At 42.2% G+C, this 125,508-nt stretch overlaps 1 protein-coding gene across 6 annotated transcripts; it reads right to left on the bottom strand.

Moving 5' to 3' along the window:
• Positions 1–23,588: 23,588 nt before the first annotated feature.
• LOC103180863 (AF4/FMR2 family member 4) lies at positions 23,589–122,441 on the bottom strand. 6 transcript variants are annotated; one of them, XM_042340204.1, is made up of 23 exons: positions 122,296–122,441; positions 91,980–92,081; positions 90,232–90,381; positions 79,989–80,109; positions 78,169–79,086; positions 57,175–57,219; positions 52,057–52,143; positions 51,828–51,864; positions 50,943–50,991; positions 46,319–46,373; positions 46,133–46,170; positions 42,939–43,101; positions 40,172–41,377; positions 36,724–36,818; positions 35,685–35,931; positions 33,856–33,953; positions 33,695–33,758; positions 30,199–30,335; positions 29,881–29,952; positions 28,839–28,932; positions 28,387–28,430; positions 26,700–26,920; positions 23,589–25,447 (listed from the first exon to the last, which is right to left on the bottom strand). In XM_042340204.1, exons 3-23 carry the CDS (start codon positions 90,252–90,254, stop codon positions 25,326–25,328), a joined length of 3,936 nt encoding a protein of 1,311 aa, XP_042196138.1. In that variant the 5' UTR covers positions 90,255–90,381; positions 91,980–92,081; positions 122,296–122,441; the 3' UTR covers positions 23,589–25,325. The 6 variants fall into 6 exon arrangements, with proteins under 6 accessions (XP_042196138.1, XP_042196155.1, XP_007895124.1 ...); XM_042340221.1 differs by lacking the exon at positions 90,232–90,381; XM_007896933.2 differs by lacking the exon at positions 91,980–92,081.
• Positions 122,442–125,508: the final 3,067 nt, after the last annotated feature.

The raw sequence follows: 125,508 nt of genomic DNA, 5'->3' as shown, positions 1-125,508 counted from the left end.
GGTTATTTTATACCTATGTCCCCTAGATACTCCCCTATCAATGGAAATATCTTCTCCCTATTTACACTGTCAAAACACCTCATAATATTTTTCCTCCTGCCATATTCTCAGAACTTTTCAAACAAACAGAATCTCTTCCAATTCATCCTGTGACCAATACCCCAGTGACTATTTTGTACATTAACTATCCAATGTGACATTTGATGCACTGACAAAGGTTCAGGAAGGTGCTGAGCTTGATCACGTATTAAAGGATATTCAAAGGAATGACCTTGTTTTCAGTGGAGAGGAAGAAAAATCCAGTTTTCTGAATACGAACCATGGATAATATAGAGATGTTTAACTTGGACTTTAATCGCAAGAGTACAAAATTAGCAAGACAGGAGATGAAAATTAGTTTACATTCCCCTGAGTAGTGATTGTAGAATAGCCCTCAGAATAAGAGGTCGTCTGAATAAGAGGTCATGAACAACAGCTCAGAAGAATTTGCAGATGATGCAAAAATGGACTGTAGTTAACATGTATAAGCAACTTCAAGAGGCCATAGAAAGACTGGTAAATTGGGCAAAGAAATAGCAGATAACATTTAATGCAGATAAATGTTAGGTTATACATTTCGGGGAAAAAAAATCAAGTACGTACTAAATGGAACAGAGACCTTGGGGTTAACGTGCGTAAATTCAGAAGGGAATTAGATGGTTATTTGGTGAAGATTTCAATTGAGACTAAAAGGTCCACAATGTTTCTTTTCAATCCTGTACATTTTCCTATGGCAATCTGCAGCCTTGCAATTGCTTATTATCCGTGTGAAAAGCATTCAGTGAGTACTCAGAACACATCCCTCTGGAGCTCCATTTATCACTGGCAACCAGAGATTCAACTGTTTAACATCGCGTACCAGCTGTTCCAGTTAATTCCATGAGCTTTAAGCTATAATATAAAGTTAATATGCAGATCCTTATATCTGATGCAGTTCCAAACAGGTTACACCTCAGTGATGCTGTTTAGTTACCTTCCTAAGGTAAGAGGGTTCATTGTCTAGGTTGACACATCCGTGCCATGACTCGCTCTGCCTTCCCCCACCACCGCAACATCGACCCGCTCAGACATTGCCTCTTCTCTCAGGCCGTCGAGACCCTCATCCATGTATTTGTTTCATCTAGGCTCGACTACGCCAACTCCCTGCTTGTCGGTCTTCCTGACTCTTCCTTCCATGAGCTGCAAATCATTCAGAACTCCACGACCCCCGAACCCTCACCAGGGTCCGTGACCCTATTACCCCTATCCTTGTCTGGCTCCACTGGCTCCCCATCCCCAGAGTATAGAATTCAAAATCCTTGTCCTCACCTTCAAGGCCCTCCATGGCCTTGCTCCTTCCTACCTCTATGACCTGCTAACCCCATATCAACCTGTCCACTCCCTCAGCTCAGCAGGGTCAGCCTGCTCCATGTCCCCTGCCCGGCCTGCCCCACCATCGGCGTTTGGGCCTTCAGCCTCGCTGCCCCCACCCTTTGGAACTTCATCCCACAGTCTCTTCACTTTGCTCCCTCTCCTGCCTTCCTCAAGGCTTTGTCTCAAGACCTTCCTCATCAACTGTGGTCACCCTCTACCCCTACCCTCCTTGCCATCCATCCCTCCTAATCACAGTCCACTGGTCGTGTCCAAATCTCTGACTTTGGGACATCCTGCTGACGTGAAAGGCGCTATACAAATATAATTTGTTGGTGTTGACACTCCAATACAGTGCTGGGGGTGTGCAGCATTGTCAGAAGTGCCACCCTTCAAACGTTAAGGTGAGATCCTGTCTGCTTGTTCAGTTGGACGTTAAAGATCCTGTGGCACTATTCAAAAAGAGAAGGGAGTTTCTCCCGGTGTCCTGGTAAACAATTCCCCAGATAAAATTGGTCATTCACTTCATGGATGTTTGTGGGACATTACTGTACACAAATTGGCTAGCACGTTTGCCTACAAAATAAACAGTTACTATGCTTTTCAGTAAATCTTGTGAAGGGCTTTGAGATGCGTTGATGATGTGATAAGATGCTATATCAAATGCAAGGACTACTACAATATTATATAACTTGTGCCCTTGTGTGTTTCATATAGGATAATATTTCCCAAAGTTCTTTACAGGGAATGATGTGGATCATAAAACAAAGTGGATTGGATTTAATAATGCTGAGATCTAATATAGCTTCACAGCACTTTTATTTCTACCAGTTACCTCCCTTAAGTCAATAACTGAAACCTTAAAGGGAGGCCACAGTTGCTTCTTTCTTTCTTTGGCCAAATATAGCGCCCTTAACACCATGGCACAAACCAGTGGATTTTGGCCGTCCTCGACCATGTACCTCAATTAGTTGGTGGGTATTCCCGTGAGCAAGTGAGCCAATAGGGACAGCTTGTAATATGAGTGCTTTGACAAGGAACACGTTGGCTGTGGATCATGTGGAATTTAATGACAGCAAGTCAGCATGTTGTGCTGAGCTCCCCTGCCTGACATCAGTGGAACATTATCTGCTTTCACCAAAGGTCATCGTTGAACATTACAGAAGAATCTTTAAGAGTAAGGTTGCCCGTGAAAGGTTGGGCTCTATTTTAAAACAAATGATATGGGGCATGCAATGGCGTAAGCACTTTGCACTATACTACTCTACGGTATCATTAACGTTTCAGCTAGTAGAGTTAATTATGTCTCAAGGATAGGCCAGCCAAAGGTGAGATCCACTTTATATGATGCTAATATGATTCCAAGGTACTGACACCAAAGGTTTTGTCCCATGATAACATTGAACGTTTTAGTCAATAATTTATTCTGTGTCTGTTCGAGGAGAGAATGTGGTGCAAAACCAACGCTGGTCATTTTTCACTTTATACTGCAGTAAGCAATGTGAGTGAGCATTTGATAATAACTGTGATTCTCTGCACACAATATATCTAGGTTTACTATCTTACAATTCAACTACACAGAGAGTAACTCTACAAACTGTCATCTAATTCCTGTTTGTGGGACACTGCTGTGCGCAATTGGCTGTTGCTTTTGACAAGGCGCTAAACCAAATGCAAGGATTATTATTATTGTTGTTAATATTACTATTATTAGTAGTATCTGTGTCTTTGGTGGGTAAGGTTGTCGTGATAGTCCACTGGTGGGTACCTTTATCCACCATGGTGGCATGAGTTTATAATGGGAAATTTATCCACCTGGTGACGTGGATTTGTGATGACACATTTGCCAGAGAGCAGAGAATCACCCGCAAAAAACTTATTGATGTTCTTTGATAGCTTAATAGCTAGATAGTCCAGTAATATATTGGTTAGAGTATATTGAATCCTGTAGAGTATTGCTTAGAGCACTTGCCTCGCAAGGGAGAGGAACCATATTCGATTTCTGGGCAGGGCGAATCCTTAGGCAAGCTTCCTTACTCATTAAGCGTCTGTTTATCTAACAGTAAGTAGGAACCTGGTTGTTAATCGATTGGCAGATCGCTTTCTGGGGGTAATAATCTCTTCAAAAATAAATAAATAAATTATAATAATAATGATTTAGTCACTTAACCCACGTTTGTTTGAAAGACACTGCTGTGCACAATTGGCTGTAGTGTTTCGGCCACAAAACATAGTCAATTCACTTTACAGTATATTCTGTGAAGCACTTTGAGACGTCTCAATGACATGATAAGGCGCTGTATCAAATTTAAGATTATTATTATTATCATTATTATAGTTTGGATGTGTGCATAAAAATTTGTGGTAACATATGTTTTGGGGCTAGACAGTGGTCTTTTCTGGTCGAGTACAATCCTGTGTTCCTTGATTTCTACACCATTCAACTTTTCACAAATCTTAATCGATGCTAAAGGTTGTTGCAATTTCTGTAACTAGAGCAGTGCTTAGTGACACTGGTTGGTTTATTTTTAAACATTGATAATAAATAATAAACAAAATATAATAATTCTCAGTATTTGATGTAATGCCTATGATGTCTCAAAGAGATTCACCGGTAATTGCAGTCAAGTGTTGGGGACATCACAACTGAACCAGGACCTATCCTCTGCCAACGTTCACATATACTTTATAACAAAGGGACACCGGGGGCAATCTCGAAGGGAAATTCTGGTTGAATTTTGCCTCTTCATAGCTCAGGAGTGTTGATGCCAATTGTTGCAGTGTAATTGTTGCTGTGTCTGAGATTAGCTGCTTTAGCACAGAACAGGGATTGAATTTGAGACCATCTTGCTCTTTTAATGGTTCAGTACCACACCAGGCAAACCATTTATACGTCGGGCTAGTTTGACTCGATTCTGACATTCCATTACCAAATAGATACTATGGAGCCTGTTCAGCCCCAAGAAACTCCACTTACCTCTTCCCCCAACCCCCCATCCCAATAAGGATAGCCACTATTCATCATTTGACATCTGCCAAGCGCAGGTTTGAGGCTTGACTAGATGGATAGCAGGTATTAGGAAATCCCTGCAAGTTTCCTGGTGAGCAGAACCGCTCAGCTCTGCCCACAGCTCGGACACACATCCCTACCCTGTCAGTCTGCCTCAGTTGGTAGCACTCACGCTTCTGAGTTAGAAGGTATGGGTTCAAGCCTGACTTTGAGTTCATTGTCTATAGTTGCTTAGACTCCTACTTCATATCCTCCGCCCTTCCCACCCCACCATCAATTGAGCTTTCAACCTAGCTGCCCCCACTCTCTGGAATGCCATCCAGGAGTTTCTTTGCCAGCCTCAGGTGTAATGTCTCCCTTACCTCCTTCAAGGTCCATTTCAAGACCATCCTCTTGATTGTGCCTTCAGTCATCTTTCTTCCCACACCGACACCGTCCCTCCCTTGGCCACCACGCCTCCCTAATCCAACCCACAGCTCGGGTACAAACCCTCGACTATCCAGCACCTTGGGACACCTTCCTGATGTGAAAGGTGCTATCTAAATGCAATTTGCTCTAGTCTAGGATGACACTGCAATGCCTTGCCAGGGGAAGTGCTGCAATATGGGAAGTGCTGTCCTTACAAATGACATGTTAAACCAAGGTCCTGTCTGCCTGTTCATGTGGCCATCCCATGATACTATTTGAAAAGAGGAGGAAGTTTCTCCTGGTGTCTTGGACAACAATCCCTCAGAGAAAATTGATCAATCACTTCCTAGCTGTTTGTGAGTTATTGTTATGAACAGTTTCATTGTCGTGGTTGCCTATAAATATACAATCACTACACACTACAGTAAATCCTGTGAAGTGCTTTGAGATGTTTCAACAATGTGATAACATTTTATATCTAATGCAAATATTAATAGTACCTATTGGGGGATGGTTCCACCAGTTGTCAGTGTGGTGCTTGAGGAGCAGCTGCTTACTTCTCTGCATACCAATCACAGTGAATAGCAGGCACTGGATTTATGAACGGGTATTCACAATCTCATTCGACTGCAATTAAAGCCTTCCAGTTGTTGTCTCAAACCTCAGAGTTTCCTGAACAACTATTCAAGGGACATCTGCCTTCATCCAGGTGGATAGACTATCAAGGTGTCTGACAGCTCTATAGCTTTTTAATATGTCTCATTCTTAGTGATTGCCAATCTGACTTAAACCACACTCCTGACACAGTGCTCCAAGACACTACCCTACGTGAAGGAACAGGCTCTAGGGCTGAATGGCCTACTTCTGTTCCTATGTTCCTATGAAGGGCACTATATAAATGCAAGTTATTGGTGATAACCAATATGAACATCGCCAGACTACGGCATTACCTCACCCCTCACGCTGCTGAAACCCTGGTTCACGCCTTTGTCACCTCAAGGCTGGACTACGGGAACTCTCTCCTCACCGGCCTTCCCGCCACCTCCCTCCACAAGCTGCAGGTCATTCAGAACTCTGCAGCTCGTGTACTGTCCCGCACCAGGCTTCGGGACCACATCACTCCCACCCTCGCTCGCCTCCACTGGCTCCCCATCCCCCAGAGGATTGATTTCAAGATCCTCATCCTCACCTACAAGGCCATTCACAGCCTTGCTCCCTCCTACCTCTCCAACCTACTATCCCCCTACCTACCTGCCCGTACCCTCCGTTCCTCTGGCTCCGGTCTGCTCCACGTCCCCCGCCCCAACCGCCCTACCATCGGTGGTTGGGCCTTCAGCCTCTTAGCCCCCAGGCTCTGGAACTCCATCCCCCAGTGCCTTCGCCGCCTCCTCCCTTTCCTCCTTCAAGGCCGGTCTCAAAGCCTTTCTCTTTGACCGTGCCTTCAGCTCCCCTCTCGACTCTCTTCCCCCTCCTCGCTTCCTCCCTTCACTCCCCTCACCCTGACCATTTCCCCCCTCCTCGCTCCCTCCCTTCCCTCCCCTCACCCTGACCATTTCCCCCTCCTCGCTCCCTCCCTTCCCTCCCTCACCCTGACCATTTCCCCCTGCTCGGGTCATGACCCAACTGTGCAGCGCCTTGGGACGTCCTCCTGACGTGAAAGGCGCTTTATAAATGGAATCTTGTTGTTGTTGTTGTTGATATGTCAGCACTGGATGGACATGGGAATTAGGTTACAGATATTAATAATATTAAAACAAAAATTTACAATGAATGTACAGCACATAAACAGGCCACTCGGTCCAACCAGTCCATGCTGGTGTTTATACTCCACACGAGTCTTCAATCATTTCCTACTCCCTCCCATATTCCTCTCTCCCTCCCGTGAAGGACTACTTCCTCTTGAATGCTACTGTACTAACTGACTCAACCATCGCTTCAGGCAGCGAGTTCCACAATCTCGCTACACTCTGCGTGATGTAGTTGAACCTAAATTCTCGTTTAGTTCCCCTAGTTGCTAATATTACATTTGTGTCCCCTGGTTATGGACTCCCCAGCCAATAGGAACAGCCTATTTATATTAACCTTATCAAAAAATATAATTTTAAACACTTCTATTAGATCCCACTTAAATGTCTCATCTCCAGCGAAAAAAAAGGGCCAGCCTATACCCTCTATCCTGATAGCAGTAACCTGTCAGCCTTAAGAAATTACTTTTAGTCGCACAAATTTAATCCATCCAATAACGCAAGGTCGATTGTTGCACCTGTTCAGTTACAACTCGGGATTCAACCATATGCCAACAGTTGCCTGCAGGGTGTGCTCTGCCTTTGCGAATCTAGAATACAGCACTGCTGGCAGAACAGAGGAGAAAAGAAAAGTCCAACCTAGTGGGGCGATGCTCACCTCAGGCATTGAGTGTAACAGTAGCAGCAGCGAGTTATTAAATCAACATACTAGTACTTAAGTACTGCATCACCATCAATTCACAGGGATAATAATAATCCATACATTTCACAGCAGGAGGACTTCTCAAAGCGCTTCATAATATTCACTGTAAGGCGTAATGACTGTTCCTGGGGGATGGTGGGCTGTCTCACTGAGATTGTCTGGAAGCCAAAGACAGTGCTAAATGTGCTGGTCAGGACTTGAACACAAAGCATATCATTTGTTTTATGGGGCCACCTTGACCTTTTAGGGCACATTGAGACGCTCATTCTATGTTAGACCTGTTACAGAAGGGAAAGTTGTCCCAATTTCAATCTCCCGCTGACAGTAGTTGAAGCGGAATTTGTAACTGGGCAGGGGAGCAACCACAGTCCTACAGACTCCCACGTGTGTGGGGATGTCCTGGGCAGCTTCACATTTGTACTCTGTGTGCTCTGGTCCATTCCTTCCCACAGACCCCACTCCAACCTCTGCTACTCCACACCACTTCCACCAAGTCCCAGGACACTGGGTATCATTGAAATTGGCTCCTGTTAACTCTGAAGCCAAATGCTTATCGAGTGTAATGATCCAAGCTGGACAAACAGTGGGAAGATAACTGTTTGGTTTTAACAGGATAATTTCCAGCAGTACTCAAATGCACACTCTGGGGGCCCCAAACCTTGGTTCTTGCCAACCTGCACCTCAAAGTTTCTATGATTAGGTAAGCCGAGTGCGTGCCCTGAGGAAAGAGTGTCCATTCCATTTCAGACACAGGAAATTTCATGAATAGGTGGCATGCAAATGTGAATTCTCAGTCTGGTTTGGATAGGTTACCCGGGTGACAAAAAAGGCCCACATCCAACATTTATATTGGGGAACCTAACCACTCCTGCTGACCCTCCTAATGTTCTCATCCTACAAATGTTGTAGTACAGTGTCAGACTGGCTCACATGGTAACACTCTTGACTCCTGAGTCAGAAGGTTGTGGGTTCAAGTCCCACATCTAGACTTTGAGCTCATACAACAACAACAACAAGATTCCATTTATAGAGCGCCTTTCACGTCGGGAGGACGTCCCAAGGCGCTGTACAGTTGGATCAGGACCCGAGGAGCGGGGAAATGGTCAGGGTGAGGGGAGGGAAGGGAGGGAGCGAGGAGGGGGTAGAGAGTCGAGAGGGGAGCTGAAGGTACGGTCAAAGAGAAAGGTCTTGAGACCGGCCTTGAAGGAGGAAAGGGAGGAGGCAAGGCGAAGGCACTGGGGGATGGAGTTCCAGAGCCTAGGGGCTGAGAGGCTGAAGGCCCGGCCACCGATGGTAGGACGGTTGGGGTGGGGGATGTGGAGCAGATCGGAGCCAGAGGAACGGAGGGTACGGGCAGGTAAGTAGGGGGATAGTAGGTCAGAGAGGTAGGAGGGAGCGAGGCCGTGAATGTTCTTGTAGGTGAGGATGAGGATCTTGAATTCGCTCCTCTGGTGGATGGGGAGCCAGTGGAGGCGAGCGAGGGTGGGAGTGATGTGGTCCCGAAGCCTGGTGCGGGACAGTACACGAGCTGCAGAGTTCTGAATGACCTGCAGCTTGTGGAGGGAGGTGGCGGGAAGGCCGGCGAGGAGAGAGTTCCCATAGTCCAGCCTTGAGGTGATAAAGGCGTGGACCAGAGTTTCAGCAGCGTGAGGGGTGAGGTAGTGCCGCAGTCTGGCGATATTCTGTAATAATAATAACAATCCTTGTTATTGATACGGAGCCTTATCATATCATGCGTTGAGACATCAAAGCGCTTCACAGAATATTCTGTAAGTGAATTGACTGAGTATTTTGTGGGCGAAATGCCACAGCCAATTATGCACAGCAGTGTCCCACAAACAGGCGTGGATTGAGTGACCAAATTATTATTTTTTTTTGGAGAGAATATTACCCCCGGAAAACGAGCCGCCAATCAACTATCAATGTAAGATAGGTAAGAGAGGAGTTTGGAGTAAGGAGACTTGTCTGGGGTTTTGCCTTGCCCAGGAATCGAACCCCGGAGCCAAGTGCTCTAATTAAAATATGCTACAGGACTCCACAAGTTCTGCTGCAGGGAAACAAAATCCATTTGACTTGTTACATAACTGGGTCATTTCTTTGTATCAATCATAGCATTGTTCTCAACTTGTCCTATATGTTACAGCTGATCAGAAAAAGAAACACAATCTGTGTTTCTGCCTGTGCTGAACAAGCTGATCTCAGCCCGGGCAGAAGGTGCCCGATGCATTGCCCTGAGCTTAGGATTTGTGAAAATCAGCCAAGCTTCAACTCCTTATTGATATCAAGCACAGCCCGGTTAAAATTGAATGAGGAAAGAATAGAGTTTGAAGGTCGAATGGGTTGATAACATTTAATAATAATAATAATCCTTGTATTTCATCAGGTCGTTGAGACATCTCAAAGTGCTTCACAGAATATATTGTAAAGTGGATTGACTTTATTTTGTGGGCGAAACGCAGCAGCTAATTGCGCACAGCAGTGTCCCGTAAACAGTTGTGGATTGAGTAACCAATTTGGGGGGCTTTGGAGAGATTATTACCCCGGAAAGCGATCCACCAATTGACTAACAACCTAGTCAATTCTACCTACTCCCTGGAGTTCCTACTTACTGCAAGGTAAACAGAGGCATGTGGAATAAGGAAATATGCCTAAGCTTTCGCTCTCCCTGGAATGGAATCCAGGTCCTCTCACTTGTTAGGCAAGTGCTCTAACCCATATGCCAAGGGATTTACTGCTTGGGTTCAGATATGAAATTTGAGAGTGGATATTACTGTGGAACTGCCCAGCAGCCAAGAGTCAGAGGAGGAAAAATTTGGAGGGGAGGAAAGAAATGTAATTTAGCAACTATTTGTGAACATAACCTCAAATCGCTACAAACTGTCCAACTCATCCAAATCCCTGCAGCCCATATTCTTTCCTGCACTAGGCTCTGCACACTGGTCACCTCCTTTCTTGTCAGGCTCCATTGGCTCTCAGTGCCCCAATGGATTGACTTTAAACTCCTTGTCCTAATTTTTAAATCTCTCTTCTTTAACCCAACTTCCCTTGTCCATTACTCTCTGGTCCTCCAATTCTGGTCTATTGCTTGTTCCTCACTTGTTCTAGTCCTAACAGTAGTAACTGAACTCAGCGCCTTGGGATGTCCTTCCGATGTTAGTGCAATACAAATGTAATTTGTTATTGTTGTTGAATCTTTACTCACCATGTCCCTTCCCTCGGGAATTATCTGAAAAATCTCTTTGCCTCACTTCCCTGGCTTCAAAACTCTCCTAAAATATATATATTTTTGAATATTCTTAACTCTTCTTTTTGCGTTCTACTCAGTCACAAGATTGGTTCAGATCAAGAGGCGTTTCAGCCCATTCTATCTCATCCTTCCAGAATAACCCCTACCGTCTTCCCAATGGTAGGGTAGGTATTCTGGAAATCCTGGTAACCTTATCCAGTCTTTAATTACCTCTGGGTAAAGAAATGTTTCTTGGTGTATGTCCTAAATTACCCTTTGCAACCCTAAACCTGTGTCTTCTTGTTTTGTTGTTTTGATGCATCCAGAAGTATTGTTCTGGGATTACTTTGCTGTTTGCAATCTTCATTCACACATTTGTTGTCACAAGATTCTTCTGAATTTTTTATTCTTTGAATTTTTTTTCTATTTACATAAACCTGGAAAATCCTTTACCTTTATTTTAGCTGGAAGCTGAGAAGAGGCTTGTTGGAGCAGTACTTACCCCCAAACGCATCAGTAATTGTCAGTTGAAGCTTTCTGCTCTAAGCTTGAAACAACCCTTCTGGGCGATGATTTAGAGCTGATTCAAAGCTAGAAAATCTAGTCTGATGAGCAATAGCGCTCAGCAGTCAGAACCCAGGGAATGTCTGTTCCCAGCAGGTTGTAAACTGAGCGAACATCAGACAACACTGAGCGCTTTTTGTTTTTAATGTGCTTTGGCTTTGCTTCACATGTTCATGCATGCTTAAAAGAGAGCTTGGCCCAATTGGACTGTAACTGCTCTGATTTTTCTCTACTCATCTACATACCAGACAGATAAAACTGCTGAATCAGCATGGAGCCCATTTAGAGTTGCCAACACTGTAAATCCCTGCCGTGTGCTCCATATCAATAAGAAAGCTCTTTGCTCCAGGCAGAGGCAGTCTTTGATCTTCTCACTGGTCTCCAGAGCTGCAGGGGATTATCATGTAGTGACTTGAGTAATCATTCGCTCTACGTGTGTAATGAGATATCAAAGCTACGAAGCTCTGAAGTGGGCAACTGCTGCTGCAACAAGCACCTGTATGTGAACATTGTAGAAGTGGTTCAGACACAATCAAAAATGTTGGTGGCAACAGAGAAACAACGGCCAATACATAAATAATAATAATCCTTGCATTTGGTATAAGCGCCTTTCACGTCTTTTAGACGTCTCAAAGCGCTTCACAGAATATATTGTAAAGTGAATTGACTGTATATTTGTGGGCAAAACACGGCAACCAATTGCACACAGCAGTGTCCCACAAACAGTCATGGATTGAGCGACCGAATTATTTTGATGGAAATATTACTCCTGAAAAGCGATACACCCATCAACGAACAACTTTAATATATAAATATGTTCCAAGGTGCCACGACTGGTAATAGAAAATAGGAATCAAGTCGATCTTCTGTGATGGTTTGGTAGCCTGGTTCCTGAGGCAGGCAGGTCCTCTGTACTCAGAAGCATTGTTAATTCATGCCAACCCGATTGTATCAGACCTTGGAGGAGCAGACCAGTCATTGTGGGCCAGGATTTTGTAAGACACTCCCTGATCCCTTTGCTTTGCTCCCTCTCTATGATCAAAAAACATCTTTCACTGCAGTTTAGGCCACCTTCTCCCTCCTAGCTCGGATTCCCACTCCATCGTTGTTAAGCACTTTGAGATGTTCTTTTATGTGAAAGGTTTTATATAAGTGCAAAAATGTTGTTGCTATAAAGCAGTGACCAGAGGCACCCTTGTGTATCTAGTGCAAGTTATGACAATTGAAGCAAGTTATATGGTTTGAGCTGGTTAAACCTGCCAACCTGCGACTAATATTCTCTGGAAGTAGGTAAGCAGGGTGTATCTGTATGCGTCAGACACCTGGCTGACCAAAAATTAACTAGCCCAATTGGCCATTATTCATGTCTGGGCATCAGCAGGTTATACAATTGCAGAAGGCATAACGGACAAGTCTGATCCTTCCATTACTCGACCTCCTCATGCTACATACATATATAAATTTCACAGCAGAGGCTTTTAATTATAATCAGGAGCAACTAATCTTCTCTTCCCTAAACCAGGATCTAATTAAATCGAACTGTAGCACTCCAAAAGCTGCATCGTTGAGACCGACTAATGCAGCACAGAGCAACGTTCCAGCATGTACCTTTTTTGGTCTGTATACTCTCGGGCTGCATCAATGCTTTTACAGACCAAGCCAGTGGAGAGCCTTTCTCTTTGTGTCTCTGAATTTGTAGACCACACCATTGCTTTTCAACGTCTGACCAAAACAACTTGGCTTTAATTTTTTTAACGTGTGTCAAAGGACTTTATTGTTTCCCACAATTTGAAGGTTAACTTTTATTCAGTTTTAATCAGTAGTTCATATCATGATTCCTGAAAAACTGTTATCTGGAGTTACTGGGATAGAATACTGTGCCCTTAGTCTCAAGCCTGCAATAAAAGATTTACCTTTTATTCTATAGATATATGTTGAGTAATGAAAGGATTAAGTGCTCTGGGATCCTACCATGCATGAAGGGCGCTATATAAATGCAAGTTGTTGTTGCCTACAAATAAACAGTCACTACATTCCACAGTAAAATCCTGTGAAGTGCTTTGAGTCACATCAACAATATAAGGCACAATGTCAAATTCAAGGATTGTTATTTTATTATTACGGACACTCATTAGTTGATCTTCTTCAGAACTAAAGATAACAAGCTGGTTCCATGGAAACATACTGTTTACCACAGAATTGGGCCACACACATCAGAAATGCCCCAGGTTCAATCTCTGCTCTGTGCAGTGAGTTGATCTTTGCTGGGAATGGAGTAAAACAACAGGCCTAGGCCAGTCATTCAGCCAGTGTTCTCCCTCCTTCCCCTTATCAAGTGAACCCTGCTGGAAAGTGGTCGATGTTTAGATTGGGTTCAACTGTAGTACTGGGCGCCTATGCTTGAACGACCTTTAATTACTTAGACAACAACAACAAAATTATATTTGTATAGCGTCTTTCACGTCGGGAGGACGTACCAAGGTGCTGGACAATCAGTGCTTGGACCCAAGCTGAGGGTCGAGATTGGAGGGCAAGGGGGAAGGGTGGTGACCGAAGGTATGGTTGAAGAGGAGGGTCTTAGATGGGTCTTGAAGGAGGCAAGAGAGGGGGTGAGGCAGAGGGATTGCAGGATGGAGTTCTAGAGGGTCGGGGCAGAGGGGTTGAAGGCCCACCAGCCAATGTTGGGGCAGACGAGGTGGGAGACGTGAAGCAGGCCTGATGAGCGGAGGGAGCGGGCAGGTTGGTAGAGGGTTAGGAGGTCGCAGAGGTAGGGGGCAGAAAGACCATGGAGGGCTTGAATGTGAGGAGCAGGATCTTGAACTATATCCTCTGTGTGATGGGAAGCCAATGGAGTTGGGTGAGGATGGGGGTGATGTGATCGCGGAACCTGGTGTGGGAGTGGCCACGGGCTGCAAAGTTCTGGATGATCTGCAACCTATAGAGGGAGGAGTTGGGGAGGCCGACAAGCAGGGAGTTTCCATAATTGAGCCTGGATGTTATGAATGCATGTATGAGGGTCTCAGGAGCCTGTGGTGGGAGACAGTGGCGGAGTCGGACAATGTTGTGGAGGTGGGGGAAGGCAGAGCAGGTCATGGTGCAGATGTAGGATAGAAAGGATAGTTGAGGGTCAAACAAGATGCCAAGATTCCAGACTGGCTCAGTGAGGTGAAGTGTGCATCCTTGGATGGTGATGCTCTCAGTGCCTGAGGTGTGGAGGCACTAACAGGAGCCAATCAGGAGAGCCTCGGTCTTGTTGACGTTCAGCTATAGAACGTTAGCTCACATCCAGGACTTGATGTCTGGCAGACATTCTGTCAGGACAGCAGTTGTCCTAGAATCGAGGGTGGAGGCAGAGAGATAGTTGGGTGTCATCCACATATGTGGAGAAGTTGACCCGATGTCTGCGGATATGAAGAAAGACATGAAGAATGTCCTTACATAATACCTCCAAAGCCAGATTAGAACAGCCAACCATGGCTGAGGTTAACCCACAGGGCTGGATGGTTCAGTAATTGTCTAGGGATCAAATTGTAAGATATTATGAGGAAATGAGGGCACATAACAGCTTTGGGCTACAAAATATAAATCAGGTCAGAAGTGTTGTGCATGGCCAGATAATGTTGAAATGGGTCCAGATTAGATCTTTCCAAGCGCATATTCCATTTCAACCTCCTCATGCTACTTTACAACACATCAGTACCTGGTTCTGTAAAGGGAGCTTCCTGCATGAATATCTTCCCTATTATACAATGCTGTAATGTGTTCAAGATGTAAATTACTTTTAGGGCAATTATTTCATTTCTTGGGATCACCACTAACAAACCTACACATCAAACAAGGGTTTATTGAGTCAGCACTTTTCTTTTAAAGCTGAATTTCCACTACCCTGTTAAAGAACATCACTACACAGATGTTTCATAGCTGCAAACAACAATGTCAGAATATTTGAATTGAAAGTTTACATATTAGACGTTGAAAGAAGAAACTTGCATTTTTTACTTTTATCAAGTCAAAAAATCGAGATATATGTACTTCACAGTAAATAATATCAAATGTAGTGACTTTTTTTGTATAGCAGTGTTCTACAAACAGTCATGAGGTGAGTGACTAATTTATAGAAATTTTCAACATAGAAAGAGGGCCATCATGTCTTTGACAATGCTACCTGAATTTATAAATCGTCTATTTTAATTGCCTTTTCCAACTCTCTCCTCACATTGTCTCTCATAGAAAATCTGGCCGATTGTGAGCCAGGACACTGAGAGCAAATTCCTTCACTTTTTGTACAGTGTCATAGCATCATTAGCACCACCAACAACGCAATGCTCTTCTAGGACTGCACTGGAGTGTCAGTGCAAAGCAGGAGCTCAAGTTCTGATTTGGGGCTCTAATTCACTACTTTCTGACTCAAAAGGCGAGATTATATCAACTGCGCCAAATGATTGTAACATGTAGAGTGAGCTTATTTTGTTTCTTGGTGGGTCATGAATTGCAGCTCTGGGTAAACTGTTATGCCATCTCCAGAAGGAACAAGATTTCTCAAACTTGGTTTAAAATATCATCCAAAGGACAGTACTTCACACAATGCAGCGCTTCCCCAGCGCTGCATTGGTGTATCTGCTTATACTGTGAGCTCAAAGATCCAATGTGAGGCTTGAACCCACAAATATCTGACCCTGAGGTGTGATCAACAGAGCCAGACTAATGCTATCATGGAGTTTCCAGTTCAATCCTTTCTTGAAGTCACTAACCTATTAATGGCAATATGGTTCCAGGATGACAATCACCCTCTGCTAGCTCACCCAAGTGAATACCTTTTCCCTTCGCACTAGTTTTCACTCTTTTCTCCCATCGTGGCTTTTCTCCTGAATTCAACCATTCTTTCCTGGTACCAGAAAGTTATCAAGAATTATTTTTACCTCTCTAGCCCAGGGTTGGATAAGCTCACTGTGGGCCTCTATTGTCCCCTCACTGCTTAGCTCACAGGCCAAAGCTCACAGTTAGCATCTTCCTGTTCTGAGTAAGATCACAAATTGATACCAGTGGGTGACTGGTTTCTGTGCAACACTGACCCAGCCCAAGTCAGAACCTTCAATAATAATAATAGTTCTTGCATTTGATACAGTGTCTTATCACGCCTTCGAGATGTCTCAAAGCGCTTCACAAAATATACTGTAAAATTAATTGACTGTATATTTTGTGGGCAAAACATGGCAGCCAATTGCACACAGTGTTCCACAATACGCAATATCTCCCCCTATTTCCCTCTCCCAATCCTGCTTCCTCATTGACCGTGTTTAAAACCCTTTTATGACCTGGTGTGTTAGTTCTGTCACTCGACAGAGGCGTCTTTATGCTGCTGAATTTGTTATCTTATTTTTCATTCATATTGAACCAAGTTGCTTGCAAATGCAAAAAGCCCAATTTCTTCATTAAAAATAGATAATTCACATCCAATGAGCAATGGTTGACAACCAAGTGCAGTGAGTCAATTGTACAGTGTGTAATTATTGGTGGAAGTAGGTGAAAAGGACTCAGCCAGACTGACTCCAGAACTGCACCTACACATCAATGACTTGATACTCATATGAGAGATTTATGTTCAAGAAGTGTTGAATATTGATGATTCAGTTCAAACTCTGCTGAAATGAAGAAGGGTGTCCACTGTAGAGATTAAGTTACAAAGACATCAAACAACCGAGTGCACAGCGTGCATTAAAACCTTAACATTTCCCAGAGATTAGTTACAAATTATAAAGAGATACAAAGACTTTTTTTGTGTTCCAATTAGTGTAGTTAATTAAAAGCCAATATTCCATTATTACCATGTTTCTATGAGCTAATTTCTCAAAAGTTAATGTCATCAGGTTTTTCTGTTAGTCTTGATCTTATTTACTGTTAATGTAAATTTAAGTGTTCTATCGTATTGACATCTCAAAATGCCTTACTGTTAAGTGTTATGGCTGGTCCTGTAGCAAACTGGCAGCAATTTTGAACACAGCAAAAAAAGTTAGCAATGGACTGCTAACTTTGCCTACAAATGTGCAATCAATTGTCAAGTGCTTTATGATGTTTGATATTACATCATACCAAATGCAAGGATTATTATATGGTGAATAAACTGGGCCAGTACTTCTAACACCAGTTTTATTGCACAGCCCATAACCACACTATTCTGTTTAATGTTCTGTTTATCCTGGTTTAATGGATCTATATAACATTCCAGTGTTGCACTGTTAAGAAAGGATTTTGTGTTTCTCATTAAGACTCACAGCATTGCATTACCAAAGCAACAATTTAAGCTCCAGAAGACATCAATTGAGCAAGGGCCAAGCATCAGACTTAGCTGTGATTTTCTAAGAGTGAAACTATCACAGAGGATATGAAACCAATGGTTTGTTTGCTGTCTGAAGTCCTGTATGGGAGGCGTGAGATATAGGCCGACACAAGCCCTCGACAAATCCTCTGTCCTCCACGAAAGGGGAATGAGTAGGAAGCAGGGTTCCCTTGGTGTTGATCTGGCTCCAAGTTGACATGCTGGTTTGGAATGTCAGAATCAAGTCAATCCTCTGTGGTGGTCTCAGTAATGATTCCTGAGCCCCATACCCATTCAAGACACTCTCTTTCATAAGCCTGCCTGTCTGCTTCCCTCTTGAAAGCCACAATGGACTGTTCATCCCTTGCCCCCTCCTTGCCACCATCAATGACTGTGCTTTCAGCCACCATGCTCCAAAGCTCTGGAGCTTTCTCCCCCAATCCCTCTGCCTTGCCCCCTCCCTCCCCACTTTCAAATCTCACTTAAAAACCTTCCTTTTTGATCGTGCTTATGGTCACCTCCCCCCTTTCTCTCCCCCTGGCTTGGGGTCAGACTCTGCCACTGTTAATTGCTCTGGGATACTACCTAGCGTGATGGGCGCTATATAAATGCAAGTTGTTGTTGTTGTTGTTGACTCCACCTCCACCAACTTACTCAACAGGGCATTCCACATTCCAATTCCTGAACAAATTCCTTCCAAGTTCTCCTTTTCTTGTTCCTGTGGCTATTTTATAATCATATCCCCTAGTCACTAATTTCACTATGAATGGAAATAACCTTCCTATTCACCCTGTTGAAACTCCTCATAATTTTGTACACCTATCAAACTTCTCTGTTCCAATGAAAACAGCTTCTCCAATTTCTCCTCATAACCGAGCCCTTCATCCCAGAATCATTCTCGTAAACCTCCTCTGTACCCCCTCTAAGGCTTTAATACTTTTCCTGAAGTGAGGTGGCGAAAACTAGATGCAGTACTCCAGTGTGGCCAACAACAACAAATTACATTTGTATAGAAACTTTCATGTCGCGAGAGAATTTGCATTTCAATTCAGACATGGGAATTTCCAAGAAAAAAAGGCAAAAACTATATTCCAAGAAATTGGGAAGTGAGTTAAAGCCAGTAGAGGAGCTAACATCAGTTTAGGCTCAATGGTTTCCCAACATAATTCTGGAATTCTAATCAAGGGTACCTAGAACTATAAAAGCACAGCAAAACATCCATGCCATCTCCATCCTGGTTGCATTGTTGGTCAGAACACTGGGAGAAACTCTAATGTCTTTTTGAACAGTGCCATTAACCTCTCTTTAATGTCCACCTGAACAGACAGATGGGTCCTCAGTTTTTGATATCTCATCCAAAGCAAACTGGAGTTAGTGACTTCAAAGTCCCAACATGGTTGCTTAACCCACAACTTTCTGACTCATAGGCAAGGGTGCTAACAAATAAAATTAAATTAAATTCCTTTTAAATTATTGTGCCCATCTCAGGCTTTTTCTGGATTCCTGCTCCTTTTAACCAAATAAAAGTACAACAGTTGGAACAAAATGAAGACAAATCTTTTTTTTGAAAACCTTTATTGTTTTACAGAAAAACATTTATTTCTGTCAAAGGGGAAGAATCTGTAATTAAACAATTTTGTCACCTATCACTATGATGTTGTAGATCATTATTAAAAGAGCTTCTTTTGGAAGTAATCAGGTTGAGGTTTTACACAAAGAAAACAAATTAAATTCACCACAGATCTGCAGCAAATTGTTCCACGGTATGAGACCACTAATTATTTACTGAAGCCCAAGAGTGTAAGTTTCTTACTGAAACTGGCTAAATACAGATTGTTTGCATGATTCAGTTCTTGAAACTTAAGCAACGTCACAGAGCAAGCTATTTTGCCATTTTAGAATACCTTCAGTTTGCATTTTTTTTAAAAAAAATTAATTGCCTGGGTCTGCTTGCAAATTAATCACAAGAAGCAGGTACTCCCAGTGTTCCAATAATACATTTACTTTTGAGTCAATGTAGCTCGGGAAAACTCAATCGTCTACAGTTTTTAAGCACAACCTGATCCAGAACCTTCTTCAACTATCATTAACAAGGAAACTCTGTGGATTCTAAAATGTATGCTCTCGTAGTGGATACCTTTGATAACATTTTAATGCACAATTTAAAATAACCCATTAGGTTCAGAATATTAGAATGGGCAAAATTGATCAGATGTGCCACTAATGGTGTTTTGCCAGAGTTAGTTTAGCCAAGAGACCAATTGAATTTCTCAGTTGTTTTTATATAATGCATTGAATCACTCTGAAGGCCAAGCTTCTGATTATTATGGTGGTTCTATGAAAGTACTTTGGTTTGCCAATAATTTATGAAGAAATGCATTTTGAGATCTACTGAGGAAAGGCAATCATTAACCCTTGATATTTAGTCACACATCAGAAAAAGTAATTCATAAATTCACTGAGCATCTTAAACATAAAAACATAGGTGGAAGAACAAACGTTTTCTACTTGATTCAACCAGAAATTGAAACAAAAAAATCATATGCATTAAGTCTTCAATACAACCAAGGCATCCAAGCCTTTTTATGCAAAAAAACTTTGCTGACACAAAGATCAATCATATTTCAAATGTAAAAGAAAAAATTGTTAAAATGGTTCAAAAATACATTGAGTTAGTCTAGTAACAAATACCTTGGTCGGGAAAAATGACATTGTTATACTGTACACATTTATCCTTTCAGTTAACGGGCAGAACAGCAGCCCACTCCTCTCTGAGCACTGCAAATACTGTATTCTTAAATAGAAAAAAGTGCAATAAACAAGAGTTAAGGTTTACTGAAGGTGCCCTGTAGTGTGAAGACATTAGTGTATTTGACAACAGTACCAACCAGCACTTGTGTGATTGTTTAGGTTTTTTTAATGGAAATTTGGCATTGACCTCTGGAGGTTAGGCTTTGAGAATATGGAATGGGGCAAGAGGAAAAGTCAATGAATATAAAGGTCCTAGATTGGCTGGCATTCCACGCATAATAAATAAAACTTAAATGTCTTGGTCAATAATGGAACAATAAATACACTCACAAATATCCCTCATTGTTTTGGATACAATTTACCTCAAACTAACCCGGCATTTTGCATTAATTCAAATCAACCCAGTTTGGACCCACCATTCCTTTTGGTAAATGAGACTTTTTGTTTTCTATAGGTTTCTCTGTGTACTTCATAATAGATTTCTTTCATAGAAATTTACTTTTCTTAAATAATGCAATGAATGCAAGGTAAATATGGAGATGTGGCAGGTGTGAGAGAGTAGAAGAAGGCAGACCTCCCATAAGAAACCTGGGCACACTTACTGTTTATTGGTTGTAAGCAATTATTATCGGGGGGAGTGAAGGGTGGAGCTCAAAATTGGTTTAAGGCAGAAAGCAGTAAAGTTCCAAATACAAAAACTAGCGACAGAAAAAGTTTTGTATACATGTAAAACCAACTTTTTGCTTGCACAGTGTTGTTCCCAGTCTGATAATTTGTACTGTAATATGGATCAAAAGGTTCAACGTTTAGTGCCTGGAGTGAAATATGCAAAGTATGTAACTACCTAACATGGTTAGGGTGAAATTCCACCTGAATCTCAAGCATTTCAGAACATTCAGAATCTGGCAGTTGTTGGGCCACAGGGCAAAGGCCAAACTGTGCAATGTACGAAGAGCAAACATTTCAGATTCATTTTTATTTGAAACTTCAAAATCTTACAGTTTCCTGCAAGAAGAGTTTCTGATCTCTGTGGGATTGAGGGTAGACAAGTGTGTGTGGTGGGTGTGGGGGGGGGGGGGGAGGAAATGGAAGAATCTGAGGGGCAGCCAATCTGGGCTGAATTTTCCAGTGACAGGAGCACCAAAGGACAACCTGCCCTGTCGGCAGCAGAACTGTGCACATCACAGAGTGGAGGAGGAGCACAAATGGCTCTGAAAAAAATGCAAGATAAAAGACAAACTTTATACCAGATTTATTGCGTTCAATTTATCTTGGAAATTATTGGAGTGCAAAGGCTATACGAATTTGCCAGCGTTATATCAACCAATGTATGATTCAGGACCTTGGAGTGGATAAAACAGCCTTAAATCAAATACGATCACTGTGGGTGCAAACAACACCATTGTTACAGTCCTACCAGCATTTGCACAATGACTCTTTCAAATAGAAAGATTTGTGAAAGAACTAAAGTCCACAACAAAAGCATCACATTGGAGTTCACTAGCCAGGGACATTCAACGGAACTAAATGTCACAAGTTTTTCTATTGAAGTACAATTAGATCAGACAGCTCCATAATTCTGTCATCAGCTAATGTTTTTACAAAACCCAGTGCACTCAACAAGAATCTAGCATCGAATATGTTTTTGGTGTGATCAGAATCCTGCCCAATAGTTCAGTGGATAAATGCACCATGTGGTGTGTGGCATTAAGCCACATAGTGCTGGAAGATCTCAGGTTTGATCTCTCTTTTGTGCAGATGGAGGGGAGGGAGGGGGGTGGTGCAGGAAATGGGCGGGTGGAAGAGTAAAGAGAAGAGAGAAAAGCTACAATTGTGCTTAGGACCAAAGGCTAGAGGGGAAATTAAATGAAAAACGTAATACACAAACTCTCACAGATCTAGTGACCCTTGTTGGAAATGCACACGTAGGCACTTGGGTGAAGAAAGAATCAATACTGGCTGTGATTTCCTTCCTCCTCCTTTGTACTCCAGTAGCTCACCAGCGCCTGGTGCCCAGGCTTGTGGCTGAACCATGACAGCTTTGGGTGAGCTACTGGAGGGTGCCAGTGCTAATGACATGTACTCCTGCATGAATCTAACTGTCGTAAGGGGAGAAAGGGGAGGAAGAAATGATGGAATAATAAACTGAAAGGATCTGAATGCTTGTCTGGGATTTGAATGGTGTCGGGAATTCTTTTGACATAAGTTTCAGAGCTAAAAGCACCACTGATGTGGCAACAACCCACTTCCTCTCTCTCCCCGCCCCCCCCCACCCACCCATCCCGATAGATATACTGTGTATAAAGAAACACATCGTTTCATTTACTTTGCTGACCATGATTCATGTGTCAAAGGTGCAAATAATCATCATTGGAAAATGAAACTGTACTCAACATGCCTGGGTTAGATAGGCAATTATCACATAGTTCTTGCCAACAAAAATAATATTCTTAAAAAGCTCAGACATGATTTTCATTTTTGTAGTTAGATGGCTATCTATCTTATGATATGGGGAATAAACCGTGTTTAAATAATGTAGCTCGGCTATTTTACTCAAAGACCTGCAAAGCAATGCATGCAGCACCAAGGCTAATCCCACAAGATTTTCTGTGTCCTTCGAGAAAATACTTCAAACTACACACTTGCTTCAGTTTACTTCAGACACTGAGTGGATCTACCAACTGATCAATAATCTAAATGTGTGCTTGATAAGGAAGCATTCTACAATATTCAGTGTTTGATTTGTCTTGGCTGTTGAGCTTCAGAGTTATTAAACTCCAAAAGATAATACAGTGACAGTACATAATACAACAAGTCATTGCAATAAGGATCGCCAAAAATGGTGGCTCTCACCCCTACCATTAGGTATGTGGTGAAGGTCTCAAGTCTCAGCTAAGCACTTTCGCCACACAAAGTTACTACCCTTTCGACAATTATAGTCTTGCAGAAGGCTCTCTGAACACACCAGGCTGGGCAGGAACACAAAAAAGGCACCGCATTTTATTGCAATCATTTCCTTCCTTCTTCCGAGCAGTTGGCAGTATTTTAACAGTTGCAAACTCCAATTAAAACTGAGATCCAACGTGGACGCCCACAACAAGCAATACACAATTTATATTGAGAAATGCAAATATATTATTCTGCTTTCATGCCTGGGGGATGGTAAACGTGCGTGTAGATTTGCATTGCACAAAATATTTGCACACATTATTTATAGCTTGGAAATCTACTTGGATAAAAGTTTTAAGTGCTAATAGCAATAATTTTGTTTTGTTGGGGGAGTGGGGAGGAGCAGGTGAGGAAAATAGGTGAGTTAAGTTTCTCTTTGTATTATTTGAGATACCTTCCCATCTCTCCCTGGAAACTATTAATTGAAACTGTACAACAGTATAGAAGAGGGTGGAGAGGAGGAGAAATGGACAAAGAGGAGAAAAATAATTTATTAGTCAAAGTGCATTGTGATTCCATCTGTTGCCCTTGTGATAGCACTGGCAACAATGAATTTCTGAGCCATCTGCAGAATATGGCCACAGGACAGCTTGCTGGGCAGTCATCTACAAGGAACCTTCTTCCCCATTCATCTCAATGATCAGCCAGTGCTGGGTTTGCGATTTCACTTGGTTTTACTGTGTATATAATACATAAACTCTCGAGCATTTCTGCAGCAATTCCAACCAGCAAAAATACATGTGCAAGTACAATTTCAAATAAAATTAATTCCAGTAACATTAATTAGAAGCAGGAGTTGCTGCAAGCCAGTGGGGCTTTATGAGCACACGGGAGCCAATCCAGTCAGCATTGTCGAGACTAGGGATGAGCAAAAAGAAAAACAGCCCAGCTTGATATTTTCCACGCTCGTGCATTGCCAACAGGTTTGCAGTGTTTTGCCGAAAATTCCCACATATCCGAGAAGGATTTTTTCCGGCAATGCTGATAACCTACAGCAATCAAGAAGATTTTCTCTCAAATTTGTAGCAATAGAGATTAAAAAAAAAGAAAACTAATGCTGGGGGCAGATATTTAGATGTCTTCTAAGGCTCCATGATTTTTTTAAATATAAACACCCTCCCCGCACCCCTGCACATAGAAAATGCCTCTGAAAAGAATAATTTCATACTCAAACCCTTTGCTTGCCTTTGCTCAGGACAAGTCTGTTCTACAGGGAACAAAACACTTCTGAAAAAGTGACCTGTGTAAAATCCTCATTACACACAAGGACAACCACGTGGGAAACAAACTGCACTCGTGTCCTGTAAACTGGACCGCAATTCAACACACTTTTCATAAAGTTTCCTCAGTCCAATTCCATAGAGCAGCATTTTATCTACAGCTAGAAACAACTGCTGATTTACATAGTAGAATATCTAAGGCACGCTGAACATTTAATAGATCATTCTGTGAAGGAGGAGCTGCACGTTATTTTAAATCTGAATTATGTAGAGAGCAAGCAATTGTTAAACAGAGCACATAACTTGTCAACCCCTCCTACCGCACACAGCCAAACCTGTGCTTCATTCTGTCAAACACATTGGTAGGAGTACCTAGGTCCAGAGAGAAAAATTGTTTTGAATAAATAGTAAAGAAATGGCAGTAAATATGGATGTAACAAATGAAAATTAAACACACACAAAAAATAGTCTTTCACAGCTCCTAGTGTAACAACAAATGGCGACGCATTTAAATTCACTTCGACTGTCAGCTGTCCAGGAAGTCACTGTAACATGTCCAGGTGACAGAATACAACATTCTTTAGCTGTTAAGTGTTCTTCTACATTAATGCAGTTAATGCACAATACTTACATCACTGCTAGTGAGATAAGAGAAGGCAACAGCTTACTGCTGCTTTCCTGGCCTTAATACAGACTCACAGAAGGCTTCTTCAGCCCTTTTGACATTCAAGGACACTTCAACAAAGAGATGTGCATTGCTAGCTCTGAGTTTTGGAGGGTGGGTGGGGAGAGGGTGACAAGAGAGGGAGAGAGGGAAAGAGGGGGACCAAATTGCACTTTTGCTCACGAAGTGTAAATTGAATCCTTGAAGCTTCAGTCTGGTTTTTTTGCCATAATTCAGTGCCGATCTACTCCACACAGGGAATCCTGCAAATTGACCTTCCCCACTCCCCACAAAAGAAACACGCACAGTGTAGTCTGCAATCTTGTGCTGCTCGCTGAAGGACAAAACAGGCTGGTGTAAGAACCCCATTCCAGCACTTGTTATAGCAACTTTGCATCCATCCGCAGCCAGTGTAAACCTTGTCTGGTGCAGTGCACAAGTTCAGCCATGCTGCTGGTCATGACTAAAGGGCCTACTGCTGCATCCAGCTGCAGAAAAAATTCTGAAAGAGATAAAATGGGTTTTGTCAGAGCACTTCCCATTGCACTGCATTAATCTGATCATTAACTAAGCAAATGAGTCACACTGGAAACATTGCCCCAGTAGATTACATGAAGGAGAAAGGGCTTTAAAAATACATTAAATAACTTGTGTCCAAAAAGCATTCCTCCTGGAGCCGGTGGCACTACTGGTGTTTGTCTTACTGTAGGAAAAAGTTCCTATGATGTAACTGTGTGTGGGGGGGGGGGGAGAGAGAAAGTCACCACACTGACTCCTGAGAGGACCAAAGCTTCTGCAGCCTGGGTGCCAGTAACGCCAACCCTGTCAAGAGTAGCACTTTTTCCTACCTCAATGAAATAAATTCAAACCTATTAGTCTTTTCTAGCCCTCTGACATGTGGGCACAGTTTACTTAAAAACATTTATTTTTTGAAAACGCGTTGAATTTGTTGAAACTCTATATACAAATGCAGCATCTGCCACTAATATAAAAAACAGAGCTTTTGATGTTCCAGAAAAAACATTTTCTGTGGGCTGCTGTGATCCGCCACAGGTTCTCTGGCTGCTGACAGTTTATATTCCTACTAGAGCTTCACACTTCACACACAGAAAATTAAACTAGTTACAACATACTGCAAAAACAATAAATGAACTAACTATTCATCAGACATAGGTAAGATCACTTTAATTGGTAGTTCCACCTCCCACCCCACTAAATTTCTCCCCTCTCCTGAAGACAATAAATCTTTTTCATATCGAGGACATAGTCCCATTGTCGCTGGTTACCCTCCAATTCAAGTACTATTATTTACATGAGAGCCTCAAAAGATACTATGATTTCATTGGTAAGGGACCAATCCCAAACCTAATTCTGTCCTGACACACGAACCTCGAGGGGGGGTGGGGGGGGTGCAAAAAGTATAACTTAGCCCAGTGCAATGAGACCGACCAAATGTGGCACCCTGTTACTGTCACCTAAGGCTAAGATCACCTCATGCAGCACAGATCTTTCTGCTCTGCGTGGTTTAGCTAAACACCAGATATACTTAAAAGAAGCCTTTTTCGCACTACATACTTTTCATACATTGTTACTTTAGTTTTTCAAAAACATCCCCCCCCCCCCGAACACACCACCATTTCATGAGGTCACTACTTTATCTTCTAATAACCTTTTATAAAGAGGTGACAGGTTGATTTTACAATTGATGAGGAAGTCACCCTCCCCTGTTGTTGTGCCTGTATTTTTTTCCTTACCCCTGTGTTTTTTTGCTAGTGCATCTGCTTGTTCCCACAGGTCATGGCCGCAAAGGAAGAGGGAGGTGATGTTGACGTAGGTGGAAGCCAGCTGATGGATCGTTTGTGGAATGGCAACAGATGATGTGCTTGCACCACTACTGACATTTGATCCTGGCTGGGAGCCTGCAGAACTGGCAGGGGATGGCGTCTGAGAGAGCGGAGAAGGCGTGCCAGTGCTTCTGACAGAAAGACAAGTAATTAGCCCTCAACACACACCCAATGCACAGAACACCCTAGAAATTAAACAGCTTGGCTTTTAAGAGTGCGCATTCCATTCCAACAATCTTTCTCTGGGATTTCCATATGGAGGTGAGATGCATGGAATTTTCAGCTTGGCTTGGATACTCTTAAGCATGGTGATGGATTCCCACATGTGTCAGACACCCAGCTGACCACAAAAACTTCCAAGGGATTTATGAATTTCTGGTCACATAGGAGGATCATTGCAATGACTACAATTTAGCCAATCTATTCAGAATTGAATGGGAATTGAACTATAATATTCACAATCCAGATTTGTTGTGCTGATTCCAAATTGTTGTTTTGTAATTCACAATTTTGAGACTCAAAAGTCCATCCTCCCGCCATTCCATTCTCATAAGTTGCCAAAGTCTGAAAAAAGCCAGAGTTTTCTTTATTGTTTTGCTTTGGGATCTTTTGAAGGCAAAATTGCTGGCTTCTTTTTTCCAGCCTTTTTAATCCAATTTTGAGATTCAATTTTTTTTAAAAAATCTCAAAATCGTAAACTAAAATTGGAAATCACAAATTTGTTTGGTGAATAACCCCCAGCGTCAGAAATTGCAAGCGCAAAGGTCAAGTAGTTTATAATAATCAGATGCATTCCTCACATTCCCATCCAATATATCAGTCATCAAATCACTCTCATGCTTCTTAGGTAATTACTCTTGTATTTGATAGAGCGCTTTGTGAGGCAAAACGTCTATGTGCTTCACAGTATTTTACAGTAAAGTGCAGTTACTGTGTATTTTATGGGCGAATGATGCAGTCAATTTGCGCACAGCAAAGGACTGTTTGTAGGACTTTGAAATGTAGTAAATGATCAATTTTATTTGGAGATGGATTGTGTCTAGACACTGGGAAGTACTCCCTTTTCTCTTTGAATTGTGCCACGGGATCTTTAACATCCATCTTAACTTGGTTGGATGTCTCGTCCAAATACATAGCTTATATACTTCACGGGCTTTCACATGCTTACTTTCTGATTCATTAGTTGATGAATAGTAAAGGCAGTGCAGTCCGTATAAAGGATGCACGAGGACACCCAGACTGAAGCATTAGTGATATTGATTTGATTGTTGTAAACCAATTAATTACCAGAATATATCAGTCAATATTAGGTAAGCAGGATGCATCCCTCCAGGGAGATAGATTTTTGGAATGGAATGCGCACTATCTCTGGGATTTCCACGTGTAGGTGGAATGCATGAAAATCTCAGCTTGGTTTGGATACTCTTAAGCATGGCGATGGGTTTCCACATGTGTCAGACACCTGGCTAACCAAAATAAATAAGTAAATGTAATAAAAATGGACTTTGTGCAATGATGTTGTACGAAATCCAAATCAAATGTTTTTAAAAAGGAATGAAATAATCGATTTAGCATTACATCTGCATGGTCTAATTACCTGGCAACACAAGGAGACGGAGCTTGAGCTGTTCTGGAAGAACCCTGGGACAAAATACACACATTTGATTTATTGTTTTGTAAACATTGAAGTCCGAAGAGAACACTGAAGCCCTATATTCCAGAACCTTGTCCAAAAGGCCGTTCTTTGAGTTGAAACCCTGATAATACCAAGCAGGCTATTCCCCATAGGGATTTATCATCACATTGGAGGCCAGTTATAATCCTCCAAACCAGTTCCTGAGCCAAGGTCTGTTAACTCAATACACAGCATTGAATCTGCTCCAAATATCGAACTCGCATAGTGCATTCACCCACTGGCAAAGATGCTCACTTTAAAATTTAAAAACACTTCTAACGCACCAAGAGGCAGTTGCTGAAAGGGATCCGAATGTTAAAGAAAGAGCTGCACGAATTAATCAATGGATCCATTGGTTTAGTCCTTGCACTTACTTTGAAATGTTCGGTTAAGGTCCGGGAGTATTTCACAGCCGTGTCTTTCTTAAATCGGAACATTGCCATGTAGAGCAGCGACTGGCAGCGGATACTGTTAAAAAAGTTACAAAAGGAAACCAGTTATGTTGCTATTCTCAATACACAATTGGTGTACAAAACATGTTTTGTGTTTTAAATAATAAAAAGGATAGATAACAATGAATAAACAGTAAACTCCTGATAACTCAACCCTGTTTTATCTTGTTATACCACTTAAGTCTGCATTAAGTCTTAAATAAGAATATCAAGGAATATGGGGCAAAGGCGGTTAACTGGAGTTGAGGTACAGATCAGCCATGAATTCATAGAATGGCGGAACAGGTTCAAGGGGCTGAATGGCCTACTGCTGTTCCTGTGTTAAGTCAACATGCAGTCAATATCCTGGCCTCACTTATTTATGTATTTATACATAGGCCTAACTCGCCACACTGGATAACTCATCACAGAGTCTTTTCCCTTTGAAGTGGCGAGTTAATGGAGTTTATTGTAATTCAACTTTTAAAATCAGTAATATTTAAAGGCAATAATAATAGTAATCCTTCCATGTTGTCTCACCCTGTTCATGTTGGGAGGATGGCTCAAAGCATTTCATAGGATTTGCTGTAAAGTGCAATAACTGTATTTGTAGGCCAATGCGGCAAGCTATTTGCACACACCAATGTCCTACAAACAGGCAATGAAGGCAATAACCATTTTTTATCTGGGGATTGTTGGCCAGAACACCGAGAGAAACTCCATTCTCTTTTTGAATAGTGATGTGGGATCTTTAATATCTGAACAGGCAGAAGGGACCTTGGTTAATGTCTCATCCTTAGGATAGCATCTCCAACAAGGCAGCACTCAACCAGCAGTGCATTGGAGTCGGCCTAGAATGGGGGACTTGAACTCACAACCTACTGATCCAGAGGTAAGAGTGCTAGCAGGGAGCAAGGCTGACATGTAGAGAAGCGCGTTGGCCAAGATAAGTCACTGCAATTACGGACTGCAACTTACTACTTACCACAATACTACAAATATTTTCTCTATAGTAGTTGCTGAAGAGTCTGTGAATTTTTTCAGTTTCATTGTGTATCTGTAAAGAAGGTGCAAATTAAAAAATCATTAAGTCTTCTAGACCTCTCAAAGCGCTTCACAAAATATATTGTAAAGTGAATTGACTGTATATGTTAAACAATTTAAACAAAACACCAATACTTCAACTTGCGATTAAAAATTTACAAGAAAATGATAAATCTTGTTAACACATTTCAAAATATGTTGTTAATTACAGAAGGCTATTTGGTCGCTGCACTGGAGTAGGACGGTTCAGAGAACTTACTTGATCAAGTCCACCGTTTCCGAAAACATGGTGTAAGCAGACTTCGGTGGTTGTGCCTCATGTTCCATAGCAATCCCACTCTCAATAAATGACAGTGCAGCATCTAAGTAGTTGAAAGCTTTCCCAATCTTGTCCGCCTAAATCGAGAAATAAAATACATTTATTTAATTTTTTTAAACAGTTTTGTTTTAAAGCTTGCAGTCAATTTGCATATAAAATATTGTTAATGTATCATTAACTCTAATTACCAGTATTTGATAACGTTAATATCAAATGTAAGGATTATTATTAATTATTATAATGTAAATGCACTACATATAGAGTCTTGTGGTTAGAGCACTCGCCTCTCAAGCGAGAGACCTGGGTTCGATTCCCGGTAGGGTGAAACATTGGGCAAGTTTCCTTACTCTGCAGGCCTCTGTTTACCTAGAGGTAAGTAGGAACCTGGTTGTTAAGTCGATTGGCGGATCGCTTTTCCGGGGGTAATTATTCCTTAAACAAAAATAATAATTTGGACACTCAATCAACGACTCTTTGTGGCACAATTGGCACAATTTCTCCCACAAAATATACAGTCAATTCACTTTACAGTATATTCTGTGAAGTGATTTGAGATGTCTCAAAATGGTGATAAGGCGCTATATCAAATGCAAGGATTATTATATTATTAGTATTTAATAACATTAGTATTAAATTGCACAATTCATATTTGGGCAACAAAATACCACATAAGCAGAACAAATGTACAAAGAGTTTTCATATTGTTTTTGCTCCTCCCCTCTCACCAACAACCAGTATAAAAGAATAATCTGATTTTCTAGAAAGCTTTATTTCCTCTCAGAAGTGTTTAAAGGAAGAGAGATTAAATTATACAGGTCATTCCTCTGCTCAAGTCCACAAATATCAGCAAAAAAAGCAAATAAGTTGCACACATTGGGAAGCCAGTCCAGTAAAGTATCAAATGGTGCACAATAATAGACTTTGCATTTGATCTAACGCCTTATCACAATCGAAAACATCTCAAAGAGCTTCAGAGTTTCTGTACAGTGTAGCGACAGCCATTTTCCCACAAACAGTCTTGAATTCATACAGAAATCTTGTTTTTAAAAAATATTGGGAGCTTGTTGGTTAGGACACCAGGAAAAAAGTCCTTTCTCTTTTTCAGTGGTGCCTCCGGCCTGCCTCACGTCCCCCGCCTCGCCCGCTCCACCATTGGCGACCGGGCCTTCAGCCACTCTACTCCCACTCTCTGGAACTCCATCCCGCAGTTCCTCCGCCTCACCCCCTCCCTTGGCTCCTTCAAGACCTGTCTCAAGACCCTCCTCTTCGACCATGCATTTGATCACCCTCCCTGCCTCCCCGCCCTCCACTCTCCCGAATCCTGACCCTCAGCTTGGATCCAAAACACTGACTGTCCAGCACCTTGCAACGTCCTCCCGACGTGAAAGGCACTATACAAATGTAATTTTGTGGTTGTTGTTGTTGTTGCCTTGGGATCTCGAGCTTCCAGATGGACCTCGAATGAATATCTCACAAAGTCGCCTCTAGCAAACCGCACTTTACCAGCATTGTCTTCGAGTATCAGCAAAGCTCACAGTCCTGAAGTGGGACCACAACATTTTGACTCAGAGGTGAGCGTGCAACAAACTAGGCCAGACTGACACCCAAATCGTATTTGTTACATGGCTCCACACAGGCAAATGTCTCAGCAATTTTCAATCCAATTTCCCAATATTTAGTGATCCACACCATCAAATAGAACAGGAAGGATAAGCCAAACTATGGAATTATCTTTAATTGCAATGCTCTGAGTGAAATTTTAAACATTGACCATTTTGCAAAAATTACAATTCAGATAAAGGATTTCTTCAATATTTACACATTCAGTTGATGGAGAATAGCTGGCTTACATTTCCTTCTTCCCACTTTAAAATGAAAATAAAATTCACCCAATTTTATATTCAACTGCAATTAGAGATGAAGCTGCATTTATCCTAATGGAAGTTCCAGGCAATGTCAGCAATGTGGAGTATTTAAGGACATAACTGATGACAGACTAGCCAGCCTGGCTCATCAATAGGACTGGGAGATACAGACCAGTCAGTGGGGATTCTTCACACTCAGCTCCTGCAAGCCAAAGCCCTTAATGATAGGTGGTCCTCGCTGGACAAGCAGTGGGAAAGCTTGCCAGAAAAACATTGAATAGATTTGTTTCAAGCAATTTTCAAGTTCTGAATCTGTACTACCAGCTTATTGGTAACATAATAATTATCCAATGGAACGTCCCAAGAGCATGCAAGGGATCACTAGGAGAGAAGCCAATATTGATTTGCATCATGGTGTAATGAAATGATTTATGTTGTTATCTTGGCTTTTATTCCTTCCTCATTCACTGCAAAAAATTCAGGCTAACTGCCCACTTATCTCATGGTTTATGAGATAGAGAAATTACCTGCCAACAACATTCACTTAATTTCGAAACATTTCTTTTATGTGAAAAGCACTATATGAATGTTGTTGTTATTGTGATGGTGCAAGTCAAATTGTTGCTGAAACCACCTTTTCAAGATGGGCTAGGGAACGAGCGAGCAATGCAATTCACTGCGACTCAACACAGTGGTGCTCTACTAGATATTGCCTGAACACTGCTCTGTGAAAATAGTGATGATTTGCCTTCAATAGTGCACTATAATTACAGCATAAGAAAGCCAATTTCATGAGCTCACCTCAACATTTCAGATTTTATTTAAATTACATTACTGGCTACTCAGGTTTTTAACCACAGGATTGGAACACAGAATACAGTACACATGACATATTCTCTCTATGAACCTGAAGACCAGCCTACTTTCCAAGTCTTCATTTTACTTCTCAAATAAGGGACTGATTTTAATGAGCTAAAGTAATGGGTGCATGAAACCAGGTCCCTAGCAAAAACGGTTAATCTATGAATTAATTAACTTTTATATATAAAGAACTGGGTAAGACAAAGACACAGAGTTACAGTGGGTAGAGATAATCATGTGGTTTGCTAAGTTACTGAGATAAGATGGACAACAACAACAACTTGCATAAACCCCTCACACATGGTAGAGCCCCAGAGTGCTTAACAGAGCACTGGCAGAGATAATCACGTTAATCAAGTTACTGAGATAAAATGGACAGAGAAAATAGTGGAGTTCACAGAACAAGAATGGTCCTATGTTGCTGAGACCAAGAAAACATATTTTGTGGAAGCAAACAACCAGAGTTGAACAGTGGAGGCAGAGAGAAACTGCAGAACTTTATTCCTCAGGAGATTGCAACAAAAAAGGCAGACGCACATGGCCTGTGGAAGAGGCAAGCTTATTGGCCTTTTCTCGGCCCAACTTCTCTTAAATCAAATATTGTTTAAAATCACTGGCAACTTCTTCGATTGGATTAAAAACACAATGAGCTGAAGCTCATACAGTGTTCAGCCACAGTTTTGATAATGGGGCCACCAGCAGTAACTTACCATGACATCAGCTTTGTGCTTTATTTTTTTGGCTTCCCGCAAGTGGTGCTCTACTGGATATTGCCTGAACAAAAGGGTTAGAGGTCAGTATGAAGTTGTAGCCAGAAGAGGTTACATACCGCATTTTAGTGCTATACAGCAAAACAGGTAAAAATAATTACTTGTCATCAAACTTGAGTATGGGTCTTGCTGGTTTAGAGTTTCCATTCGGCAGTGCTTGTTCTGGAAGGGCATTGCTTGCTTTACACTGGGAAGATACCTGTCAATAAGAACGTTTCACAAACATTCATTTTAATTCTGTAATAATACTTGCATTGGATACAGAATCGATCATGTCTCAACGTACCATCAAAGCGCTTCTCAAGTGTCTAGTGTAGCAACTGCATGATTGCAGCATCAAAATTGCAAGCAATATGTCCCACAAATAGCCATTAAAAAAATGAGCCCATTTATCGTGGGAGGTGGGGGTAGGGCACTGGAGATGATTCCAGAACAGGCAGACGGCATCTTAGTTTAATGTTTTGTCTGAAGCGTATGACAAAGCAGGACCTACCCTGTAATCCATTCTAGACTATGAAACTCAAGCCTGACATGGCACTTGAACCTTCCAATCCAGAGGCAAAGGTGCTACCAACTGAGCCAAAAAGACACCCGAGTATCACAGTAGAGAGTAATCTCATCTTCACAAGACATCCACTTTATAAAAATAATAATAATCCTTGCATTTGATATAGCGACTTATCACGTTGTTGAAATTTCTCAAAACGCTTCACAAAATATACTGCAAAGTGAATTGACTATATATTTTGTGGGTGAAACACAGCAATGTCCCACAAACAGCTGTGGATTGAGTGACTAAGTTATTATTTTTAAAATTATTTTTATTTGGACTGATTATTACCCCCGGAAAAGTGATCTGTCAATCAACTAACAACCGGGTTCCTACTTATTGCTAGGTAAACAGAGGTGTGTGGAGTTAGGAAATTTGCCTAAGATTTTGCTCTGCTTGGAAAACGAACCAGGGTCCTCTCACATGCAAGGTGAGTGCTCTGACCAATACAATACAGGACTTCACTTTCCATCAGATATCACTGGATAGCAAGTGGATATCACTTAGAAATAGAACATTTGACTGGATCTTCCTTCTCTAAGACACAGAGACGAATTGTAGGGCTTACCTCTGTCCTGACTAGGAATTAACTGATCACACATCAGGGATCGAACCCAGACTTTCCTGCTATGGATGGCTCAGTACCAGACCAGTCACGCGGACACAGATGTTTCCCACTCTGCTCCTGGTTATCCATGCAAGCCGAAGCCCTAACAGGCAGGTGGCCTAGATGGATGATTTAGGTTTTAGCAGGTTGAACTCCCAACGTTCACTTTGCGGTCCCAAGGCTTGGCTCTCATCAACCTGCGCATAATACGCTCTGGAATTAGGTAAGCACGCTATGTTCCTTCAGGGAGAGGGTGTCCGTTCCGTTGCAGGGAAAATTCCATGTAGGTGGCATGCAAGTGTGGAACTCATTCTAGCTTGGATACTCTTGGATGTTGATGGGTTTCCATATGTGTCAGACATCAGGCTGACAAAAAATCCTACTTAGTACAGTAGTAAGTTTTGTTCATCATCAACTTGCATTTATGTAGCACTAAAACAGCACTAAGCTTAGGTTCGGTGGGGGGGCGAGTGAAGAGAAACAAGGGAGGGAGAAATTCAGCCATTGTTTCTGTACCTGATTGCTATTCAGCTGCAATACAGCAGTATTTTAATTTGTACTTAATGTGCTGTCGTTTCCCTTTCAATTAAATGGTAACAACTACGGAAATTGGTAAATATATTTACATTTTAATGTTGAAAATAATACTGTTTTTTTAAAAAAGCATCATTTCAATAAGAGGATTCCAAAAAAATATTTTGAACTTCATACATCCAAGTATATCTTAAACCCCACGTGAGAATTTGCATTTATGTGAAGCAAAGTATTCTTACCTTGGTTTTCAAGTGTCCAGAGCGCTTATCCTCCATTCTTTTGTGCTTGGAAGAAGATGATCTGGACAAGGAGTTACTTTTGCTGTTGTTAATCTTGGTGTCACTGGCACTCGATGCAGAAACCTGGCTGGACGTGCTACTTCCACTGTTGTGCCGCTTGTGGGCAACCTTTGCTGGTTTTTGCACAGGAGATGGAGGTGGGGGTAGAAATGGTTTCTTTTCCTTCTCAGAGGAAGAGTTCGAAACTCTGCAAGAAAGGGTCAACAGTAAGGCTTGATTATCATCCATTTGTAAGGTGGATTTGGCTAACTGGCACAATCTACTGGCAGGTTTCATATTCTTTAACCCTCTTACTTTGTCAATTCAATTAGTTTTGTTCCATAAAATTAGCAGCCACCTTGCTGACAGCTTTGTAAAAGAGCATTTCCACTTGCACCAACCAATCCTTGCAGAAAAGGCCACCTAAAGCATCGAATTAGCCTAATTTGTAGCCTGGGTTGGCCAACAGAAAACCTTCCAGTGTAACAGGTTGGATCTAGTATGCATCAGAAATCTAGTATGAAAGAGGATAACATCCATGTCAGCACAGGTATTGATTTGGCCCATTGTGCCTGTGCCAATTCTACCCTGGAGTGACTTACTCTTATCGCTTCTCTATTCCCTGCAAACCTTCTACACCTTCCTTCTTCAAGTAGCTATGTAATTTCCTTTTAGATATGGTAACTGACTCAGATTAACATGTTCCATATCCTACCAACCAACTCTGCATTTAAATTTTTTTTAAACATCATGCTGGATTTAAAAAGCTTAATCTAAGTCCATTGACATCCACAGTGCTGACATTTCCTTCCACTGAACTGCTTGTTATGGACTTGCTAACCTGTTAAACAGTTCAAGCATGAACACATGAAGGGCAACTCTTAGCAACAAGCAATAAATCATAAAGAGCAACTTTAACAGGTGTCCGATCAGCGCCGCGCAACTGTGCTGCATTAAATCTCTCTGGCTAATTCGGGAGATCAGGACACCAGATACACACCGCTTGTTACTGGGTTCCTTGGAGCCTGAAGAGCACAACTTGTTTTCTTTGTCCAGTCGTTGCTTTTTGCCCTCGCTGCACTCTTCCCCGTCGATCTAAACAAAATGTTTTTGAAAAATACAAAATTAATAAAGCATTGACACAACAGCAAAGTCAACAATATGCAGAAGGCCGAGCAACGTTTCTGGTAGAATTTTCCCCCTGAAGAACAGTACAAATACTACGAGACCTGAAAAAAAAACACTTTAAACCTGAAGCGGCACGGTAGCTTAAATGGTCAAGCTCGCAAATCAATGCCAAACGGAATCCCAAGCCTGATGTCTCAGGGCTTGGCAAGTTTGGTTACTTCTCTCCAGGACTGCTGGATATTGAAACACATAGTAATAATGGAATGCCGCTGAGAAGAGAAAACTGACACCTTCATGCTTCAATTTCTTGTTCACTTCCTTTCTATTCCCCCTTCTGTCCCCACTAACTCTCTGCCTCACTCTGGTCAGTCAATCAAAGCAGCGACACTGCCGAAGTGTATGAATGGCAGCAAACAGCTGAGCAGTGAAGAAACCTTCAGGTCTTAAAGGGGAGGAGCAGAATTTTTTTTACACACATACATGCACCCACCCACAAGGCACAGATGAACCCTGATACTGTATGTAACATGTTTAACATGATCAAAACGATCGAGAACAAGAGGATACAAACTCTAGCTCAGCGGGAAGGTGAACAGAGTTCAAGATTTAAATAGTTTACAAGGTTGTGGTGAATATCTGGACTAGATTGACCAGGGAGGCGGTGGAATTAAATCATGTCAGGAAATTCAGGAGGGAATTGCATAGCTATTTGGTAAAGGAATAATTGAATAATTGAACGCAGAAACGTAGGATTAAAAAAAATTGTTTGACTGTAGGATTGGCCAGATGAACCGAATGATCTTTTTCAGTCATGAACATTCCTATGTTCTTAAAAATACGGAATGTCTTACCACAATGGTCATAACAGCATTTAAAAATGAATTTCATAAATACTTGTGGAAAAACAATGCTGAAGTGGACGAGGAAAGAGCAGAAAATGGGATTTGAGCGATGGGAAGCCAGGACCAGCACAGACACGATGAGCCAAACGGCTACCTTTCATTATAGCTATTATATATATATATATACACCAAATATATATTATATATATGATATATTAGATATAATATATAATTTACAATGCATATTAAAAGTAAGAAATTTTCCTGGACTTTCTCCATTTAAAACATTTGAAGCTGTAACTGCTGGCCAATCAACTGTATCATGTACAGTGAAGCATTGTTCAAGAGCATTTCAAAAGCAATTACTGTAAAGTGGTGTGACTGTGTGCATTTTGTGGGTGAATGTGGCAGTCAGTTTGCATACGTCAATGTCCCTAACAGCCATGGAGTAAGTGATCAATTTTAGTAGGGGGATGGTTGGCCAAGTACCGGGATAAACTTCTCTTTTTGAATAGTGCCATGGGATCTTTGATCTTGTTCTGATTTATGGCCACTGTGGTGTATATTTCGGGTTTTACTACTCCAGTGACCTAATAGATACAGCCATCATTTGGCACTTCATTAGGACATACAGACCAGAAGGGCGCCAGTTTGAATAATAATCCTTACATTGCATTTGAATATAGCGCCTTATCACGTCTTCGAGACGTCTCAAAGAATATTCTGTAAGGTGAATTGACTATATTTTGTGGGCGGAACACGGCAGCCAATTGCGCCCGGCAGGCAATTGCCCACAAACAATTGTGGATTGAGTGACCAAATTATTATAATTATTATTATTTTTTGAAGGAATTATTTCCCCCAAAAAAGGTATTTGCCAATCAACTAACAACTGAGTTCCTACTTACTGCCATAAGTAAACAGAGGCGTATGGAGTAAGGGACCTTAGTTTAATGTTTCACTTAACAATGCAGCACATCCCTAGCACTGCATTGGATTTCATGAATACTTGTGGAAAAATAATATTTAAGTTGAGGAAACAGTAGGGTAATGGGATTAGAGTGTTGGGGAAGCCACGAACAGGACAACATGATGGGCCAAATGGCTACTTTTCATTATATATATATATAAAAAAATTACATTATGTATTAACAGATTTTTCTGGACTTTCTCCATTTAAAACCACAGGTACTGGTGTCCTATAATAATAATAATTCTTGCATTTGATATAGTGCTTTTCATATCTTCTAGATGTCTCAAAGCACTTCACAGAATATACTGTAAAGTGAATTGACTGTATATTTGTGGGAGAAACACAGGAGCCAATTGCGCACAGCAGTGTCTCACAAACAATCTTGGTTTGAAGTGAACAATTTATTATTTTTTTGAGGGATTATTATCAGGCGTGTGGAGTAAGGAAACTTGCCCAAGGTTTTGCCCTGCCAGGAATCAAACCCAGGTCTCTTGCTTGTGAGGCGAGCGCTCTAACCACTGAGCTACAAGACTCCAAATAATCCCCCAAATAAAATTGGTCATTCGTTGCATAGCTGTTTGTGGGACATTTTTTGGATGACCCGTCCACCTACATTGCACAGTAAATCCTGTTAAGCGCTTTGGGACATCCTCCCGATATGAAAGGTGCTTTGCCAAATGTAAAGTTTTTTTAGTTGTTTATTAATGATATGCAAGTCCTGTTAATAATGTGTGTGTGGGGGGGGGGGGGGGGGGGGGGGAAGAGAGGAACAACAACCAAGCCAAGCCTGATCTTGACCTCACCTGAGGCCACACACATGCATATGTAAGAGGTCTTTGGAGGCTGACAACCTCCTTAACCCAGGGCCACTGCTGCCATTGTAGTGCCCTATATGCTGAGATTAATTAAATTAGTAAAATTCAAATTGACAACCTTCTAATCTGTATGTCCTAATGGAGTGCCAGAAGATGGCTGTACACATTTTGTCACTGGAGGAGCCCAACCGAATAAAACCTGAAATGTACACTATAATGACCATAAATCATAAAACAAGGATAATAAATCGCCAGCTAAAATTCAGTGGGTAAATAAAGAATTAGCCCTTTGCCAGGATTCTTAGCAAAATCCCCTCATGGAAGGGTAACAAATAAGTCTATTTAGAGTTTCCACAAGTATACTGTGTAAGTGATAAACTTGCATTTTATAACACCTTAACACATCAGAAAGCCTCACAGTGAAGCCTGTAAAATTTGTTGGTACTGGTTTGTGCAGGCAATGTAGCATTCATTTTGCACATATCGTGGTCCCAAAGCAGGCCATGAGGTAAATGTCCAATTTAAAAGGTGGACTGTTGACCAGGACACTGGGATAATCTCCTTTATAATCTAACACCGAACAATGGACACTTTTCAAATTAGTGATTTATATAGCAGCCTACATGCAGGATAGCCTCACAGAGCGCAGCAGAGGGAATGAAAGGTCTGCAGGTCTCATATCGAACTCACCTTGTGCTTTCTCTTGGCCTTGCTGGATGACTTCTCTGTGCTTCCCTTCACTCCTTCCCGACTCTTCTGTGCAGTACATTCCATAGTGCTGTTCTTGGACTGATGGCTCGCTTTACCAGGCAATGATGGGATCCTCGAAAGTAAACTCAAGTCAATTTTGACCACCAAAGGCCAGGGAACCTCATGGTCTCTTATTGGGGACAGCAATTTCCCATCTCCCACAGTAGGAAAAATCGGCCCACCCAGAAGGTTGTCCTTCACCTCACAAACAGATTTATTTGACCTAGATCGGTTTCCCTTCCCAACCTCACTGGCGGTAGCTTTACTGCTGCTCGTTCGGTTTCCTATCTTGACGTCAGTGGCAAGTTTATTAAGGTTAGTCGGAATTGCCTCCTTCGCTTCAATGGCTGGTTTACTAACGTTGATCCGTGTGACTTCTTTGACTTTGCTGGCTGGTTTGTGGAGATAAATTCCATTTAGTTCCTTGACCTCACTGGCAGGTGCAGTGACCTTCCCAGCCACACCAGCAGATTTATGGAGGTTAGTCCTGTTTACCTCCCTGGCAGGTTTACTGACGCTTGTCCCATTTTCACTGGGTTCCTGTCTCAGAGGGACGGGGGCAGCAGGAGCCAGATTGGAACATGGATGTGGCTCTTCTTTATCTGTACCTAGGCCTGTGCAAGAGGAATCCGTATCGACATATTCCCTGGATTTAGGAGCAGTCTGAATTGGACATTTGTGCTTTATCCTTTCAGACGAAATCCTGGCCAAAGACTTTGACTCCTTTTTTCCACTGGACTTCTGCCCCTCTTTTAGTTTTACTTTGTGCTGTTCTGTGGAAGACTGGTCTTTACCACCGTACGTGCAAGGTGCAGCCTCAGCTCTCAGGTCTCCTCCATTTTCGTCAAATGCAACTGTCTTACCAGGCTTCTTGGGCTGCTTTTTAGCCACAGTCTGTCGTTGAACCCCACTGTTACTGGGGGTTGATGTGTGCCAGTTACTTGTGTCACGAGAAGCCTCCTGTATAGTCCTTGGCTCTCTGCTGGAACCAATGTACTCACAATTCTCCTTAGTCTCAGATCTCTGGCTGTCCTGGGAACTGTGGCTATCCAACAATTCACTGTGGTTCTCTGAAGGTGCAGTTGGCTGGTTCACCTTGTTCAGCCAGTTATCAAGTTGCCACTTGTTTGCTGGTGGAGGATCAGGCTGCAAGAAATGAAGCAAAAGCAGCTATGACATTTGATGCATAATATCCATACAGACTGAAACCTTCAACGTCTTAAATTTTCTAGTATCATTTTAAAATTATAATATATAATAATAATCCTTGCATTTGATATAGCGTCTTACCATGTCTTCGAAACGTCTCAAAGCACTTCACAGAATATACTATAAAGTGAATTTACTGTATATCCTTTTGGTGAAACCCAGTAGCCAATTTTGCACAATAGTCATGGAATATTACCCCCAGAAAAATGATCTGCCAATCGACTAACACCGGTTCCTACTTACTGTTAGGTAAACAGAGGCATGTGGAGTAAGGAAACTTGCTCAAATTTTCACCCTGCCGGGGAGTCAAACCCAGGTCCTCTCGCTTGCGACGCGAATGCTCTAACCAATATGCTACAGGACTCCACGATATTTATATAATTCACTATTCCATCTCTATGGAGATGATCAATTTTCACAGCAACCCTCAATTCAAATGAAGCTCAAGGAAGTACTTCTCGCAGTGTCTATTTCACAATAAATATCATGCACTTGCAGTGTGTTCTGCCCAGTTTATCAGGAAGTTTTGTTGCATTATCTGCTGTGCGTTATCTACTGGTCATAGTGAAACAGAACCAAGAGGCATTTGCCTATCTTCAGTAGATTTTAGATTTCAATAGAAAGAGGGCGAGAGAGAGAGAGAGATTGAGAGAGAGAGGGAAACCACATCTCATTTTAAGTTTCATTTAAGCTCAAAATGGGCAAGATCTGCAAATTTGAAATCAACAGTCGGGAATCACCTCTGAAGAAAATGGAATAGAAGGAAAGGTGTTCAACAAAATTGCATACCCATACACAAAAAACGAGAAAAAGCAAGATAAACAAAGGGAAAGAAATTTGAGGATTAATGCCTTATCTATAGGAGCAGGCATCCATTTATTTATAGTTTGCCTCTATAAATAACTTGCGTTTTAAATGGTTGAGGGCATCAGATGCACTTTAGGATTCATTTCACCAACTGGAAACAAAGTAGTGCTGAAAGTGAAGCTGTGGTGGCAAAACTCCTAATGATTTCTTGATGAAATCAATTCTAAAATTGTTTTTTTTATTATTACACATGTGAAAATTAATCTACATTATGTTAAAAATATAGGGTACGTTTTGAAATCACTCAATTTAGATGTAATTCTTTAAAGTTCATCTTTCAGCTGGATTTTAAAGTATTGCGCAATTTCAAATTAGAAAGTTTTTTTGAACATGACCCTCACCTGCCTTTCCCCCAACCTCAGAAGGTAAGATTCTCAAAACTCAATGTCAAATGAAACCACACATTCTGTAGATGAAGGTGCTACCTTTTCTTGCCTGAATCTATCTGCCCATAGCGAACAAAAGGGAAGTAGGAACACTTGGATTCTTAATATCTGATATTATAACTGCAGAAGTGCACAAAGTTGTTAAAAAAAGTTTTTGCAGTGTTTAATGTCTCAGGGTGATTGTTTACAGATAGACACTATTGCACACTCAGAGGTCAAGCGCTCTTTTGCAGTGCACCCCTTACCTCAGGGGAAGTGGTCCGTGACGTTTCGTTCCCTTCACCTTCACTGGAGCTGCTTTCACTCTCGGAATCTGAGCCCGAAGAACTATCTGATTCACTCAAGTTGTTTAAGCCTACGCTGGAATGTTTCGACAGCACGCAGTTATTCTGGGAGAGAGAGGAAGCACTGCGACACACAAAAAAAAAATCAGCGGTTAGAAGATGTAGCCTCGGGCTCCCCCCTATGGCTCAATAGGTAAAAGGATGGTCTGGAGCCCTGCAGACCAGAACACTGCAGGGTCAAAACCTGGTCTACACAGAGATAGGTGTTAAAAGTAGTCTTGCAAATGGGGATGGGCAAAGGTGTGTGTGTGTGCGTGGGGACGTCTCAATGCGCTTTGCAGAATATACGGTAAAGTGAATTGACTGTATATTTTGTGGGCATATTCCAGTGACTCTTCCTAATGGAAAATAAGCGTGTGGAAGTTAGGGTTAACAGGAATGCCCAGTTGAAAATCCTGCCTGATAGGTTATCCAGTGTGTAGACTTGCATATGCTAAATGATGGTTGATGACTTGACAAAGCACTGGAAGATTGTCAGTGACTGTGGAAAAATAACCAGCAAGAATGAGTACAACCAGAAGAGCAATGCAGGAAAGGGAAAGAAAAAAATAGCAAACAAAATGCCATTTTTTCTTCAGCATCCATGTCATGACGTCCTCCCGACGTGAAAAGCGCTATATCAAATGCAAGGATTATTATTATTATTATTATTCTGCACCAGCTGGCTTTTGCTTCTCTTTGCTCCTGAAGGCAGTGAGCGAGGACAATAGGGTCCCACAGATGATAGCAGATCTATATACACACACCTCACCATGTCTGCAAGTCTAAAATGTAGGCACTGCAGTTGTGTGGGTGGTTGTATGTGTAGAAAGAAGTGAATTCACAACCCAGCCTGATCCGGCTCTAATCTAACACTGAACAATGGACACTTTTCAAATTAATGATCACTAGATAGATATGAGGCTGATTTCTCCTCCTCCTTAACCTGGAGACACTGAAGTCCATTGCAAAGCCATCCTACTGCCTGGGTGAGACCAGCCAACTCAGCAGAGACCAAGGGTCAAGGCTGGGACCTTCTTTGAATGTATGTTTCAGTAACACAACATTAAAAGATTTTTTTTAGAACAAGGGAACATGAGCTCAAGCTCAGAAGGGAACAACAACAAAAATTGCATTGCATTTATATAGTGTCTTTCAAATCGGGGGGACATCCCAAGGTGCTGAACAGTGTCTTTCCAGCCCCCACCTCAGGTGCAAAGCCCAGTGAAGGCTTTGCACCTGAGGTGGGGGCTGGAGTCAAGATACGTGAAGGGCAAGGGAGGATGACCAAAAACATGGTCAAAGAGGAAGGTCTTGAGATAGGCCTTGAAGGAGGCAAGCGAGAGGGTGTGGCAGAGGGGCTCTATGATGGGAGTTCCAGAGGGTATGGACACAAAGGTTGAAGACCCAACATCCAATGGTGGAGTGAGCAGGGCATGGTACATGGAGCAGGCTAATGCCCATGAAGCAGAGAGCGAGAAAAGGGTTGAATTTTACGCAGAGGTTAATGAATAAATGAAATTGATTATTTAGGGATTATCAGTGAAGGCAGATTCAAGGGGGAGAGCTATTTGGTGACAGCAAATTTAAGCGAGACAGCTATTTGGTGAAGAATTCAAGGAAGGAGTATAAGAGATAAAATGGTATAAGATTATTTAAATTATTTTATTTATATAGTCCTTTTTAAGATTTGGAACTACCAGATGCACCACCGAGATCTTACACTTTCCTATTAGAGAGGAGAGAACAAAGCCAGGCCATTCGCTTTCCATTTGCCAAGTTCAACACTACTTTAACACTATGTGAACTGTGACATCTCGCACATCTCATCCAGGTCAAAAAATGTTGCATCTGTGTGTGACAACTGCTTGGAAGAAGAGGTCACAAAATATGGGCATGGTTGGAATGTGGAATTTGCAGCAATAAACAAACAGAATACTGTTGAGGCCATGTCCATCAATTATTGTAAAGAGGGGTTAGATGGGTGCTTATAGAAGAGAAATATTAAAGGGCAGGAGAGTGGGATTAGAACAGCTGGCTCATGCGAGAAAACACTAGAACAGACTTGACCGGACAAATGCTCGTTTCTGTTGCAAGAACATTTACTGAGTTTAAGGCTTTCACAGCATCACAGTGTCAGCTTTACACTGCCGATCTATGGGATCACACAAAATACTAGTGACTTATTTTAGTGAAATGTTGCAGTTTTGCTTGGTACTTATGTTTCACCCACAAAATATACAGTCTATTCACTTTACAGTATATTCTGTGAAGCGCTTTGAAACGTCTCAAAGACATGATAAGGCACTATATCAAATGCAAGGTCTATTATTATTATTTAGGGGAAACAAATTCTGCCCAACACTTTTTTGTTGGTCTTCAACAAATAGAAGATAAAACTATTGATCAACTATAGACCATCTCATCCCATGGCTCAACAATTTTCTTGAACGTGAAGCCGAGCCATACAGATCGAGAAAAATCCCAGTTTCAATCGGTGAAGAGTATTGACTCCACTTTTAATCATGGGCAACCCCACGGAAAGCTACAAATTGCCTCACTGGCTCAGGTTATGGAGTTAGAAAATCCAGCTATTTGCTACCCAGGGATTGGAGGGGAGCATGCCTTCTTGTTTGTTGAAGACAAGGATCAGCTTGATGTCACAGGAATAATAGCTGTATGGGCGAGGCTTCCAGCAGTCTAGTAGAAAGGAGTAAAAAATGCCTACAGGAGAGAAGTTGAGGTAAACAATGTGGTGACCTCTCCTATTGATTTACTGCCTGCCCCAGATGGTTTAAACAATGTACCAATGTCTTAAACACTCTACAGGTTACAAGTCTAAAGGGCACTAATTCAGATACTTGTATTTAATGGATCTTTCTATTAGGAAATGCAATGCAGAATAATGATGCTACAATGGGACAAAACCCTCCAATTTAAACATTGGTTTCAGACATATTCTGATGGAGATGAATATCAACACCAATTAGCAGGCACCCCACAAAAGCTGTGTCTTCCCCTCACTGTCCTAGAGGCTGTTACATTAGAAAAATCATCCACACACAAATAATTCCAAATTATGAGGCACAGATATTTATGAGCAGGAAATTAATTACCTCTTAGAATCAGACATGGGTTCTGTTTTTTCCAGGACCTATTTAAGCAGAGAGTAGGGAGAAGAGAAAAAGGATCAGATCACTCAGTCATTATATTGTGCATACTTCTTAAAGCAGCTCACCCACCATATTTATTCTAGCTAAAAAGCTCCATAGATCTATATTCTGTAGAGATAAAAGGCCTACCTGGTCTCCATCACTGTCGTCACTACTGCTGAGCTGCAGGTCATCCTCAAGTGTCCTGAATATTAAAGATATATACAATAAGTATCAAGTCGGCCATTGAACAACTTTGGTCAAAAGATTGTCAAATTGTTTTCTTAAAATGATGTGTACAACTAAAAAAATGAAGGTACAGAAAAAGCTCATAGGCTGGGTCCAATATCTGTGAGGCACGCGCACAAAATAAGCCCTACTTCCATGTTGTTCCTCACTCCCTTCGTCTCGCTCCCTCCCTTCCCATTTTCAGGTCTCTGCTGAAGACCTTTCTTTTTGACTGTGCCTTTGGTCACCTTCCTCCCCCTGGCACGGCCCCGGGATCCATTACTGTAAAGCGCTCTGAGACGCTGTCCGGCGTGGAGGGCGCTATATAAATCCAAGTTGTTGTTGTTCAGGTCATCAGGTGGTTGCTCAAGCCACTTCCTGGGCAGGAACTGCTGTTCGCGATGCACACAACTTACAGGAAGTGAGGTCAGTGGTGACCTGACGACCTGAAAGTTGACCAATTTTTAGGGCAAGCCTGAAGCTGGGTGTACGACTCTTCCTATCAGTGTGGGTCCCAACAACTTAATGGAAAAATCAAAGCGAGCCAAAGAGTTCACTATTTCTCATGAACACAAAATACAGTAACCTGTAACTATTGTATATTGAAAGCACTTTACATATAGAAGACAAGCAAAGGAGCTCCTTTTCTAATTCTCTGCAGTATACATTAAATAATGTCACATTTCAGGATTACAATTTCAGAGCTTTGTAATAAAGATAGTAAGAGGATTTAAAAACTATACAAAACCAGCCAAACCAGCTGTGAGCTAACAACATACATGGACAAAAATAGACCTCCTTGTAGTGCAATTACCAATGTCACAGACACGACTCTAATCATTTCCCAGCTTCTCCTAAAAAACAGCTAACACCATTCCCTAATGAAAGATTTTGACAAAACAAGATTCATTAATTATGCAACGATCTTCTATGATAAATGGAGGGAAAAATTGGCAATTGTAAAGTTAGCGATTGTGAAACCAGCCTAATTGATTACCTGTATTGATAAAGTGCTGGGGAAAAGGGGGGAGAAATCATCGCTCATCCTTTTAATGCCCTTATTGCTGGCAAACCACAAAACACCTGCACTGACTGACTAACAAAGGAACATAGGTGAGGAGGATCAGGTGATCTTGAGGGAATACACCATCACAAGCCACTTTGTTTCGCCCAGCCAGATGGTTGACTCTACGTGGTCCATGATCGCTGCATTTAGCTTGTAGGATAATTCAGAGCCGAGGTTGCTGGTGCCAGGATCCGGACACGCTTATACCACAGGATGTAATCCAAAGCCCAGGAAACACAAACAACTGCGCAGGCGTGGGTTTGAACCTGCAGCTGCTCCGAGCCATGAACTTGTTTCTGGCTGTGGAGCTTCCCAGGTCTCTGAGGAGGCTTTGTGCAGGTTCACAGTGTGTGGTGAGGGGCAACGGCTCAGGTCTCAGGGGCCCCCAGCATTGCAAACAGGACAAAATACAGCAACAATGCATGATGCTGAACAGTTAACCCAATCCAATGCTGGGAGCAACTTTGCAGGCATCGTACCTGCCACAGGTGGGAAGGGAGATCCAGTGGAGGGGTAAAGACCCAGCTCAACACATGTCTCAATAGTTCTTAAAATAACAACACCACATCACCTACATTGAAATGCTGTTGCTGACAGCACAAGCCCTAAGGGGAGAAGGCAAACTGATCATTTTAATTCAGTACCAGTCTAGGTTTGATAAATCCGTTTAGTTTGAAATTTACTGCAGTGATTTACATGTACATATGTCACATTCATGTTTCAAACAGGAGCTGCTCCATGGTATTGGATAGTGCTGTGGATTCACCCTGTTTACACTGCTTTCCAGAACCCACAGCAAGAACTGGTAATAACACCACAACTGTGGGTGTGTAAACAACCATTGCCAAAGTCACAAACTGTGCATTCAGTTTTTGGCTACTGGCTTTGTGTGTTGTGGAACGAGAAGCATACCCCTCGACTTCCCCAGGCCAGATTATATTGGCTGAAGGTGGTGTTTACTTTGCTTCCTCTTGAAGCAAACAGGAAACACCCCTTTGAGCGTGATATGGAGTACCTCTGGGGGAGCGTTATCACCTTATTTACATTGCAGCTGCCCAGCAATAAATATCCCTGCAGTGTCACTTCCTGTACATGAACAATGTTTCTGACCTTTGCCACCACAACTTGCAACATAAACCAATCTCTACAGTGTGTTAACCATTAGGCTTATTCAAGTTGGTCAATTTTCTCGACACAAATTCCTGAATACAGTCAGGATTCTGGAATACGTGGAAATTTGCCTGTCTATGGAATGGAATGTGCACTCTCTCACTGGAGGACGTATCCTGCTTACTAATTTCCGGAGAGTATTAAGTGCAGGTTGGCAAGAACCAAGGCTTGGGGACCCCAGAGTGTGCGATGGGTTACTGCTGGAGTTTAATCAGCTAACACCACATAGTTTGCCATAGAAAGCACTGGCTGTCAAGCATTGCTTGTCCAGTCATGTCCACCTTACTAATTATGCTTTAGTTTTCAGGTTTAGCAGGACTTAACTGGGAAAACTCACTTCACCCAGTGACTGTGTGTTTGCTCTTCCAAGTCCTGTTGTTGAGCCAGACTGGCTGGACTGTCACCTTTACTGTCCTGGAATACTTTGGATTCCTGAAACCATTGCAGAGGATGGACGATTCTAACATCCTTTTTTTTNACTATTCCAGATACACAATTATCATTCACTTTTATGACTGTTTGGGACACTGCTGTGCGCAAATTGGCTGCTGCGTTCAACTACAAAATAGTTATTACACTTTACAGTAAATCATGCAAAGACATTTGAGATGTCGTCTTGACATGAAATGATGCAAAGAATCCCAATATCCCATATTCCCCTGGTGGCCTAGTCATAAATTTACTGTGTTATTATAGTAGTAGATTGTGTCAGCCTGGCTCAATTGGTAGCATCTTGCCTCTGGGTTAGAAGGTTGTGGGTTCAAGTTCCATGTCAGGACCTGGAACCCATATAGTCTAAGTTGGCACTCTAATGCAGTGTTGTGGGTCTGCTACAATGTCTGAAGTGCTGTCCTTCTGATGAAATGTTAAACTAAAGTCCTGTTGGCCTGTCTACGTGGATGTTAAAGATCCCATGGCAATCGTCAAAAAGAGAAGGGAATTTATCCCAGTGTCCTGGCCAACAATTCCCCCAAATAAAAAGTTGGTCATTCACTCCATGGCTGTTTATAGGACATTGCTATGCGCAACTTGGCTGCCCCGTTTCCTGTGAAAATATACAGTCATACCAGAAATTTACAGTATATCCTGTTAAGCGCTTTGACACTCATGATTATGTGATAAGGCACTATATAAAATGCAAGGATGATTATTATTATTACTACTATGTTAAAGAGGCACATGGTTGCAGGTTCAAATTCTGTGCTGAATTAGTTAATGATGAGACAGCATTTTAGGTATTTATAATTGGCATCGATGGCTCAAGATTAGTCGCCAAAGTATTAGATAAGCTTGTCACCTAACCAGGCAGTTTATAACAGTGCATAAGGATCTTTAAAGAAAGATGGGCAGATACTTAGGTTATAAGTATTTGGATTACAAATCTGCCAAAGTCTAATACATTGATAGAACAGCTTGAATGTGATGAATGATCAATACAAGATTGGTTTGGAGAAAAGAAGGCCCTTTGGCCCATCCAATCTTCCAGAACACCTACCCTACTGTCCTCCCCATCACAGAATTAAGATTAGGGGCAGATCGGGGAGGGAGGTGGGGCCCGAAAGAGCGACACCACTCCCCCTCCCCCCAAGCAGGGGTGTTCTATCTAAGGCTGTAAGAAAATCATTCCCTGGAAAACACAACTCTTTCCGACTGCAGTGAGTACATACTCCCATTGGACCATCCCATCCCACATTCTCATTCTAATGATAATCCCGTTAACTCCATTAAAACACAAATTGCTGCTGCTTTTAATGATGCCAGAAATGGGGCCACAGGCATCATTACAGAGAGTGAGGCATTCAAATGTATGTGAAATAATAACAATAATAATGACTGTATTTTATGGGCAAAATATGTATGAATATAGATGTTAATCACGTTGTAAATAAATTTATTAAACTTATAGAAAACACCACGTACGCTATATTTCTCCTTATTCTGAACCTGTTGTGAACATATTCAGTAAATACTTTGTGAATATGTTAATATACTTTTTAATATTTTTAGACTTGAAATAGTTCTTATTTTAACATCTCACTCTTGGGTTTTAACATATTTCCCATTTGTTTTAAGAACACTGTTTTAACATTTCGCTTTTGAATTAAATGGTGCAGGTCAGAGCTCCCCACTCCAACCCCAGGTGAAATTCTGGATCCCTCAATTAAGATGTTGTTTAAATGGTCTCTTCCTGCTTTCCTATATTCCTATTCCTCACTTGGCCTCATTGGAAGAAAAGTAATTGCAGCAGAACCTAATTTCAATGGTTAAAAATAATGTCTGCGGTGGAATTTTATTTAGAATAATACTCACGTGTTTGCAGCTTGAGAACTTGATGTTTTAGGAAGAGTCTCACATTTCTCTGCAAAGGAATAAATTAAAAATGAACAAATTAGTATAGTTAAAATTTCTTCACTGTTTATTATAAACAAGCACAATGTTTACAATGCTCAGTGTAAAAGAGAGGTGTTATTTCAAACTTATTAGACAATTAGACTATCTGTAGATTGATCAGAATCCCAAACAATTCTAATTTCAATACCAACTTGCATTTATATAGCTTGGGAGCAGCTGCTGGAAAGTGTTAACTGGGAGTCTGAGTTTCTCAGTTTGTGAATACGTGTTCATACATCCAGTGCCAGGAATCCACCCTGATTGGCTTGCAAAGAGGTAAGCAACTGCTGTTTAAGCCCTGCACCTCCAACTGGTGGAACCATCGCTCAATGGGAAGGGACGCGTGTCTGAGCTGCGGACAGGAAGCTGGTGGCAATCGTCTCACGCATTTCATGCTGAGCTATGTTGCTCACCAGGTACCTATCATCCACCTAGTGAGGGCTCAAAACCGCACTTGTCAGATGTCTATCCTCCTGGGGGGTGGAGGGGGGGGGTGGGGAGAACTGGCTCCAAGGTGACATGTTTGGCAACAGAATGTCAGACTCGAGCTCACCCTCTATGGGGGGCTTGGTTGTCGAGTTCCTGAGCTAGGTGGGTTTGCAGCACAGTGATGACAGCACCTCCAGGCTGTCAAAAAACCCTTTAGTAGGATAACGTTTTATAGTGCTTTACAGTGGGCGGTACACCCATCTTAGTCAAACAAAGGTTGATGGCTTCCCTTTGCTCTCAGGTCGCCCACCCTATCCAGTCAGACCAATGGTAGGCTACATAAATGAAGATTGTCAGATTTCAGCTGTTACTTACTGTGCCCGACAAAGCCAGAAGGGACCTGCTGGATATCCTGCAAGTTACAAAAGAAGATAAATTTTAACGTTTGAAGTCATTGAGCTTGAATTTCTTGAAAAAATAGTTTAAATTAATTGGTGAACCACCCACCCTCACTCCAAGTAAAACATAGAAACTGGTTTCAAAATAACTGCACAGTCCTGGTTAGTTAGTTGTGCATTATCTAGGGTATAGAACTCTTATTTACCTTGGTCGGGAAAGGGAATTTGGAGGGTTCGGCTGTACTCGGCGTGTGTATGGCAGTCAGAGGAGGAGGCCAAGAATGGGTCATTTCCTGTCAAAACATTCAAAATAAGTCAATTCCAGTCAGAGGAAGAGGCCAAGAATGGGTTGTTTCCTGTCAAAACATTCAAAATAAGTGAGAGATCAATGGTGAGATTTTCACCCCTCATCTCCCCCCTGCCACCCAACCCTGCCCTGATTGGCATCTTCAAAGCTGAAGGGAATCCCAAGAACAGCACAATGTTCCAACCTAAGAGGCTACAACACAAAGTGAGATTGGAAAAATGTTGCCTTTTAGGCCTTTGTTCTGGTGAACATTTTATGTTATCAGTGTTTGGATAGTTGCTGAAAATTGAAAAGGGTTAAACATACTACATAGTAATATATAATGTATTTTACACACAGATTTATAGATAATATATATAATATACACACATATATATAAACTTGCATTATCTGTGTATACTATACAAGTTATATATATATTAAACATATATACTATATGTATATAAATTGTATATTATACACAGATAATACAGATTTTAAACACTCCAAGACAATACCTTGCATGAAGGGTGTTATAAAAATGCAAGTTGCTGTTGAATGCATAATGTAATGTATATTACACACAGGTAATGCATATGACACATACACTAAAATGTTTAGGGTGCAAAGGCTATTTCATGAACTTTAACCCAAATGATGATACTGTTGCAATCCTAAGCAGCATTTAATAATAATAATCCTTGCATTTGTATAGCGCCTTATCACGTCTTCCAGACATCTCAAGTTGCTTCACAGAATGTACTGGAAAGTGAATTGACTGTATCATTTTTTTGTGGGTGAAACGAGGCAGTAAACTGCACACAGCAGTGTCCCACAAACAGTTATGGATTGAAGTGACCAATTTATTGTTATTTTTTTGAAGGAAATTATTACCCCCAGAAAAGTGATCCGCCAATCGACTAACAACCAAGTTCTTACTTACTGCTAGGTTAGCAGAGGTGTGTTGAGTGAGGAAACTTGCCCAATGTTTCGCCCTGCCAGGAATCTAACCCAGGTCTCTCGCTTGTGCTCCAAGAACAGTGCTCCAACCACTAAGTTACAGGACTGCACTAATAGTGAGTGGAGTGGGTATTTTGTCTAGGAAAGTTTTGGGGAAAACCAATCTTCAATAAAAAAATGGACAGACAAAAAGTCCAGTGAGCCATGGTGACACTGGCTTCCATTCACCCTCCTGCGTGGCTTGTGGAGAATGGAGAAAGCACTGTAGATTGTAGTGACTGTATTTATAGGCGAATGCAGCATTCAATTTGAGCACAGCAATGTCCCACAATTAGTCATAGAGTGTTTGACCAATTTAATTTGGGATTGGGAGGGGGGTGGGGGGGAATGCTGAGGTCAGGACATCGGGAGAAACTCCCTTCTCTTTTCAAATAGTGCCATGGGATCTTTAAAGTCTGCCTAAACGAGCAAATGGATCTCATCTGCATCAATTCTACATCTCATCTGAAGTACAGCAGCTCTGACAATGCAGCGCTTCCCCCAGTACTGCACTGGAATGCCAACCTGCCCTATGAGCTCAGAGTCTTGACTCAGAGGCGAGAGAGTGCTACCAACTGATCCAGCCTGACACCTTCTAGTTATTAAATTCTCTGGGATTGATTCTCCCCCACACCCACCCCCCCACCCCCACCACACACACACTACAGAAAAGCCATTCACATTCACACCTTTCCGCAAATATACAGAAGTGATTCCTGAACACCAACCTCATTTTACACGCCTCTTCACATCCCACAATATAAAATTTCTCCTACAAAATAGATTCCTTAGGACAAATACCTATGAAAAGCCTTTCATAAGCTTCTAAATACCTCTTGTTAAGGGTAATATGCATCCCAGAAGCCAATATAACCAGCGGACACGCAAAAAAGGGGTAGTGATACTTTACGCGTGTCAATATAAGCAAATTACACAGGAATGATACTTCCATAATGGCAGGGACACATTTGAAATCACAGACATAACAAGGTTTCCTCAGGAGTGCAATTACAAGCAGGGTTGCATAACTTGTCTTGCAAGGCTATTGGAACATTACCCAATGTTCATTACAGCTTGCATCTCATGACAATATCAAACTTCAGGAAGACAGACTCTTTGAGAAGGATAAAAAATGGTTTAGTTCCTTGCTCTACCTCCAAATGTGACAGTTGTGGTTAATTCAATGCTGACTGCGACTAAGCCCATTCAAGCTATGTGAGTAAGTATATCTTCTCCAGGCACATTGTATTGGTTAATCAGTTTTTGAAAATCTGAAATAAGAAAACTCAGATGCCTCGGAGTGCAAGTCGCTGTATTTCCTGGAAGGCCTGTGTAGACTGGACTTACCAAGTTGATGTATTTAAATGGTTAACAAATGCAGAGTCAAAACAAAAAGGGCTTGAAGCAGCAGCAAGTTTCACTTCTGCTTCTACAGAAAGATGGCAATCTTTGGCTCCTCCGAACTCTTAACTCTTATGTTTACTCACCAATAACTAGCCATTTCCTGAAACAAAATGTCCCTATGAGTTGATCAGAAAACAGTACTAAGCAGAGAGGATTCCAGTCTATAATTTCCTTTTGACAGTATTTCTTACCATAAAACACTAATTCCTCTTCGGTTCAGTTTAGTTCAAAATAGTTAATCTACGGTCAGTTCATCTCCAGTCACTTCAATCAAATGTGTCAAGACACATTTTAAGTAATTTGAGAAATAGTCCACAACTGCTGAACATCCTATTCGTCAAATCTGAATCAATGTGGGAGGATAACATTTATAAACGCCTTTTATGTACAGTGTTTCTGTATACTCTGTGGTAATAAGAGACATTGCTGTATGACTGAGGCAATGCAAGCCACAAAACTAAACCATAAAACCATTTTCTCCAACTTGCTCATTCTGTTATATTACAACTGTGATAGGTACAGTTCCCGAAAGTAGACCTATAAATCCTATAGGAATGTGCTGATATTGTATGGCCAATTCCCTTTGTTTCAATATTTTTTCCCCAGTAACTTGTAAACTGTAAGCATAGAAAGCATTAGTAATCAAATTTAATGTAGCCCTGCTGTTGTTGTGGATAGAGCTGCAGCCTATTGCCATTCCATATTCCACTGTCTAATTTCTACAGGACTGTCACCTCTTCTGCCAGTACCTGGGAAAGCACACACCAGGCAAGCGTGGAGCTCCATTGCCATCGTGTTTCTCTCCCTGTATAACTGTACATTCCCTACTGGCACCACTGTACAAATTAGTGCTGTACTGACGAATGCATTAAAACTACACTGTAGCCCCATTATAATACATTTCACTATACCACAAATTACATAAATAGGATACATAGACATAGAAACAGGAGTAGACTATTCACCCCCTCAAGCCTGTTCCGCCATTTTATAGATCGTGGCTGATCTGTACCTCAAGTCCAGTAACCTGCCCTTACCCCACAGCCGTTCATACCCTGACCGAACAAATATTTATCTACCTCCATCTTAAATCTAAATTGGCTTATAATGTGGTTCAACTGTGTGCTATATTAACTGCACGCTTGTGCAGCCGGTCAACTCACTCCTTGTATGCTGGTCAGTTCCAGCCAACTTCCATGTCATGGAGTCACTGCCAATGTCTCTTCCTGTTTCCTTCACATGAGTAGGATCCAGATGTTACCCACCATTTTTTTAAATGTGGGAAGCAAAAATGATCAACACCCAGGAGTAATAGGTGGCTGTACAAGCCACTTGGCAAGAAATGACATCAATGGCAACCTAATCATCCCCGAGTCAACCAATTTAACATCTTGTGCTTAAAAAAGTGTCCGATATCTGGGTTATGTGCATGCGCAGCAAACAGCCAGTCACATTGATGGTGATCCAATGACCTGGAAGATGGCTATTTTTTCTTTTAACACTAGATTGCTTCTTTTTAACAAGTGGTCCTTAGGTGGGCCTGGCTTAGTTGGTAGAACTCTCGTCTCTGAATCAGAAAGTTTGTAGGTTCAAACCCAATATCAGGAGCTTTGAGCTCATAGTTTAGGCTAGCACTCCAACACAGTTCTGGGGAGAGCTGCATTGTTGGGAGATGCTGTGCTTTGGACGAGACATTAAACCAAAGTCCCATTTGTTAAAGAACCCATTAGCACGGTTTGCTAAGTGAAAGGAGTTATTCCTGGCATCCTGGCCTACAAATTCCCAAATAAAAAAAATGGTCATTTGCTTTATGGCTGTTTATGGGTTACTGCTGTGTACAAATCACTTGTCATATTCTCTTACAAATATGCTTGAGATCTTTCGATGTGATAAGGCGTGATATCAAATACAGAGTTCATTATGTTATTATCAGTACAATCACTTAGGAGTTATATGAGAAAAGCTGAAATCACCAGTCTTAATATGCCTCAATATCAATAAAGTTTTTGACAATTGAGTGCCACAACAAAAATTGTGCTTACATACATAAAATATAAAACTGTGAAGAGTGAAAAAGGACAAGATTAATGGCAAAAACAAAGTACAGTTCACTACAATATTACAGTTAGCTTCTCCTGCTGATTGAGTGAACTTTAATATTTCCTCTGTTCCAGTCAGTAAACAAACATTCCTTGGAATTTAAGTCCCAAAACAGTGTGGGTGTGTGTGAGAGTGAGAGAGTAAGTGTGCATGTGCAAGAGATAGCAAGAAAGAGAATATGAGTGAGTTTGAGATGTGAGTGCTGCACTTCAAATTATTCATTGAAGTGCTGGAATCAGAGTAAATAACTATTCCAGAAGTTCTAGTTCATGAGCCTATTACAGTAGATTGAAGTATTAGAACACCACTATAAGCAGATTCCTTACCGACAATAGACTTGGGAAAAGCTATTGAGCAATTAGTTTGATAAAATACTGCTGAAAGCAATATGACTCAGTATAGTGTCAAGTTACCCTTCGTCGATGGCAGCAGTGATGGAGCAGTACAAATCTAAGGCAGAATGCAAAATGTTAGACAATGGAACATGTAACATTAAACTAGGCAGCGTGTAAAACAGTAATAAGGTCGATCTTACCTTGAGAATTTCTTCAACACAGTTGGCTTCATTAGATAATGTTTCCTGAAAGAAATGAAAATTGGAAGTATTCAGTTTTAAGTTTTTTTTGACATTAATAAACAGACTAAATACATTTTTCTTGGGTAGACTGTTGCAGTGGGTTACTTTTTTTTTTACTTGGAGGGGCACAGCAATCAATGGGTTCAGGGAATCCTCCCAGTCAGCTCCTGTCAACCTTACAAGCCAAAGCCCTGAAGTGTAGGGTGGTCCTAGCAGGACAAGCAGTGGGAAGGTTGCCAGACAGTGCTATCAATGGCAGGCTCTGCATTTTTAGCTGGTTGGAGACTTCAGCAGTACCCCAACACACACTCTGGGGTCCCCAAACCTTGGATCTTGCCAATCTGCGCCTAATATTCTCTGGAATGGAATCAGCAAAGGGTGTCCTCTGGGAAGAGTACATGCTCCATTCCAGACACAGGGGCATTTCCATGTGTAGGTGGCTTACATATGTGGAACTCTGGCTGATTTGCACAGTCTGAACCAAGATGCCAGATTTCCACGTGTCAGACATCTGCTGACCAAAAAATAATTTCAGTAAAAGGGGTATGAGACTTGAAAGGTTGAATCCCAGTTCAAAGTTGACCAAAAACCTGATTACACATCGTAAACGCAAATTCAAGATGGAATTGGATAGTGATGTGTCAAAGAAATTTGTTGAGGTCCAAGAAAGTTGGAGTAGTGCACAATTGTTTTTCAACTTTCAGACCAGCCATTTGGTACATTCCTGTACATGCCGATGTTTCTAAAATGCCTTATTTTCCTAGACAGTTAATGGGTGCCATCAAGTTAATGGACAACTAAATAACTAATATTTAGCTCCTAGCTTCAATATTGTAAAGTCTTTTGTGAACTAAGCAGTTAACTATTTTCCGGCAATTTTATCTGACAAACAACAGCATCTTATCCAATTCCAAATGTTAGAAAAAGAAAACGATGTGTGAGTTTATGGATACTTTAGAACCTGCCTTCTTTAACTGACTATTTTGTTCGTTAAAAAACACACTTATGTATGTAAAGATCTTCTTTCTCTCCTCATCTCAATTTAGAAATCGGTATGAGCAATTGATAAATACGACACATGCTCCCTTGATGTCTTTGTTGGTAATATACACACACATATACATATTTTTTCTATCCAGTGAATTCCTGATAACTCAAGTCTGGCTGAACTTGTCACTACCACTTAAATCATCATGCTGTCAATATTTATGCATATGCCTAACTCACCACTCAGAATAATGCGTCACTGAGCCCTTTACCTTTGGAGTGCTGAGTTATCAGGAGTTTACTGTGTATAATAGTGGCTCCCTACCTCCAATTGGCTGGCAAGTGACCCTTGTGTGGATTTGGTGGGAGAATAGCACTGAGCTCAGCTACAATTTCCCTGTCCCCAGGTTATATGGCCTGTCAAAGCTAACTGGCTACAATCATGCATGACAAGTAGTTACTTGATTGATGGTACCTGGTACCTGTACAACAGTACCTCAACAGAAGTCATTACTTCGGAAAAGGGAGTTTTTTTTAAAAAGGCCTATGCGTAGCATGGGATGACACTCTAAAATTACAAATTCAACAGTGGAGGTCTGACACTGTAGGAAATTACCAAGCAAATTCAAAGAAACAAAAAGGTCAAGATTTCACTTGCCCTCCAGAATGAAAAAGCAGTAAAGTTGAGGTAGAGGGCACATTTTCCATTCTTTCAGGCTGCCCAATAAAAGATGCTATTTAACAGGATTAGTGTTGACAGAGAAGGAAATGGTGAACACATTGTGTGTTAACCAAAATTGGGAATTTCGAAAGTGAGGAACTTTTATTTTAAGGGGGAAGAGAAACTGTTCAATACAAGCAATCTGACAGATTCTAAGATATGTCATACAGTTACAGGTTTCTTTTCATGTTTAGGTTATTGTATTTGACCATTTTGCTAGTGAATAACATTGATAATTTTTTGATCTGCACAAAGTCAGATCATTGGTGAAAATAAAAATAATAATCCTTGCATTTGCTATAGTGCCTTATCATGTCTTCGAAATGTCTCAAAGCGCTTCACAAAATATACTATAAAGTGAATTGACTGTGTTTTGTGGCAGCCAATTGCTCACATTAGTGTCCCACAAGTGTCGTGGATTGAGTGACCACATTTTTTTAAAAAAAGGGATTATTACCCCGGTATTTACTGTTGGAAATATTTATTTTTTTATGTGGCAGAAAATCCCATAAAACTCCAGAACGGTTGGTGTGGAGTAAGATTCTCTCAGGTATGCAACACTACAGGGTGAGCAAAAAACAGGCATATAGATTCTAGTGACAAGCATTCTGCTGAAGTAAGAGTAGTAATAATAATAATCCTTGCATTTGATATAGCACCTTTCATGTTTGGAGGAAATCTCAAAGCACTTCACAGGATTTACTGTAAAGTGTATTTTTGTGAGCGTGACTGTCAGCAAGGTGAGGTAACCAGTAACATAATAATAAATAAAGTGCAGCTGAAACCTCAGGCCAATGACAGCAATCATCCACAAAGACTCGGGAAATAAATTTAACTGCCCAACTGACTCACTGCAAGTTTTTAATAAAAGTTTTTAATAAAATCACAAGCGATAATGCTGAATGTGGTGGTAAACCATCTACACTTAATGCTTTTTTGAAGACCAAAATGAACCTCATTTAAAATCCATGAACAGTGATAGTTTTACAAAATCTGCCTGATAATTTCTGAAGTATTATATGGGTTTGTTCATTTGAGAATATAATACTTGGGTTCAAAACTATGCTGCAACCAGCCTCGTTCAAATTTTAAATAATAAAAAAAAACAGCCTGGGAGGCGCAAAATCTGTTTGGTCAGTTGCGCACTGTCAAATCTCATTAAAATACTGCTGAGAGACCACTTTGGGATCCCTAATGTTAACCTGCAAAAGTATGATTTGAACATACTTGGGAATTCAGTAGACCAGTGGCAGATGAAATTCAATATGGAGAAATGTAAAGTACTTCACAAAAAATCCTGGAAGAGACTATTATTTGAACGGAAGGAAAATAATATGTATCGAAAATGAAAAGGACTTGGGGGTCCTGATTGACAATAAATTGAAGTTCTCGCAACAGTGCTCTGTGGCAGTGAGTAAAGCAACCCAGATGTTGGGATGTATCAAAAGATCAATGGCAAGCCAAAATAATGGGGTAATCCTGCCACTGTATAAATCATTGGTGAGACTGAACTTAAAAGTACTGTGTACAGTTCTGATCGCTGCAGTACAAAAGGGATATGGGAGAAATCAAGAGGATACAGAAGAGGACAACCAAAATGATTTAGGGAATGAAGGGACTGAACTATGAGGAGCTGCTAAGTAATTTCGGCATATTCACGCTGGAAAAGAGAATACATTACATTAGAATATACAGCACAGAAACAGGTCATTTGGCCCAACTGGTCTAGGCCGGTGTTTATGCTCCACATGAGCCTCCTCCTGCTCTTCCTCAACTAAGCCTTCAAGCATAACCTTCTATTCCTTTCTCCCTCATGTAGCTATCTAGCTTTCCCTTAAATACATCTATGCTATTCACCTCCATGACTCCTTGTGGTAGCATGTTCCACATTCCCACAACTCTCTGTGTGAAGAAATTTCTTCCAACTTCTCTATTTGATCATTTGTGACTAGTTTATATTGATGGCCCCTGGTTTTGTTTTCCCCCACAAGTGGAAACATCGTCCCTATGTCTACCCTATCAAAACCTTTCATCATTTTAAAGACCTCTATCAGGTCACCCCTCACCCTCCTCTTTTCAAGAGAAAAGAGTCCAAGTACGTTCAGCTTTTTCTGATAGGCATAACATCTCAGTTCTGGGATAGCCTTGTGAATCTCCTGTGCACCCTCTCCAGTGCCTCCACATCCCTTGTATAATGTGGGGACCAGAACGGCACACAATATTCTAAGTGTGGTCTAACCAACGTTCTATAGTAGTTTATCATAAATTCCCTGCTTTTCATTTCTATCCCTCTAGAAATGAACCCCAATTCCTGGTTTGCTTTTTTATGGCCTTATTAACCTGCGTTGCTACTTTTAGTGAATTGTGTCTATGTACCCCTAGATCCTTTGCTCCTCTACCCCATTTAGGTTTTTATTTTCCAGGACATATGTGACTTCCTTATTCCTTGAGAGGCAAAATGTTTGCTGTCTTTAAGATTCTAAAGGGGCTAGACAATATAGATCATGATAGGCTGTTTCAAAATAGTAAAACCAGAGGACACGGCCTGCGATTAAAGGGAGGTAAATTCAGAACAAATCTACAGAAACATTACTTCAGTGAGCGAATAGTAAACCTGTGGAACAGGCTCCCTAGGGAGACGGTTGAAGCAAGAAGCGTTGAATCCTTCAAATACAGATTAGATAGTTTTCATTTAGGAAATAACATTATGGTATAGGGTACAAAGGGGACATATGTGTATGCGACCGCCAGGAAGGTGGAAGGCAAACTAGATGGAGGTTGCTCTTTTTTTCGTCTAGCATTTCTTATGTTCTTATGTGTTCTACAGAAGGCTATGTTGCCTCACCCTTCTCCCTGGAGGGATTATGCACTCCAGAACTAACAAACAGAAACTGGCCTTGTGTGAATTTTTGAGAGCTGGAAATGTAGATTTAATCTCGGAGTGATTTCCACTTGTATCAAGACACCCAGCTGACCTAGAAACTAAACCTCTTTGGAATACTAATCATGTGGTTTGGGTGCAACATAAGATACCATTTCCAAATATGTAACATAACAAGGGTATTGTAGCACTGAGAGCCATGGTCTATTATGCCATTTACTAGATACTGCCCTTTAAATCTGAAATTATCCAGATTGGTCAGAGATATTTCAGGGAAGTGCATATGAATCTTAAAATTATTTTTGGCTCACAATTTTGAACTCAAAATTGAGGGATGTTAGGGCTAATATGGACCACCTTCCCATTTTGTGCACCCAATGTCCAAGATAGGGTTATCAGAGTTTGTTTGCTCGGTTTACTCTGCCCTTAATTGTGTTCTTCAGATCCAAACCCAGACGATCTCAGTGAAGCTACTCTCCACTGTATTCTTTATTACTCATACCATCTAAGCTGTGACCACTTTTGAGTTACCACTTTTACAGCTGAATTCATAAACTGATAATCACTTTAATTATTCTATTGGTACTTTTATGTACTTAAAATATAGTATTTGAAAGCTCCTTGAAAGAATGAGAGAGTGTGTATGTGTGTGTGAGAGAGAGGTCAAAATTAAATTAACTCTGGACAGTTATATATGTTGTTATATATAAAATAGATATACTGAGTCATCGGTGAGCATTTGGTGACATTTCCACAATGTTTGTGCTAAAAGCCAAGCAAGGTTATTCCACCCCTTGTTGCATCCTAACTCAATGTCATGACCCAAAACAGCACATTGAAAAGCAAAGAAAAAACATTGTGGCTCTATTTCCCACATGGGAAATATGGGGTGTGTCACGGTTTGGAGCCTGCATGAAGAACACCACATAAATGCAAGTTGTTGTTTGTTGTTGAGATGCGAAACTGCGGATTCAGGTGGATGACACTACTCAAAAAGATAAATGAATTTCTCACTGTGTCCTGACAACAATCCTCCAAATGAATGTGGTCACTCACTCCATGGCTGTTTGTGGGACATTGCTGTGCGCAAATTGGCTGCTACCTTCGCCTATAAATGATACATTCACTGCACATTATAATAAATCGTGGGAAACGCTTTGAAACGTTTGGATGATCTGGTAACATGCAATATCCAATGTAAGAATGATTTTCTTATGTCAGCTGGAATCAATATCTTTAAGGGGAGAGAAAATGAGGGCTGGGGGAGAAAAGCGGTGGAGAGGATACCATAGTCATAAAATACTAATTTAAGAAATTTGCAGTTTTACCCCTTCTGAATCTGCTCTGTAGTAGTTGTTTTTGTTGATAGCACTCAACTGTTTTTACTGGCGGGAAACAAATTGAAGTGCCAATAATAACTCCCAAATCCCACGACCCATGTTTTTTTGCTGAAATTGCACATAACTAACGTCACTCCATTGGTACTTGTACAAAGACTTTCATTCCACTGTTTAAAAGAAGCAGCAGAGACTCGGGATAAAGTGGTTCAGCCTTGTCTAATAGAGAGCAGGTTGTACCTCCCAGTAGAGGGGTTATAATACTTCTATGTGAAATACTACCTTATCACAATGAACAGGCTCAACGGGCTTCACAAAATGAATTACTTTGAAGCCTGATGTTATGTGAGCAAACACGACAGGTAACGTATGCGAGCAAAAGTACTACAAACGGTAATAAGACAAATTACCAATTTAATTATTTTTAATGAATTTGAATGACACAGGAACTTTGGCCAGGATAACGGGAGAACTTTCTGCTCTTCTTTGTAAAAGTGCCATGAGAATTTTAACATTCACCTGAACGAGTAATTGGGGCCTGGAATTAACATCTCATCTGAAAGAAAGCACCTTCAGTTCTCGATGGTATTGTATTTCTATTTAAAGGTAATATTTTATTTCTTAATTTAACCATTCAAAATGCAAACACAACTAAGTTCAAACTATATCACAACATTCACTTGAAACAATCAAAATAATGCACATACTGTATGTCTTAAAATAGCCAGCACAGGACTTACAATTAATCATGCACGTGTTTTGCCAACAAAATATGCAGTCAATTCACTTTATTCACTGCACTGTGAAGTGCTTTGACACGTCTCAAAGATGTGAAAAGTGCTATATCAAATGCAAGGATTATTATTATTACTACATGTAACAGATGAACTGGTTCTTCCAAATGAGACACCCATCACTAAAGAGGGCAGCTCAATGGTAATCAAAGGGACTTGTTGATGGGTGTCTAGGCAGTCTGGAAATATAGACCACAACTTAATGAGTAGGGCAGGGCTGGCTAGACAAATCCTAGGCTGCTTAACAATCAGTTACATTTACATAATAATTCTTGCATTTGATATAACTTCATCACTTTGTCAAGCTCCTCACAGGATTTACTGTAACGTGTAGTGACTGTATATATTGTAGACGAATACGGTAGCCAATTTGTATAGAGCAATGTCCCCAAAACAGCCAAGAATTGGATGAGCAATTTTATCAGGGGGATTGTTGCTCAGGAGAAATTCCCTTTTTTTTAATAATAGTATCATGGCATCCTTAACATCCACCTGAACAGGAAGACTAGACCTCAGTTTGGCATCTCATCCAAAGGACCTCAGTAGATATTGTTTACCATGTGGTCAATGTAGTCACCACATTCAAAGCTGCATGCGCATCACTGATGACACATGCTTGACTGACCAGGCCGGCGGCAGCAATGCAATTGATGGTTAAAACCAAATCTAGTACAAGTAGCAGCAGTGAAGGGTGCCACTGACAAATGATCATTCTACACTGCTTTTACAACACTGCTGCTGGCAGCTAAACCATCAGCTAAAAGCAGCAGTGCTACATGTGTTCAAAGGTGCTTTTCAACAGACGTTAGCAACACAAAGTACAGGACAATGTTCAGCAACCTCTGATTGTACATCATGCTCATTAATGGGTTCACAGTCGCAAGAGCTCTAGAATGTGCTAACAACCCATTCTTAAAAGATAATAAAACCAATGTCATTGTCCAGAGACTATGTACAGGATTATCCTAATGAGAAAAGTCTGGCAGCTTCTGCTAGGCTTTTTGTAAAAGAAAAAGTGAATTTATTGTGCTGGCGTATACAAATCTCTGCTTTTGAGCATTTAGTTGTGTCAGCTTGACTCAATTGATACCGTTCCCCCCTCAGAGTCAGAGGTTGTAGTTTTAAGCCCCACATCAGGACTTTGAACTCGTATAGCTTAGACTGACCCTTACATTAGCCTGTTCAGGTGCGTATTAAGGCTCCCATGGTACCATTTGACCAGAGAAGGTCTCAGTGTCCCACCCCAAATCAAATTGGTCAATGACATTGTGATTAATGCTGCTGTGTTCACCAACAAAATATATTACAAAAGTCAATACACTTTACAGAATAACCTGTGAAGCACTTTGAGACATCCTCCTGATGTGAGAGTTGGTATATCAAATGTAAGGATTATTATTATAGCCCCATGGATCAGTGTTGGGGTTGAGCTGCAGTAGTGGAAAGATGAGAAATCGTAGCAACACCAAGTGGATATGGAGCATACTTAAGGTGTGGAAAACCCCGCCTGTTCTTATCCTGTTTGGTCACTGGCAACACAGTCATACGCTGATCACGTCAGTGAAGACATTACCATCTTATCTTGTGGTAGTTTCAGCCATTCCAGTTGGCATCAACTGGAGTCTTGCATTTGCAAGCTCCCATGAGCAATTGTGCACTAAATAAACGGGGTACACAAAGTCACACACACTGCAAGTATACTGAAACTCTCTCCCTCAAAAGGCTGTGGATGCTAGATCCATTCACATTTTCAAGACTGAGCTGGATAGCTATTTGTTAGGTCAGGGTACTAAGGGATATGGGGCAAAGTCAGGTAATTGGACTTGAGGTACAGATCAGCCATGATTTTATAGAATGGCGGAACAGCCTCAAGAGGCTGAATGGCCTATTCCTTTTTCTATGTGGGGTGCAAACTGCCATGTTCCCATAAGTCTCTGGAAGAGATGCACCAAAGGTGGTGGTGCTGGCAAATGGGCAGCGCTAAGTTAATTTCATGGCTGTGCCAGGACCCAAGTAAATCATTGCAAATTCTGTGTGATGTCGTCATTTCCCCTTCCCTTCTCCTTCCATCATTGCATGTGCACATGGGAGTTTCCAGCAGGGAACCAGCACAACTCAAAATGTTGCAAAACCTTCAAGAGCGGAGGGAAGGAAACTGCCACAAACAATCTGTGCGTTTGTATGTGAATAGGATTAAGAAGGATCTGCTCTAGTGAATTCTGCTTAAGTAAGTCCAACTCCAATGTTTACACAACTCAATAGCCATGCATTGTTTGTACTGTATTGGGAAACCCTGGAGAACTGCATGAAAAGAGAGCAAGGATGTTATCTTGGACCTGCACTTCGAATAACCTTCTGTTGCGTACAGTCTTTTTGTTAAAAAAAACAGTATGGATGACTGGAACATTAAATGTGACAGCCACCATCAAAAACAAAAGTTATAAAATACTTCAAAAATCAGACGACTGCAAAATGCTGTGAGCACATTAGTCACTAAGAGATTGATCTTTTATTGCTGGCTGGCTGGGGGTGCTGTAAAAATCATGGGCTACATTTCTACAGTAGAACTTACCCTAGTAAACATGTCTCTTTATCCACTAGCTTGGCAACGTGATTTCCCGTTTTTTTTTTGCAGAGCCTTGCTTGTCCGTTCATATCAACATCAGCAGGTCACGTTCTTTGTACTCGCTGTCACAGTGCTAACTCCAGCAGGAAAGGCTTTTAATCTCTTCTAGTGCAGGGCTACGAGAAGCAACATGTGCTTCCAGACAGAGCTCCCTTGGCTGCGCTCCTGAAATACCATATCAAGTAATGGTTGCCTAGCAATGCTCGTATACCTCCAAAAAGGTCTGAGCCACTGAAATCGACAACATCTGGCTCTCTTGGCAAGGTATCAGCTGTTCTGCACAAGCAGTCAAAAGATGCAATTTTTAAACGATAAAAGTTGCTGAAACAGTTTCCCTCAAGTAAAACTGAATTTTGTTCGTCAGTTCCTTTAAACTGTGCATTTATTGCGAACCACAACACCTGGAAAATGTTCTTTCACTCTCCCTCCCTTTCATCTCCTCCTTCCCCCCCTCCACAGGGAGCCTTGTGACACACACGTCTTTAAGACGCCAAGATAAATAGCCTTAATCTATTGACCACACCCACACATCCTCAGGTGCCAATTCTACGTTAGTTTCCGACTAATTCCTTATTTGCAATTGTTTGTAAAGAGCACGTTAAAATTAATTTAAAGCAGTGACCCACTAGGCTTTTGATTACAATGGCAACATTGTCTTTTCAACAAATCTCACACTAGCCATTATCTTCCGATTCACCTCCAGCATGGATTTTCCAACACAGTTTTATTTTTAAAAGTTGCCTGAAGCACTAGACACTAGCTTGGAGCTGCTCTCGAGCATACAAACAATTTACCCGCCTTTGCTTTTCACCGACTGCAAAACCAGCCCCTTTAAGTCATTTTCAATTCATGAAAAAACATGACAGAGAGAAATAGATGTATTCCCAACTATAAAATGTATAGTGGGATGCAGGAGATGGAAGAGGAAAGGCAAGTAAAAATGTTGCAGGTGAAAACAAATGACAAAAAATTGTTAGAAGACAGAATAGTATTTGTAGAAAAGAATAAATATAAAGATGACAGTTACATTGTTTAAAATTGATTATTAGCAGATAAATCCGTTTTAGTAGGTTAGATGTTGGAGAAGATTTAGAACTATAGAAATTCACAGCACCGAAAAAGGCCATTCAACCCATCGTTTCTGCCCTGGTTCCTTAAAGAGCAATTCTTTCAGGTTAATTTACCTACCCTTTCCTCATACTCCTGTAGTTTACTCCTTTTTTGGTATTTATCCTGTTCCCTTTTGAACACTAACTACTGTCTGATTCACTGATGTGCTATTAGTGCATTTCTTTTCAGTATCAACAACAACTTCCATTTATATGGGTCCCTCATGTAGAATAACATATCATGGGTGTGGCAAAAAGACAGTAAATGGTATCTGACTTCTTCCCATCTTCCTCTTGATTTACAGCCCTTTGGGACGTCATCCTGATGTGAAAGGTGCTATACAAATGTAATTTATTGTTATTGTTGACAACTCTACAGTTGAATTACAAGCCAGTTTCCTTGTGATCTTTCTCCACTGCGTTCGATCTCATCATTTCCCATAGTGGAAATGACCATCCTGGCCATAAACTGGACCATCCTGGCAGACCCATCTTGCTCCTGCCCCGATTAACTCAGATCCACTTTGTTGATTCACACTCTCCTTGTCCAACCTTCAATAGTGCATTAGGGCAGAAGCCATTCAACTCATCAAAACTATTTTGGCCCCTTTTCACAGTGGGAGCATCCCACAAAGGGCTTCACACAGCTGACTGGGAGCCTGGGATGGGGGTTTGAGGAGAAGGTGACAAAGTGAGTAACAGAGCAATCACAAATAAGATTAAAAGACAGGCTTTGGAGGTGGGGAGGGAGGACAAGGTGGAGGGAGTCCAGGATGGTGTTCAAGAGAGTGGGGGCAAAATAGCTGAAAACTTGCCCACTATTTATGGAGGCAGTATGGCAGGAGACATGAAGCAGGTTGCTGTGTGCTGAGCGGAAGGCAGTAAGATTGCATAAGGACACAGAGGTAGGTTGGAACAGGCCATGGAGGAATTTGAAAGCGAGGACTATGATGTTGAATTCGATCTGCTGGCCGATGGGGAGCCAGTGGAGCAGAGCAAGGATGGGGTGATGAGCTTGCGGAACCTGAGGAGGGAGTCTATATGAGCTGGGTTCTGGATGGTGTGTATCTTTGTAGAAAAGAGCTGAGGACTCCAGCAAGCAGGGGATTTTCACCCAAAGAGTAGTGGAAATCTGGAACTCTCTCCCCAAAATAGCTGTGGATACTGGATCCATTCAAATTTTCAAGACTGAGGTGGACAGATATTTGTTAGGTAAAGGTATCAAGGGAATATGAGGCAAGGGTGGGTAATTGAAAGTGAGGTACAGATCAGTCAGGATCTTATTGAATGGTGGAACAGGTTCGAGGGGCTGAATGGCCTACTCGTATATTTCTATAATAAAGGCTGGACACGATCAAAGCAAGGGTGGATCATCTTGGCAGCCTGAGGAGGAGACATAGAGGAGTTGAGGCAAGGCCAAGAGAGTAAGAGCCAAGATGTAGAGTTTGGAGGACAGCTGGAGGCTGGGTGGTGATGAACATGTTATTTTATGTACAAACAGAAGCACCTTCTGAGGCATTTTCATTCCCTGCACTACTTCAACAATTTCAGGTTTTCCGCCCCGTACACTCCTCTTCACCATGGACATCCCGCCACAATTCTATCACACATCAAGGAAGCCTTCAAGCCCTCTTGCTTCATCACTGTGGAGTCCTGTAGCTCAGTGGTTAGAGCACTCGCTTTGCAAGCGAGAGACCTGAGTTCAATTCCAGACAGGGCGAAACCTTGGGCAAGTTTCCTTACTCCACACGCCTAATAATAATCCCTCCAAATCCAAAAACAATAATAAATTGGTCATTTTCAATCTACGACTGTTTGTGGGACATTGCTGTGCGCAATTGGCTGCCGCGTTCGCCCACAAATATACAGTCAATTCACTTTACAGTGTGTTCTGTGAAGCGCTTTGGGACGTCCTCCTGACGTGAAAAGCGCTATATCAAATGCAAGGATTATTATTATTATTATTATTACTGTGCAAACCAATCCACTATTATTCTTCTCTGCCTTATACGAACTGAGTTTCAAACTCAATAACTTTATAAAACTCAAATCACTTCTTCCAATTAATGGTGGTTTGCACTCATTTATTCCAGCCCCCTTTCCAAATTTACTTTGACATATTAATCCTTTGCTTCCGACACTGCTCCAGGCTCTTCTCCCTCTCTCCTTTGGGGACACTGAGATTAATTGTACAAGACAATTCCTACTCCTGCTGAGACCAATTAAAACACAGACCAGGCATCAACTCTTATACCATACTGGTCTATAACAAAGCACAAAGTCAGAAAAAAAGACCATTTGGTCCCTCAAGCCCACTCTCTCCAGTCCACAGACAAAATCTATCCACTTTAAACACTCCCTCCAGCCTAACATAAAAATCTAGCCACTTCACAAATAATCTTCTGTGGAAAGGCTCTGCAGAGATTTCTGGAATGCCTGTATTAAATCATTTGGAAAATTCCAAACTGCCTACCACCCTCACGATTGAACCTTGTCCTCCTTCCCGCCCCAGACAACATCTCTTACTGACTCTAGCAGCTTAGCAATCAATGTGTCCCATGAGATGTGTGTTTACCTCAGTCAGCGCCTATCACTGTATTCTGTATGTCACATTAAATTTACTGACTAAGGGGTTATTTCAAAACACAGCTAATAATAACAATAATAATTCTTGTTACCTGGAAGACTCAAAGCATTTCACAGGATTTACTGCAAAAATATAGGGACTATATTTTCTAGGTAATTATTTGTAGGTGAATACTGAAAGGGTTAAAAACACAAAATGCAATTATGGATAATAAAAAATAATAGTAATCCTTGCATTTGATATAGCGTTCTCAAATCCTTCACAGAATATACTGTAAAATGAATTGATCGTATCAATTGCTCAATTCGTGAAACGCAGCAGTGAATTGAGCATAGCAGTGTCCCACTGAGTGACGTGGATTGAATGACCAAATTTTTCTTGAGGGGTTATTATCTCCGGAAAAGCGATCCGCCAATCGACTAACAACTGGGTTCCTTTGGTAAACAGAGGCGTGTGGATAAGGAAACTTGCCCAACATATTGCCCTGCTGCGAACAGAACCCAAGTCATTCGCTTGCGAGGCGAGTGCTTTAACCACTGAGCTACAGGACTTCAAGAAGGAACAACCTAGTACTTTAATAAAATAATCATCCTTACATTTGATATAGCACCTTATCATGTTATTTCAAAGCGCTTCACAGAATATACTGTAAAGTAGATTGACTGTACGGAAACGTAGCAGCCTGTTGCGCACAGAAGTGTCCCACTAACAGCCATGGAGCGATGACCAATTTTATTTGAGGTATAGTTGGCCAGGACACCGGGAGAAACTCCCTTCTCTTTTCGTATAGTGCCATTGGATCTTAATTATGCATCCACCTAAACACACAGATCAGACCTTGGTTTAACGTCTCATCTGAAGATGGCACCTCTGATAATGCAACACACCCCCAGTACTGCATTGGAGTGGAGTGTCAGCTTAGACAATGTGATTCCATGTCCTGACGTGGGGCTTGAACTCACAACCTTCTGTCTCAGAGGATAGAGTGCTACCACTGATTCAGGCTGATGCATTGTATTTTGCAAAACAGTAGGTGAAAGCTCCAACTAAATTCAGTTTATAATACTGCAATGTAGAATTTGGAAAAGGACAACTAAGTTGAGTACCGTCTGTTCTGTTACCAGGTTTTAATTTAAAATGGAAAAAGAAAAAAGCTATTCGTTAAAACTGTACACCCAAGGTCACCGGCAAGATTTTCATACTACAGTAGACAATACAACCTATGGTACACATACAACATTGAACAATTCCACATCATCAGGTTTTGGACTACATTTCTGTCATGTGAGCAAATCAGTGAGTGTATGTGTGTGCGTGTGTGGGTGTGGTGGGTGGATGGTGGTTGAGAAGAAAGGAAATTTAGTCCCAAGCAACTCATCCATGTTTATGTTGAATTTTGTTCTTTGTGTTGAGATTACATTTTTTTGAACAAAAAGTAATTGTACAAGTTTTCAGCTATAATATACAATAAGTCAAGTTTTAAAAGTTATTGACTTTGCTGAAGTATATGTGCAATGGGACCAGAACCAGCACATTTTGTACTGGAAAAGAGAAATTCTCTATATACAAACCCGATATGAAAGCTACTTCAGCAGCAACATATTGCACTAAGTCAGGTATTGTAAAGCCTGCACTTCCTTTGTACGACCTGCACTAGAAGTTTTTGTATTGGTGAATGGTTAACATTTACTTTAGAAAAGTTCAAATAGCCTTCCGTGCTTATCAGGCATTGGATACTGTAATCTACAGTGGTTCATCCAAATGTAGTACTGCTTACAAATAAGTATCTTTCATCTGGGGTGTGTCTGATGGCTGAACACGAATATATTGCGGCCTGTCCTAACTTGTCTTGCAGAGATAATGCAAATTCTAGGAAAACAATCAATGATTCACGATCTGGAAGCAAGAGCAATGCAACTCTGCTAAAGTATGGATTTAACCTGAAACTGTAAATATTGTAGATGTACGTTTTTTTTAAAACATAATTGCAGTTTAGCTATGCTATTTTAACTGGTTAGACTCCAATAATACTCCAACACACACTCTGGCTCTTGCCAACCTGCACCTAATAGTTTCCGGAATTAGGTTAAGCAGGATGCGGAGAGAGTGCATATTCCATTCCAAATATAAACAAATATCTCTGGAATTTCCATGTATAAGAGGATATAAGAGGCTATCCAGCCAGGTGTCTTGAAAAATACATAAATGAAATACTGAAATACTGCTTCAAGTACGTAGCCTTTCTGTCACTGAAGCAACAAAACAGAAATGATACTGACAAATATTCTCCAGCAATAGACGTGTAGTTCAGCAGATACATTTGTTTTGGAAAAATCAAAGTAAGAGTATTTTTTTGGGTCAGATGCGGAAACCCATCACCATGCTTAAGAGTATCCAAACCAAAGAATCTCTCTAGACATATAAATGTCACTGCAATGCAACTGTGTTCCTGCAAGGTTACTGCTTGTTCTAAAAGCTCAATCATCAAATCAAAATTACAGGAATATAACCCATAAACCGAACCAGTAAGAACATTACCCTGTTTTTTAAGTGAGAATTTAGTCATATGTCCAGTGTTTCATTGCTTCCTTTGCCAGCCAGTAGTTTTATTACATGAATATTTACTACAAGGGACAAATGTTCACAAGCCACATAGTATACAATATCACAGGAGAGGTTCAGATGAAGAAGTCCCTTTGGCCCATCTGATCTCCTCTCTGAATATCAACTCTTGTTTTTTGGTCTAAGATCAAATGTAGTATGTCCCCCTCTCTGATTCTCCCCCCTTTATTATAATAATAATAATCCTTGCATTTGATATAGCGCTTTTCACGTCGGGAGGACGTCCCAAAGCGCTTCACAGAATATACTGTAAAGTGAATTGACCGTATATTTGTGGGCGAACGCGGCAGCCAATTGCGCACAGCAATGTCCCACAAACAGTCGTAGATTGAAAATGACCAATTTATTATTGTTTTTGGTTTTTGGCGGGATTATTATTAGGCTCTGTGTGGAGTAAGGAAACTTGCCCAAGGTTTCGCCCTCTGCCTGGAATTGAACCCAGGTCTCTCGCTTGCAAAGCCAGTGCTCTAACCACTGAGCTACAGGACTCCATGATGATATCTTAGGGGAGGTGGGGGGGACAGGTTTACCACAATTTGCACACTTGGTCACTAGGCTCAGGCCAGAGAGGTGATCACACCCCCATGATTTGTTCAGGTGGTCATGAAGAAAGGAATCAGGTCCTTGTCATCCTTTCATGATCTAGGACCTAGATTGTGTGGTGGGAAAAAGGTTGTTTGCTTGACAACTCTAGTTCTTGTTTGAGGAACATGACTTGGTTTAATTCGGCTTAGAGGGTGGGAGTGGGGTCTAACTTCGCTTACCAAATAAAAACATCTGATCTCCTTTCTGAATATCAAATCTGCTTCCTCCCATCACAACATCAAGTTGTTTTTTAATTAGTGCAGAATCTGGGCCTCAACCACCCTTCCCAGTAGCCTGTTCCAGTAGTTAATTACCAACTGGGTAAAGAAATATATATTCGCTGTATTTTTCAACATGTTGTCCTTTGGATGAGACCTTAAACCGAGATCCAATCTGCCTTTCAGGTGGATGTTAAAGATTGCATGGCTCTGCTCAAAAAAGAAGGGTTTTTTCCCACTGATATCTTGCCCAACAATCTTCAAGGTATCCTCAGTCATTCACTTCATGGCTGAGCATGGACACTGCTGTGCACAATTTGGCTCCCTTGTGCGCCAACAAGTACAGTCACTACTACTGTAAAACCATATGAAATTCAAACTTTGCAAAAGTCAGTTATCACCTTCAAGTGTGCTATACCAAACACTTCTTTGTAAAATGCACCAATATTAAAAATAATTTTAAAAACTAGAGGTAATAAAAATGGGATATGATTTTGGATGGGGCTGGGGGGGGGTGTGGGTTGTAAAATGAGAATCTGATTTTTTTGACTCTAGCAGATGCCCTCACTCTGGAGGCCATGCTATAAGAGAGAACTTGTACACTTTTATAGCACCTCAGCATATCAAAACATCTCAAAGTACTTCACAGATAATTATGGTGAAGGGAAGGGACTGCACTGGAAGCTAAACAAACCAACACGGTTGACTGATGACGAGATTAAGACCATCTCCTGAGCAGACTGTTCAATCAATTGGAAGGAAAGAGACTAAATCTTCGGTCAATTCTGCATGATGGGGTATGTATTCATGATTGAAGTGTTGCTGCTGGATAGAACTAAGTTACAGGCGTTGCTGGCCCGCCCAGAATTTCCTTGTAAATTTGGTGAAGCCCTTTGGACAGGAAAAAAAAGCTGCAACCTGCGAGACTAATACATTCAGATCAATTTGCAGCTTTGTCGGTTGTCGTCACTGCTGCTTGGAGTTCCACCCGCCAAGTAATAATAATCCTTGCATTTGATAAAGTGTCTTATCGCTTTGTGGCGACATCTCAAAGCGCTTCACAGAATACACTGTAAAGTGATTTGTCTGTATATTTTGTGGACAAAGTATATCCTCGACATCTCAACCTCAAGGTACTTGAGCACCAATTCTAGGTGCTCAAGTAGCCTATGAACCAAGTGTAGCAACAGTATATTTTCTTTAAATGAGAGTGAAAAAAGACTTTAGCAATACCCTTATATTGTACCTCTGGAAAATACAAGGTCACTAGAGTTCATGAATGTGTCTACACTTGACATTTATTAGGTTATTTCATACAATAATCTTCCACTTTGCTTCCAATACAGGTCAAAGGGTCTGTGGATGCTACTCAGGTCTCCATTTCCATTCCACGGGAAGCACACTTGCTTGTTTACAGTCTCCCTAAATTTTCGAAATGTTGATCAACTCCCTCAAAGTGATCAGTGCTTCACTTGTCTAAGTAGAAGCAATAATGCTTGCACTTCACATAGTTCCTTTAGATGTCGGGAGGATGTCTCAAAGCGCTTCACAAGCTTTTATCGTATCATGTAGCACCTATGTGTTTGTGGATGAACGCAGCAAGCAGCCAATTGGCACAGAGCAATGTTCCACAAACAGCCATGAAGTGAGTAACAATTTATCTGAGGAACTGCTAGCCAGGACAAACTGTTCATCTGCCCCTTGTGCCGATTTATCATTTTCAACTGCTTTCAACTGCTTTTTATACTAAAAACTGCTAACGTGTGTAAGAAATGTGCACTTGTGCTCCACCCAGCCAGTTCCGCAGCTCTCAGATTTACACAGTGGCAGTCCCATGGATAGCTGCAGGCTGCTCAGTCCAACCCATCTCGGAATCAGGCTTGTTATAGTGTAGGAGGAGTACAGCTCTGCTTGGAAGTTTTTCTTTTGCTTATACAGTTTAATTTTATTCCCTTCTTTTCTGAAAGTGTTCTGACAGTTCGACTCCATACTTCTACAGAGGTATAGTTTCACAGGTATAATTAACCCTCTAGTACTTGGTCCAAGAGACAATTACTATAATCTTTGCGCTTGATAAAGTGACTTATCCTGGTGGCACAATGCACTTCACAGGATTTTACTGTTAAGTGCAGTGAATCTGTATTTGTCGGCAAATACAACAGCCAATTTGTGCACAGCAGGTCCCACAGACAGCTGTGAAGTGAATGACCATTTTTTAATTTGGGGGATTGTTGGCCAGGACAGCAGGATAAATTACCTTCTCTTTTCAAGCAGCAGACGGAGCCTCGGTTTAATGTCTTATTGGAGTGCCAACCCTGGTACTTGGTTCAAAGTCCTGGTACTTGGTCCAAGTGGGCATTTTTCATCTGTGAGGCTTGATAGCAAGTGTTAGCAAGTATTATTAACCAGCTGATTTGTCAGCCTGGTCCAGTGGTAACACTCTCACCTTTGAGTCAGAAGGTTGTGGGTTCAAGCCCTACGTCGGGACTTGGAATCACATAGTCTAAGTTGATACATTTCACCCATAAAATACACAGTCAATCCACTTTACACTATATTCTGTGAAGGGCTATATCAAATCCAGGAATTATTATTATTATTAATAAGCAATTCATGGTTGGGTTGTGGGGGAAAGTCATAGCAAAGTCCGAAATCTATTCTCCCTGAACGCCATACGTCCACACCTGGGAAGGTCTGTGGATAGTGAGAGGCGGGAACTTTCGCTGATTTTCCACTCCCCAACATTAGTATTGTACACTGCTACATAAATATGACTCTGGTACTCTTCCAAGTCAGCAAGTTTCAGCTACTCAGTGGATAAGCTAGTTTTGGGCCATTTTTACAAGAGCAAATTATTGGCAGATTGACAGTATTGGTGAATGCACTGCCACCAGTCATTGGAGACCATACTTTTGAAGGATTATAATAACAAAAGCCATATTTACATGAGCACTGTAGCACCATTAATAAGTGTGACATTTCTGGATTCATACATTTTAGCAGATTTCAAAACATTATTTTCTATCATGCTTTTTGTATTGGAAATGCAGCAAGAACTTCTTAAACCCAGTCCTAAACGTGCATCAATAAAGACTCAATGCCATTACACATTAGTTCATGTCCATAAACTCTACTGAGCTACAAAATGATACATTATTGAAGCACAGAGCTGAAAGACAATTCCAAAGGATTGTGGCTAAACCAGATATGATCTGTCAGTATTCTTTGCAATTGTGAACAATGCCACAGAATGAGCAGCCAAGAAACTGCATGTGCCAAAAAGAATTTACTGATTAGCAAGAAATGATAGGCAAGTCACTTCTGATCACTTACTCTCAGCTGTCACAGACATTGAGCTGCCATTTAATATGGACAAATACAGAATGATGATTTCAGAAAGAATTAACAGCAGGAATAAAACCTAAATTGTATCTTCTGCAATAGGACATCATGCAGAAGATGGATTTAGACGTACTAGTGGGTATATTGCTGAAAGTATCGGCACAGTGATGCGACAGCAGTAAAGATGACAAATAGGATCTTGATCTTGTGATCTTGAGAGCACAAGTCACAGGAAGTGCTAATGAATTTTCTACACAGCATTGACCAGACCTTTTCTAGAATGTGGTGCACACTTCTGTTTCTTGTAAGGTTGTTCGTTAAAAGAGCCAGCACAGCAACAACAACAAGATTGCATTTATAGAGTGCCTTTCACGTCGGGAGGACGTCCCAAGGCACAGACACGATTGGTAAATAGTTTTCTTCTGTGCTTTAAAGTTCTATTTTTTTCCCTATATATATTTTGCACTGATTCACATTGTTAAATAATGTTGTATATTACATCAGTTTCATGTTATACTTTATATATGGGGTTAGAGCTGAACTCAAATTTTCTCTCATTTGCCATTGCAACCCCTTAATTATTTTGGCAATGGCAGAAGACAAAGCTTCCTCGAGGGTTCATTTCATGTTGTGGCTCATTCAGATGCTGCCAATAGTGCCTCAGGAAGCCTATATTATTGAGATCCAAAAGACTGTAAAATAGGCATCTTTTACTGCTGTCAGAGATTAGATGTTAAGTGATGAGTAAAGTATCATCTACTGTGTCCCAATTATGTAATGCCCACAAAATATACAGTCACTACACTTTACAGTATATTCTGTGAAGCTCTTTGAAACGTCTTGAAGACGTGATAAGGTGCAATATCAAATGCAAGAATTATTATTATTATAATGTATTTTAACACCAATTACAAAAGCAAACAAAAATCTTGGACCCCAATTCCACCAATGAAAGGATACCATCCAAGATCATTAAATCAAAGCATTTCTTTTGTAAAAAGACGGATCCACTGACTAATTCACCATCATTTGAATCCTGAAGCCACTTGAGTCTCAGTATAAATATTGCAGCTAAATGCCTGACCAACAGTCACAGAAGAAGCATCAGTAAAGATTGGAACTAAACTATCAACATGCACTAACCTGAGTTGGCTGAGAAGGAATTTTAAGCTTGGACAGCTTTGCCCTGGCACATGCTTTCATCTCAGCTATGTTTCCGTACGATTCGCTGTTGTAATCCTCTGAAGTAGGTTTCAGTTCTGGAGATTCACTAGGGATTTGGTCTTGCCCATCCATAGGTCTTACATATGCTGTAGGCTTCTGCTGCATCATATTTGGTTTTGATGGTAAACACGATGGAAATGTTTGAGATGAATGTTGGCTGGGGACAGGAACATTCGGACCAGAGGACAAGCTCTCAGGATCACAGGAGTGTAAATCCAGATCTTGAGGAGATTTTGTTGGAGGGCAGTCTTTGTTATGATTATTGCTAGTTGGGATCTTGGAATTGGTAAACTCACTGGAATGTATGGGGGATAATGATGGTATGGGAGACAAGGGTAGTATTGGTGAAGACAATGGCAACAGTGGTTGAAATTGCTGCAGTTGAGATGACAGGTCCTGGGCATGATTGTCTGTGTCCGTTTGCTGTTCATTTCTCCCGTGATGGTTTCTGTAACTTTCCTGACCACTGTGGCAGCTGTCCTTAACTTGGCTTCGGCTGTGAAATGAGCTTTTAGTGTTATGGCTGGAGCTTTGGATGTTCTGTTCCACCAATGCAGTCTTTTTCTGATTTTGAGAAGAGCAGCTACCTGCAGCTGGAACCGAGGTGGGAGGTCCCATTGAGCAGGGATTGTTGCTATGAACAGAAGCTTGCATTAAAGTATTGTTTTTCTCTGGACCAAATGACCTCTGATTCTTTTCTTGAGACATGACACTGACTCCACCTTTTGGTATGCCAATGAGGTTCTGATGCGACTTATTACTTATTAGATCCTTCATCTCATCGTAGTTGCCCAGCATATTCTGAATACGACTGGAAAGTTCATCCCCTTTATCGGTCTGCATGAAAATTGAAAAACAAGACATTGACTCAGTAACCCACATGTGGATCCCCTTGTGAAAATGAATATACTTTTCTGTAGAAGCATATGCATGTGACATTGGCATTTACTTCAGGAAACAGAGGAGAAAATTATTTATTGTGGAATTTAATAAATTGGTATTGTTAAATGCTACATAAGCTTTTTTACACTGATTTGATATTTCAGGGAGAAGCATACAAACTACATAGATTTACATAAATTGTACCGCATGGAAACAGACCATTCAACCCAAATGGTCCGTGCCACATGAGTCTTCACCAAATCCATATCCTTCTATTTCCTTCTCCCTCGTGTTTATATCTATCTTCCCCTTAAATGCAAGTCTCTCCACCTCGCCCCCTCCCTTGCCTCATTGTATAAGCTGTGCAAAGAGCAGAATAAATTTAATTTTTTTTTTAAAAAAGTGGAAGACCTCTTCAATCACCCTCCTTCCCCCTCTGACCTCTACCCTCCCTGATCCCGACCCCCAGCTCGGGTCCAAAATACTGACTGTCCAGCGCCTTGGGACGTCCTCCCGACGTGAAAGTCGATATACAAATGCGATTTTGTTGTTGTTGGCTTTATCCTTTGATTCAACCTCGGGTCATTCCTTTTGAGGCTAAGTTTATTCCGTAATATTAAGTTCAGTGAGTTATGTCATTCAGACGTTACTGTTCCCTGTCGAGAGTTAAATCTCAGATCTTGGGAGAAGAAGCTGCACAGAGCTAACTAGCCTTTTACTGCTGTACTTCTTAACTCTTGTGAACCACAAAATAGGAAATGCAGAATAAATTAAATGTCCAAAGCAGTGTTAAAGATGTGCGTAACACAGGACAAAAAACATGAAGTCAAATTAATGTGAACTACTCTATAACCTACCTTGTATGGCTCGCCAAAGAGAGGGGTATTTTCAAGGAAGGGTTCTTTGTCGAGATGAATTTCTTGGTTTCTCCTCTCCCGTTCTCTAATTCGAAGCAAATTTCTGTCCTCATTGTATAAGCTGTGCAAAGAGCAGAATAAATTAAATGTCTTTATTTAAAACAAACAAACATTAACTTTCTGAAAAGAAGTTACAAAACATGTCATGAATTTACAAAGGCAGTTACAGGATCAGTAAACAGCTATCTATAAGCCACAACAACAAATCAGTCCTTCACAGAGGGGCAAGTCTTTATCAGGCAAGTAAAATGCAGCTGTGTGTAATGTCATTCAGAAAGCTTCAATTTCTATATATTTTTCCCAAATGTCTATTTTTTTTCTGTGAGATAAATGTGTTTTCCAGATGTATGATGTAAGGTAAAATAAACTAAATACAGCACTTGTAGGGTTCCTGGAAGTACAGTTTTTTTTAACATTACTTACAGGACGCGTGAAACATCCACACACATAAGTTGGCTAACAGACAAACAGCAGCAAGTTAACAAAGCTACAATTCATAGAGATGTTCTGAGGACATTGTGAATTGCAAGAGTCACACCTCAGCGGTTTGCAAATGTCAGCAGAACTCAGATTGACCTACAGCTTAAACTCATTGCTAGCTTACTGGGCATAATAAAATTCAGTGCAGTCGCACAGCATCTGTTGAACTGTACCTGGCAGCATAAAACAAGTGAAAGAGCATTGGCCTTAAGAGAATTCCAGTATAATGCTACAGTACCTACTTTTGAACTTTCTGTTTGGCAACAGGATACCAGTAAACACATCAGATACACATGACCCCGAACCACTGCTGCTCAGCTGCAGATTTCAGAATACAGCAACACTATAATTTCTTTAACCCTCATGATAGCATCACAAACAGACAAGGCCATGGCGTAGACTAACAGACGTTTCTTTTTTCTTGAAAAAATAAACGCCCAATTCTGCCTTCCCCACCTCCACGACATTGCCTCTCGCCTCAGGCCAGCAAGACCTTCATCCATGCTTTATAAATACAATTTCTTGTGTTTGCATAAATGTGCTCCTCTCTGCACTGTTTCCATATCACCACTGGGATCTGTTCCAGTTACAGTGAATGTGTGCAATATTCTCAATTCTATATAAATTAAGTGATACTGAAGGGCGATTTTGATGCAATTCAGACACGTGAGCCAAATGAATGCTAAACTGCTTGATCCCAGTTTATACCCAGCGCTCTGTAATCTTTCCCCACACCCAATGTGCGCATTTGGTTGTATGTAAAAATTTGAAAAAAAAACTTTAACGTTTACATTTGTGTTCACTGGAGCAATAGAGCAAATTAAGGTCAGAACAAATTTGTGCACCAGCCATTGTGGACACAAAAACCTGTGCTACTTCACTTAATCCTGCACGTACCAGGGCAATTAGCCTTTCCATTAACCCCTGCACTGCTGAATTCCCTGGTGAATTTTGACACAGACCAAGTACTAAATTTAGCCAGCATGCAAGACTTCTTAAAAATACGTTGCTAATTATGCAAGTATTTAAAAATTTCAATTGAAGGGAATCAGGTCTTGCAGAACTGTACCCCAATACAAAGGCAGAAAGGGGGCAGACTGGAGCAGAGGTGACGTGACGCAAACTAGATATATTTCTGAGTAATAATTACTTTCTGCAGTTTATAATTTTGACTTGAAACTATGTGTGTGTGGGCTCAGAAAGGGAAGAAAGAAAGCAACATAGATACAAAAGAGACAGAAAATCGGCAGTAAACTCTCGAGCTTGCTTCCCAATGGAGATTGGAGGTTGGGACGCTTCTGACCCTTGTTGCTGGGAATTGTTTCTGATGGTGATTTGTTTTTTGGTCAAGTAGGTGTCTGACACATGCGGAAACCCATCACCATGCTTAAGAGTATCCAAAACAAGCTGAGAATTCTGCAGCCCACCTACACATAAAATCCCAGATAGATTGTTGAAATGGTATGTATGCACACTTTCTCCCTGGAGGGATGCATCCTGCTTACCTATTTTCAGAAAGTATTAGGCGCAGTTTGGCAAGAGCCAAGGCTTGGGGACCCCAGAGTGTGTGCTGAGGTACTGCTGGAGTCTAACCAGCTAAAACTGCATAGCTTGCCATTGATATCACTGTCTGACAAGTTTATTTGCTGCTTGTCCAGCTCAGACCACCCTACCAGTTAGGGCTTTAGTTTGCTGGGTAACAGGAGCAGCGTAGGATGATTCCCTGCCCCCTTTAACTGGTCTTCCCTTCCACGTTCTGCCGATGAGCCAGGCTGGCTGTGCTGTCATCAGCATTGGTGAGAGGGGAAGGAGACAAAAAGAAATTGGAAGAGGTAGCATTCCGTATGCCCTTTAAAAGCAATTCCCTCTCTCTTCCCCACTCCACCCTCCCGCCCCCGCCCTTCTATCTCAGTTTGTAATATGTCATAAGAACAACGTACACAGTTTACAACATCGCAACGAAAACTAATAATAAACCTTAAATTTGACATAGTGCCTTATCATGTCATCAAGACGTCTCAAAGCGCTTCACAGAATAGACTGTAAAGTGAATTGACTGTATATTTACTGTGAATCATAGTGATTGTGGGTGAATACGGCAGCCAAGTTGCGCACAGCAGTGTTTCACACACAGCTGTGCAGTGAATGACCAATCTTATCTCCCTTCTCGCATCAAATCATACCAATGGGATCTTGACTGTTCATTTTGAGCCTCCTTCCCTCTGCCAAAATCCCCTATCTAAATATTTTGCACGCTTCTCTGAAACCTCTTGTAAAATCGCACTCTCTAATAGCTGGTAAGCTAATAGAGGAAACTAGACAACTAATCACGATAAAATCTGGACTTGGAAGGTTAAGTATTTTCTTTTTCCTCCCCAGCACAACTGTGCCACTTCTTGCCAAGAGGAATGATTTTGGTAGAAGCACGATCTACAGCATTTTTTTTTAAAATCGGGAATCTTCAAGAAGCTGTCAGGAAAGATTTAAGATGTCCGAAGCCCCAAATTGGAAATGTTCAGCATCGATGGAGGGCGGCGTCGCCATAGGCTGTGCAGAGGTTGACAGGAACTATGCTGTTCCCCAGACGACGACACTGACACTGAGAGACCACCGAGCCCAAAAGCACCAGGATTCCAGAGAATTAAATGAAAAACTGACATTAAAAAAAGTTCAGAAATTTTCCAGCCTGCCTGGTCTGGTCAGAACAGTAATAAAAAGGCTTCTTGAGCCAAACCCAAGCAGGCAACAACCCTAAGCCGTGCTATTTTGCCCTGCGAATAAAACTGAGCCACCAAAGCAGTTAAACAGTGCACAAACACTGGTTCTGTCATTGGTGGTTACCTACCAATGTAACACACCACACTGTCTGTAAAAACAACAAAAAAATTACATTTGTGTAGTGCCTTTCACATTGGGAGGACATCCCCAAGGCATAAGGGAGTTACTTGCAGCAAATCACTTGCATTAATAAAATGGGGACTGTGAGAGACAAGGGTGGTAGTGGGGGAAAAGAAAGCATAAGAATATAAGAAATGGTAAATGAAAAAAAGCCAAGGTCCATCTAGTTTGTCTTGCACCTTCCTGGCAGTTGCACACACTCCGGCTAAGCATTTGACAGCTTGCCCAGATACTGCAAAATGTGATGTACGCTTCAACACATGTTTTTAAAGCTACAAACCTTTGGGAGAGGAATAAAAGGTATGCGCAATTGTAACTAACTTTTACAGTGCAATATAAAAGTCAAGGGTGTGACTATTCCTGTAAACCTTTTATTAGCTGTTCAGTTTTTCAGGGGGGGGGAGGTGTGGTTGAGAGGGGAGAAAGGAAGAGGTTCAAAACAAAACTTACATTTTGGTTTTAACCAAAACATGACATGCATTCAGGCAGCGTGCTCCTGACTGGTCTGATACAGTTACAGTGTTTGGTTGACTGCTACTGTATACGCCTAAATGTGCATTATTTGGATTGACCAAGTTAAATGTAATTAAGTGCAGTGGTGTCGGAATAAAAATGAAATAAAAAGGAATCAAGGATAAATAACAGAATAAGTAAGCAGGGTTAAATCACAAATAAAAAATGTTTTTAAATATCTTAACAAGAGGAAATGTTTATTCCCCATCACTAAAACTAACAATGCCACTTCCCCACCTCCCACCCCGATTTGCATCATCCAACCAACAAGTCGGGCAGGTGACCTATTTGCAATGCCTCTGCCAATGTTACTCAAGCCTCAGTTGCTAGGATGTGCGTCAGAGCACTGCTGCCTTTGCCCAGAATTTCACTCGTCCTGTCAGGAAACAATCTGCCCGTGTTCTTTCTCTTCAACTCTCCAACTGGGATCAGGCACCAGCGTGGGCCTCACTGCTGTGAACCTGTGTGCTGACATCACAACAACATGCTGCCCCCCCCCCCGAACCTCTCCCCATCGCACATTCAACTACATTAAAACACAGCAGCTCAATCAGTATTGCACTGCTCCTTAATTTTGTGTGTGTGGGGGGGTGGGGTGAGAGAAAAGAGGAGAAGAAAATAAATTCACATGCAACACAATATATGGGGGGGGGGGAGGCACAACGTGCAATTGTACATGTGTACTGCATCTATCTTTAGGTCTGCCAAAATGCAAAAGTACTTACCAGCTGTCAATGGGCAACTAATTTTACATCAGCGTGGATTAGATAAGATTACATGCGCAAGTAATAAATGTAATAATAGTAAACCTTGCATTTGATATAGCGCCTTATCACATCTTTGAGACGTCACAAAGCGCCTCGCAGAATATACTGTAAAGTGAATTGACTGTATATTTTGTGGGTAAATGAATTGTATAAGCTTAAAAAAAAGTTAAATTCAAGTCATTAAGAATCAGATATCACAATGCAGCCGAAAAATGGATTTTAATCTGTATCCTCCCCACCAAATGACAAAGATAATTGTTGGGAAAATACTGTCGCTTTATGTATTGTATATAGTAGTCTGCAAAGGAAGGAAGCCACAGTTGGTTGAGATTATGAATACACCCTCCAAAATGGTGTGTTCCAAACTCAGAGCTGGAAACTGGTCAGATCTTGGGTGTAGTTAGCTGATTGCCTCAGGTTATCACACACAGAAGCAATTGAATGAGAACGTGAATCACTTCACACGTTTTTTTAAAAAAAAACACAGAAGTCATGCAGGATGTGCAACACGAGAAACTGGTCCGCTGACATATTGCACATACAGAACCCATTCAGACCCATTTATTGTTCCATGCTCCAATTCACTACAAAGTTGCATGCCTGGAATGCTAATTCTAGTAAACATGCAAGCAGCCATCAGAACACAAGTGTGGAACTTTCCAAGTATACACACATAATTTATTTTTGAAGAACGCAAATTATAAAATATCCACTGTTAAGAATTATAGGTACAGTATTAGAAACACACAAAAGTGATGGGAACCAATAGCCTTGTGATGCAGAAAGAAATAAAACCACTTCAGGCTCAAGATCCCATGAGGTGATAACTCCAGAGAAGATGAAGAGAAAAGCGAGATCCAGTTATTTCTGCATTCACAGGATGAATCTTGTGTGCAGTTTGGCAAGATTTACACAGCAATTGATTCATCAACTCAGGAGTATAAGCTGAATAATATCTGTATTTCATTGCTTTCTACTTCTGTGCTTGTCAAAAAAAACTAGATAGTTTGAGGAAAGAGTTTATGAAGCAAAAGGGAGGAATTTCCTAGATATTTTACACACTGGAAGGGGTGTGTAGGGAGGGAAGACTTTACGAATAGACAATTTTCAACCCTGCAAGCGGCAGATGAAGATTGAATGAGTCATCACTCCCACAGAACAAAAGCTGATAAGAGAATGCAACTCTGTAAAGTACTTACCCCCATGGTGTTCCACATGGTTATTCATTCAGCATCTCGTTTCCTGAGGGAAAACACAGTACTTGAAAGACTCATCTGATTGAGTCAGTAAAGGGATCACTGTGAAGCACGTCCACTCTTTTGCACTTAAATTGACAACTGGATATGGAGTGGACACGTGCCACCGTGGATCTCCTTTGCTGACCTCAAAGCACATTTGCTTCATCAACAAAATGGAAGATGTCTTACAGTACTGGATTCTCCAGGATATTGCATTAATAACAAAGGCTGGAACGCATCAAAGCACAAGTACTTTACAGTAGTTACCGTCCTCATTTGGGTTTGTAACTTGCAGGGAGGAAACACACTGGGGGCTGGGGCCCATTCCTACAGACTTGCCTTTGAGACCTTGTGAAAGCTTAAAATCTAACTTTGGGCTGGCTGATCAGTTTCCAAATACGACCCAGCAGGGTTCACATGGACATGTCCATGTTGGATTCATCAAAATCTCTGCAGCAGAACTGTGCACTGATGCTACCAGGCACTGAGGTAGAACTGGAATCCCAGGAAAGTAAAAAAAANCTCTTCTGAGCTTTCCCAAAATTGTACTATACTGCCATAGTGGCTTTGTGATCTCTGCGCTGCCTCCCAGAGACACTCAGTGATGTGCCACAATAACTGCAGGCCCATCTGGGTCTGCTCCAAAATTACTGTGAAATTATCTTAATTCATTTGGAACAACTGTAAAAACATTACTGTCATTACTCGGCACTTTCATAGCACTCTTAATAATAATAATAATCCTTGCATTTGATATAGTGCTTTTCACGTCTTCTAGACATCCCAAAGCGCTTCACAGACTATAGTGTGAAGTGAATTGACTGTATATTTGTGGGCGAACGTGGCAGTCAATTGCGCAGAGCAGTGTCCCACAAACAGTCGTAGATTGAAAATGACCAATTTATTATTGTTTTTGTTTTGGAGGGATTATTATTAGGCTCTGTGTGGAGTAAGGAAACTTGCCCAAGGTTTCGCCCTCTGCCTGGAATTGAACTCAGGTCTCTCGCTTGCAAAGCGAGTGCTCTAACCACTGAGCTACAGGACTCCACTAATGGCTACCGGAATGTGAACAGGTACTGGAATGTGATCAGATAACTAGATTGGCAGTACAAGTGTCTCAGTTGGTAGTACTCTCGCCTCAGAATCAGTAGATTGTGGGTTCAAGCCCCACAACGGCATTTGGAACCCACATACTGACACTGTGCTGAGGGTGTGCTGCTTATCACAGATGTCGTACTTCTGATGAGGTGTTAAACTGAGGTCCTATCTGCCTGTCCAGTGGACATTAAAGATCCCATAGTACTATTCGAAAAGAGAAGGTAGTTTCTCCTGGTGTGCTGGCCGACAATTCCCTAAATAAAATTGGTCACACACTACGTAGGTGGTTGTGGGACATTGATGTGTGCAAATCAGTCTTGATGACACTTCTTCACCCCCTCCTGCTACCGACAGATAAGACAGATGGTCTGACACTCACTACCCAGCTTTACTCATAAGTATATTGGAGGGCAACTCTAGTTCATGGGACTGTGATGCAGAACTAACGACCATCTTCAAAAGAAGTGTGTGTGTGTGTGCGTGTGGGGGGGGGGGGGCGGGGGGGGGGTGTGGAGAAGATGGTAAAAGCAGCAATGGTGGGGGGGAGGGGTAAAGGTTAATTTTGTTTTACAATCAAACTAGAATTGGAGCATCAAGACCTGGCTTGTACTGAGCCATTCTGTCCCTTTGCCAAATTTAGAGATTTAATCACTGCACAAAGGTAATAGTGATTAAATAAAATTACTTAATAAAAGTGCATTAGTTATTTATATTCAAATACAAAAGATCATTAGTCATTAGTTCACAGTGAGAACATCCATCACTTGGTTAGAAAGTTAGCATGCGCACACCAGCAAAACTAGGCACATTTCAACTTCTTTGCCAGAGTTTAGAAACTTCCAAAGTGGAAATCTAGATTAATCTTTCAAGGATTATTAATAAAAAAAGATTTGATAATAGTGCCTTTCATGTTGACACGATATCTCAAAGCGCTTCACAGATTTATTGTAAAGTGTAATGACGCTGTATTTTGTAGGCAAATGCGACAGCCAATTTGCACAGCAATGTCCTGTGTTACACAGCAATCGATTCTCCCATTCAGATATTTATAAACCCACTCAACTAGCAGGAAATACTTTAATGTGCTTTTGCAACATTAATAATAATAGACATGGATAGACAGAGAGAAAGAGAGAGGACAGAGTGATAGAGCCATGGCAAAAAGAGACAAGAACGGGAGAAAGAGAGAGACACACATACATACACTAAGAGACAGAAAAAAATTGTGAGAAAGAGAAATGGCAAGAGAGAAAAAAACATGGCAAGAGAGATAGAGAGCAAGTATGTGGATAAGAGAGTGAGCGAGCGAGCAGGAAAGTGAGGAACAACAACAATTTTACATTTATATAGCACTTTTCACATTGGGAGGTCATCTAAAAGTGTCAGAGCCAACTGGAAGCCCGAGCTGGGGGGGTGGGGGTGGTGGAGCTCAAAGCACTGTCAAAAAAGTAGTCTTAAGTGAGAAGGGGCTCCAAGAGGGAGTTTGTGGTAGAAGGAGGATTGCTGGAGGTCTCTAATGTAGGATGCGGTGAAATTGTGGAAGGATTTAAATGTGAAGACAAGGATCTTGAGTTCAATCTCCTGGGGATGGGGAGCCAGTGAAAGCGAAATGAGGAGCGTGCGGGAGAGCGAAACGGGGCAAAGGAAGTGGAAAAAAAGTGAAAGTGGAGGATGATTTAAGCGCAAAGCAAAGGCGAGTGCAAAACTAGAACAAGACCAACAGAGATGCAAAGGGAGGAAGGGACAGACAGTCAGCAAATGGGAAACTAAAAGGCAGAAACCAACAATTTACATTTCTACAGAGTATTTCACATCGGAAGGACGTCTCAAAGTGCTTCCACGATTGACTGGGGAGCCAGAGTTTGGGGGGTGGTGGGGGGGGTGTGGGGGTGGGAAGGAGCTGAATTGGGGAAGGGATAGGTGTCTGAAAGCACAGATGAAGAAATGTGGTTGGGGAGTAGAAGGTTGAAGACGGAGAGGGAGGAGGAAAGGCAGAGGGACTTTTGGCAAAGACTTCTAGAAAGCCAGGGCTGAAATGGCTGAAAGCTCACCCTATGTTGTTGGGATGGAGCAGCCGGGTATGTACAGCAGAGGGAGCAGCAGGGGCCCATAGATGGTAACCCTATGGAGGCATTTGAAGATAAGGATGTGAATGTTGAATTCGATCCACAGGGGGATAACCATACTTGGCAATAGAATGTCAGAGTCGAGCCCATCCTCTGTGGCAGTCTCAGTAGTCCAGTTCCTGAGCTAGGCAAGTCCGCAGTACTCCAGGACATCGCTGATGACAGACCAGGCAGTTTGTCAAACCAGTCAAAGTGAAACACTTTGAGAGATGTCCTCCTGATGTGAAAGGTGGTATGTTAAATACAAGGATTATTATATAAGCAGTGTGAAATTTGCCAGACAATGTTCTCAATGGCAGGCTTTGCAGTTTTAGCTAAACTCCAGTAATACCTGAGTGCACATTTGAGCGATCCCCAAGCCTTGGCTCTCGAAAACCTGCGCCCTATACCATCCAGAATAACATAAGCGATGCATCCCGAGAGGGCGAGAGCACGTGTTTCATTTCCAAGCACAGGGAAATTTCCATGTGGAGGTGGCATATATATATATATATATATATGGAATTGGATACTCTTAAGTATGACGATGGGTTTCCACATGCGTCAGACAAACCAGCTGAAGAAAAAACATGGGGAGTCTGGCGACCATGGTGTTCAAGTAATCAAGGCTGGAGAGGGATGAAGGCATGGCTGAAGCCAAACGGACAGGCAGCCAGACAGACAAGAGAGCAAAATGGGCAGGAAGCCAGACCGAGAGACAGCCAGCAAAAGTGACAGGCAGACAGACAGAAAGAAAGAGAGAAAAGGCGGCAGGCAGCCAGTCAGAGATACAGCTAGCAAAGGCGACAGGCAGGCAGGCAGTCAGGCAGCCAGCAGAAGGGACAGGCAGCCAGGCAGGGAGACAGAAACACAATGGAGAATATCCTGAAAAAAAATTCACATTTTAAAAAAGAAACGAGTTAGTGGTCGGCACAGAAAGGGTTAAAGATTCTGGAAGTTGTTTTAGCTGAATTCAAGCAGCTGCCTGGAAGCCAAGACAAAGAGTTTGAAAGAAACCCTGAAAATTCTCATCGTATTTGCTCAGAGTTTAACTTACAAGTGCAGCTAGTTTTGTGCCACATACCGATATTGCATGTACAACGCCATCGTCAAAACTGTCCTGCTCCCAATGGAGATGCTGGACGCTGGCTAAACGCTGGTCCGGCAAATAAAGATTCATCCACAATGGATCCTTAATATCAAATGCTAATCTGAGGTCTTCACAAACTTGCAGCTTAGAAAGGAAGGAGAAGACAGTCACGCAATGTATTCCAAGTGCTCAGCTATCGGGAGTACTCTCACCCTCACTAGCCTGTTAAACAATGTTAGTCATGCATTACCACTAAATGCCACTGACGCTGTCATGGCAACCACCGTCCTATTTAAGACAGAGACACACAGCTGACTCCTCGTTTATCACATGCGTAGCTCGCGTTTCGGTGACTGCTCTTTTACGAAGCCACAGTCTCCGCTGCGAGTACCTGGCTGTTCTGCCGTCCATCACTTCCACACAAGAGCAGCCGCCTGCGCGCACTCTTGACGTATGCTGACTGCTCACAAGCACGCAGCAATTTTCTGGAAGTACTTACAATCACGAGAAAGGGCACCCCGTTTCAATCCAAACACGTCAGCTAACATCAGTGAGCAAAGCTGCCCTTGTGAGTTCGCATTTGAGCAAAGCAACTAAGAGTTTAATTTTTGAAAATATATTTTCTGCCCCATTCCCCCTTCCTCTCCCCTCCCCCCCCGGCTTCCTGGTGCGGTCAACCTCCCATTTTCTGCTACTTTCTCTTTTTACTATCACCCTAGTTCCCATTATTCAAGTTACAGCCTTGACAGCGAGTGTCGGCAGACTGTTTGACCTTGGTGTGGGGGAAGGTGGGGGGTGGGGGAAGGTTTGGGTTCAAGGGCAATAACAGCCGAGCTTGAGCTATCCTCATGCAACATTCATGCACAAACCATACTGCTTATAGTGACCAGGAGTGGGAATCCTGGCTGAATTCCCTCCATAACCCAAGAATCTAAGATCAAATTGGGTCCAAATTCAGTTGACTTAGTGGTAACCTGGAATGAAGGTCAAATAACTCAGCGCTGATCAGAGAAATCAAACCTGGGACCTTACCCATCTGTACAAGTCTCAGCCGTGCTGCATTTATAATGTTCTGGTGTCTCCCATTGCATCAACAACAAAAAATTACATTTGTATAGAACCTTTCACATAGGGAGGATGTTTCAAGGGGCTGCACAGTCAAGGATTTGCGTCTGAACTAGGGGCTGGGATCAGGAGGGGTGGAGGGCAGGGGGGGTAGGATGGCGCCCGAAGGGGCAGTCGAAGAGGAGGATGTTGAGACTGCCTTGAAGGAGGCAAGGGAGGTGGTGAGGTGAAGGGACTGCGGGAAGGAATTCCAAAGGGTGGAGGCAGAAACGGGGGACATGGAGCAGGCCAGAGTCCGCTGAGCAGAGAGGTTGGTATGGTTAAGACATTTATTGGTTTGTGGGACACTGCTGTGCGCAATTGGCTGCATGTTTCGCACACAAAAAATACAGTCAATTCACTTTACAATATATTCTGTGAAGTGCTTTGAGACGTCTCGAAGACAGGAAAAGGCACTACATCAAATGCAATGATTATTATTATTATCTAGTTACAAGTCTACAATTTTATTGAATCCTCCTTTCCTCACAATGTTGCTTGCTTCCAATCATTGAGGAATATTTTCCCCTTTACCTATGAATGTTTATACACCGATATCAAAAGTCACCCTTGCAAAAATGTGTTTTTTTTTCCTTGCACTGAGGACAGTTTCAGGAGCTGGAGTTTTGTGGACTGACCTTGCTGACATCTGTTCCTCTGTTGCTGTCAAGCACAGTTCCAGGATTCAGAAGGTCAATGCTGAGAGTACACAACCTGCATGCTCATGACACTGACTTCAGCTATGAAAACATGTGGGGGGAGGAGAGAGAGAGCGCAAGAGAACATGAGAGAAGAGTCGTTCAAAATACCAGAAAGGCTACCCACTGAGCAAGTGTCATGTCAATGACTGTTTTCCAGCTGTTATCTGGTGACAAGAATTCCTTCCCCTTATCCCCACCCCCACCAAAGGCTGGGACACTATGGCAGGCAACGCTCCCAATGTCATCAATCTTTTTATGGGAGCCCAAGTAGTGAGCGGTTGAGCATGTAGACACCACAGCCAAACTCAAACCTGAACTCACAAGACCCACAAGTGCACACATGTCATTCGATCGCTATGAGGATTGGGAAATCTCTCTTTCTTTCTCTGTCTGCCGCCCCCCACCCCGCCCCCCCCTCAGGATTCTGAAGCCAATTGTACTGATCCATTGCTGCCAAAATGAGGTGAACACAGACTATGATTACATTAGTCTGTATAGCTTGATATTGCATGTCATACACTTATCCACACTGAGCCATCAACAGAAGCCTGACTATAAAATGCAGCCACTTGGGACAGTAAGAAAGCATCAGTATCAAAAGCAATATTTTGCTGTCTATATGGCAGTAATCCCATTGCAAAGTTACATGATGTTAAATTGCATGAGCAAAATCCCAAGCAGTTTTCAACAGCAATTACTATTGTATAATCACATCTGGGCTTCCATTCTGATCCACAACGCATAGTGAAGACCGACTGCTCTGCTGCATTTGCACTCAGTTGTTTTTGCTGCAGTGGGATTCATGCCAGACACGACATGCAGATCATTATCAGAAAATAAAACAGTCAGTATTTTTTTCATGGTGAGCCTAGGTGAAGCACCAAGGCCTCGCAGTGCAAGACACAACCAAGTCTGAAAAGGGTAGGGAAAAGCTGACGTAAATAAGGGTAGCTAACGTAAACTGAAGGAAATCTAGTGTTGAGGTATTGGAAAAGGAGATAAAAGTAGAAAACAGTACTAATTTTGAACTGGTGAAGGATTATGATTGCCGAGGAGAGTGCGCATTGTGCCATATTTAGATTTAGGGAACAACGACACACAGAGAAAGGGATAGGAAAAGAGCAAGCAAAAGATATATATATAAAAGAGAGGCACACACAGGCAGAGAGATCATCAGGCAAGATAGAGAGAGACTGTCAGCATCACACAAGGCTTTTTTTTCTTCGAGGAGAAAGATACTATGGAAGCCTAGATTATATCGGATTTAAATTGAAGAACCACAGGAGTAATTCAGTGATCAGGAGTTGCAGGGATTCACTGGAGTGTGCAAAAAAAATCAGCAGTTGATATTAGTTAGACCGAACAGCACTAAACATTTCTTTCCTGAACTGATTGACCCTACTGTACTGCATTTCACTGTCTGACACCTGATGCTTCACCTCTCACTCACCAGCTCATTGTACATGCAGTACTACCCTTATCTAAACCTGCCAGCAAATATAAAAGGATTCAGTAATCCCTACAGTGACTCGAGTTGACACATCTACTGTAGCAGCCAACCAACACATTGTATCTCAATCAATATTTTAGCACATTCATCCTAGACCTTTAGGTTCATATGTAAAACCCAGACAAGAGACTGAAAGCAATAAACGCAAGGACCTGAATGACTGATTGAGTTAGAATATCGGCATTACATCAATTTCTAATTACTGACTGTGGAATTGTTTTTCCTAGATTTGTATATTAAAAAAGATTGGTAGCAGCTACAAATCATTCTGACAGTCAAACATGGAACTGACAATATAACTCGTAAAGAAAAGACATGATGCAGTGGATTTAGCACCAAACTACAGGGTGACCAAAAAAGTTGTGATACCATTATAATATCTAATGAGTCTTAAAGAAATGAGGATTTTTTTTAGATAATAGGGAAGATATCATGACTTTTTGGCCACCCTTTATGAGGTGTGGAGACACAGAAGAGAGAAATACTGACTATACCCTGCAAGGTATAGGAGGGGAACACAACAAAATTACATTTGTATAGGGCCTTTCACGTCGGGAGGAATTCTCAAGAATAATGCATGCTCTTGGTTAAAACCAGCTAAAATGGAATTTTGTTCCATGCTTTTAAGGGATATTGCATTGCTGAACTGTGTGGCCTTCCCTCCACATAGCAGGAATGGTCTGAGGATAGGAAATACAATCAGGCCGGCAAAGTTACACTTTGAAAGGCCAATCTCATTTCTGATCTCCATAAAACATGACAGCAGCTAAAAGAATCTCCAGGCCGTAGATTGGCACTGGAGTGGATTTCCAGAGGGTAGGGAGGCCTCCGATACATCTGGGAATGTGCAGGATTCGCTATTTTGCAATTTGTTTTACAATTTGCATAAATTACCCGTAGGAATTGAGTCATTCAAATTGGAAGCACTTGAAAGGTAACAACATGAAAATCAAATGTGGAAACAGGTGGAAATTGAGATGAATAAAAAGGATGCCTGAAAACCGAAGCAGAGACAGTCCCAACAGTGTAGAGAATAGAGCTACTGCTTCTGGTTTCGGGGCTTTCTGGTTTGGATTCCAGTCCGTGCTCAGTTTACTAGCCTCAACCAGCACTGAATGGTTAGGAAGGATAAAATCAGCCAGGGTTCCTGCTTCTCGTCCCTCTTCAGCACCCTCTACTGGTTGTGTGTCTGTGTGTGTGTGTTTCAGCCAGGTGAAGAGAGATTAGAAAATCAAAGTGGGGTGTCCATTAACTAATAATAATAAACCTTGCATTTGATATAGCACCTTATCACGTTGTTAGGACGTCTCAAAGCTCTTCACAGAATATACTACAAAGTGAATTGACCGTATATTTTGTGGGAGAAACGGGGCACCCAATTGCACACAGAAGTGTCCCACAAACAGTCATGGTTTGAGTGACCAAATTATTATTTATTTATTTGAAGGGATTATTACCCCCAGAAGTCGAACTACCAATAGATTAACAACCGGGTTTCTACTTAATGCTAGGTAAAGAGAAGCATGTGGAGTAAGGAAACTTGTCCAAGGTCAAACCCAGCTTCTCTCGCTTACAAAGCGAGTGGTCTAACCAAGACTCCATGTATTGGTTGGAGCATAGGATTTTAAAAAATATCATCTTCCAGAGTTGTACTTCCGCATATGGTAAGAAGAATTAACCCTCTGCTACCTGCTCTCAGTGGTTAACTTGCACAGCAATGATCTGCCATGGCATTTGCACATTTCTAATCACTTGTGAGAAAAGTAGACTGAAATTTTCAGAATAAAAGTATCGAGAACTACAAAAATTGTAGTTGCATCATATTGGTAAGCAAATACTCCCAAGGTGTTCGAAGGTCCGCCAAGGACAGTCTATTTGACTTGCACTCAAAAAGGCAGGTCATATCATACTGCCAGGCTGCCATCCAGACTGTCGAGTAGTCTGTGTGTCTGTGTAATGTTCCACATGCTGCTGCCAGAAAACACCCATTTTTGAGTTTGTTTCTTCCAAAAATAATAAACATAGTAATTCTACACTGATCTGTAAAAACAGAAATTTTGGAAATACACTGCAGGTCAATCAACATCGTAAAGGAAGTTACGGATGTGATTCTTCATCGGAACTCATTAACCTAGTTTTAGATCCTCTGTGATTTACAGCATTTTCATGTTTTTTCTTAAAATAATGAGATTCTCAGATGAGTCCAGGAAAGGTGGAAAGAGAACAAATCAACATTGCAAAAGTGGGCTGCACAGAAAATTTGAGATCACGGATTAAATCTTTGAGACATCATGGCTCAATCAAATTATGCTGCAATTAGACTAATCGGTACATGTAACTTCCGTGACCCAGATTACATAACAACCCAAAATGGTAGGAAGCGAATCCTTCTCTGTCTCAGAATCAGTCTCAGTCTAGTTTCCAGTGGGCCCAAACTCATGCCCCAATCTGATTCAAAACCATGCGAGAGTATGAGAGACAGTACACCTCCAATAACACTACACTGGTATGTCAGCCAAGATGGCTCAAAATAACAACATGCGGCTTGAACCCACAATCTTCTGACTCAGAGATGAGTGTGCTACCAACTAAGCTAGGCTGACCACAAGTGTGGATGTGTTCTTGTTACGTGCATTATTGGGAGTAGTAACTGCACCTGAACTGGAGGACACCCAAAGTGATTACCTTCCATAGAACTGACGTTTCTCACCTTAATGAGGATACATAATCATCACGTTGTGTGTCAACCTGGCTCTCAGCTCTGAGTCAGAAGGTTGCGGGTTCCATGTTGGGACTTGAACTCGCATAGTCTAAGAACTAACACTTCAGTGCAGTGCTGGAGGTTGATGCTGTGCGGGGCTAGAGGTGTGTTGCATTGCCATCCTTTGGGTGAGACGTTAAACTGAGGTGCTGTCTGCCAGTTCAGGTGGATGTTAAAGATCCCAAGGCACTACTTGAAAAGGAAAGGGAGTTTCTTCTGATGCCTGGCCAACAATCCCCCAGATAAAATTGGTCATTCACTCCATGGCTGGTTGTAGGACATTGCTGTGCACAACTGGCTGCTGGGTTTCACCCACAAAATACAGTCACTACACTTTACAGTAAATCCACTGAAGTGCTTTGAGATCTCGAAACAGGATAAGGCACTATATCAAATCAACGATTATTTATTATTTTAAAAAAAAATTATGTATCACAAATTATTAAGTCTGAATATTTGAACAAAATTAACTTTCAATCAGTTTTCCCCCCTCCCATTCTCTCCATTCAAGATGCTGATTCATGTAGATGTACAGCTTCACCCACCCAGCCACCTATTCCCTGGTACTGTGGCCATGTACCCACCCGTCACTTGTAAGTCAGACAGGGAGTGATGGCACAAGGCCGGGGTTGGTGGGGGGGAAGAGAGAGAGAGAAAAAAAAGCAAAACAGAAACTGAGCCAGTTCCCATTGTTCACATACATATTTGAATAGGAGTGCAGAATATGCAGCATAATTCCTGCTGTAATCTAAACACACTGTATGTGTGTTTATCCAGATGTTTTTGTTTGCCTTATGAACAGCATAAGGTTTCCTCCAAAAGATTGTGAATTGACGTGGATTGGCCAATCTCTTAGGACACCATCTCACATCTGCAGCTGTTAGTCTGAAGTTACAGATCCCTTTATACAAATGCACATCCTGCAACCCCCACTCCTCCCCCCCTTACAATTAACACATAGCAACGCGCAGACAATCAGACAGACAATCCTACTAAACATCCTTATGGTGAACCTTCAATATTCCTGAACATTTGGAATAAGCATTTATACCTTCAAGCAGAAAATAAATTGGAGGCGTGGGGGAAGAGCAAAACAAAGATTAAAAAAAAATTTCTACAAACCTGGCACTCACTTTACAATATTCACAGTGCAAAATGAGCAAAGTAGGTCTTGCTGTTTTAAGATCAGGACCAACTCAATTGGGCACAATTTATTTTAGAGTATAAGAGAGGCACAGGGAGATTATAATAATAATCCTTGCATTTGATTATAGTGCCCTATCATGTCGTTGAGACATCTCAAAGCGCTTCACAGAATATATTGTAAAGTGGATTGACTGTGTATTTTGTGAGCAATTAGATTTAAAGTGCAGGAGAGGAAGTAACAATTTTAATTTGGATGTATAGTTATTGTGAAGAAACTCTTGCAAAGTTTATAAAGTCAAAAGACGAGGGAGGAGAATGGTCTGGAGTTATCAGCATTGTGTTTACATTCCTAGTCGCTGCTCTGTGATACTCAAGGTTACCAGAGCTGAGTTTCATACCAGTCTCAACAACACCAATGCTGGTTGTGAGCAGCACTGCTCATAAATATGCTCGTCTCCCTGGTACATTAAATATTTTTGACTTTATCTGAACAAGATTTGAAGGAATGATGATGTGGTATGTAGGCAGGCAGTCCATAAGGAAGTTCCCCCAATAGTTTAGGTGGGTGAAGGGCTGGGCAGCACTAATTGGACCAAACAGACCAGAAGGCCACAGTTTTGAATTCCAGTCGGTGTTGAATTAGGTGATTTCAGCCACAGCAGCATCAGGGGTGCTGCAAATTGCTTCAACAAAAGCAGCTTGTATTTATATAGTGCCCTTCGTGCGGGCTACCACCTGAGTGCTTCACTGTGGGTACGAGAAAGAGAATCATCCAGGGTTCCTGCTCCTAATCCCCATCCAAAGACATCTGCTGGAGGTGCACTGGCATGTGTGGTGTGTGTGTGTGTGTGTGAATGTTGGGTGTGCAGGTCTGGCTCGGTTGGCTTGGCTGTGAGGCTTACAGTTGAATAACCTGTCAACACTTATCGTCAAGAGTCTAATGGCCACTTGTGCAGATCACTAGTTGAATGTGACAGGCGCCTCATACTATTCAAAAGGAGGAAAGAATCCTGGCCAATCCGCCAGATAAAACTGAATGATTCACTTTGTGGTATTATGAATGACTACGTGGAAGGGTGTTGAAATATACTGACTATCACCTCGACATACATTGGTATATTGATAGCCGCAACCAGAAGAAGTGGGGGTTAAAAGTAGCTTTGCTGAACAGGTTGAGGTTAGCTTCTGATTACATTTCATACTTTCCTGGGAAGATGTTCACTCCTCTGAGATAGTGAGCAATCGGGTCCTGCCTAGACACCTGCCTATCTCAAGGCTGAGAAACAAGCAAGCTGTGGAAGGCTGCCCAGAAGTTGTCCATCTCTCTTTCTCTCTCTGTGCAAAGCATCCTGCGAAGGATGCTTTGCTATCTCTGTGACCAGGGAAGGTGGAGTTAGAAACACATGAAAGATCTAACTTTGAAATAGTTGGGAGTTGTGTAGAGGGTCAGCACACTTCCCAGTGGAATCGATATCAATTCTACTGTATGTATGTATAGTGTACAGGGGTGAGGGAATTTACCTCCAGTTAGAAAGTGACCATTAAACGTGAAAGAGAAGTAGTGGATAATATGATTTTGATTCTGTCTGTTGCCTAGTATATCTGTATAAGGGATACAGAGTAACTGATTTGTCTGTTCAAATGTTAATAAATCCTATATCAGAAAGTAATACGTCAAGTAAATTTGCCAACAATAGGTGGGGGAAGACTAGGTATGAGAGAGAGAGAGACACCCTGCTTGTGAATCTGTATCTCTCCTTGAGGAGTGAGTGAATTAAATTGTAAAAGTAATGGTATAAGGGCGCAGATTTCAGATTCAAAAGCTTTGAAACTAATCTGCTCTGCGATTAAAGTCTGAAGATAGTTATTCTTTCTTTTGCCAAATTAGCAGATTATCGTGCACTTTACAGAATATATTTTAAGACAGCTCTGAGCCTTAGTAACTATTTCAGCATTTTAAGAACGTATAATTCTCAACTAAGAGAACCGGCTAACAATTCCTTTCCCTTTTTCTTTAAAACAAAGCTTTTCACATCTAGCTTTTGCCCCCCTACACCCATCATAATAGTCCTTGCAATTCATATAGTACCTTTTAAGTCAGGTGGACATCTCAAAGTGAGTAACAGAATTTATTGTAAAGTGTAGTGACTATTTTGCAAACAAAATGTACAGGTCTTGAATTTTAAGTTCCAGTGTATTCCTCAAAGTAACACAAACACAAGACTGATATCAGCTGCCCTGGGTGACAGTGAGCAGCTATAATGCAATTTGTAGAGCAAACGTAGCAATTCAAACATATTCCTGCATTTTTTAATCTGTTTTTGGAAGCGCAGGGTGAAACAAGAATGATAAATCTCAGCTCAAGATCAAAACGTATTGTTACAATCTTTCTACTGAAGTCAGTGGCTGTACACAGCCAGGAACTTGCTAGGCTGTTACTGACCAGTCAGCACATTTGCAGAAGAGATTTTCCATCTGAATACATTTGTCCTGTCAGCTACCCACGTGACCAGCCACTGTGAGGGCAAGGTTTGACTCAGGGATTTCTGTGGCTGTAGGAGCAAACATTTGGAGGCAAAATAAGCACAAAGGCGAAATATGATTTAAAAAATTCGGTAATTTGCACAACAATTGAAAAACAAATATCTGAGAGTGTGTCATCTGAGAGTGACACAACTCCTTATCAAGGCATTCCCGATTTGGAATTTTTTTGGGGTAAAAGCCCAAGCCTTACTTTCCCAGGAGTTTCTCCTGGTATCCTGGCCAACAATCCCCCAAATTAAGATTGGCCACTCACTTCATGGCTGTTTCTGGGACACTGCTATGCGCAGGTTGGCTGCTGAGTATGACTTTAAAAATATGCGGACACTATATTTTGTAGTATATCCTGTGAAGTGCTTTGAGGGATCCTCCTGACATAAAAGGCACAAAGTTGATAGTTTGAAAACAAAAACGGAAGACACTGGAAACACTCAGCAGGTCAGGCAGCATCTATGGATAAAGGAAAGTGAGTCAAAGTTTTGGGTCCATGACTCTTCGGCAGACCTGAAACATTGACTCACTTTCCTTTCTCCAAGATGCTGCCTGACCTCCTGAGTGTTCCCAGTAACTTCTGTTTTTGTTTTCAGATTTCCAGCATCTCCAGTACTTTGCGGAAGCTGGTAGTTTGTTCACCAAGTATTTTGTCAACCCATTTCTGAATAGTCTTATTAACAGTCCCAGTTGCACCAATGATTATAAGAACTATGTTTGTTTTGCACTGACACATACAATTTGTAGATCGATATATTTCCTGATCTTCTCTAGTTCCTCATTTCTTATTTTGTAATCACTTGGGATAGACACATCATGATAAGGCGCTCTACCAAATGCAAGTATTATTATTAATATTATCAATAATACATGTACAATGTATTAGCTTCTTTATAATAATATCTGATCTGTTACAGATTACTGTTCTATCTGTATGTACTTGTGAGTCCCAGATTATTGTGATGTTATTTTTCGATGGCACTTTTGCTAATTGATGTTCATACCAGTTGGTCTTTACATCAATATCAAAGTGTTTACAAAATGTCCAGTGAATATAGTTAGCTACATTGTTATGTTGATTCCGATACTCTGATTGTACGAGGGCTGGACATGGTAACAATGTGTGATCTACTGTTTCTGGTGCTGGATGGCATATTCGGCATTTCGGATCAATATTTATCTTTAAGATCTTATTTCCATAATAATGGGTAGTAATAGATTGGTCTTTTGCTGATATTATGGGTTCTTCTGTTTCGGCTTTCGAAACCTGTATGTCAACCAGTTGAAGCTTTGGTTCATATCTAGGCCTTCTTTCATTTCTCTTGGAAATTAACCATGATGACTCTCTTCTCCAAAATATTTTCGAATCGCCTTTAAGTGATCTTCACCATCATCATCATCAAGGTTACATTTCAGAACATATGCTGTGGAGCTCATATAAGGAAACTTGCTCAGTTTGGATCTGTTTATACTAGAAGGCGTCAAGATAATATATTAAATGTGTTTTAAATGGGGCTACAATTTGTTATTAGTTGGCAAAATTGCCAGTGGAATCAGTACATTTCAGTCTTATCACTAATAATGGCAGACCCAGTGCTCTCATATTACAATAGAAGTTTCCTGTTTACTGCACATTTCCCCACATTTGTGGTTTCTGTCTCAATGATGTTGTGCTTGTTTTTGATTTCTCGTTCACACCTTCACCACATAAACCAATTGAAGCCAATTCTAAAGCTAGTGTTCAATTTTTTTGAGTAACATCAAGAAGTAGTTTGGTAACAACAGCGGATACTGACAATGTTTAGGAAAGACAATACGGGTTTATATATAAAAAACTAGAAAAGAAACAAAACCCATGGTTCCACATTGAAGACAAACAAGACTTGTTGAAAAAGTCAGAAATGATGAGATAAATCAGGAAGTTGCTCGGCAACACCAAAAATTGAATTTCAAAAGCATGTAAATTGCATGAAGGAAGAACAGAAAGACTGAATTAAAATTGAATAGAACTATCCTCTCCCACACAAAATTACTGCTATCCTCGCTAGCTCGATTGGCTCCCCCGTCTCTGATCAGATAGACTTCATGGTCCTTACTAATCCCTCCATGCCCTACACCTCTCCATCTCTGATCTGTTCATATCCCACCAGTCTGCTCGCCCTCTCCCTTCTAGTGTTAAAAACTATTTCTTAGACTCGCCTCCCTCTCCCCTTACTTGGTGTCCAACCCCAGTATTGTGAAGCTCTCTGAAATGTTATCTCATGTAAAGAGCGCTCATGAAGCACTCTGGTCCGTGTAAACCCAGAACACAAACTTCCAAGCATTAAAAGTGAATTTAGATGCCTACAAACCAGAATGAAGGCAGTGTGCTACACTAGTTCCATTCACAATGATCCGGAAAGATTATACAACATGTAAGGAACATATTTCAGCCAAATTTAACCCAATTGATGTCTGGTAAACAGCAATAACTGGGACTGAGTACTGTAGTATTACATAGCTCGCTGATGAAAAAAGAAATGTTTATTTCATAATGTTGAAGCACCATAAAGTCTCCCAAATGTATTTTTTTTAAAAAAAGAGACCTGGCCAATAATTATTACTGATAAAATTGTTCACTTGCTTCACGGCTGTTTACTTCAGCACTAAGCTTTACAAACCAGCAGGTCATAAGTTTACTTCCTGATCTATGCTGAATTAGCTGATCTTGTGACACTAAAGGTACAGTTAGTTTGAAAGTGGCCTGTGAAGCCAACTGCGAGTTGTGCACCATTCTCTGTCCTGCTGATCCATTTACTATTCGACTGGAGCACAGATCCTCTGCTATAGAACAAGCACACATTGCAATGGAATGATGGAGTTGTGAAACATACAAGATGTTATCACATGTAGTGTGTAATGCAGCCTTGTTACGTGTGCATTAGCATATCCAAGTACTTAATGGTTGCAGCAAGTATTTAACAGTCAGTGATGGCAGTGGCTGCCAATGAAAAATGTAACTCACTACAGGACAATAATAATCTATTACTGATAAACCACCTTATGTTGATGACATATCTCAAAGCACTTTGGAGTAATTGTTGTAAAGTTTACTTGTAGGTGAATGGGGCAATGGTAAAGGGTTCTGGCAGTACACAGATCACCTGGCTTATTTTGCTGAGAGCAGCAAAAAAGTAAACTTATTCTAGAGTAAAATAGGTTTTATACCAGTATTAATACTTTTCAATTCAAGACTGAATGCCGAGATTGCTTTATACAGTTCTGTTATATGGTCAAGAAATTCCAGTAGTCTGAATTAGGCTGCTTCATGACAGGGTTACCTCTGTATCAGTACTAATTTAGATCCTGCTAACTCAGGGTAAACAAGCTCATATTGAAATACATGCAAATCCCAAGAAGTTATTAATAGAAACGCTTCAGTAGAAAACCCCTGCATACAGCCTTAAAGCTGAACGGTGCAGGATTTCATAGGCAGAACTGACTTCTCCACAGCTTGTAAAAGGTCCTGCAGGACTGTGAAAAAATCTACTATTTTTGATTGATGTGCAGTAAACATACACCCAATAGTAATCGTGGATTCAGTGACAAGTAATGCAGTCAGTCTGATTCATACAATGCTGCAAAACATGTTGCATCTGACATCAATCAATGTAATACAAACACTGAGAAAATGCAACAAATGGATGACTAATACAGCTGTTACATATCAGTACTGCACTTCTTCAATGTATAAAATTGCTTGCGTTACTGGAAACATATTTCTAGGATTACTGGACCTGCAATAATACTCAATCAGATCTAGGTGCCTGACACCTAATGCTTCAACTCCAAATAAGGTGTGAATAAAAATCTGCCAAGTGGTGTACATCTTTTAAAGGGCAGAGAGACTGACTCAACTGAAAAATTGCTTTATTCTGTGTCCATATTGGTGCAATTTTGTAACTGATGCATTGCAGAGGGGCACTTTTTATACAAGAGTTTAAAATATATTTGATAAACACGCACAATTCAAGAGGGGAGAGGCGCTGACATTTGCTGGGATACAGTTCCTATTCAACGTCAACACCAATCACCATCACCAAAAACTTGCATTTATATAGCGCCTTCATGCAGTTCGCGTCTGAGCACTTAACAGCAGTGTGGGGTGATGCTGAGTTGGAAAGAGAGGGGAGGTAACCAAGGCAAGAAGTCCTGCCTTCCCTGTCACAAGTACCTTCCAGAAGGCGATAGAAAATCCTCAATAGAAAATCAGAAGCAGGATCCCCAACTCCTATCCTCTCAATAACCCAAGGGAGCAGAGTACTGCCCAATACATTGTTCCAACATGAGAACAGAGGAGTACAGTATTATTATTATTAGGATCTGCAAATCCTTGTGCTGACCTTCCAATCCCTCCCAAGTCCTTGCCCCATCTTAATGCCTAATTTCGGCATTTTGTTCCACCCTCAGCTCTTATTTAAGGCTTACATCTGGTACCTGGCAAAGACTGCTTTTCTTCATCTCCGGATTATTGTCCACCTCTGACCTATCTCACTCCCAATTTCATCTGCCCGCCCCCTCCCTCCATTTCACCTGGCCCACCCACTCTCTCCACAACCCGTAAATGTTGTTATGTTATGTTTCTGGAAAGGAAACTGAAATATATTGCTTATGCAGCCTATGGACGTTTCTGAAATAGGGCATCAGGCCCTCAGCAGCCAAAAGGTTGGACCACCCTGAGCAGGAATAGAGGGGTTTATGAGAGAGGAATATTAGAAGTAGGGGCTTGTGTGGAGTATAAATACCGGCAGGGACGAGTTGGGCAGAGTGACCTGTTTCTGTGCCAGATCACTCATTGTAACTATATTATAATATAGATTATCAATTTGGTGACCTTGTGTGATGTTCAGTTCCCTGGTGTGCTGGAGGGAGACTTACCCCGGACTTATTTGAGATGCTTCACTGTGCCTCCTGTTGCGAACTTGTGGCTTGTGTATCATGACATTCGACCGCCAGTGAATTGAATATGTTCAATAACATTGTCAAAGTGCCCTAAATGCATTCCCAACCTCACCCTGTAGCCCTTAAAAATGATGGACAGGTACAGGTAATAAATTGAGAGAACTAGGTCAACAGCATTTTTTGAAGCAATGATGGAAGTTTTTAATGACTGAATGGGCTTAGTAGAAGAAAGCACTCATTCCCTTATGAAAGTGAAAGAATTTTAAAAAATCATTCATTCAGGACTATGTGCCGGTTCAAATACTTTTTGTGGTTTGCTCTCAGGAGATTTCATCAGTTCACATTAAATGCTTTCATGTAGAAGCACAGGGATGACACAAGCACCAGCTGCTTTCAATGACCCACAAAACTAAGATACTATCAGGCCTCATTGTTACACAAATTGCCCCAGACCACATTACCACTCCTTCAGACAGAGCCCATCTACTGCACCCTGATGAGAATACAGTAGACTATTTCAAAGTATTAAACCCAGCCCAAGTACAATAGAAAGCATTGTCTGAGAAAAGGCATTAAAGCAGTGGTGGCCTGTGGCTTGTGGTGCCGTCAAGAAGTGCCCCCCCACCCCACTGCCACCGAACATTCGCACGGGTCTGGGTAAGTCTTCGCTCGATCACTAGTGTGCTTTCAGTTTTTTTTTCTCGATTTGAATATTTCTTGATTGCGCTATAAATCAAGAAATATTCAATCAAGAAAATTTATTTTATTGGCCAACCATGAACAACAGCAACTTGCATTTATAGGGAGGTGCCAGGGCTCGAATGGTTTTGAAGACGATTGTGAGGATCTTGAAACTGATCCGTTTGGCAATAGGGAGCCAGTGGAGCCTGGTTAGAACTGGTATGATGGGAGTACGTGGGCCGCAGAGTTTGGGATTAGTTGGATCTTGTGCATGGTGGAGTTGGGGAGATCGACAAAGAGGGCATTTGAAAAGTCAAGTCGAGAAGTGGCAAACGCATGGATGAATGTTTTGGCTGCATCTGGAATACGGTACGGTCAGAGGTGGGCAATGTGACAGAGGTGAAGGAAGGTGGTCCTGGTCAGGGACCAGATGTGGGAAAGGAAGGACAGCTTTGGGTCCAACCTGACACCTAGGCTGCGCACCAGTTCAGTGAGTCTGAGAGATAGGCCGGGGAGGTTGAGGAGGTCAGAGCCACAGGACAGAAGACATTAATGGGAGAAAGGTGTAAGGCTTCCGTCTTGTCAAAATTAAGTCGCAAGAAGTTTGCAATCATCCAGGCCTTAATATCTGCGAGGCAAGCCGACATAACATCGGTGGACCTGGAGTTGCAGCTGGAGGAGGAGAATTAGATTTGTGTGTCATCCGCAAACATGTAGAAGTTTATTATTATTGTATAATAAAATAATAGCAACCCTTGCCTTTGTTACAGCACCTCATCGCGTCTTCTTGATGTCTAAAAGCGCTTCACAAAATACTGTAAAGTGAATTGACTACATGTATTGTGGGCAAAACGTTGGCAGCCAATTACGCACATCAGTGTCTAAGAAACTTGCCCAACGTTTCACACTGCCGGAAATCAAAGCGAGTGCTCTAATCAATAAGCTACAGGACTTCAAAATTCTATTATTATTATTATATGGAAATTTACCCCGTGTCTGTGGATGACATCGCCAAGAGGAAGCATGTAGATGAGGACGAGGAGGGGACCAAGGAGGGAGCCCTGGGGTATGCCACAGTTGGCGGGTGGGAGGAGAAACCATTTGAAGAAACAAAGTAAAGGCAATTTGTTAGGTTAGGACTTGAGCTAGGCTAGTGTGGTTCCACTGAGGTGGATGAGGGAGGATAGGCAGTGGAGGAGGATAGATAGCATGGTCGACTGACGAATGCAGCAGAGAGGTTGAGGATGAGAACGAGGAGGCAAAGGGAGCCTTAGTCACAGAGACAGAGGATGTCATTTGTAACCTTGACAACAAACCGAGTGGAGGGAGAGGTGTGAGGCAGTTGGGATGGAGGGGTGGAGGGGCTGCAGAGGAGGTGATGGATGCTGGAGAAAATGCCTTGGGGTCGTTTATGGCTTCAAAATGGTTTTGGAGCAAAAGGCAGTTTTGGACTGCGTGAGGGAGAGGCGATAGTTGCAGAAATAAACTTAAGAGGAAAGGAATAGGCTATCGAGCTTATTCTTTTCCGATCAGAAAAATGATCAGATCATGATATTTCCTCACCCACTCTCTCTGAGAGCAGGATCCACGATAGATTGTGCAGATTCCTAAAGATTAATAAAGTAACAATTCAAGAATATTCCTCCATTCTACATCCTGGGCTCTTCCCTTTGCGGACAACAACGTTTTTCACCCTCGTCGCACAGAAAATACCACGGCTCATCTGGGCCAACATTCCTCTACTGATAAGCTTTGGAGTTCATCACAAAGCCAAAACAACACCTCAAAGGAGTCAATAGTCCTCACTGCCAAGGCTTCATTTGGTTATACAGTAGTTGCATTTAAAAAGATTCAAGCATTGTGGTAATTGGAACCAGCTTATCAATCATCATTTTATAGCCCTTCAAATTAAGTTTGCACTAATTCTCCCGCTCTGCCATAGGCAAATACAAATGTGCAATTGCACAATTAATCTTCTTAAATGTAAAGTTCTGCTTCTACAAAGCAGCTTTTTTTTAAAAAAAGAGTTCCTTTCATCAACCAGTCCTTTGTTTTAGGTAAACGTTTGAAGACACGACGATTGCCTCATTTGGCCAGCAGCCTCCCCTCACCCCACCCACTAGCTATAATTTTACTACCTCCGACTGCCAATATCTCATTCTGTGTCTCACAGACTGGCTACTGATCCTATTGATTTACATACCAGATATAGCTGCTATCTTTGGTGTAGTTTGTCTATGGTGCTGCTAAGCCGGTTATAACCAATAGGTGCTTAAAATGCTATCTCCAGAAAACATTAAACTGAATCTGAATTGTATACTTAGCCAAATTATCTTTGTGGATGGAGTTAACATTTAGCCCTATATAAAAGCACATTCTTAAAAAGGCACCAGAACCAAACGTTGGTTTCATAAAAATGTATGTGTTTTAATGTGGGCTCAGCAAGACGGAACCCAAAGTAAATCCTAAAAGTAAAATGTTTTGAACTAACAAGTCACCAAAAAAAAACTTCACAATTTTAACAAGAGCATTCCATCTTGGTTTGAATTTCTGCACCCTTTGCAGCAGGCTGTGATCAGGCACATAGCAAAGACTCCAAATCCTGGAAGCTGTTAATTATGAATTAACATTGTTTCAATTCTTTTGATTTTCATAATTTAGAAAAAAAATCATTTAATACAGATCTGCTCTGTGTACTGAGAAGATCTTGTACCACCACAGACTTTGAGAATTCTCATTATATCACGGCAAACCAGAGGGTTGATCAACTCTAAGTGGCGGTGGTGGTGAGGTTTGGTGGTGGGGGGAAATCTCCTGGAGGACAGGGGGTTTCATCACATCCATGTCGTCACATCATGGGTCTCATGAACTTTCCAACATCTGAATAAACAGGACTTTGGAAAAGACGTGGGGATTTGCCTACTTGAAGGAGACTTTTCAAGAAAGTACAGTGGAAAGTACACTGTTGTAGTCACCCCCTCCCTCCACCACTATCTTGCTGCCTCAGTTAGAATTCTGGTGTCCCTTGGACCAATGCTAACCTGGAGCATGGTGCACCTGGTTTACAACACAGACTAACCAGCTTCCCGTGCTAAAATTGCCTGATCTTTGGTTTAATAATAATCCTTGCATTTGATATAGTGCTTTTCATGTCGGGAGGACGTCCCAAAGCGCTTCACAGAACACACTGTAAAGTGAATTGACCGTATATTTGTGGGCGAACGCGGCAGCCAATCGCGCACAGCAATGTCCCACAAACAGTCGTAGATTGAAAATGACCAATTTTATTATTGTTTTTGGTTTTGGAGGGATTATTATTAGGCGTGTGGAGTAAGGAAACTTGCCCAAGGTTTCGCCCTGCCGGGAATTAAACTCAGGTCTCTCGCTTGCAAAGCGAGTGCTCTAACCACTGAGCTACAGGACGGTTTGTAAGGTTGCCTCTACCGTCATTTTCTGCATATGCATGCAAGCATGTCTACTGATGTTAATTTGTACTGGAAGTGGCTTCAGCGGCATACAGGATGTGAATTCAATGGCAACCCAAAGACTTGGAAGATGTCCATTTTTTCATGCTTCCCCTTGTCTTTGAAATACTGGACTCAGAGAACCACACTATAATCAGGGTGCTCTGCACAGCAGAAACATGCACTTAACAGCAACTTTCACAATGTCTCAAAGCCGTCTTCAAAAATGTTGTGGTGGGCGGGGGTGGGAGGAGAGGGGGAAATCACTAGGAATTTGCGGATGTTTTACCAAAGATCAAAGATATTTTCCCAATGAAACAGTCAAAAGATATTTTTCAGAGTTTTTGTTGTGTAAAACACTTAAAAATACTTTTATAAAAATCTAGAGAAAAGCATTAAGTATAATTTTGCATGAAACGCTTCAAGATGCCCGTAGGTATGATCATATTGGTGGCGAGAGTAGAGAAGTTGGATAACATAAGAATAAACTGAAAGCAAGTACTAAAAAGGTTGATGGTGCTCAAGTTAGACAAGTCACCTGGTCCGGACGGGATGCAACCTAGGTTACTGAGGGAAGTAAGGGTGGAAATAATGGAGGCTCTGGCCACAATCTTTCAATTCTCCTTGGACACCAGGGTGGTGCCAGAGGACTGGAGGGTTGCAAATATTACTCCCCTGTACAAAAAGGGACCAAAGGATAAACTTGGGAACTACAGGCCAGTCAGCCTAACATCAGTAGTGGGGAAACTTCTAGAGACTCTAATCCGGGTCAAAATAATTTTTCACTTAGAAAAATATGGGTTAACATGTTAACAGTCAACATGGATTTGTTAAAGGCAAATCGTGTCTAACAAACTTGATAAGAGTTTTTTGATGAAGTAACAAAGAGGGTGGATGAAGGTAGTGCAGTCGATGTAGTGTATATGGATTTTCAAAAGGCGTTTGATAAAGTGCTACATAAGAGACTTGTAAGCAAAATAGAAGCCCACGGTATTAAAGGGACAGTGGCAGCATGGATACAGAACCGGCTGGGAGACAGTTGCTTTTCTGACTGGAGGGAAGTGTGCAGGGGCATTATTGGGACTACTGCAGTTTTTGATCTATATAAATTACCATGACTTGGATATAGGGAGTACAATTTCCAAGTCTGCAGATGATACTAAGCTGGGAAAAGTAGTAAATGGTGAGGAGGATAATAGCAGACTGCAAATGGACATATACAGACCGGTAAAATGGGCAGACACATGGCAGATGAAGTTTAATGTGGAGAAATGCGAAGTGATGCACTTTGGAAGGAAGAATGAGGAGAGGCAATATAAGCTGATGGTAGAATCTTAAATGGGGTAAAGGAACAGAGAGACCTGGGGGATGATATAAGTAAATCTTTGAAGGTGGCAGGACAGGCAGATAAAGCTGTTAAAAAAAACATACAGTATACTAGGCTTTATAAATAGGGGCATAAAATACAAAAGTTAGGATGATGAACCTTTATAAAACACTGGTTAGGCCTCAGCTGTGTTCAGTTCTGGGCACCACACTTTAGGAAGGATGTCAAGGCATTGGAGAGGGTGCAAAGGAGATTTACCAGGATGGTACCAGGAATGAGGGGCTTCAGTTATCAGAAGAAGCTAGAGAAGCTAGGATTATTCTCCTTGGAGCAGAGAAGGTTAAGAGGAGACTTGGTAGAAGTTTTCAAAATTATGAGAGAATTCAACAGGGTGAGCAAGGAGAAACTATTTCCGCTGGCGGGTGGGTCGGTAACCTGAGGACATCGATTTAAAATAGTTGTTAAAAGAAACAGAGGGGAGGTGAGGAGAAATTTTTTCACACAGCGAGTTGTTCAGATCTGGAATCCATTGCCTGAAAGGCTGGTGGAAGCCGATTCGATAACAACTTTTAAGAGAGAAGTAGATAATTATTTGGGGAGGACAAGTTTGCAGGGTTATGGGGAGAGAGCGGGGGAGTGGGATTGATTTGGATAGCTCTTTTCAAAGAGTTGGCACAGACACGATGGGCCGAATGGCCTCCTTCTGTGCTGTATAATTCTATGATTCTAATGATAAAAAGAACAGTCAACAAGAATCCAAGCTGAATTACCCCTCCCTAACCCAGGAGTTCAGATGCAAATTATAGCACCGCACCCAAGATCAGCTAACTCACAGACCTGGATAGGAGCCAAGTGTTGCCATGGCGTACTTTTATCCATTTGGCCACCTGGGAATCTATTTAAAGACGGACAACGTACCTGCTAAATATTTTGAATCGATAATGGTAATGGATTATGTGAATAGAATTGAATTATTTTATATAATTGGTTAAAGTCAGATAGATTTCTTGTTTTCCATCTGTGTGGTAATCATAGTCAACTCCTCGCTCCCCCTGGCTAGACTTCAGACTCTGCCACTGTTAAGGGCTCTGAGACACTGGCCCGCATGAAGGGCGCTATATCAATTCAAGTTGTTATTATCAACATTTTTGAAGAGTTTAAAAGTGTGTGGCATGTGACCATGTAAATCATGTAATCCAGTAAAGAGAACAATGTGCACTGTGTAATGGTCAACTGCCTCAGGCATAGGTACACTTGTACGAAGTTACAAGAGTGAGCAGTACAAATAACAAAGTACCAGTCATCACAAATTGAAGCAGCTCTGCAACATTCGTAAAAATAAATGCGTCATGAATTACATTGTGTTTAGCATCCCAATTAGCCCACAGATTGGGAAATTTGCCCACAAATCTGTTCTTTTGGAATTCTTCCGATGCACGCACACTCGAACTTGGTTGTGAATTTTAATGTCAAATGATCCGGTGACTTGAGAAACCTGGGAGCTGCGTGTGCACACTGGCTTGTCAGCATGTGCGTAGATTTCACTCCGAAATCCCACATGAGCATCAATGAACTCCAACGTCATTCAGCTCCGTGGCCCATTGCTTCCCACAGCCAGTTCTGTGCTTGTTTTTTTTCTCTAGTATGTCCATGTGCTACATCTCAGGCAAAAATGATTTTTTAAAAAAATCAATTTTCTTCTTTGTGCAACAGCCAAAGTAAATATAAGAGAACTGCCATAGAGTTATTGGTGGAACATGGTCAGCAGGACAAATGTCCCACTTCTACCTTCATACTTTAGCTCCAAAAAATAGTGTAACTGCTTGGTATTTTCAGGCTGGCTGGCACAAGGTGGTTAGATTTAAAAAGAAGCCATTTGATTATCAGACACAGCACAACAAAGATATGAGCATTAGAGCCAGGAGTATTAAATGGATCAACTACACTCAAATCACGCTCGCAGAGATTTGTATACAGATTTCAGGATAAGGTTTTAGTATAAGCCAGGCACAAGAGAGCCAGAATTACTACAGAGCATCAGATAATCCCTTGTTACATCATGGATCAGCTAATTTATTCAGTCTTTTTATTTTACGCCAATTGTTTCTCTTCTCCCCCACCTTGAAAGCGTTTCTTCTATCTGTGGGCTGGAGGGGGGGGTGGAGGAAAACAAGGGGATTACAAACAAATGTATTCTTGTCCTCATCTGATGTCCACATGCAGTAAACAACAGGGCTCTCTGGATAACAAACATGAGCAGGAGCCTTGAATGATTCCCTTCCCCCTCCGTAACCCAAGAGCACTGGAGGTCAATTGAAGTGCCCCAACTCCTGGCCACCAAATCCCACAGATTAATTGGTCATTCAGGTCATGGCTATTTGTGAGATTTTCTTTTAGAGCAAAAATGACTGCCCTGTCCACCTACAAAAACAGTCACTACACTTGACAGTAATTACTGCAAAGCACATAGGTGTGATAAAAATGTGGTGCTTCTTGTGTTTCCTGTCTGAGATTGGTTTACTCAGTACAGCATGGAATTATTTATTTGAACACATCCTATTAGACAACTGGAACAAGCCATGGAACTAGAATAAAAACGGTCTCCGCTGCTATCATAACACACCGCTTTGAACATTAATATGGTGTTAACTGGAAAATCCTTAGATCTGATGCCAGCAATCTGCCTCAACTGTTTAGCAGAAATACAGACCAAGCACGTACACACTGAAAACCTCTATGTTGAGAAATCCAAAAATTCTGAAAGGGTGAATAAAGAAAGTCTCCCTCAGGGCCTGGAGTCAAGGGTTTCTACTTTACACAAAGATGATGTGGCAACACCCATTAATTATAGGTCATCCAATGATCCAGGATCAGGAAGGGGGCAATTTATCCTATAAATCTATAGCAATTAAACAGACCTGGGAACATTGACATTTGGCTAGTTCTATAATAATCCTTGCATTTAATAACAGTCCTTACATTTGATATAGCGCTTTATCACGTCTTCGAGATGTCTCAAAGTGCTTCACAGAATATACTGTAAAGTAAATTGACTGTATATTTTGTGGGCGAAATGCAGCAGCCAATTGCGCACAGCAGTGCCCCACAAACAGTCATGGATTGAGTGATCAATTTTTAAAAAACAATTTAAAAAAAGGGACTATTACCTCTGGAAAAGGGATCCACCAATCAATAACAACCTACTTACTGCTAGGTGAACAGAGGCATATGGAATAAGGAAACTTGCCCAACGTTTTGCCCTACCTGGGAATCTAACCTAGGTTCTCCTGATGCAAGGCGAGCACTCTAACTACTGAATTCAAAGAAACAATTTTAAGAGCAGCTATTTTGGTGGATCTTTCTCTCTCCAATCCACTGGGAAAAAATATTTAAAAATGGAGACATTGGGAACCTTATGGTGGTGTGAACTAGGCCACCAACCAGACAGCTTTGATCCGCAGCTCAGTGAGTTAAGGATTTCAGCAGTGTCAATCTCTCAGAGCTGTCTTCAGCATACAAAGCACATGAGTAGTGCAGAAGGAATGCGTTTTACAGCCCATCAAAACACTTCAAAGAAGTTTGCAGTAATTATTGTCAAGTGGAGTGATTTTTTTGGTAGGCAAATGTAGCAGACATTTTACACACAGTGAGGACTCACAAACTACTATGAAGTGAATGGCCAACTAGTATGGCGCAGACCTGTAGAAACTCGCTTCCCTTTACAAACAATGTCATTGGATCTTCAATGTTCACCTGAAGCCAAGAAGATGAAAACGTGGTTTAACATCCCATCTGAATATAATAATACTTGCATTTGGTATAGCACCTTATCATGTCTTCGAGATGTCTCAAAGCGCTTCACGGAATATACTGTAAAGTGAACTGACCGTATATTTTGTGGGCAAAACGCAGCAGCCAATTGCACACAGGGTTGTCCACAAACAGTCGTGAATTGAAGTGAGCAATTTTATTTTTTTAAAAAAAGGAATTTTTACCACAGGAAAGCAATCCACCAATCGAATAACAACCAGGTTACTACTTATTGCTAGGTAAACAGAGGCGGGTGTGTGGAGTAAGGAAACATGCCCACATTTTGCCTTGCTGGGAATGGAACCCAGGCCTCTCGCTTGCGAGGCGAGTGCTCTAACCACTGAGCTACAGGACTCCATCCTGAAAGATAGCATCTCTGGAAATGTAGAACTGCTTGTTGAGTACTACACTGAGTGTCAGCCAAAAGAGCTCAAATTCTGAAGTTGAACCCACATAAGAAAAGCAACACTTGGATCCAAATGCCTGTGGAGGCAGCACCTATATCTCATTTACACTACACCACTGGGTTAGGGCTGTCAACATGGCAATTCTGTAACAGGGAGTTCAGGTTAATTGTCACAGGAACGTTTATGGCTGGATAAGATCATCTGGTCAAGGCCTGCAAGTTCCTAAATATAGCAATTATCATCTGAGTCAGAGGTGTGTGTTCAAGCCCCAGGTTGGAATTTTGAATTCACAGTCTAGGTTGACACTCAGTTCAGTGCTGGGGGTGTGCTGCATTGATAGAGGTGCTGTCCTTTCAATGAACATTTAACTGAGGTACCCTCGAAAAGAGAAGGGTGTTTCTCAGTCTCCTGGCCAGCAAACCCTCATACAAAAATTGGTTATTCACTTCATGACTGTTTATGGGACATTGCAAATTGGTTGCAGTGTTCGCGTATCAAATACGCAGTGAATACAACAACAAGATTACATTTGTATAGCGCCTTTCACGTCAGAAGGACATCCCAAGGAGCTGGACAGTGTACAGCATTTCAGACCCAAGCTGGGGTCAGGGAGCGAGAAGGAAGGGGAGGGGAAGGGGGTGGTCGAAGATGGCATGGTCAAAGAGGAGGGTTTTGAGGCAGGACTTGAAGGAGGCTGAGGGGGCGAGACAGAGTGATTGGCGGATGGAATTCCAGAGGTTGGGGGCAGAGTGGCTGAAGGCTCTCCCGCCAACGGTGGGGCGGGCGGGTCGGAGGATGTGGAGCAGGCCGGAGCCGGCTGAGCGGAGCGAGCGGGCGGGTTGGTAGGGGCTTAGGAGGTCGCAGAGGTAGGTTGGGGAGAGGCCATGGAGGGCTTTGTAGGTGACTACCAGGATCTTGAACTGGATCCTCTGAAGGACAGGCAGCCAATGGAGTCGGGCAAGAGTGGGGAAGATGGGGTTGCAGAGTTTGGTACGGGAGAGGACACGGGCTGCAGAGTTCTGGATTATCTGCAGCCTGTGGAGAGAGGAGTTGGGAAGTCTGACAAGCAGGGCGTACAGTGATCTAGTGAATCCTATGAAGTGCTTTGAGACATCCTCCTGAATTGCAAAGTGTTATATCAAATGTAAAAATTATCATCATCAATGTAAAATGGAGACATAATAAAAATATTTAATGTTAGTCCAAATAAAGTACTGTATTACCAATCTCCCTCCTCCCTAAAAACACCACCAGTCTTCTAGTACTTCAGAAGGCGCAACTGTGCTTGACTAGATAACGAGAATCAATGGGCTACAATTGTGGAAGGCAACAGAAAAAGCACTCAGGGAGGTTTTCGATTACCATTTTGTGAATTGAAACTAGAATTTGGTGCATAGGGACACAGGTACAAGAGTAGGCCAGTCAGCCCTTCGTGCCTGTTCCACCATTCTATTAGATCTGTACCTCAACTCCATTTACCCCTCTTTGCCCTGTATCCCTTGATACCCTGACATCACAAATATCTATCCATCTCAGTCTTGAAAATTTGAATTGATCCTGCATGCACAGCCTTTTGCAGTGCAATCCAGTAACATAGGTAATACCAGCTGATCCAAATAACAGTGGTCACTATACCTGGTGTCCATGCAAGAACCACATTTGCTACTTGCTCCTCCATAGTTAAAGACTGTTGTGCAACCCACCACCATTAACTAGATTCATCATAAACTGGCAATGATGTAGGAATCACTGAGCAGTCTATGGAATCCAAATATATAGTTTCAACCTTTGCAGCCTCACTTCACGCTATCCTGGAGTGAAAATCGGACTGGAGAGGTTCGAGTACAGAGTGGAGGGAGAAATGCGAGCGAAATTGATTTCCAACGACGCTTCCAAAACTTTGGATGGGTCTGAAGTTTCAGAGGTTGGAGGGATCGAGTGTGGGCTTTTTAAGAAGAGGAATGATGACAGTGATTTTGAGGGGACAGAGGAGGGGGAGTTGAGTAACCAGAAGCTGAGTGCACTGTGTAGAACTGGTGTTTCCAGACTCTCGGAAATCAATATGTTAGCCGTATATAAATGTGCTGGCAATTGATGACAAGCATTTAAATAATCAAATACCACTGTGGTTGTGTTATCGAATACAATACAGTTTATAGACTAGAGTCAAGTACACACCATTAACATCATACCAGAGTTTACATGATTCAGCATTTAGTATTCACAGACTGTCAGCACAAACCCTAAAAAAAATCATTGAATAATCGACCCACCGGAAACTAGATCATCTTGAATCTGGAGAAGTTAAATCATAAACAAAATACTGCAGGTGAACTGAGACTGAAGTAAGCCTGACAAATCATACTCAGTTTACAGTGGAAAACAAAGGGCTGAATTTGATCCCAAAACTCCAATTTCTCGTTCTCACATTATACAAGCATTTGGTACATCGATGAGTCAACATCTGCAGCAATTTGGTCCAAAAAGTAATTCACTCCAGTACTAATTACTTATCTTGATTATCAATACAAAATGGTGTGCTTGTGATCCTTTCTGCTAAATTCACAGAATGGGACTGATTTACTGAGGTGGGACCGCTTACACTGAGCTGCCTTAAAAGGTCAATGTAAACTGTGCAGCACTAGCACAAGTGGGAGGACAAGCTTGCAGGGCTATGGGGAGAGAACGGGGGAGTGGGATTGATTTGGAAGCTCTTTTCAAAGAGTCGGCACAGACACGATGGGCTGAAAAGCCTCCTTATGTGCTGTATGATTCTATGATTCTTAGTGAAATTGCATACGGAAGCTGAATGCTTTTGCTGCATGGGTGAAGCCGGTTGCAGCATAACTGTGAGATGGTGCAATTTCTGGATTCACAAAACCAAGCCCAAGCAATAACAAAAATGTACGGCACGGCACAATGGCAAAATATATACCTATGTGTCCTAAATTATCTTTGAAAAAAACAATGTAACTAGTCCTTCCTCAGCAAATAACATTATATGGATTCAGCAGCAAGGATTAGTTCTGTGAGCAACTGAAATCTTCATCCGTGCCCACACTAAAGGCCCAGCTTGGTAGCCTCTCCTGCTCTACCCTCCACAAGCTCCACACAATCAAAAACTGCAGCCTGAATCCTCTCCTGCACTCGGCTTCACTGGCTCTCTTTTCCCAGAAGCTCAACTTTGCAGTTCCTCTTCCCTATCTTCAAATGTCTCTACGGGCCTTGACCCAGTGCATCTCTGGAATCTTGCAACTCTCCTCACCTGACGACTCCCCCTTCTCCAACTCAGTGTTGCTTCATATCTCCTCCCATTCTGTTCTACCATCGGCAGGCGAGTTTTCAGCCATTTTGCCCCTTTGCAAATCTCTTCCTGCGCCTACTCAGCTCCCACTCTGCCTTTGTAAAGTGACTTGAACACTTTCCTTATATGAAAGGCACTATATAAGTGCCAACTGTTGTTGTATTGTGGAGCAATGCAGTAATTAAGAGCGAGGTTAGCACTGGTGTTAAACCAACCTCAGAAATAATAGCTTTTATGTTAAAGGTCCCAGTTTTAGTCTTGGACTGTGCCTTTACCAACCTTAGCTTGATTAGCAACTGGGTCCAACTGCAATATACATCTAGCTACACTGCTCCTTGAATAAGACGATTCCTGCTACTGAAATTTATCAAATGATTTCTGCTGGACATGGGAAGATGTAGGAACGTATTGGGTAACCATAGAATCAGATGTGTCTGTGTTGCCTTATATGGTCAAATAATTCATTACCCACTCATGGTCAGGCTGAAACATGGAAGAAAGGCTACTTGCACAAGTTACCAAGGATGCGGTCACCCTGGGAACTGTACTTAGGTATAATTTGTCCACAAATATACAGTCAATTCACTTTACAGTGTGTTTCTGTGAAGCGCTTTGGGACGTCCTCCCGACGTGAAAAGCGCTATATCAAATGCAAGGATTATTATTATTCACCGTCTTCATTACAGGAGGAGTAAGAGAATAATAATAATAATAATCCTTGCATTTGATATAGCTCTTTTCACGTCGGGAAGACGTCCCAAAGCGCTTCACAGAACACACTGTAAAGTGAATTGACTGTATATTTGTGGGCGAACGCGGCAGCCAATTGCGCACAGCAATGTCCCACAAACAGTCGTAGATTGAAAAATGACCAATTTATTATTGTTTTTGGTTTTGGAGGGATTATTATTAGGCGTGTGGAGTAAGGAAACTTGCCCAAGGTTTCGCCCTTTGCCTGGAAATGAACTCAGGTCTCTCACTTGCAAAGCGAGTGCTCTAACCACTGAGCTACAGGACTCCCCACTTGCAGAGAAAAAGAACAACATTGGGGCATCTTTAGTTTAACTGATTGATGAGTTTAGATAATCTGAAAATAACATTTGGTAAGCAAACACTGACGAGAGAGAGTGTGTGTGTGTGTGGGCGGGGGGGGGGGGGAGAGGGGGGAATGGCCCTCAGATTTTATTATTGATTTTATTAAGTTTCCTGCGACTTGCATGAACACATCCTGCAAAATTGCACTCTCAGATTCTTTCCATCGTGAGGTAATGAACTTTGATTTAAAAATCAACAGTAAACCTAGCAATTGTTTTCTCCCAGTTGACAATTCTCTGTACTGCTGTATGTTATATGGATAAGTAAGAGATTGAGGTATAATGCAGTTTAGGTCAGAGCAGTGTCAAGCACCAGGTTATGTCTGGAAGCAGCAACATCGAATTTGTCTTTTAGGTACCACAATGCAATATAATTTTTAGCGTGGACTTAGGCCACTTCCAATCTCATTATCTGACTGATTGTTAGGAGACTGATGAGAGGTCCTTGGGCACGAGCTTGCCTTCCATTTCCTCACTCCACGTAGAGAGTCTTGGGCCTGATTTTCACTATATCAATAGCACGCAGCACCATTGGGTCAGAGCTGGCTGCACCAGTGGAGGTATGCACACAGCTGAGGTACAAAACGACCAACTGTTGTTGGGCACAAAGAGATCGCACGTTTGCTTCTCTCCCCCCCCAATGTGGTGATCCACTTTTTAAGTCTCACCTAAAATGGATGCAAGTTAAACAACGAATATCTGCAGCATTCGGTAGGTTTCAAATGTTAGCCATAATCAACATTCCCAGTTTAGCTTACCTCCATGGGCAAGTTTGTTGGCTCCCAACCCAAAAATTTGAGTGCCTAACTGTGAGACACATTCATGCTCTTACAAGGGGAAGGAAATATAGAACAATCGATAATTTCAATGCAATGCAAACCTCTCATCAGCCCAGTACAATCCTATTGGAAATAACTGAATAATGTGGGTGGGTGTTCAACAGTGGATAAACAACAAGTCAATTGCTGGCAGTTGCTTTAATCCTTTAACTGCTGGTACAGTATTTATATTCACAAGACATTGCATTGTAAATTGTTGTTATTGTCTATGTATCCAGGGCATCTTTCACACTGAGTGACAAGTTCAAAACTGACTGTTTCTTTTCAAAACAAACTATAAAAATTACTCAGAATCAACAAACAATGAATCAAACCCAGGTTTGAGGGGGAAGTGGGCAGCACAGTGGGTTACCAGACTATCTTTCAGTTCTTGAACTTGAGCTAACATGAGTCTTCTTTCTCAGCTAGTCAATAGGAGGCTCAATTTTAGATAATCGGAAAGTAGCTCACAACACAATGTCCCATCATTTCTCACAAACGGGCAGTATCAGAAACCATACTGATAGCTTTAGCCAGAAATAGAAAATTCCTCAATGATGTGGTGTATGTGTGCGGGTATTCTGCAGAAAGGGAGCTTTGAATTGCCAAAGTGGGAAAATGTTCAACTCTACACCAGTGACAATACTCAAAACGTAATGAAGAGGTTGAAAACAAAAGTGGAATATAAAAGTTACAATATTTCTTTTTAAAAAAGTTTTAGACTCAACATACGGAAAGTTGTACATCAATGGGTGTCAAAAGTGGAGGAAAGAGAATTAGTAATGTTGGGTTAAGTTGACAAATAAATAGTGGCTGTTTGTTATAGACAGTAAATTAGAAAACAAACAAACAATATCAAAACAAATTCACAGGGCAAAGGATCAATGCAGTAAATCCAAAGGATGTTATGCAACAGGTCAAAATACAGTAGTGTATTATCAAGTCATACACCCCACTGGGAGTAAACCCTGTTCTTACTTCATATTTAATCAAGCATTCCAATAGTAATCGTTTTATTTTACTAGATCCGCTAAGTGAAAAACAGATTGTATATTTTCTACCTGATGTATCATATTTTCCTGCATTGTAGAAATGAACTAACTCTCGTTGAATGAATTTTGAGCCAATCCTGTAGGAATATTGTATTAAGAGAATTCTCCAAATCAAGTTAATGCCAAGAAGAAACACACAATCTCTTTTTTTTAAAAAAACACTTAAAGAAGCTCAGTTAGACATCTTAAAGAAGCTCAGTTAGACATCTTAAAGAAGCTCAGTTAGACATCTCATCACCTAACTTGCCCAGTGTCTTCTCCAGAGAAGACACTGGGCAAGTTTCTTCTCCAGAGAAGACACGAACGAGAAAGTAACATGAGTCGATGTGATCTTTGGGAAATAAAAGAGTTGAAGTGCAGGCCTAATTTTACCAATAAGACCTGAGCCATGAAAATGTAACTGCAGCGAACAAAAATGATCAAGATGCACTTACAACAAAGTGTTACTGCACGCTGCAGGGTTATTTGCTCGTGTAACCATATACATGTGCAGTACACCTGCATAATAATAATCCCTCCAACACAACAACAATAATAAATTCGGGTCATTTTCAATCCATACGACTGTTTGTGGGACACTGCTGTGCGCAATCGGCTGCCGCGTTCGCCCACAAGTATGCAGTCGCTTCACTTTACAGCGCGTTCTGTGAAGCGCTTTGGGACGTCCTCCCGACGTGAAGAGCGCTATATCAAATGCGAGGATTATTATTATTGTTATTAATATTCTCCCTACTACCAAATCAGCGGATTCACGGGTCCATAGAGTGTCTCTCCCTTTGGCAACTTCGCTCGGTTTGCAAACCAGTGACAGTGTCAGAACTTTCAGCTGCGGAGCGCACACAGGGAGGGAGGGAGGGAGGGAGGGAGGGTCTGGCCAGCACCGGCCTGGGTTAAACCCTGAAATATATTTAACAGGGTTCACCTAGAATATATATATATATATATATATAAAATATATATATATATACACACACACACAACCGAGAGCCATAGCTGGCTGGAGCGGGACCACTTTTATTGTCGACCTTTTATTTTTTTTTCCCCCTTTTTCCTTCCCTTTCTTTTTCCTTTTCCTTCCCTTTCTTTTTCCTTTTCCCTTCCCTCTTCCTTCGAATAAAACCCCCACCAAAGGGGGGAAAAAAAAACCCTCACACACGCACACGCACACACACACACAACACACACACACACATCTGGAAAAACACACAAAAAAAAGTGAATCGCCAAAACCTTTTTTTTGCACCGTATGTCACTGCGGGTCTTTGCACATGAGACGCGCACAACACAACACACACACAACACACACACACAACACACACACACACACAACACACACATATATATATATATCTAATATTATAGCTAATAAAAAGTTGCAAATGAAAGCGCCGCCGCCCCGCGGGTACCTGGAGTGAGTGGCCATGGTGCGGTTTGTGTGGCCAGTGGCGAGCGGTTGGCCATAAGCTGCTCTCTAGAGGAAGCCCCCGAGGAGCCCGGGCACTCCCTCCGCAGCCTCCTCCTGCCTCCCCGCACGAGCAGTGGGGGCTGCTGGCGCCCCCCCCGCGGCCCCGGCCCCGGCCCCCGCCCCCGGGTCCCTCCCCACTGAACGCATCCTCCGCCGCCGCCCCTTTCAGCGAAACGCTCGTTCCAGGGCTGAGCCCCACACAGAGGGTCAGAGCCTTCCACAGCCCTCCACCCGCCCCCCACCCGGAGCTCAGCACAGCTCAGCTCAGCTCACAGGGCTGTGGGGCTGACCCCGGGGGTGGGGAGGGGAGTGTGTGTGTGGGGGTGACAGAGAGGGGAGGGGAGTGTGTGTGTGGGGGTGGGGAGGGGGTGTGTGGGGGGTTAGGCTGTGTGTGTGGGGGTGGGGGAGGGGAGTGTGTGTGGGGGGGGGAGGGGAGTGTGTGTGTGGGGGAGTGGGGAGTGTGTGTGTGGGGGTGGGGAGAGGGGAGTGTGTGTGTGGGGGGGGGAGGGAGTGTGGTGGGGGGGGGGAGTGTGTGTGTGGGGGGTGGGGGAGGGGAGTGTGTGTGTGGGGGGTGGGGGAGGGGAGTGGTGTGTGGGGGGAGGGAGTGTGTGTGTGGGGGGTGGGGAGGGGAGTGTGTGTGTGGGAGGGGGAGTGTGTGTGTGGGAGGGGAGTGTGTGTGTGGGGGGGAGGGGAGTGTGTGTGGGGGGGGAGTGTGTGTGTGGGGGGGAGGGGAGTGTGGGGGGGGGGTGGGGTGGGGAGTGTGTGGGGGGGTGGGGAGTGTGTGTGGGGGGTGGGGGAGTGTGTGGGGGGGAGGGGAGTGTGTGTATGTGGGGGGTGGGGGAGTGTGTGTGTGGGGGTGGGGAGAGGGAGTGTGTGTGTGGGGGGGGGAGGGGTGTGGGGGGAGGGGAGGGTGGTGGGGAAGTGTGTGTGGGGGGGTGGGGGAGTGTGTGTGGGGGGGTGGGGGAGTGTGTGTGGGGGGGGGAGGGAGTGTGTGTATGTGGGGGGTGGGGGAGTGTGTGTGGGGGGGTTGGGGGAGTGTGTGTGGGGGGGAGTATGTGTGTGTGGGGGAGTATGTGTATGTGGGGGGTTGGGGGAGTGTGTGTGGGGGGTTGGGGGAGTGTGTGTGGGGGGGAGTATGTGTGTGTGGGGGAGTATGTGTATGTGGGGGTTGGGGGAGTGTGTGTGGGGGGGTTGGGGGAGTGTGTGTGGGGGGGAGTATGTGTGTGGGGAGGGTGTGTGTGTGGGGGGGGGAGTGTGTGTATGGTGGGGGGTGGGGGAGTGTGTGTGTGGGGGAGGGGAGTGTGTGTATGTGGGGGGTGGGGGGAGTGTGTGTGAGGGGGGAGTGTGTGTGGGGGGGAGTGTGTGTATGTGTGTGGGGGGGGAGTGTGTGTATGTGTGTGTGGGGGCAGTGTGTGTGAGGGGTGAGGGGTGGGGGGAGTGTGTGTGAGGGGGGAGTGTGTGTGGGGGGGTGTGTGTATGTGTGTGGGGGGGGAGTGTGTGGGTATGTGTGTGTGGGGGCAGTGTGTGTGAGGGGTGAGGGGTGGGGGGAGTGTGTGTGAGGGGGTGTGGGTGGGGGAGGGAAGTGTGGGGGGTGTGTGTGTGTGTGGGGAGTGTGTGTGAGGGGGTGTGGGTGAGGGGAGTGTGTGTGTGGGGGCGGTGGAGGGCTCAATGTGCTCCCCCCATAACCTGCTGCTGGACACCCCCCCACACAGCCCCTCCACCCCACACAGCCACACCCCCCCACCCCCACAGCCACCCCACCCCACACAGCCACCCCCCCACCCCACACAGCCACCCCCCCCACCCCACACAGCCACCCCCCCCACCCACACAGCCCCCCCACCCCCCCACACAGCCACCCCCCCACCCACACAGCCACCCCCCCCACCCCACACAGCCACCCCCCCCCCCACACAGCCACCCCCCCCCACACAGCCACCCCCCCACCCCACACAGCCACCCCCCCACCCACACAGCCACCCCCCCCACACCACCACCCCCCCCCCACCAGCCACCCCCCCCACACAGCCACCCCCCCCCACACAGCCACCCCCCCCACCCCACACAGCCACCCCCCCACCCCACACAGCCCCCCCCCACCCCACACAGCCCCTCCACCCCCCCACACAGCCACCCCCCACCCCACACAGCCCCCCCCACCCCACACAGCCACCCCCCACACACTGCCACCCGGGGCTCCGGGGGGAGGGAGGGAGGGGGGGCCCAGGCCGCCCTGACACCGCAATGGTACAGGGCTGTCAGCCTTATATGGACATGTTTGTGGTGCCGAGTGGAGCGAGTGACAGCGCTGGAGGCTGTGCTGTGCTGCCAGTGTTGTGCTGTGCCACACTGCTGTCCTGCACTACACTGTCCTGCACTACACTGTGCCACATGTGCTGTCCTGCACTACACTGTCCTGCACTACACTGTGCTGTCCTGCACTACACTGTGCTGCGCTGTACCACACTATGCTGTCCTGCACTACACTGTACTGCACTACACTACTGCACTACACTGTGCTGTACTGCACTACACTGTACTGTGCTACGCTGTACTGCACTACACTGTGCTACACTACACTGTGCTACACTGTACTGCACTACACTGTGCTACACTGTACTGCACTACACTGTACTGCACTGCACTACACTGTGCTGTCCAGCCCCGAGGCTTCTCTCTCAACTCCGTGTGGCTTTGCTTTGAGTGGCAACAGGCTGTCAGTGTGTGTGTTTGGGGGTTGGGTGTGAGGTGTCCTGAGTCTCCACTAACTCATCCTCCACCGTCACTTAAGTCCACCAGGTGTGTGTTGGGGGATGTCCTACCTGGGCTGAGTGGGTGGGGGTGGGGGAGGCTGAGTGTATGCGTGTGTGTGTGTGTGGGGGGGGGGGGGGGGCTGAGTGTGTATGTGTGGTGGGGGGGGGGGGGCTGAGTGTGTGTGTATGTGTGTGTGTGTGAGTGGGGGGGCTGAGTGGGTGTGTGTGTGGGTGGGGGGGGCTGAGTGTGTGTGGGTGGGGGGGCTGAGTGTGTGTGGGGGGGGTGAGTGTGGGTGGAGGGGACTGAGTAGTTGCGTGGGGGGCTGAGTGGCGGTGGGGGGGGCTGAGTGCGTGGGTGGTGGGGGCTGACTGTGTGGTGGGGGGGCTGAGTGTGTGTGGGG

This window comes from Callorhinchus milii, unplaced genomic scaffold, assembly GCF_018977255.1.
Source record: "Callorhinchus milii isolate IMCB2004 unplaced genomic scaffold, IMCB_Cmil_1.0 Scaffold1, whole genome shotgun sequence".
In the NCBI taxonomy this organism is placed as follows: Eukaryota; Metazoa; Chordata; class Chondrichthyes; order Chimaeriformes; family Callorhinchidae; genus Callorhinchus; species Callorhinchus milii.
The sequence above is the reverse complement of the archived record's forward strand: the minus strand, read 5'-3'. Positions and strand labels throughout refer to the sequence as shown.

What these genes read in the sequence shown, in the direction of transcription:
- LOC103180863 (XM_042340204.1), bottom strand. Translation starts at nt 90,254, where the DNA reads ATGGCGTTGTACATGCAATATCG. An exon ending in GCGTTGTACATGCAATATCG is followed by an intron (nt 80,110 to 90,231) that starts GTATGTGGCACA and finishes CTCTTTGCACAG; the next exon opens with CTTATACAATGAGGACAGAA. An exon ending in AGGCCAAGAGAAAGCACAAG is followed by an intron (nt 36,819 to 40,171) that starts GTGAGTTCGATA and finishes CATTTTGTTTAG; the next exon opens with ATCGACGGGGAAGAGTGCAG.